General features: G+C 36.1%; 2 protein-coding genes and 1 long non-coding RNA gene across 7 annotated transcripts in view; 2 read left to right on the top strand and 1 right to left on the bottom strand.

Moving 5' to 3' along the window:
- The first annotated feature begins 3,986 nt into the window (after positions 1 to 3,986).
- Positions 3,987 to 85,026, top strand: LOC128861102 (cationic amino acid transporter 3). Of its 5 annotated transcripts, XM_054099000.1 has the most exons (7): positions 3,987 to 4,251; positions 41,835 to 42,206; positions 77,330 to 77,800; positions 77,872 to 78,132; positions 78,217 to 78,491; positions 80,823 to 81,060; positions 82,421 to 85,026. In XM_054099000.1, the coding sequence occupies exons 3-7, from the start codon at positions 77,446 to 77,448 to the stop codon at positions 83,092 to 83,094; spliced, it is 1,803 nt and encodes a 600-aa protein (XP_053954975.1). In that variant the 5' UTR covers positions 3,987 to 4,251; positions 41,835 to 42,206; positions 77,330 to 77,445; the 3' UTR covers positions 83,095 to 85,026. The 5 variants fall into 5 exon arrangements, with proteins under 5 accessions (XP_053954975.1, XP_053954973.1, XP_053954972.1 ...); XM_054098998.1 differs by lacking the exon at positions 41,835 to 42,206; XM_054098997.1 differs by lacking the exon at positions 41,835 to 42,206 and having other exon boundaries at positions 3,987 to 4,293.
- Positions 47,286 to 47,757, bottom strand: LOC128861103 (uncharacterized). Its single transcript, XR_008454336.1, has 3 exons — positions 47,515 to 47,757; positions 47,388 to 47,460; positions 47,286 to 47,349 (listed from the first exon to the last, which is right to left on the bottom strand). It is a non-coding gene; the product is annotated as an uncharacterized LOC128861103 (long non-coding RNA).
- A 25,785-nt stretch (positions 85,027 to 110,811) lies between the features above and the next one.
- Positions 110,812 to 121,896, top strand: part of LOC128861999 (uncharacterized) — a 12,452-nt gene continuing 1,367 nt past the window's right edge. Inside the window, exons 1-3 of the mRNA XM_054100372.1 lie at positions 110,812 to 110,829; positions 118,574 to 119,345; positions 119,594 to 119,649. Coding sequence (XP_053956347.1) covers positions 110,812 to 110,829; positions 118,574 to 119,345; positions 119,594 to 119,649 — 846 coding nt within the window. The remainder of the gene's footprint in view (positions 110,830 to 118,573; positions 119,346 to 119,593; positions 119,650 to 121,896) is intronic.

The raw sequence follows: 121,896 nt of genomic DNA, 5'->3' as shown, positions 1-121,896 counted from the left end.
TAAAAATTCTTTTGCATCAAAAAGGTCTCATACAGTTTGATTCAAAATCTAACCGAAATTTAAAATTTTTTCAAATGAAAAAAAGTCTGGAAGTGTCTTATTCAAAATGTGACCGATATTCAAAATTGTTTCCAAACAAGAAAGTCCGCTTCAAACTCTAAGCGAAATTAAAAATTTTTTTTTAAATAAAAAAAGTCTGCCAAAGTCTGATTCAAGTTCTAGGAGAGATTTCAATTTTTTTGTTCAATTGAAAAGTCTTCTCCAAGTCTTTTTCAAATTTCAAGCGAAGCTAAATATTTTTTTTAAATCAAAAAAGTCTCCAAAAGTCTTATTCAAATTCTAAGCGAAATTAAAATGTTTTCAAATGAAAAAAGTACCCAAAAGTCTGATTCAAATTCCAAGAGAAACTAAAGAATTTTTTTTTGACATCAAAAGAATCTCCAAAAGTTTTATTCAAATTCTAAGCGAAATTAAAATGTTTTCAAATGAAAAAAATCTCCAAAAGTCTGATTCAAATTCCAAGCGAAACTAAAAAACTTTTTTTCAAATCAAAAAAGTCCAAAATTTATAATTTTTTTGAGTGAAAAAAGTCTTGAAGTGTCTTATTCAAAATCTAACCGAAATTTAAAACTGTTACCGATCGACAAAAGTCTGATTCTAAAAGTCAAATTCTAAGGGGAATTAAAATTTTTTTCAAAATAAAAAACGCTCCAAAAGTCTGATTCAGATTCCAAGTGAGACTAAATATATATATTTTTCAAAAGAAAAAGTTTCCAAAAATGTGATTAAAATTCTAAGTGAAAATAAACTTTTTTGTTCAAGTGCAAAAAAGTTTCCAAATGTCTGATTTAAATTCTAATTCTAAATTCAAATAAAAAAAAGTTTCCTAAATCTGATTCAAAACTTAAGCGAAATTTAAAATTTTTTCAAGCGAATGAAGTTTTCAAAAATTTGATTTAAACTTGAAGTGAAATAATTATTTTTTTTTTCGGATGAAAAGAGGCTACAAGTCAGATTCAAGCTCTAAGCGAAATTATATTTATATGATATATTTTTATTATACTTTTTTCAAATGAAAAAGTCTCCAAAGTCCTGATCCTAATTCTAAGCGAAATTCAAATTTTTTCAAATGAAAAACCTCTCTAAAAGTGTAATTCAAACTCTAAAAGAAATTAAAAATATTTTTCAAATGAAAAAGTCTTCAAAATCTGTTTGTTCTATGAGAAGTTATTTTTTTCAATACTATTAATGGCAGCAATAGTTGCTCTCTTCGGGAGCGGTAATAACCTAACAATATCATACGGCCTAATATTGGAGAGCGCATTTTACTAGGGGGCTTTACATAAATACATATATGCGCAAGATGTATCAAAAATGTTTTTTCCAAGCCTGCTGAGAGTTCCAGATGATAATGCTGGGCGACTGAAATAAAGATGTGATACAAATGATTATTACTTTAAGATTTAGCAAATCTCTACATTTGCCATTTAAAAAAGTTGTAATATAAAGAAAATCACTCCATTACATCAATAAATTAGCTATAAAAAAACTAAAATTGATCTATATAAGTCTTAATAATATTAATAGTGTGACGCATTCATCCTTGAAAGGTTCTTAGGCCGAACTTTTCCAAACGAGGAACTCTATAGTTTTATAACGCCATGGTTTGTTTATGAGATAACTTTTCCTGGCAGAAATACTTGTAGTACATACATACATATGTATACATAGGCAAATTCCCTGTTGGGATTTGAACTTACCACCTACTTGCTTGTCAAATACACTTGTGCGATTATATGTATGTATTTTTCACACAAATCGATCCAATTTAATGTTTGCATATATATGTATGTACATATATATGAAACCTCAAGTATGTATCACTAATTGCGACTAATAGATCGATTTGCTGTTCGTAAACGATGCGGAACTACGGTAAATATGTACATAGTGCCACATTAGCAAAAATAAAGCGCAGCAAAAGTCAGCTAATTTAGAATTAGTTTTTCCGGGAATTACTAAAGTAATTAGTACGCTAGTACTCAAAAACCTACCCTCTATTCAACAAAAGAAGAAAAAATATAAAAAAATCTTATAGCGCCATCTTTTGTCACCTTCAAAATCGGCTCCGTTCGAAGCAATAATCGATTAGTCCAATAATCAAAGATCCTTTTAAATGTGTTTGAAGAGATCTTCTTCAGCTCCTTCAGCGAATTCTCCTTAATGGCCTCTATCGACTCAGAGCGGCGTCCGCGGAGTGGCAATTTAAGTTTTGGGAAAAGGAAAAGGTCACAGGGGGCTAAGTCCGGTGAATCGATGATATTTGTGGAGTTTTGGTCAAAAAGGTGCTTACAATATGAGCCCTGTGAGACGGTGCGTTTTCATGGTGCAAAGTCCATGAGTTTTCTTTTCACAAATTGAGCCGTTTCCTATGCTCATTCTTTCTCAAACGTCGCATAACTTCCAAATAATATTCTTTATTTACGTAGAACCATTTGGAACGAACTCCGACTGTACAACGCCATGATAAGTAAAGAAAACGAGTAATATGACTTTCAACTTTAACCGACTTTGTAGTGGTTTAATTGGGTTTCGGCTCATGTGGATAGCGCCATCCAGCCGCCTGTTGGCTGGTTTGCATGTCAAACTCATATACCCACATCTCATCACTTGTTATGATGCGCTGGATAAGCGTTGGGTGCGAATTTACTTGCTCAAGCATGTCTTCAGCCACCTTCTTCCGATGAATTTTTTGAAAGAAATTCAACTCTCTTGGAACGAGTCGAGCAGCCACGCGTCTCATGCCCAATTAATGGTGTAAAATGTTGCGAATTGATTCGTGAGACATGTTAAGGTCACGAGCTACCTCCCTCAAACTTAAATGATGGTTTTCTAGCACCATTTCCTTGACTTTGTCGACGTTTTCATCCGTTGAAGACGTGGATGGGCGACCAGATCGACAGATCACGCCCAAACTCTGCGACACTATAGAGGACAGTTGTACCAACATCCCAGCAAAAAAATGTAGACGTATGTATGTGTAACGTGCGCTTTTCAAATAAACAATTCTCGATATTTTTTTGACAGAATATACCTATGTACATACGAATAAAAAATCTATATAATCGGGAGTGCGTACGTTTGAATCTCCGTGCAGGAAACATCAAAATGATAGAAAAGATTTTTTTTGTTTTAAGCGGTCGCCCTTTGGCAGGCAATGGCAAAGCTCCGAGTGTATTTCTGCCATGAAAAAGCTTCTCATAAAAAATAGCTGCCGTTCGGAGTTGGCTTGAAACTCTAGGTTACTCTATTTGTGGAACAATATCAGGACACACCCACAATAGAAGCTTGGTCAAACACTTAACAGAAGTGCACGCGGCAAAAAGCAAATTATATCTTTGCCCCATTCATCTGATTTTGTACCCAGAGACTGTTGACTTGAAATTGCATTTGGTGTTCAACAGAAAACGTCATGAAATGATAAACGCCATTCAAGCCGTTATGATGACTATACTAAGGGATATTTCCAATAAGGACATTTATTGATAGCTAGTTTGATAATTCGGAAGAGCATTCAAAATTGTGTGCCAAAGCAGAAGTCGAATATATTCATTAATAAAAAAGTATTTCTCACAAAATATACTCGGTTTGTTTCTATTTGTAAATGGCTCGTTTTTTTGAGTAGAGGGTATACAATATTATGCAGAACCAGAATTGAAATTAAAGTATAAAGATATTAAATATCAACCATGATGCAAAAACTACACAAAAGAAAATAATAAGATTCACTTAACGCATTTGATGCACCATATTTTGCACTTATTTTTATTTTCAAGATCCGATACAGGAGCTAACGAACCATATTAGTCTGCCTTCTCTTATTTTTGCTTTCATTATTACATTTTATATAGAGACTGGCACTCTCTCTCTCTCTGCGGTCAATTGTCGCGTTTGCTTACCTTACAAACTTTTTTCGTGTGTTCTACAGTTAATTCCGTATTCTTTGTCTACTTGCCCACACGCCAGTTTTTAAACGTTTAGATGACTTTCGTGTGTTTGTTAGTATTTTAAGTATTTTGCAAATGTTTGCTTTGTGCGATTTATTTTCTTACCAAAAGTGCCGTTGAACAAACAATTATAGAAATATTTACGTGGTTAGCTTAAGTTTTGTTAAAAAATAGTTTTTAAGAACAAATTTAAGTTGCAAGGACCAATTTATTTAAACGCATTAAACAAAAAATAATTACCAAGGTACAGTCTGTGAATATTAATATTTAAAATCATCTGTAACAGGTAAGTGGTGCAATATTTGCGATTAGGAATGTTAATGTTAATAAAGCGAGCTCAAAATGACACATGGAAAATGTGAAATACGAAATGCGTAGTAATGTGAGTAAAATTATAAAAAAAAGTTTTCATTTTTTAACAACGGTCGCCTCCCGGTAGGCCATGATAAACTTCCGAGTGTATTTGTGCCGTGAAAAGCTTCTCATAAAAAGCTATCTGCTGTTCGGAGGCGGCGTGAAACTGTAGGTCCATCACATGTGGAACAACATCAAGGCTCACAGCACAAATTAGAGGAGGAGCTCGGCCAAACACCCAAAAAAAGGATGTGTGCGTCAATTATGTATATATTTCTTTTGATTTTTGGTGGGCGACGTAGGGTTCAAAATGCCTTCGCACTTACAACGATCGTCTCCTACTGCGTCGAGTGGTGTGACCACTAAAACAATCCCAAGTTCACAAGTGTCAAATATGATTGACGGATGTCATTTGCAATATTTATGAATATTCATATAGCGAGATTAATTTGTGTAGTTTTTGGGTCCTAAAATCTGAAAATGATCAAAAGATCAATGCTTCTACTGCTTTTGTTTTGGGCTGGAGGAGTTTTGCAAGCGTATCATCAATGAAATCAATTCACCAATGTGCCAATTGCAGGTGACGTGTTGTGATAATATTTTTAGTGAAATCTGGCGAAAATCCCTTGGTAATTCTCCAAAAACATGAGGCCTTGATATTTGAGTGTGATATTGGGACCTCTAAATAAAGTCAGCAAAAACGTTGAGCGTAAAAATATTTATATTTTGCAAATAAACAATTCGGTTTATTCTAAAATAAATTCAAATTCTAAATTATGCTGAGATATCTTTTGATTATAAAAAAATTGTGATAAAGTGTGATATTGGGACCCCTAAATAAAGTTAGCAGTGAGTGAAAACGTGTGGGGAGCGGTAAACTTTTCGACTTCATTGTGCGAAAGCTTTTGGCAAAAAAAGTGTTCCAAATTGCCGCATCCTTTCTAAAAAAAATATCGTACTCTGCGATATTTTCTTATTTCTCAAGATGAAGTCATGCCTCAAGGGAACATCGTGGTGTACATGGCGTACAGGATGCCAATGAAGCTATAATTGCGATGCTGTAAGGGTTAACGGGATCATCGTTATGTTTTGTCAGAGGGAGACTATTTTGGAGATCTATAATAAAATTTGCTCGTAACTTAGTTTGCTTGGGTTTTATTGATAAATTTGCCGAACTTAATTGCCACACCTCATACACACACATATACATAGGTATGTCATATAATGACATTTACATTTTTTTCAATAGTTACATTAACTGGAATAACCACTAATATTCGCATATGATTACATTTTAGCTTAATGCATTTTTTTTTTCGACAAAGTCTCATTATCTTTAGGTAAGTGCATATATTTTATTTTTTACAATAATCCATTACGTAAAGTAATTTGCATATTAGAAAATATGATTATATATTTTTAATAAAATTTACAACCTTTTTCTATGAAATACAGCCTTTACTAAAATTAACGTAATTTTTCATTATTAACACCCTCATTTCATTTCATTTCATTTATTGCCCAAAATCATTTTAACATAGGAGTTTACAAAGTTATGATAAAATTAGATTATTTCGCATTATCCTAACATACATTTGTATTTATCTAGGAGTTTAAAACTTATTTTTCTTTTGATTATACTATAGGTTATCATTATTATTTGAAATGTCTTTGGCATAATTTTAAAACTTATTTATATTCTCCCAAAAAGGGCTTAAAAAGGAGATAACGTATATTAAAGTTCTATAATTTATTTGGCTATAAATTGATCAATGTTATAAACTAAATTTTCATCGTTGAAGTTGTAAGTATTGTATCGCCTATGATAATATATTGCTTTACTATTTTTATGTAACATATTATTATTTTTTAGTATTTTTAAATATATTGGTGATAAATTTTTTTCTGTTAGAGGTAATGCATATTAGAAAATACGATTATATATTTTTAATAAAATTTCCAACCTTTTTCTATGAAATACAGCCTTTATTAAAATTAACGTAATTTTTTTATTATTAACACCCTGAAACTGAATGGAACCAATAAAAAACCGCAAAATAATTTTTTTAGTGTGAAATGTCTCCTTGACAACGAGCATAAACTTTAAATTGTTTGATTGATACTTTACGAGATATTGATCTCTTCAGCCATCTACCGGGAAAGAAATGCATTTCTTTTTCCCCAAACTAATAATTGACCGGTACACAAACGAAATTATTTACAATGCAAGCGAGTTTGCGGAAGGGTCTTAAAGAATTTGTTATTTATATTCTCACTTAAAAAAACCCTTAACCTGCAGCCTTGTCCTGCCCTGCCCTCTAAAATATAAGCGCAGGCATTTCTTTTCTTCCTTGCGTGAAGAAACTCTTTCTTTCGTGCCAAATACCACCTGAGCAAATCTTTAGTTTCGACTACTGTCAAAGCCATGCATTTAATTTTAAAATTATTGATTAATTTCTGATGATAAATTATTTCAAAATAATAATGAAATATTTACGCATTAGCTTCTGTTGACATTTTGTTACCTAGTAGTAGAAGTGGGAATGAAACTTACCCGATATCGGTACCATGTGATATATCAGCTTTATAAGGTTTAACCAACCACTCGCTAGAGGCGAAACTTGCTCGATAACTTTGTTGTTGCTTTCGTATGCAAATGTCAAGTTAGTCGAGCTGAGAGATAGAGGCAAATAGAGGCCTTTTGCAGTTGCTTTCACAAGGCAATTTTTTCGCCAAACGAGCAAAACCCAAACAGAGCGAGCAGCGAAGTAGACTGCTAGACTCAGATATTACACTGCTTTAAGGGGTCCGGGGAGCTAGAGCTCGAAAAGTTAGGGTATTATCAGGATTTTTTTTACAATAAAAAAATTAAAAACGATATTTAAATTTTTAAGGCTTTTTATTTAACTTCTTTTATATACAAAAATGAAATTTTTGACGTGATAACGTCTTATAATTCGATTTAACAGGCTGCACGCACGAAAAAATGTGTCGTTACCTTGCTCATTAGTGTTACCTTGCTCATATTAGTGTTACCTTGCTCATATGTAGTTACCTTGCTCATTAGTGTTACCTTGCTCTTTAGTGTTACCTTGCTCATTAGTGTTACCTTGCTCATATTAGTGTTACCTTGCTCATATGTAGTTACCTTGCTCATTGCATTGAATGAACTGCAAGCGAAAGCGCGGAAGGAACGACAAAGAAAACAAAGCAAACGAACGGCAACGTTCGACATCTTGCTCTCCCCTACTTAAGTGAGCGTATATATGTATGTATATGCGCATATGTACATATATAAATTCACGTATTTGTATTGGCATATGCCTTCTTATTGATTATTATTAATTTGATTTACTTGAAGAATTTAAAATAAAACCAAGTTTGTTAATAATACCTGTTGTTTTAATGTTATTATTATTATTTTTTTATTATATATGAAGGAAAAAATGTATGGTAATATTTACCATATCTATACTAATATTATAAAGAGGAAAACTTTGTTTGTTTGTTTGTAATGAATAGGCTCAAAACTACTGGACCGATTTTAAAAATTCTTTCACCATTCGAAAGCTACATCCTCCACGAGTAACATGGATTATATTTTATTTTGGAAATAGGGCTCGAGATATAGGTCAAAACGTGGACCCGGGTAACCTTCGGATTTGTATGTACAATATGGGTATCAAATTGAAGCTGTTGGTGAATGCTTTAGTACAGAGTATTTTTCATGCCGCCCCGTGACTGGGGTCTCGAGATATAGGTCAAAACGTGGACCCGGGTAACCTTTGGTTGTTTATGTACAATATGGGTATCAAATGAAAGCTGATAAAGATAGAAAGATAAGTGCTTTAATACGGGGTAATTTGTTATGTTATGTTATGTTATGTTATGTAATGTTATGTTATGTTATGTTGTGTTATGTTATGTTATGTTGTGTTATGTTATGTTATGTTATGTTATGTTATGTTATGTTATGTTATGTTATGTTATGTTATGTTATGTTATGTTATGTTATGTTATGTTATGTTATGTTATGTTATGTTATGTTATGTTATGTTATGTTATGTTATGTTATGTTATGTTATGTTATGTTATGTTATGTTATGTTATGTTATGTTATGTTATGTTATGTTATGTTATGTTATGTTATGTTATCTTATGTTATGTTATGTTATCTTATGTTATGTTATGTTATGTTATGTTATGTTATGTTATGTTATCTTATGTTATGTTATGTTATGTTATGTTATGTTATGTTATGTTATGTTATGTTATGTTATGTTATGTTATGTTATGTTATGTTATGTTATGTTATGTTATGTTATGTTATGTTATGTTATGTTATGTTATGTTATGTTATGTTATGTTATGTTATGTTATGTTATGTTATGTTATGTTATGTTATGTTATGTTATGTTATGTTATGTTATGTTATGTTATGTTATGTTATGTTATGTTATGTTATGTTATGTTATGTTATGTTATGTTATGTTATGTTATGTTATGTTATGTTATGTTATGTTATGTTATGTTATGTTATGTTCTGTTATGTTATGTTAATGTTAACTCATTCTCTATATCCATACAAAATATCTATCAAACAAATAAAATTAAAATTTTCTTTTGAAAAATGCAACCATTCAATCAGTATTTTCTTATGACGTTATCACGTTAAACTATCGTCAGTAAACCGACTTTACAGACAACCTCTTTTTTTAAATTTAATTTAAGAATTTTTTTCTTTTTTTGGTTATGTTGAATTTTGAAAAAATATTTATACAAAAAGTTCTACAAATTAATTACATTTTTAGGAATTTTTGGTTATGTTGAATATGAAAAAAGCCGAAAAAATTTATCCAAATAAAATAACTGTACTAAAATTGTTTTTTTTTTTAATTTTAATAGTTTTAAAAATGGCGCTGAAGTTGACTTTCCCGAAAAGTTGGACCTGGGCGGTATTGTCAATTTGGCTTTTCTATTGATCTGAAACACAAAAACCAAAAAAATTGATTAATCAGTGTGATTGTAGTTATTAATATCTCGATATTCGAATTTGACACTCTTTGACACTCAGTTTTCTAATCAAAAAACTATACGAAATATATAATTGAAATAATAATATGATTCTAGTACGGGCGATTGAAATTGATGTTGTGAACAACATATTAAAATTTCAGACGATTCTATGAACACTTTTTTTGTTTTTTTTGTTTTGTTTTGACAACAACAGGCCGAATAAAGTCGTTTCGAGATAAATGAGTTCAAAGCTTGAGGAACAGGAGCGCGCGGACCACTCTCTACCTAGTTAATGGTACAGCCCATTAATAATATTGGGAATTTCCGCAAGCAAATTGCACAGTATATTCTGAAGATACTATAATTTCGAAATATTGATGAAACAAAAAATCAGTTTTTTGAAATTTCTAGACCGGGTCGCTTTAATTGTATATTTTTATTTAATTTTTTTTTAACTTTTCTTTCTTTTTTCAAGTATCAAGTATCTGTGGTGTTTACATCAACTTAACCCAACTTTTCGTTAGGTTTACAAATCTGCTATTTCGGCACTCTCAACTCAGTTCGTTTTGTTGCGAATTTCTACTAAATGCAGTTATTTCTTGTCTTCAAATGTGTACGTATTATGTGTATTTACTATTACAGTCTGTGTCAGAAGAACCGGCATTTTTCTTGTAACTTCAAGATATATTTCGGTCTGCTTTTGACTGCGTATAAGTCCCACTCAAGGGCTACGACGCCAGTGCTAACTCAGGCTAGTGTCGTTCGAAACCTTCCCGTAAACGCAATCAAACAAAAATGAGTGAGAAGTACGCGAATTGTTTTGAGTCGGTATTTTTATGCGCGCATTCGAAAGGGCCGAAATTATTTTACGCCGCGGCTGCAAAAGTAATTATAAAACCAAAAAAGGTTTGTTGTGATAAGGAATCAGCGGTATAAGGTGTAAAAAAATGTTTATGACTTTTCCAAGCGCGGCTTGAAGCGAGTGACGACAAAAAAGCAGGATAAAGTGATCGACCAACTTTTTAAGAGGGACCCTTCTTTGTGACTACGCCAAGCACAATAAGTTCTTGCTAAAAAGGGAATAGATGTGAGTATCAACACCATCCAACGACGACTGAAGGAGGAGCACATATCCTACCGTCCCACATCATCAAAACCACTGCTCTCAGAAAAACACATTCAAACACAACAAATCAAGTATTGGACTGGCCTTCCCAGACCCCAGACGCCAACCCCATTGTAAATGTGTGGGGAACTATGAAAGCGCATCTTGCTGGAAGGCCGGTCCATGATTTAAAGCAACTCTTGCAGCAAGTTCGCAAAATCTAGTCCTTGAGCTGGTTCAAAGCATGAAGAAGACGCCAGGCTATACTCGACAACGATGAAGACTACACGGCTTATTGAGTAATTGCGACTCGTAGTTTTGTACATACTTTCATGTAAAAAAATTTTAAATATATATCTTTTATACTTCATGAATAATCGCGGTTCCTTTTTTCTGACACAGACTGTAAATCTCTCAATACGTCTTAAATTCTTAGGCATGTTCGGGAAAAGGGAAGACTCTAATACACACAAAGAAATCGGGCCAACAAGGTGATCGGCTTGACAAACAGATATTATTGCCATTGAATTGAATCGCACGGCCTCAGCAACTGATGATTTGGCTAAACTTGAGGATAAGTGAATAATCAGAACTTTTGAGCTCTTGATAGCAATCGAGACATGAATAATTTTATATGCGCAAAAATTGGTTTATTTTCTGCGCTTAGTCGTTCATTTATTGCCACGAAAGTGTCAGCATTGTTGCTGATGAAGAGACCTAAGTATTTAAATTTGTCACCTCTCTCATATTTCTAGAGGATGTCCCGCACAAGATCAACAACTTTAGAACATCATGAATGTATGGCTGTTAAGTGTAAGATAGTTCATAATATCTGATCTATTGCAAAATTGTTGTCAATTTGTGCTATCCAGTTTGAATGACTTGAAGAGCTGAAATCAACTGAATTGCAAAATACTCAGCCTTACGCAGATAAGTTCAAAAATAAGCACCTGCATATTGCGTAACAGCTTAACGCACTTGAGACTCACTATGTTTTAGTTAAATATAGTTTTTTTATGATTTTACCGTACCAGTGGGAATTCGTGAGCTACTATATTACTCTATACACAATACATATTTAGGTATGAACTATACTCGTATGTATATACAATGCTCATGCAATTGTAGCTACTGCACTTGAGAAGTTTAAGTGATTAGTTTTGTTGTGGTGTGAAGTTGAACCGATTTGTTCGAGTTGCAAAGTTACTAATTCCAGATGCATTCGAAACGAATATTAACACATTAAAGGCGGGAGTCGTAGTACTACGATTTATCCCGATGGTAAGTTAAAAGCGGGAGTCGTAGTTATACGATTTAATTCTAATTTAATTTTAAGAGTTTAAATCTTTTAAAACCGAAAACGAAAAACGAGACGGGACGGGGCGGTCGCCGGCGGTCTCATCAAGATTCGGCAAAATTGAGAATAATTTACATTATTAGATGATACTCGACCGATTAGATCATGAAGTGAAGAGAATATTGCGGTTGTAAATGAGAGTTTTACGGATGACCCAGAAGAATCGATTCGACGCCGTTTCTCAACAACTTGACCTACCTTATACCACTACTTGGACGATTTTATGCAAAGATCTTGATTTCAAAGCGTATAAAATACAGCTAGTCCAAGATTTGAAGCCAACCGATTTTTCAAAGCATAATAATTTCAGTGGCTGGGCTCTTAAAAAACTCGCCGAAGATCCGCTTTTTGGGGTCCGAATTTTTTCAGCATTGAGGCCCATTTTCGGTTTAATGGCTACGTCAATAAGCAAAATTGCCATATTTGGGCTGAAGAGTAGTCCGAAGCCATTCGAAGCACCGTTTGGTGCGGCCTATGGGCTGGACGAATCATCGTCCCATATTTCTTCAAATGTAACAGTGAATGGCGAATGATATCGTGCCATGATAAAAGTTCTTTTGATTCCGCAAATTTAAGCTCGTGATCTCCACAACATTTGATTCCAACAAGACGGCGCTACTTGCCATACCGGCCGTGAAACAATGGATTACTGCGTCGTCGTTTTGGTGAGCAATTTATACCTCGTCTCGGATCGGCCATCAAGATCGTGTGATAACACAACTTTGGACTTTCCTTTGTGGTGGTATGTAAAGTCTAAATGCTTTGTGGATAAACCAGCTTCGATTGAGGCATTGGAAGTCAACATTACTAAAGTTATTCACGAGATACCGACTGAAGTCCTCCAGCGCGTAATTCAAAATTTGTATTTACGGATGGCCTAATTATGGCGCAGTTGCGGCCAACATTTGAAAAGGATTATACTTAAAGAATAAATGTCATGAATGGTTCTATACAAAAATAATAAAGATTGTCCATTCAATTTGAATTTTCGTTGTTTTATTTCCATTTTCACAGAACCGTGTACGATGGAAGAGTCTTGTCGAGACCCTATCGAGGAGTGAACAAGGAAAAAAATGTCCATTTAAAATTCGTTACCTTTAAATTGATCACGTTTTATATGTTTCCCGTGGTTCCTAGGAGGAACAATAATGGGCTTTTTTGCAACTTTTATTTCATTTTACATATCTCATCCAAAATGTATGGCCTTTGCCACGAATTGGACCAAATTTTATTGCTTATTTACTAAGAACTAGTGTGGGCAAAGGCAAAAGTAGTTGATAAATTGTAGGAAACTAAAAATAGATAAAAAGCGAATTAGTTAAGCTGCAAAACGTGTTAGTTAATTGCCAGTTTAGAACTACTACATTTGACTGCAGGGTTCTCGTTGCGAATTGATATGAATTTACTGGTCATAAAATTAATATACGTCAAATATTTTTATAATTTTGAATTTTTTATAACGGTGTTTTCGGTATCATGTCAAGTGTAGGTGCATTTGCGGGAAAAAGTATGCATGTATGTGTGCTATCTATGTACTTATACATACATCCATACACATTAATTTAACTCGTACAAATGTCTAGCAAAACTCTGAATTAGCCGCAAGCGTCATAAGTATGCTGAAATTAGACACTTGTATTTTTGCAATTGCTTTTATTAATTTTTGTTTCTTTTTTTTGTATTTTTACTGTCTGTTTTTAATTGCAGTGATTTACGGGTACTTCACCTGTATCAGTAAGCAAATATTACCCCTTTACCGTGCATGGAATGAATTTACGTACAAGTGGTTGTGTATTGCTACACGTTGTTGTTTTTACCGCAAATAATATGTTAAATTCGTGTTATGTGTACGACATACACTTCTACGTACATATAACATGGAGGAGGAATTATGTTTCTAGGCATAATGTAAGTATGTCACGGTAAGCCAATGATCTTCACAATTAATAATAGCTGCTTTTGATTCGCCACTTCTCCGCTCATTTGAGGTCGGCATTGCTCACTTAAAGGAAAGAGGTTGTTTATAGCTACTTAGTACGTAAGCAACTTGCTTAATTTAGTGTTTCCAAATATACTATCAGTTGATATTATATTACATGAATTTTGCATTTTGTGGATAGGCTTTGTGAAAAATTGGGAATAAAACTGGCTAAGCTAACTTAACTGAATTTTGATTAATTTAAGGAATTTGCGACACGCCAATGCGTTTTACTTATCTCTTCTATTGGGTTGGCCACTAAGTAATTGCGGATTTCTTTTAGAAAACCAAAGACAATTTTTTCATAGAACTAAATAACTTTATTCTGTAATGTATTGCCCATTTTGATCAATGAGCTTTTGTCATCTTTCAGGCAGCATCATAATCCCACGTTCATAAAACTTCAGGGTTTTATTAGCAAAAAACTGAATCAGGTACGATTTGACATCGTCATAATTATTGAAATTTCTACCATTCAAGGAGTTTTGTAAAGATCGAAACAAAAAATAACAGATGGTGCAAGGCCAGGACTATATGATGGATGTGTCAAAACATCCCAACCAAGCTCCAATAATTTTTGCCGAGTGGCCAAACATGTGTGTGGCCTTGCATTGTCATGATGGAATACAATACTTTTTCGATTTGTCAATTCGGGCCGCTTTTCTTCAACTGCATTGATTAATTTCGTTAGTTGTTCAATTCTGATGTCTACAAATTGATCGTTCGGTTGGGTGGTAAGAGTTGAAAGTAGACAATTCCTTTGCAATCCCACCAAACTGATAACAAAACCTTCTTTTGATGAATATCAGCTTGTGATCAGATTTAAGTATTTCTTATATTATAGATCGTCAACCGGGACGACTCTATTCTTTGCGTTCGAGCGCTGGGAGAGGTATAGTTACGGTGTTCAAACTTTAGACGCGTTTTTCTCAAAACTATATTTTTCGAATTGGCGTACACGATAACTCGTGAAGTTATTGACCGATCTCCATATTACTTTCTGTGTGAATACAAGTTTTCGATAATTTTTCGAAAAAAAAAATAATAATATAAAATATTTTCGAAGCAAAAATAGTAGGAAAATTCGCCCCAAAATTCATATTTTTTTTAAGCATTTTATTCCACGAATTTTTTTTTCATTTTTGTTTAATTCATATAGAAATTATGACATTAATAAACAAAAAATGTTGGGTTTTTGGTATGCAGGTCACTGACGCCGATGCTACAATGCCCGCCGATTGAGAAGTCCCGCTGCGACCTTCCTAAAAGAATTGAATGTACATGTATAAATAAACTGTATGCCAATTTTGAAAAAAAATATATGGACTTCTTCATTTAAAATAATTTTAATGAAAATCAGGGAAAATATGGCCGTTTACAGGTATCTATCCCCTTAAGACTTCGTCATCATAAACAGGGCATAACTTTTTATGAGCTTGCGGTGCGGTTTTCCCTTTGCGGAAATAAAAAAGCAAAATATGACGAAAATGTTCCTTTTGATTTTCCATTTTTCAACGAACGCCAAACGAAAACTACGCAACCGATCAAAGAACTTTTTTTATTGATTGACAGCTGAATTGTCAACTTTCAAATAACAAAATGTGTTTTACATTACTTTAGTTACCAACCTAATATTACCTAGGTTAGGTTGGACTTGGCTTGCATAGTGATACCAAGAGTTTTTTTTTTGTTTTTTTTTTTTTTTTATTTTTTTTTTGTTTTTAAATATGAAGGTCTTCACCATAATGGAAACAGTGGAAATCGTATCCAAAAGAGGGTTCGAGAAAGTAAAAATTTAAATATTTTCGGACAGCCAATCGGTTCTCAGAGTTTTGAATAGCTTCACATTCAAGTCAGAAGTCCTACTATGTAGAGTGTAACAATGCACTCAACAAACTGGTCACTCATAATCAAGTCTCACTGATTTCTGTACCGAGGACATGAGGGACACAAAAGAGGCAGACTTTTAAGCCAAAAAAAGGGGCAGAAGGGCTATCTATTGCACCAACCCTAATTTTCGGCTTAATAACAATAATATAAAACAGGATACCAAAAAAGTGATCCAAACTAAAATCAGGGAACACTGGAATGGTACAAGCGGCCTTAATCACTACAAAAAGTTTTTTAACTTCAATGTCAACAGAGCAAAATCTGCTCTAACCCCAGATGAAAAGGGCTTCAGATTACTCTGTGGAGCACTTACAGGTCACTTTGCCTGTAATAAACACTTTAACACTTTTACTAGATAACCCACTAGAAGATCATGAAGAGGAGTCTATGGAACACTTAATCACCAACTGTGAGGCATTAGGCCACAGGAGACACAGAATCCTGGGCTAGTACCTACTAGAGGAGGAAGATCTACAATTGCTCCCTCCTAAGAAGCTGGTTCGATTCCTCGGCATACTAAATAATTATAACTAAGTAATTAGGGGCGCATAATAGATCAATCTGGTCACAGTGCACGATATTTTGTCTTTCGCTAGTATAACCACTTTCTCGTTTCCTTCAATTCCCTTGTGTCCTGGAACCCTATTTCGGCATTGTCGTACGCAGTGTGAGTTTACAGCTGTTATGGCTTTGATTGCTGCTTGGCTGTCAATGTAAAAGTTTTTCTAATACATAAAATGAATTATTTTCAAAAATTATTTCCATTCATTTATTTTTATGAATTGGAATAGGTCGAGCCAAGGTGCACCAAGAGTTTTGGTAGCTCTTAAAATACGCAAGCTAAAAAGCCCATTGTATTTAGAGCTCTGGAGAGATAGATAGTCAAGGAAAAGGGACAGAAGTATCAGAGAAAGAGATAGGAAAGAATAGAGAGAGAGGAAAAGATAGTTAGTCCTATGAGAATTTTCCAGATTCTTTGGCAAATCTGTAAATATCCTCCAGTTTTAGAGAACGAATATTACTCATTCTCACGACATCGGAACCTAAAATTCGTACTTACTCTAGCAAAGGCAGGACACTCTCAGAGAAAATTCTCAGCGTGTTCACAGGCAAATGGAGTGCTCAATGATTTCAATGGTGGTCATATGCTGATCCCATGGTTTGTGTCCTGTAATAATACCGACCAACAACCGAACGTCTTTCCTTTACTTCTGTGCAGCCTGTATAGTTCCCGGAGTGTAGACTTAACCATGATCCGTCACCACCAGACCACAGAGGCGTAAGTGATGACTACAGCAGGTTTCAGACCGCAGGTTTTACCAAAGGCTCTGCGGTACTGCTGGAAAATCCTTAATGCGCAATTAACCTTCAGTGAAACGTGTGTCTCTCAAGACAGCTTCCTAATCAAGATTACTCCTAGATAGTTAACTTTATCTGAAAGCCCTATAATATTAAGTTAATAAAAGTTAAGTTAAGTCTACATTGACTTAATCAAGGTGAATGAATCTGCACAAAGTGAAGTCACTAGAGCAACATTAAGAACAACATCTACATCTATTTTATCTTTGCAATTTGGTGGTTTGAATATTAAAAATTCAATCCGATTTTAAGAAAATGCACAAAGCACCAATAAAAAGACAGATCACTTTGACATTCAAATCACCAAATCGCAAGCAAAAACAGAATCAACTGCTTTAGTAACAGCACCTTGTATGAATTTGCCTTGGACTTAACCGTTCGTTGTGCATTTTTATATCTTCTCTATTTTTTTCCCTTGGTCACTCCCGAGAAGAGCATACAGCCTCGACAAGACTCTTCCATCGTCCACGGTTCTATGCTGCTCCATGAAATGTCTAAGTGTTTTTTGGTCGACCGCGACCTCTGCTCCCTTGCGGGTTCCAGTTTAGTACCATTCTCGTGATGCTATCTGGTGGTTTTCTCAATGCATGACCTATCCATCGCCACGTTCTGCGTTTGATTTGCCTAAGAATGGAGACCTTCTTCGTTAATCTCCACAGTGCGTCGTTACTGATGGTGTTTGGCCAGAATATTCTGCAGATGATGCGGAGGCATTTGTTGATGAAGGATTGTAGCCTCTGTGAGATGGTGTTAGAGACCAGCCATGCAGATGTAATCGGCGAAGTCCAGGTCCTCAAGATGTCTGGCTTATGACGTCATCAAGGACGATGGCGAAGAGAAGGCGTGACAGGGGTGTATATTCTCGATACACTTTTTTATTTTGTTCAATTTCTCTTACTCATACGGCATCTTTAAATTCATTGAATTCGTCGAGTCAAAAAATTGAGTTTTATACAGATTTGCGAGACAAGTATTTGCTGGCGGTTAAATAATGATAAAGAAACACAAACTCCAAATAAGACATAAAGGGGGCAACAATGGAAGTCAGAGTAGAGACGTTCCCCCAAACAAAGTACAAAAAACCGTTTAAATTGTAGGGAAATGTAAAATTGACTGTTGGTATATCCAAATCCTTGCGAATGTCGAGTTGGTAGTTGTCCTCAAAACATAATTTTACTACTGAAACCACTCGGTGAATTGAGTTCATCAACTATAACCTAGCAAAGTTCTGTTTTCGTTTCTCCAGGATCCCATAAGAAGACCGACTTTGTTTGGCGGAAATCGTTTAGTAGCCCCTACAGTACCTGCTACCGACATACACGTAAAGAATTTTTAAGACATTTCTCCTATTGTGAAAGATTTGGAAGGTTTTCCATTCAAAACTATCGGTTAATACATTACATCAAGAGAAGAGTGTGTCGTGGTTTCAAATTCATTAGAAGCGCATCAGCTTGCAACTCGTGAAATACCCTGCCGGGATAACGTGATCAGCACGTCGACCAGCAAGGTTAGCACCTGTAACTAAATGCTCTGAATCTCAAAAGTGATAAATATCCGCATGTGAAGCTTAATGTAAACATTTAATATCGCATGACAATGAAGCGTGAAAAACTGCGATAAGAACGCATATTAATAGTGATTGGGGTAACAGCTGGTAATGCAATGCAAATTTGTATTAGCAAAATGTGTTTAAGAAATTATTATGCACGTACACTCCGCGACAAATCGATAGCTGAAAATCAGTTTGATCAGTTTTGACTAATCTTCTTTTCTTAGGAACTTTTATTATTTGTGTGTAAAAACCCATTTCCAAATTTTATGCAAAAATTAGCAAAACTTTAATTTTGTTTTAAACTAGAATTTCTAATATAATAAGATTTTTGGTATGCAGTTTTATGACGTATACAATTTTAGTACGTCAAGGTGCTATTTTGAATTTGCTGAAAATTTCCATTGATTTTTTATAATTTTTTTCCTTGGCGGTGTTGCGCATTTTCTCCATATTAATTAAATGAGTCGTGTGGGAGAAAGCTTAGAAGAGAGTGGCGAAGTAACGAAGAATTGTAAGCTAAAATAAAAGGAGAGGTTAGATTCAAGTAAGGAAGGAAGATAATAGAAAAGGGAATGGAGAGAAAAAAGGGAATAGTTTTAAAAAAAATATGTAAACGAAGCTCTAGAATTATGTATATCAGTTCAATATATCGTCCTAACAAAGTGCTGAGAGCTGAGTAGTGCTAACGGATTTGAGCAACCTTTTGTTTTAACTCAACCGCGTGGTGAGCTCTTTAACAATCCTTATTCGGCTCTGAGCGGATTTGGCAGAATCGGCTGATAGGTTGACGTCACTGGTCATCACGAAGCGGTTTGTTTGCGAATAAGCTGAGATTGTGTTGTGATATACGAAAAAAGTAACCAATGACACTTCGTTGCCGACTGAACAACGACTGCTTTCACGAGGGTGTGAATGTGTGTGCAATTACCGTGCATATTTCGGCTGGCAATAAGATTGTGTTAGTGATATACGAAAAACAATCAACACAGCCTTCGCTCATGTTGCTTCGTTGCTATCTGAACAATGACTAATTGGACGAGTGTGCGAATACATGTGAAATGATCGTGCAGAATTTGGCTGCTGAATCCAAAAGTGACGTGGCAGCCAGTTCCCCTCACAATTCTCTGTTTCACCATAGCTAAATAGCAAATCTGGTAATCTATCATCCTTGATTAACGTGCATAGGCTGAATCTCCTTTCATAGTGAAAAGAACTCAGACGGTGTGGCCAACAGCAGATCATTAACTGGCTCACAGTTAATTTGATGGAATCAGCTGCTTTGCTGACATGACTGGGGATGTAACGGCAGTTTATTTACGACGAAACTGAGAGTATATTGGTGATATAAGAAAAAAACAACACTGCCAGTACTTATTTCACCTCGTTGCAGTCTGAACGACGATTTATTAGACGAGTGCAAGAATACGTGTAAAATGAGTGTGCAGAATTCTGCTGCCTAGATAGATAGATAGACTGCTTCGAGGGTCGCACTTCGACTTCATGGCCTTTTGTGCGCTCTGCCTATCAAAGTACCTCATACAGATTAAGTTCCCTTATTAAATTCAGGAGATAGCTTCGTTTCCTATCACTGACAGCTAGGCGGCTATTAAACTTCTAAACAGAAACAATGCTGGCTGCAAAAGTAGTTGTGAAATTAGAAAAAGTTTTTAAGAAAAGTGCTGAGATACTAAATATTTTCTATAATATGTTTTTATTTAGTTTTGTTTAAAAAGTTGTGCTTCAATCACATTAAAACTAATATTTCCATTAAAATAAAATATTAAGTATAACTTTCCATAAGGCAGCCATTTAAAGACATCAGGCATGTAATTTTTAACTTTTCAATCGAAAAATATGATATTTGGAATCCTTTCTACAAAGATTTACGGTTAAAAGTATTTGTTTAGGGGTTTAGAAAGTAGTCACAAGGTGAGGTAGAGTCTAGGTGTCTAAGAGATCTTTAATCTAGATTATTTTATTAGTTGCCATTGACAATTCTAGAAAATTAAAAGCGGTGCTCTGAGCGCACAGAAGGCTGTGGACTCTAACTAAGAGACCCTTGAAGAAACAGAAAAATATCAAAAGAATAAAGATTAAGTGGTGTGACTGCAAATGTGAAATTCGAATTAGATAATACAAATAAAAAGAGGTTGTCTGTAAAGTCGGTTTACTGACGATAGTTTAACGTGACAACGTCATAAGAAAATATTGATGGAATGGTTGCAATTTTCAAAACAAAATTTTAATATTATTTGTTTGATAGATATTTTGTATGGATATAGAGGAGGAGGTAAATGGAATTGCAATGGAATAGGTCAAGTTACATTTACACAAACGTGAAAAATGGCGAAACATTTATCAAATTCATGAAAGATATCTTCAATTTCGATTGTGCATCAGACGTTAATAAGTCAACAACATTAAGAGGCACCATCATCGATTTGCCCTTTTCAAGACACTTTATACTCGAAACACTCCCTTTCATTTCCTACTTTTTCTACCATCGTCCTATTCTCAACAGAGAAATGGTTCATTACCATGCACACAGCAAGAAGGCATATGCAAATACAAGGATGTGAATTTATATACAAATGCGCATATACATACATATATATGCTCACTCAAGTAGGACAGAGCCAGATGTCGAACGTTGCCGAACGCGGGGGCCGATTGTGCTCTTTGTCGTTCGTTCCGCGCTCTCGCTTGCAGTTCAAGCACATTAGCTTACATTTGCTTGCGTACGGAATAGATTCGTATATTTGATATGTCCATATGACTTGTATGCATCTTTACATATAGATTTGTTCTTTTTGAAAATTGCGCGAAATTGTATATGTATGTATATGCATGTTTATATACATATATTAGTATACAACATATCTTATAAGGTATATGGTAAATATTACCATAAATTTTTTCCTTCATATATAATAAAAAAATTAATAATAATAACATTAAAACAACAGGTATTATTAACAAACATGGTTTTATTTTAAATTCTTCAAGTAAATCAAATTAATAATAATCAATAAGAAGGCATATGCAAATATAAATACGTGAATTTATATATGCACATATGCGCATATATATACATATATACGCTCACTTAAGTAGGAGAGAGCAAGATGTCGAACGTTGCCGTTCGTTTGCTTTGTCGTTCGTTCCGCGCTTTCGCTTGCAGTTCATTCAAGGTAACGACAATGAGCAAGGTAACTACATATGAGCAAGGTAACGACAAATGATCAAGGAACGACAAATGAGCAAGGTAACGATAAATGAGCAAGGTAACGACAAATGAGCAAGGTAACGGCAAATGAGCAAGGTAACGACAAATGATCAAGGAACGACAAATGAGCAAGGTAACGATAAATGAGCAAGGTAACGATAAATGAGCAAGGTAACGACACATTTTTTCGTGCGTGCAGCCGGCTAAATCGAATTATAAGACGTTATCACGTCAAAATGTTCATACAACAATATGATACAAATTGAAGGCTTTCGGTTGGCACTTCGACCAAGTACGGAATCTTCGAGGAAAAAATATATCCAAGATATATATCTACGTAAATTACGAAAATGTAATCTCCAATTTCCAACTTAAAGCTGTGGTGCCACGAGGCAGTATATTAGGTCCAATCCTGTACCTAATTTTTACACACGATCTGCCCACCAAAAATGGTGTACCCACCGGCACTTTTGCCGATGACGCTGCAATTATGACGACAGCAGCGGATGCCGCAGAAGCCTCTTCTATGGTCGAAATAAGCATATATAAACTTTCCAAATGGCTCCGGAGCTGGCGGTTGAAAGTGAACGGAAATAAATCTCAACACGTAACTTTTGCCACAAATAAACTTAAACCGTATCTCAATCCCGCAATCTGAAACCGCTAAATATTTAGACATTCATTTGGATAGACGACTTACGTGGAAAACGCATATCTTTGCCAAAAGGAAAGCTCTAGGTCTAATAACTCGAAATATTTTATTTTGCGTTTCCAATCCAAGACCCTTCGCACCCTATGCACCCTAGTCAACGCTCCGTGGTACGTGACAAACGCCCAAATTCATCGGGACTTTTCGGAATTTAACTAGAAAATACCGAAATCAACTTCAATCGCACCCAAATGAACTGGCCTCTACCCTCATGTCCCCATCATGTGTCTTTTTAAGGTTGAAAAGGAAAACATCGATCCAGCTCGACTAAGAGTTCTATGAAATATTGAACTTATTTTTTAGAAAGGATATTTCACAGGAAGGTATATTTCCAATACAATTAAAGTCACTTTTAAAAGTAATCAAATATAAGTATATTACAGGGAGTTAGCAATCGAAGTCAACAAGGAGAAAATTCGTTAAATTTTACAGTTTTTTGTAGAGTACAGTAAAGGCGAAAATGGAAACCAGGCTGCTGAAATTGTGAACGGGATTTATGATGCCGATACTGTAACAGCTAATTACGAAAGCAAGTTTGGTTTCGTTGAGTCCGCGCAGGGATTTTTGATGTTGAAGAATATCGATAAAGATCGAACATAAACCAATTTTAAACCATTTGCGCAAAAATTTTAAACAAAAATAATGGATTTCTTTTTCCCTCAAACTTTAGAGCAGAAGTCTTCGCGATCCTGCAGGATTAGATTTTTTCCGAAAGTCAAACCGCGATCAATGCTCTGACGACGCCATGGTGCAAAACGAAGCTAGTAAACTCCTGTAAGGAAGAGATCAAATCTCTTGGGTGTGCAGGTAACATTTCTCTGATATGGGACATAAGGGCATAGTGGGAAATGAAATTGCTGCTGAGCTTGCCAGGAAGGGGACCGAATTGACCTCAGAGGCCTCATACCCGGTCATTGGCGTCCCCCCTGATAGTTGTTAAAGGGGAACTGCACACATCATTTCTCAGGAAAGCGCAGAAAAGTTGGAGCTCCATTTCTTCGTGTGCTATTTCGGAACCTCTTTGGCCCCATCACAATATACGGAGGGCTCAGAAAGTTCTTTGGATTCCTCGCCATTCAATTTCCAAACTCGTAGCTGTGTTTACCGGTCACTGGACGATCGGCACACACGCGGAAAAGTTAGGATTACCATTTAACCCCCATTACAGAAGCTGTGGGGACCTTTCAGGCAAGGAGACTGTTGAGTTTTTTCTCTGTAAATGTTCAGGTTTGTCAACTAAACGATTAAGTTCACTGTGTGCTATTTTCTTCGACAGCCTGGGGCAGTACGCCAACCTAAATCCCACCAATCTTCTCCATTGTATCAACAGCTCTGACTGGCTGTAGATATCTGCTTGTTGGAGGTCTCATAATGGTATCAAAACGGCGCTTTAGTGCTACTTGAGTAGTGCCAGACTGGCACATCAACCATTTCACCTACCTACCTTCCCCCAAACTGATATAACACAGATATATTATGGTAGGTTATAAATACTAGGACATTTTCGATCGCTACAGGCGTTTATTGTGCCAAGTGACTAGCGAATTGTTATTGAATTGTGCTTATCGAGGTATAAAACAATTTGTGAAAAAATTTCAAAATTATATCTAGTGCCAATACCTAGGCGTGAATAAGCAATGGAATTCTTCAGATAAAGCAAGTGCTTAATTGCATATTTGTGTAATCGCTGCGGTAGCGATTAGTAACGATTCATTCATATCGTGCATTCTATTGACACACGCGCACATACTTTCACACAAATTTGTATACGTATATATGTGTAAGTATATAAATCGACTGAATCTACTTATACATTATTTAATCGGTCAATGCTTATAAATATACAACAATGTTAGTACTCGTATATCTGTGGGGCGTTTTAATGCAACAATAATTACTAAAGTAAATGAATACGAATACTTCCCTATCCATGGAAGTCAATTCTGGATAGACACTTTATTGTTTACTGAGATGCCTTTGTTTAAGTACCTGTAACATAGAAAGCGTTTAATACTTAATGAACCTGTTTAATAGCTGCAACAGCTCACCCGTTTGAGATTAGTTAGATAAAAGATACTGAAATTGAAAAAGTTTTTCTAATGATTACAGCAGCAATAGGGTTTCAAATTTATTTATTTGAGTTATGAACGCATTTTTCGCGTTTATTTACTATTACATACGTAGATTGTTGACTATGCTAGACTTTTTCTTTAACATAAAAAAAACGATCATATATTTTGTATGGCAGAAAAAGCGTGACACCTCAGCAAAAAAAAAAAATTTCAAAAATCCACGGCATTTTGCAGTCACTTGAAACTTGTACTTTGTGAGCTAAGAAATCGCATATACAGGAAAATTCTAAAAATTCTGTATAAAAAGTTCTGATGAAGTTCTGAAAAATTTGGTACAAAATTTGAAATTATGCGGTTTTAGGTTGTTCAATAAGTTTTGCTGTTCGTAAGAACAACAACAATTTAATGGGTTGAAAACTTTATTATTCAGTGTAGTCTCTCTGAATATCAATACACTTATTACAACGAGTTTCCAATTTATAGATTTCATTCCTGAAGTGGAAATTGGGAGGGTTGCAAACTACGTTTCCACAGCTGTTATAACCTCATCATTTTATGAAAAACGCTATCCACGCATGAATTTTTTTTTAGGTCTGCGAACAAATCTGGTGCATACGGTGGATGCTCCAACAATTCGATGGATTTAAGCCATTCATGGATTAAGCCAATAGTTCATGGATTTAAGCCATTTTCAGAATGCTCTTGCGACACGGTGCATTGTCCTGATAAAAAATAATTTTTTTCTTTTGCAAACTGCGTCTTTTTTACGTTTTTTCCCTTCAGCTGGTCAGAATTTATTTGTTCACCAGTTTGAAAGTAATTCACAAACAAAATTCCTTTAACATCCCAAAGAATTGGTCCTGGCATCTTCTTGGCCGATTTCTGGACACGAACTCGTTTCGGAGCCGAAGAACCAGGTTCACGCCACACTTTAGCCTCTTGTCTTGATTTAAGATCTTGGTGATAGGCCCAAGTCGCATCCATACTGATGAATCGGCGCACAAAATCCATTTTATATTTTCCGAAATTGTCTAAATGTTGCTAAGAAAGTCGCATTCGAATGTGTTTTTGTTTGCATACAGCTTTCTGAAACCCAATACTTATTTTTACTTAGTATTTTGTATGGCAGAAAAGGCGTGAGACCTCTGCGAAAAAAATTGTCAAAAATCAACGGCATTTTGTAGTCCCTTTAAACTTGTACTTTGTTATACTAAAATTCAATGAGATATAAAATCGCATACACAGGAAAATTCTAAAAATTCTGGTTAAAAGGTTGAAAGTTTTGATGAAATTCTGAAAAATTTGGTACAAAGTTTGAAACCTTGGTTTTTGTTGTAGTATGAACCATATTTTTATAAACAATAAATTTTTTTAAACAATAACTTTTCTTCTACCGATTTTTGCAATTGATGGCAAATTTTGCGTTTGCTCACTTTTGTGCTTTTTCTGCTCTTTGAGAGAGAATTTTCATTTGTGTTGCATTGCTGATGATCGCTTATTTTGTTATCGAACACACCTACTGACTATTCATACTTGTATGTGTGCCTATTATTTAGTTACGTTGGTAACAAAACGAACTGAACGAATTTATGACGTAGTTATCTAAGAAATTTTGCTCCGTGCAACTTATAATTTTATTAAGCATTTCGCTTGCAAGTATTTTTTCAGCAGATCATTAACAAATATGCCCTTTCGAAGTTTTATTATTTATTTCATGTAGACAATAGACGATAAGATATGTATGTATGTAGGTATAAGTATTTTAGAAGTGGAAGATGTTTTGAAATTACAATATAAAGATTAGTTCGTGATATTAAGTGATTTAAATTTCTATAGCACTTGCGCGTATCTGCATTTATAGAGAGTTTTGCTCACTTGCTTAAAAAAACAACATTTTTTTTTCCAGAAACAACATTTTTTTTAAGATGAAAGAGGTTTTCTAAAAAATATGCACTCACCTTTTGTATCACTGAAACTTTGGTTGGGTTAGGTTGAACTGGTTGACTTGCAGTCACGCATGGACTGGTTCATTAGTTATGCGTTTTGAAATACTCCACCCGCATGGTTCCTATTCCTATTGCGAGACATTGCCAACCCACTGATGAGATGTCCTCCCATGTGTCAAACTGTGGTGCACCCCGAATATTTATTTTAAGCGCGTTTTGGCGAAGGATATCCGCAAAGGAGATGCTCTACAGTTTTCCTTAATGCCTGCTCACTCTATTTCCTGCATTCCTCGCTGTCCGAGGTTCATATCTTATAAGCATACGCTGCTACTGGGCAGCACACCTATCATAGTTCTACAATCTCTTCGTGTTAGTGAAACATTCATTAAAGGTGGGTCAACGATAACGTTTTGGACGTTTCATGGCTCGGCAAAGCAGAAACAATGGATGGATTCGCCTTGCAATCAACTGATTTATCGATACAGCCGTCAATAGATTCGCCTTAATAAAGCCTCTAAGGCTTTGGTGGTTGAGATTTTTGAAATATAGGGAAAGAGAAAAGATAAAAAATTCCCTAGAAATTTTTATTCAAGATAGGAAACAGAATAGCGAGAAAACCCTTCCGGGAGTCTCCATTATGGGTTATATACAGTTAGAAGGCCGAAAAAAGCGAGTTTTCCAGAATTTTTTTTAATTTATTGATCTAAAAATTTGTACACATATTATGTTATCCGTTACCTGTATTTTAAGACTTAGTATTAGTAAAAATATTTATTTGGAAAGGAGCTACAGCTGATCTCCGGGAGCTCTTCTCAAAAAAGACGTTTTACGGTGACCACTATATCTCTTAACTGGGTCCTCTGAAATTAAAAAATGTTAAATCTCGCAATTAATCGAAGGAATAAGCAAAATAAATGGCGGCTTCTCAAAAAAAAAAATTGATTTTTGACCAAAATTTCGGCCTTAAATTGTAAAAAATATATTTAAGAATCTCGTGTTGAAATTTGCGAACTCATCGGTTTAGCCGTTTTCGAGTAATGTTGCTCAACGACTATGAAAACACCATTTTGAGAAAAACGCGCTGCCGCTCCAGCCTTGTACTTTCAAGCACTCTGAAACGCCTTTTCAAATTTGCGTGTAACGCCGAAAATATTCAATGAGACGATATTAAAATTTCTTTTTTTCTTAAATTTATGTACATTAAGAAAGTAAAATAAAAACATCGATTTTTTGAAAATTCTAACTGTATATAACCTCTTTAGAGAAGGGTTATGTGTGCTCGATCCCTAATTAAATACAAAACATTAAAACTGGCTTAAAAACATTATTTTATATTAATAACCATTTACCCCCGCTAGGTTAGGTTAGGTTAGGTTATGGTGTAGTCGGTCCGTATGACAAACTCACTTAGACCTTACAGGTCCGTTGTGATACCACTGTGCAACACGGGAACCTTGTGTATTTATTTTCATGAAACCATTTTAAAGCTCTTATGAAGAGCAGGATTGGTCTAGTCCCCGCGCCAGATAGTTCTGTAAGAGAATTGAAAAAGTGTTTACGGGCAAAAGCAAAGGAAGTGCTCAACTGTTTCTTCCTCTTACTCATCTCTACAACTTCTAATATATTCATGGGATAATACTCCTAGTCTCTATGAATGCCTGCCAAATAACCAATGGCCGGTGACACAAGCCACGACTTTCGAGATATCTTCCTCTGTCCTTTTCTTGATTATTTGCGGCCATGGTAGCCAAGCTGTTACGCATGTATCTTCATCTTCCCATGACCTATTGGCCTGTTGGGTAATGTTGTTTTTTATTATTAGTTTACTCGTGGCCGAAGGCATTTCAGTGGTACTTTTATCACGGAACAGTTGAAGAGCAGTACCTTTTCTGGCTATCTCATCAGCTTTACAGTTTCCCTCAATATCTCTGTGTCCCGGAATCCAAATAAGGCTGACCTAGAATACGACGGTAATATCATTTATTGCTTCTCGGCATTCCTGTGCAACTTTTGATATTAGTATAGCCGCATTCATTGATTTAATGGCCGCTTGGCTATCCGAAAATATATTTATAGTCATTTTTGTTACGGCATGCGTTTTTAGATATGTAGTCACTTCTTTTGTGGCTAGAACCTCTGCCTGATAAACGCTGCAGTAGTCTGGTAGTCGAACGGATAGTTTCAATTAAAAATACTCCATAGCCAAATTTATCGTCTAGCTTGGAACGATCTGTATAAAAATTTAGTTCCCCCCTTCTCCATGGCCTTGCTGTCTGCCACTCCCTTCTTGGCGGCATACTTGACCTGAAGAGCTTGTCGAAGGTAAGTCTAGGAATAGAATAGTCTATTTCTTGTTTGTGACTGTTCAGAGTGTGCAAAATACATGACCAAGCCATCGTTCTTTCCATAGCGCCATAATTTTGAGTCTAGACGCCTAGGCCACGTTTTTTCCTACGAGATTTAGTGCAGCCAAATTGATTAGCAATTCTAGCGCTTTGTTTGGGGTAGTCCTTAAAGCACCAGAGATGCATAAAAGAGCTGTTCTTTGGATCGTACTCATGATTTTAGCGTAACTCGTCTTTAGAGCAGATGGCCACCATACAAGTATTCCATATATTAAGATTGGTCTAACTACCGAAGTACATATATAGCCAATAAGTAATTTACCTCCGGGAGGCAATGGTAATTTTTTACCTACGTAGAGAATTCGTATTTTTCGTGGTGGCACTTCTGGACACGATTCACCTACAAACTTTTTTAATCGATTGTTTGTTTTAGAGAATACACCGAAAAACTCTTTCTTCATTCTTCATTTCTTTCATTACATCCAAAGGAATATTCGGTTCAACCGAATAGTAGTCGCGCACAAATCCACTCGTCACTGTTGGCCGCCTGTAATGAGTGAATAAAAAAATAAATATTATAAATTGACAAAAACCAAAATTGAGGTCGTAATGATAACTCGCTTTCGAGGTGGGTTAAAACAATGAATTCTACTAAAATACTTCAACTGTTATTTCCCCGTCTTTATTGTAAAACTCTTCAATTCCTCGGCCCGTCACATTGATTTTACAACAACTTATAACATTTAGAACTAAATTTTATTGTTCAAGCTAACTATTGTTGATAATCTAATCTTGATAAATATATAACTAGTCGACATTAAGTATTTTTTCACTATTGAATTGCAATTTATTTTCTTTCGATACAAAATTTATTGACTTCTTAGAAATTTATTGACTTCTACTTGTGATTGCACATCCATATTTTATATAATATGTAAGTACAGTTATTCCTCAATCTGAATCCCTAACTCAATTCCTATTGTTTCAATTTGTATTCGCATATACTTATGTATGTACATACTACTATACTCAGACGTCATCCGTTGTGACAATTTATATGGTCTATAATAAATATTAAGATTTCTTTGGCTGATATAGGAAAATGTGGTACCCAGATAACAGAATTCAAAGAATAATAAATAAATTGTGAAACTATGTAAAAAAAATAAATAAAAGAAAGAGATAGGATAATGGATAGAGCTGCAGGTGAGCCTTCACAGAAATGAATAAAAGCGAGAAGAAGAGGTTGATGGGAAGAGGGAGGATGGAAAAGATAACTTGGACGACTGGTTGATGTTCTCGTAAGCGCAAAAGCTGACTGCACTGCCATTCAAGAGATGTGATGAACGGGGCAAGGCAAGAAGTGCATTGAACATTGCGACGTCTACTACAGCTGCCATGTAAAGGAGCGCAAATTCGGTGGTGGATTTATAGTAGGAGAGAAACTTTGTCGCCCAGTACTGTCGTTCACTCCGATGGACGAGTGTCTCGCAATAATTCGCGTAAAGCGAGATTTTTCAGCATCTTGCTCGTTTGCGCCCACGCTCCGACGGAAGAGAAGGACGATGCGACAAAAGATTGCTTCTAGGAGCGCCTGGAACGTTCCCATGAGCGCTGCCTCCGCCACGACATAAAAATCGTGCTTGGTAACTTCACTGCCAGGGTGAGCACAGTCGGAAAATTCAGCCTGCACAACGAAACGTTTCGTAACGGACAGAGGCTGATCGACTTCGCCGGGGCTCGAAACATGATAGTCTGCAGCAGCCGATTCCAGCATAAAAAAATACAGCAAGCTACGTGCCTGTCTCCTGATCGAAAAACGCCAAACCAGATCGATCATGTTGTGATAGATGGAAGACACGCTTCTAGTGTTTTAGATGTTCGTACGATCCGATGACCCAACATCGACTTGTTACAGCCAAAATACGCGCACGCCTCTGTGTAGCAAAAAACATCTAACTGCGCAAACAATGCTCGACATCGGGGGCTGCAATCACAACAGACTGCCGGGAGATTCGTCACTCGACTCTCATTTTTGCATTCAGAGATGGATCAATGGAGCAACATTTTTCGTTCTTTACGTACCGCCGCCGAAGAAGATATCGGATTTCGGTGAGCCCGACAAACCAATTGGTACGACAAGGAATATCATGTTGCCGCGCAAAGAAAGGATGCTGCCTATAGAGTCTCGCTGCGATCGGGCGCAACGCCAGCCATGTGGGATCCCTACCGGGAGTTAAAAAAGGAAGAGAGATGTATTATCAGAAGAAGGAACGAAGGAAGAAACGGGAGTCCAAAATACGTGAGTGCGAGGAGCTTAAGAGGTTGGTCCTTAGGAAAAACGCCGGAAAATTCTACCGGAAAGTTCGGTGCCCTACAGAAGGTTTCAAGACAGGACGTTTTCCTGTAAGAACAAGTGCAGCGAATAAAGATCCAGCGTCTTTGTTGACCGGGCCATGTCGTTCGAATCGCTCCGGCTCTGAAAGCATTCAATGTGGTACCAGCTGGTGGTAGTAGAGGAAGAGCAAGGCCTCCTCTGCGTTGGAAAGATCAGGTGGAAAAGGACTTGGCTTGGCTTGGTTTGCCCAACTGGCGCCGGTTAGCACGAAAAAGGAACGACTGGCGCGCTTTGTTAAACTCGACCAAAATCGCGTAAGCGGTTATCGCGCCAATCAAGAAGAAGAAGAAATGCAGATTATGCTGGCACTAAGGCAAATGTGACCGAAACACTGTTCAGAAATCAGTCACTAATCCAAAGCCATAATCGTATAACTCAGTACACGCGCCGTTGGAATGATTCATTGCAGAATTGATGTGTAATGGCTTACGTATGCAGTTTAAATTTTTAAAGAAATTGTATGGCTTAATAAGATGCTAAAGGTGATTTATGACCAAAAGATAATAGGTCTATTTATAAGTTCGTGCGGTTTTACAACAGATGGCGTAACTTGATTATTATTCCATCGATCCACATTTCCAAACATTCATTGGAGAGCTACTGTCGTAAGGCACAAACGTCAGTATAAGTTTTTTATTTGAAGCGTAAACAACAATATTTTTACCACACTTGAAAATGTCGAATTTCGTGCCAAATAATGTGTTTTTGCGGGGAATTCTTCTTCATTATTTTAATATGAAGAAAAAAGCAGCCGAAAGTCATCGTATCTTGGTGGAAGTTTATGGTGAGCATGCTCTATCTGAGCGAACGTGCCAGAAGTGGTTTGCACGCTTTAAAAGTGGTGATTTTGGCTTGGAAGACGAAGAACGCGAGGGTGCGCCGCCAAAGTTCATGGATACCGAATTGGAGGAATTGCTCGATCAAGATCCGGCTCAAACGCAAGAAGAGGTTGCAAAAACTTTGGGAGTTGATCAATCAACCATTTCCAAACGTTTAAAAGCCATGGGAATGATCCGAAAGGTAGGCCATTGGGTGCCGTATGAATTGAAGCCAAGAGACGTTGAACGCCGTTTTATGGCATGCGAACAACTGCTTCAACGGCACAAAAGAAAGGGTTTTTTGCATCGAATTGTGACTGGCGATGAAAAGTGGGTCCATTACGACAATCCAAAACGTCGGGCAACGTATGGATACCCTGGCCATGCTTCAACATCGACGTCGGCGCAGAATATTCATGGCCTGAAGGTTATGCTGTGTATCTGGTGGGACCAGCTGGGTGTTGTGTATTATGAGCTACTGAAACCGAATGAAACGATTACGGGGGATGTCTACCGACGACAATTGATGCGTTTGAGCCGAGCACTGCGAGAAAAACGGCCGCAATACGCCGATAGACACGACAAAGTTATTTTGCAACATGACAATGCTCGGCCACATGTTGCACAAGTGGTCAAAACATACTTAGAAACGCTCAAATGGGATGTCCTACCCCACCCGCTGTATAGTCCAGACCTTGCGCCATCCGATTACTATCTCTTCCGATCGATGCAACATGGCCTGGCTGACCAGCACTTCCGTAATTACGATGAAGTCAAAAAATGGATCGATTCGTGGATTGCGGCAAAACCGACCGAATTTTTCACAAAGGGAATCCGTGAATTGCCAGAAAGATGGGAAAAAGTAGTAGTAAGCGATGGACAATATTTTGAATATTAAATTTGTAACCATTTTACGTCAATAAAGTTTCAAATTTCGAATTTTTTTTATTTACTTACATATAGGGTTACCATGCTTGGTTCCGAATAACATTATTATTTAGATCTCTATATTAATTCTCTTCTATAATGAAAGTTTTTGAAAAACATAAAAAAAATGCGAACGAATGCGGAAAAAGCCATCAATTAATACATTTTACCTACTTTCCGTGGAAAAAATATGCGTTGAGGTGTTGAAAATAAATTCTCAAGAAAAATCACTCTCAAACAACTTGCCTATTTTACTAGAACGCATTGGATTATAATTATTTTTTTCTTTAACTCTTTAATTGGCGCATGGTCGTTAGTTAACGACCTCTCTCTCCTCTTTGCCAAAGGAGACGGTTTTGAGCCAAGAATGATAGAAACAAAATTGCGCTCATCAGAGAGTGCGTGAAGTCACACTAGTCTAGTTGGGCAGTGTTGCCAATCCTTTGCCCCTCGTGATAAATTTTGTGTTGTGTAAAAAAAAATTATATGCAAATACTCATCTCGCCTTTTTGATCTCATCTCGCAGCCAAATTGAATGACTTTTTCCTCTTCCTCCCCTCTCTTTTATTTTTTACACTTTATTTTTTTACTCTTTTTTTAAATTTTTTATTTCACATTTTATATTTGCCATTTATAATTATTTATTTTAATTTTTTATTTTTGACTTTTATTTTTTGGCTTTTTATTATTAACATTTAATATTTTGCTTATATTTTCCATTTTTTATTTTTATATTCATATTATAATAATTTTATATTTTGTAGTTTGTATTTTTTATTTTGTATTTTTATTTTAATTTTAATTTTTGATTTATATTTTTGTTTTTATTTTTTATTTTTCATATTTTATTTTTGGTTGGTTGGTTGGTTTAAGGGTGACCCCGCATCGGAGTGCCACATAGACCGCAAGTTGGGTCCGTTGTGTTGCCCTAGAGCTCATTATTTTAAATGATTTCCCCACCTAACCAAGATTTTTATTGTAGATTTTGGTCAAAGATATTAATTCGTTTCGAAAATTTGATGAGAGATTCGATTTTCAGGTCCGAGAGTACTGAAAGATTGTCAATTGTTGGAGAGCCTAGAAGAGCGAGTCGACTTCTGGCTAGACCCGGACAACTGCACAGCAAATGTCTGCTCGATACTTCCTCATCTTCGTCCTCGCAGTATCTGCACAGGTCGTTTTGAGGAACCCCGAGCCGACGTGCGTGAGTGCCCAAAAGGCAGTGGCCGGTGATAACAGATGTTATATGCCTTAGTTCGTGTTTCGAAAGACTTATAAGGGTTTTTGTCTATTTCAGATTGTAGGATGGCCAGGTTTGTCTGGTCGTAACGCAAGTAGTTTCCACTCGCCATCTCCGATCAGCAATGCTGTGAAACTCTCGATCGATGAGCATTTTACATGTTGAGAGCGGAATGTGGATTGTGGGTAAGTTACTAACATTTGATTGCGCAGCTCCAGCTCTTGCGAGCTCATCAGCTTTGCAGTTACCTTCGAATCCACTGTGACCCGGTATCCAGATAACTTGGACAGAATTCTGAACACTTATCTCGATAAGAGATAAGAGACAGGATCGAACCACGTCTGAGTGGGTACAAGAGGAGCTGAGTGCTCGAACGGCCGCTTGACTGTCGGTGAAAAAGCGGATATCCTCTAGTGATATTCTATTTTCTAAGACAGTTTTCGCAGCATACCAGATAGCGCATACTTCCGCTTGGAATATGCTACAGTAGTCGGGTAATCTAAATGATAGATTGATGTGAGGGGAATTGGAAAATATTCCAAATCCCACTTTGCCGTCTTGTTTTGAACCATCTGTATATATAATCAGAGGACCATCGATTTCGGTAAGATTTGTCTTCCATTCTTCCCTAGTTGGGAGTGAACAGGAGAATAGCAAGGGTGGTGATGGAAGACTTACATGATAGTCTATGTCGGAAGAGATAACAGTGTTCCTGTTCAGTATGGCCGAATGGCGAAGATACTTATTCCATTTCGATATAGCATTCATGCGTGTCGCTGCTTTCGCTGCAAACGCTTTGCCAGCCAGATCGATAGGGAACAAGTGAAGCAACGTGTTTAGAGCCTTAGTCGGTGTTGTACTTAAGCATCCTGTTATCAGGAGGCAGGCTGTTCTTCGAACTCGATCAATTGTGGCTACTCTACACCGTTTTTCCAGTGCTGTCCACCATACAACCACACCGTAGAAGAGTATCGGTTTGATGATCGAGGTATATATCCAATAAATGATCCGAGGTGAAAAAGCCCAGGTTTTGCCTATAGCTTTCTTACACGTAGAAAGAGCTATGAAAGCCTTTTTACATCTGTTTTCGATGTTCAATTTCCAACTCAACTTCCTATCTAGAATAACTCCTAGATATTTAGCTGAATCAGATAGAAGTAATGATTCCCCTTTTAAAGTTATTGTTTGCAGTGGAGGAGATTGTTGTTTCCTATTGAAAAGAACAAGATCTGTCTTTGCTGGATTCGCATTTAGTCCGCATTCGGTGCACCATTTTGACAGAATATTGATTGAGCGTTGCATGAGCTCAGTGAGGGTATTCAGGTGTTTGCCTGACACGCAGAGAGCAATATCATCTGCATAGGCTACAACCTTGCAGCCTGCTTTTTCGAGATTTCGAAGCAAACTGTTTACAGCGAGATTCCAGAGAAGGGGTGAAAGTACTCCGCCTTGAGGAGTGCCTTTGACGGCGTACATTCTCATGCGGCTTAACCCAAGGTCTGAAGTGATTATTCTATTTTGGAGCATTTGTTCGATCATCTTTCGGATGGAGTAATTAATACCCAATTTGGCAATTTCAGACAAAATAGCGTTGGGTTCAATATTATTAAATGCACCTTCTATGTCCATAAATGCGACAAGAGAGTACTCCTTATTGTGAAGGGAAGTTTCCACTGTTTGCACCAATGAAGTGCCGTTTCAGTCGATTTCCCTTTAGTGTAGGCATGTTGTGCCTCAGAGATCAACTTAGTATCAAGTTGGGTTTTGATTTGCTCATCTAAGACTTTTTCAAAAGCCTTTAAGCAAAAAGAGGTTAGGCTAATGGGCCTGAAGTCGTTTGCTTTGCAGTGTGAAGGTTTCCCCGTTTTCGGAATGAATACTACCTTCGATTTCTTCCAAATTGTCGGAAGGTAAGAGAGATTTAAACACTTGTTAAAGATCCTTGTTAACCAAGGCAGTAGAATTTCCAGTCCTTCTTGAAGTTCTGCTGGAATGATGTTGTCAGGACCTGGTGATTTAAATTTTTTAAAGCTTAGTATTGCTGTAGAGATGCTATTAGAGCTGATTAGATCTGATCTATTCCCATAATTGCTCTGAAGAGTGCTGGGAAGTGCAGGTAAGTTGGCAACACAGCCTGGAAAGTGAGATTCTAGAAGTATTCTAAGAGTGTGGTCAGTTGAAGTAGTCCAAGTTCCATCTTGAGTCATGATAAAACTGGGAGAGACTGGGTTTGATGCAAGAATCTTGCGTAGTCTGCTTACTTCTGAGGTGTTCTCTAATTCTTGAGTGTATGATCGCCAGGATGTACGTTTTGCACTTCTGACAGCTTTCTTAAAGTCTTTGAGACATTGTCGATATTCTTCCCATTCGTCTGTTATTTTAGATTGGTTAAAGAGTTTCCGAGTTCGATTGCGAAGTTCTGAGATTTCTGGAGTCCACCAAAAAGGTTTATGCTTACCTCCTGTTTTTGTCAGGGGACAAGATTGTCGTGCTGCGCTTTGACACGTCTTCGTTATCATGTTGACAGCGTTTTCGATATCGTTTTTATTTGCCATTTCAAACTGCCTGATATCAGGAAGTCCATTGGCAAGATGTTCTTTATATTTGATCCAATTCACACGTTTTTTGTTAAGGTACTTCATGGGTTTTGCCGTTTCGGCTTTTAAAGTGAATGTTATATATTGGTGGTCGGAAAAAGAGTGCTGTTTATCAACGCTCCAGTCCTGCACCAGTTGTGTACATGATTCGCTAGCAAGAGTAATATCGAGTACCTCTCTTCTAGACGAGTTAAGAAACGTAGGGACATCACCTCTATTACATATATCAAGCTTATTCCCTAGATCATAATCAAAGAGATGCTCACCTCGTGTGTTGTTGTTTGTACTGCCCCAAATAATATTATGTGCATTATCGTCTTTTATTTTTACTTTATATTTTTTGTATTTCATTTTTCAATTCTAATTTACATTTTATATTTTCTTTGACATTTACTTTTTCGTTTTTTATTATTAACTCTTAATATTTCTTTTTTTTATTCTTTATTTTTTATTTTTTATTTTCTGTTTTAATTTTCATATTACAATAGCTTCATATTTTGAATTTTTTATTTTGTGTTTTTATTTTTTATTTTTATATTTTTCATATTCCAGTTTTAATTTTTAATTTTAATTTTTTATTTTTCATTTTATATTTTGAATTTTTTATTTTAAATTTTTTTTTATTTTGTATTTTTTATTTTTATTTTTGTATTTTGTTTTTCATTTTTATTTGTATTCTTCATTTTCTACTTTTTATTTGTAACTTTTTTATTTATTGCATTTTCTATTCCTCATTTTTTGTTTTTCATTTTAATTTAAAATTTTTATTTTTTTTTTTTATTATTAGCTTTATATTTCTTTTTTATTCTCTATTTTTTATTTTATGTTTTTATTTTCATATTACAATAATTTTACATTTTGTTTGTTTTTATATATATTTTTTTATTTTTATTTTATATTTTGTATTTTTTCATATTTTATTTTTATATTTTTTATGTTCCATTTTTAATTTTTAATTTTCATTTTATATTTTTTATTTTTCATTATTCATTTTTTATTTTTATTTGGTATTTTTTATTTTTATTTTTTGGTTGTTTTTTGTTTGTATTTTTCATTTTCTATTTTTCATTTGTAACTTTTTCTATTATATTTATTGCGTTTTTTATTCCTCATTTTTAATTTTTTATTTAAATTTTTAATTTTTATTTTTTGTTTTTTATTATTAGCTTTTAATATCTCTTTTTTATTTTCTAGTTTTTAATTTCTGTTTTTACTTTCATACTACAACAAGTTTATATTTTGTATTTTTAATTTCGTATTTTTATTTTTTATATTCCATTTTTATGTTTTATTCTTTATTTATAATTTTCATTCCTCATTTTTTATTTTTCATTTTATATTTTTTATTTCGTATTTATTATTTATTATTTTTATTTTTTATATTTTAATTTTTAATGTTTTATATTTTGTTTTTCATTTTTATTTGTATTTTCCATTTACTATTTTTAATGTTTTATTCTTTATTTATAATTTTCATTTCTCAATTTTTATTTTTCATTTTATATTTTTTATTTGGTATTTATATTATTATTTTTATTTTTTATATTTTAATTTTAATTTTTAATTTTTTATATTTTGTTTTTCATTTTTATTTGTATTTTCCATTTACTATTTCTTATTTAAATTTTTTTTATTTATTGTATTTATTATTCTTCATTTTTAATTTTTCCTTTGATTTTTTACCGTATTGTGTATTTCGCTTTACTATTTATGCATTATTTGGCTCGATTTATGTAAAGCCTACCCGAGAGGTCACTGTTGTCGTATTTCGCATGCCCGTCGGCTTTTTGGTATATTTTTATTATTGCCAAATTCTCTCGTATCTACATATGTATGTATGTATGTGTAAGCCCCAAGACACAATTTGCTCCACATAATTTTAATTCTTTAGCTGCCAGTTTGTTTTAAGGCAACCACAGATGTCGCAAGCACTGATACACACCCCAACAACCTTACAAACGGTAGCTATGATTGCATGCCTATCAAATACTCAAAAGAGGTAATTCATACAAGCTCAAACGTATGTATGTATGCATGATATACATACATATAATATATATAAGTGTAAATATAAGCATTTCTGCAGTTGTCGCTACTGTTTTCAAAGTCTAAAGTCAAGTCAACGTTCTTGCTGGAGGTTATTAACCAACTTTGCTGAATAGATTGCGATTTTGAATAGTTGTAAGTTGTATTTTTTACAGCCAATTAATTTATAAATATTGTGAGTTTTATGCGGTCAAGCTAGAATTATAATTTGTTCACAGACACGCCACGCGAATACTTCTTACGGAGGCTCTGCAAAAAAAACCTATAAATATATGAACAGTGAGGCTTAAAAGTGTGCACCAAGAGAAAAAGAGAGGTGGATACAAAAATTCCGGAATTGAAAATACAAGGTGGCACAAAATAACCATCCAATTTGGTTTTTGAAAAAAAAAAGTTTGTTTGACTGATGGAAATCTTTCTTCTGACCTTTATGCGTCCCATTGTTTGTCTGTTTGTATACTGCAGCTGTCTATGTAGTTCAGAAGTGTCAAATATGATTGAGGTGCGACGTCATTTGTAGAGTTTCTTATAAGTCTTTCCATAGGGTGATTCATTTTGCGTCATTTTGTTTTCAAAAAATCTCATTGTTTTGATTCTGTTGATAACATTTTTACGCACACTTTTTAAGCTTAAACTCTTAATTGATTCTAGTTGGTTTATTCAAAAAAATACTTTCAAAAACTAGTTTTAATTTTTATTTAATTTTTGTTTTTATAAGAAATTCGATTTTTTAGGTATTTTCAATATTTTGGCGGAAGTCTTAAAATATAATAAATTTTGCAATTCCGGCGAAAAAGCAGCACCGTTCTTCGGCACACAGTTATACTATTGCGGGTTTCGTAACTGTCTGCTGTTTTAGTTTTATAAGTAGTATATAGCTGTCTCACTTCAACGCTCATGAAATTTCTTACCCAGTGAGGAGGCATCAGTGAAAACTGCCATATAAATACTGATAAATGTTTCATATAAATGGTCTGACTTCAGCAGTGATTTTATAGAGGAGTGCTGCATGACCGTTCATCGTGGACTTGGACTCCATTTCTAGAACAACATCAAGGCGCACGTCACAAATAAGAGGAGCAGCTGTCTGAATCAAAAATATTAGTTCACATTTCGAGACTCACTGTATGTACACACACACACACACATATTCTTCGTATAGTCAAAATGTTGCGGTTTGAATTAATTACATAATTTTAATTAATGCAAAGTAGCTAAAAAGCGCGACTCACTGTCATTTTTGTAGTTAAAATAGGAACTACTTTAAAAGCAGTAAAAATATTTGACCTACTTTGCATGTTTTGTGTTAAAAGAATCAAGGAAATGAAAACTTGAATAGGCATAGACTAGACTAAAATGAACGGCTTTTTGTCGCTTTTGTTTTGGTTTCTCTACGAAATGGCAACTGCCTAAAAATGATTTGGTAAAAGTGAATTTGAAGCTTAAAATAGTAATGTCGTTAAGTTCCGCTCAAAGCAAAATATTTAGTAAAAACAAAACTGTTAAATATCCGTTTGTGGCTTTTAAATTCTTATTTATAGCGAAAAAAATATATTAAAAAATTAATGGAGCAGTAAAAGATTGAGCGCTTTCGGCCAAATTTATTAGGTGCGCAACTAAGTTCCCGCTGTTTGCCAATAAATGCCGCCAACAGTGTGTGCTAGTCGATTCTAACATAACCTAAACGTCATAAACCAAGCTTAGACATATGGTAAACAAACTGCTTCGACACATTAGGGATTTTGTTTTGATATCATATGCTGAATAATCGTCATTTGCGGGAATTGTTGATTTTCCTCTTTCATTCGAAAAAACGGCGGCTGAAGCGCATCGAGAGCTACAAAAAGTTTATGGAGATGCTGCTTTAAGTGAAACAACGTGCCGAGATTGGTTCCGTCGCTTCAAAGACGGTGATTTCAATGTTGACGACCGTCCGCGTGAAGAAAGGCCAAAAACCTTCGAAGACGCTGAATTGGGGGAATTGTTCAATGAGCATCCGTGTCAAATGCAATAAGAGTTTGCCTCAGTAGTAGGAGTTACCCGCCAATCCATTCCCATGCTTTGGGAATGGTTCAGAAACAGGGGACTTGGGTTCCTTATGAGTTAAAACCAAGGGATGTTGAACGTCGTTTTTTCGCCTGTGAACAACTGCTCCAGCAGCAAAAAGGAAGGATTTTCTTCATCGCATCGTGACGGGTGAGCTAAAATGAATTCATTACAGCAATCCAAAGAAAAGAGAGTCATGGGGATGTTTCTACGTCGTCGCCTCGGCCGAATATTCACGCTGCGAAGGTTATATTATACTATGTATTTGGTGGGACCAAGCTGGTGTTATTTATTATGAACTGTTAAAACCAAGCGAAACCATCACTGGGGATCGGTATCGACTTCAATTGATGCGATTGAGCCGAGCACTGCGCGAGAAGCGGCCGCAATACGCGGAGGGGCATGAAAAAGTGCCACGTTGCCAAACCCGTTAAAACCTACGTGGAAACCCTGAAATGGGAAATCTTACCCCACCCGCCATATTCTCCAGATATTGTGCCGTCCGATTATCACCTATTCCGATCGATGGCACATGTTATACCTGACCAGCAGTTATATTTATACGAAGACATCAAAAAATGGCTTGATCCGTGGATAGCCTCAAAATATGAATAGTTTTACCGCGACGGTATATGAGATCTACAAGAAAAATGAGAAAAAGTAGTAGCTAGCGGTGGGCAATACTTTCAATGATTCACTTGTAACCAGTTGCGTACAAAAAAGTAGTTTCTGCTTTTTCTTGATAGCTGACACCCATTAGGAACGCCGAGTGAAGGCTAATGCTTCTCCACTGGCTTTTTCAACGTTGTGCACTACATTTTCTTTCTTCTCTTCTTGCACCACCAGGAGTTAGCGCTTCGTATAACCGCAAAGCTGGAGCTTACGTAGCCATCCGCAGGATACGACCTAACCAGCGGAGCCGTTGGATCGTTATTCAATACATTAAGGCTTATAAAGCTGCTAGTTCCTTCGTCTGCTCCACTCATGACGAGATTTATCCACTGAGGACACAATCGTGTTTGCAGTGACGCCAATACGCCTTTTGGCACATATGTAGCTAAATGTCGACTGTCCCTTTGGCACGTTGAAATCTTTGCCACCAACTCCGTGATGATAGCCTCCCTCCGCAAGAAACCGTAAAACAGAGGATAGTTGGAGAACTGGAGTTATGGACGACGACCTGGCTGAGCTTGTGCTGTCTTCAATGAAACTAAAAACGTATGTAAATGCAGTTTTATTTTAGCGGTAATTTTTGATAAGTCTATTTTAAACCGAATTTGAGTAAACTTTTTCTTTATCAAAAAGGCAAAGGTTCGTCCATATCTAGAGAGTTTTTTTTTCGAAATTTTACAGGTATCTGTCCCCTTAACAAAAAACTTTAAGATTATTTGCCAAATTGTCTTCTTTACATTGAAGTGAGCTGTTGTCGAAATATTAAAATTTGACATTTGAGTTTGGCAGCACTTTTTCCGTGTTCATATGGATCCCACGATTACATTTTTTTGTATTCGAAGGTTTTCTACGACGGATTCTATGATAGGGCTGAATAACCACTTTAGTGAAGGTGAGTTTCAGCCTTTCACAAAATTTCCTTGCTAGAATTTATTCTTTAATGCTTTGCGTAGTTTGGGCAGTGCGTAATTAAATTTAAGACGTGCATATTCTTTACAGCAGTTGATGCATGCAGCTTATCTTTTCTTCTTAAGTAGCTCAAGCGAATTCCTTATATTCCACTCTGACTGCATTCGTCTGGCTGTGTTACAGGTACTGAAATGTTTCCACTTCCGCTTCATTTAGGAAGCATTATCGGGAAGCGGAAGAGATTATACCCATGAAAAATGAAAAGCGAATTGCTCTCCCATCACCACGAGTGATCTGTCGCCATTGTTGCCAATATAATCCTGATCGAGTTAATTGCAAAAATACTTCCCAAAATGTGGGCATGAAAACTCAGCCTCACTCGTCCTTAAATACTTCTATATTTCTTTAATTATCTAAGCAAGTAAGTTTTGCTTGAAAGATATTTTTCTTTTATGCCATTTGACTCTAAAATATTTTTGGATTAATATGTATATCCATTAGCTCCTTACTGCTTCTTCTGTACTACGTGCCATTTCTAGGTGCCTGTTCATTATGATTTGAAGGCTGATACAATTTTTGTAGTTTCAATTCGGTTACCAACCGTCCATAAAGCACTCTAAGTTATAATTTAGTTATGTTTGTATGTACAGGGCCCGCCATCTATCGTTACGGATTTGAACTAGGTATTATTTGAAGAAGTGTAACACTTAGCTGCCATCTGATTTGACAGAAAATTAGTTTTATTCTTCCGCTGAACGAAAATGGTTGTGTATACGCTCAAAGAACGCTGGGTAATATTGCGACATTACTTTGAAAATCATGGTAATGTTGCAGAATGTGTACGAAAATTACGGGGTATGTTAACAAGCAAAATTGCCGCATTTGGGGCTCAGAAAACCCGCACGCACTCGAAGAAAATCCGATGCATTCACCAGCAACAATTGATGCACATTGAAGACCAACATACGCGATGTCATAGCTGAAATACAGCCGCATACAATCGAAAATGTGTTGAAAAATTGGACCGATCGTATGGGATGGTGCATGGCTAGCCGAGGCAGCCATATGAATGAAGTTGTGTTCCATCATTAACCGGAAGGATTGTACTTCAAAATAAAAAAAAAACAGTTTGGAAAAATATTGGGTAGTTTCTTTTTTATAGCATTAATTAATTAATTCCGTAAAGTTATATGGCGGACCCTATACATAATGTAATGTACGTGTGGATACTTGTGCAACCACTCATGTGATAACTTCTATAAGTAGGCCTTTAATTTAATCGCATTAAACTCAATATCTGATTTTGGTACCAATTTTGAATCTTATTACGTAAGTTTGCTTGAATAGTCGAAGTGATGTGAGGGAGGTATGTACTATATACAGGGTGGTAAAAACAGTAATATGATTGACATCTAAGGAGGAAAAAGTAGGGAACAAAAGAAGCAAAAAAGTTTTAGTGAATAAGGGCCCGCATACTAACAGTTTTGGAGATATGGCAAGTTAGTCTTTTTTTTAGCTCCTTGCATGGTTTTATTAGTGGCCCTCTTGTTTGGATATGCACAATGAGTAGAGACCTTAAATAAATTTAATCATCAACGTAATGATGGTGAAAGGCGGGGGCTTTCTTGACAATATCCTTTTTACTGAAGAAACTAGGTTTACACGAAATGGAGTTATCAATTTTAACAAAACGCCGAACACCTCATGCCACACTAGATACGATTTTCTTTAAACATTTGGATGGATATGGTAGGTCTCTGATTTCTAACTTTTGTTGTTTTACCAAACCGATTAACGGGCGTTGCTTTCGTATGGTTAGGTTAGAATAAAGGGAGGCCACCTTGCCAGGGGCCCACTTGGACAAATATTCAAAATTTCACCAGAGGTGTGATATTCAAACCCGCAGTATCCGCAGGTGTAGCAAAAATGTAAGAACCGAGATGTCTAAATCTTTGCCCGCCCAGAGCAGGGCAGCTGAGAAGAAGGTACTGTTATTATTCCACAGCTTCTGCTGAAAGTACTTTCCTCCCAACCCTCACCGCATGGACACCTAACGTGCAATGCCCGAAAGGATACCTGCCAAATTCGAGAGCTGCGACTTTGTTAGCCTTAGAAGTCCCTTCGAGCGCCACGGATATATCCGTGGCCAGATGGATCTCGCGACTTTGCACTTTTGCGCACTAGCCCAGTACTCGCTAAGTTGACATGAGGCCCATCATTCCAGGAGCAGAACGCAGGTTCTCAAGGAGACTCCAATTCTCTCATTTTGTGATTAAACCATCTCAGAGGTCCCCCGTATAGCCAGCTCATCAGCCCAGCACTTTCCTTCTATGCTGCTATGACCGTGAACCTAAATGAGCTTAATAATTGAAGTAGTCGAATGCAATCGAGAGAGATGTCAGCTATTTCCCGTCTAATTTCGAAAGCACAAACAACGAGCCCAAGGCCTTAATTGCTGCTTGGCTGTAGATAGAGTAGATATTTACATCCTTTACGGTAATTACTGCTGCTTGCCTAAACTTTTCCAGCATACAGAAGTCATGTGTTTGTACCTCTATTCTCTGGGCGTGTCTACCTATTAGGTAGTGTCCCGTTATGACTGAGATCAGTGTGCTAAGACTGTGCTTATTTTGGCTTAGTAGAGATTCTATGCGTTTAGCATTGAGAGCCGGCCACAATGTCGGGCGATTCTGCAGGTGGTTTCATTCCATCATCTTTCGTTCGCTGCTCTTACGTTTTCTTCAGGGATTAGTAGCTTACATGTTTGTAAGGGTATCTCTATGTCATTGCCTATGTACTCATCGGTCAGTTTGGAGCCGAGTCTCGCTAGTCCATCGACTCTGCAGTTACCCTCAATGTCACAATGGCCAGGAACCAATGTCACCTTTAGATGAAATTACTCAGTCACCTCGTTAAGAGATGTGCGACATTTCATGGCTACCTTGGAGGTTGTCTACTGCTTTGTGTGGGATTTTATCCTCGTCTGAATATCAGTGAAAATGTAAATATCATTTCCAGATATCGCATCACACTGTACCAGTGTCGCGGCTTTCATTATTGCCATCTGTTCAGTCTGAGAGCCACTACAGTAGTCGGGGAGCCGAAAAATGAGGAAGATCCGCAGATGTTCAGAATATACACCTCCGCCCACCCTCCCATCCTCGAGCTTGGAGTCATCTGTGTATACATGGATGGACACGCCCTGTCTTACATTGTCGCGTTCCCACTCTTCCCTTGAGGGTAAGAGGGTCGTGAATGTTGTAATGGCAAACTCAAAAATTATGTTGTGCAATTATTTTTGGAACTCATCACTTCAATGATCTGCAGTAAAATGCAATATTGCAGAAAGCAACCGAATATAAAAATTCTTCGGCTTTCTATAGTCCTAATAGAAATTGTAACGTAAATTTGTCTATACATTATTGTAATTCAAATTTGAAAAATTTGAAAATGTTGTAAAATCGTTAAGGTGTCAAAAAGACACCCCATGTTAGAAACAGGCATCAGCTGAATGAAAATTATATTGTCAGGCAGCCGCTGTAGCAGAATGGGTTGGTGCGTGACTACCATTCGGAAGCGAGTAGGTTCGGTCGCCCTTCAGCAGGCAATGGCAAAGCTTCTGAGTGTATTTCTGCCATGAAAAATCGCCTCATAAAAACTATTTGCCGTTCGGAGTCGCCTTAAAACTGTAGATCCCTCATGAATCGAGAAAGTTGGATTACAGTCAGAGAATAATATTAAGTTGATTTGTTAATTTGAAAGGTGATTTTTGACACATTTGGTAGGAATAGTGTTAAACCAAAAGCAATTGAAGCTTTAAAAGATAACATTCAACGTCGAAATTGCTGTTACGCGAGGGGCATTTCGAGAGTATTATTTACAATTCATACAGTGTAGACCCCTTACACACGAGGGGTATTTGGAGAGTATTATTTACAATTCATACAGTGTAGACCCCCTACTCCATACCACACGAGTATGTCAGTAAACAGATAATGAGTTCCCATTCAAAATATGTGTTTAATTTGAACTTAAAAAAAAAAAACTCGAACTTGAAGGACTTTGCCTGCCATATGCTTTTAAATTACTTCATTGATAAATTGATAATATAAAAAAGCTAATTGATAAAACAATCAAATTTTATAAGTAAAATTATAAAAATCACATGCATTCGCTTAAACGGAAGTGAGAAGTAGATTTCGAAGTACTAAAAGGTTATATTGAAGCATAAATCAAAATGAAGAATAATAACCCTGTTGTCTAATATTATTACTCGAACTCGCCCTTGTGTGATTATCAACCATCTAAAGTGGTAAATTGTTAATATCAAAGTGTCTACAAATGTAATATATTTCTGCATATTATAGGCCAATTAATTTTAACACCTGCAATAATACAATTAATGAGTAAGTCTAATTATAGAAAAGTAAAACCCTGAGTCGAGCAATACAATCTGCTGCACAAGTGAAATGTTATTGTATTACATATACACATGCATACTTAGCATAAGTTTTGAGTAACATAGTTGCTCTCTCTTAATAGCAACCTAACGCCAAGGCCGTTAACCTCACAGTTCACTTCAGCGTAGTTGTTGCTGTTGTGTTATCACATAGAACAAGAAGAGAAGAACGGAACCTGACTTGCTTGTAAGGAATTGTAAGAGTACTATTAATTATCAAGTACCAATACATGCTTTATATTACAATTTTGATATTTTTGACGTGATAACGTCTTATAATTCGATTTAACAGGCTGCACGCACGAAAAAATGTGTCGTTACCTTGCTCATTAGTGTTACCTTGCTCATATTAGTGTTACCTTGCTCATATGTAGTTACCTTGCTCATTAGTGTTACCTTGCTCTTTAGTGTTACCTTGCTCATTAGTGTTACCTTGCTCATTAGTGTTACCTTGCTCTTTAGTGTTACCTTGCTCATTAGTGTTACCTTGCTCATATTAGTGTTACCTTGCTCATATGTAGTTACCTTGCTCATTGCATTGAATGAACTGCAAGCGAAAGCGCGGAAGGAACGACAAAGCAAACAAAGCAAACGAACGGCAACGTTCGACATCTTGCTCTCCCCTACTTAAGTGAGCGTATATATGTATGTATATGCGCATATGTACATATATAAATTCACGTATTTGTATTGGCATATGCCTTCTTATTGATTATTATTAATTTGATTTACTTGAAGAATTTAAAATAAAACCAAGTTTGTTAATAATACTTGTTGTTTAAATGTTATTATTATTATTTTTTTATTATACATGAAGGAAAAAATGTATGGTAATATTTACCATATCTATACTAATATTATAAAGAGGAAAACTTTGTTTGTTTGGTTGTAATGAATAGGCTCAAAAACTACTGGACCGATTTTAAAAATTCTTTCACCATTCGAAAGCTACATCACGAGTAACAAGGATTATATTTTATTTTGGAAATAGGGCTCGAGATATAGGTCAAAACGTGGACCCGGGTAACCTTCGGATGTGTATGTACAATATGGGTATCAAATGAAAGCTGTTGATAAGTGCTTTAATTCGGGGTAATTTTCATACCTATTGATGACTAGGGTCTGGAAATATATGCCAAAACGTGGACCCGCCGTGTCTTTGCACCGAATTAAACCAAACTTTCACACATTGTTAAGGAGGTATTGAAGATGGTTTCCGTATAGTTTGGGTACCTATTGGTAGATATGGTCTCGAGATATAGGTCAAAACGTGGACCCGGGTAACCTTCGGAAGTGTATGTACAATATGGGTATCAAATGGAAGCTGTTGGTGAATGCTTTAGTTCAGAGTATTTCCATCCGTTCCGTGACTAGGGTCTCGAGATAGAGACCAAAACGTGGACCCTAGAATGTGTTTGTACAATATGGATATCAAATGAAAGCTGTTGATAAGTGTTTTAATACGGGGTAATTTTCATACCTATTGATGACTAGGGTCTCGAAATATATGCCAAAACGTGGACCCGCCGTGTCTTTGAACCGAATTAAACCAAACTTACACACATTGTTAAGTAGGTATTGAAGATGATTTCCGTATAGTTTGAATACCTATTGGCAGATAGGGTCTCGAGATATAGGTCAAAACGTTGACCCGGGTAACCTTCGGATGTGTATGTACAATATGGGTATCAAATGGAAGCTGTTGGTGAATGCTTTAGTTCAGAGTATTTCCATCCGCTCCGTGACTAGGGTCTCGAGATAGAGACCAAAACGTGGACCCTAGAATGTGTTTGTACAATATGGATATCAAATGAAAGCTGTTGATAAGTGCTTTAATACGGGGTAATTTTCATACCTATTGATGACTAGGGTCTGGAAATATATGCCAAAACGTGGACCCGCCGTGTCTTTGAACCGAATTAAACCAAACTTCCACACATTGTTAAGGAGGTATTGAAGATGGTTTCCGTATAGTTTGGATACCTATTGGTAGACAGGGTCTCGAGATATAGGTCAAAACGTGGACCCGGGTAACCTTCGGATGTGTATGTACAATATGGGTATCAAATGGAAGCTGTTGGTGAATTCTTTAGTTCAGAGTATTTCCATCCGCTCCGTGACTAGGGTCTCGAGATAGAGACCAAACCGTGGACCCTAGAATGTGTTTATACAATATGGATATCAAATGAAAGCTGTTGATAAGTGCTTTAATACGGGGTAATTTTCATACCTATTGATGACTAGGGTCTCGAAATATATGACAAAACGTGGACCCGCCGTGTCTTTGAACCGAATTAAACCAAACTTACACACATTGTTAAGTAGGTATTGAAGATGATTTCCGTATAGTTTGAATACCTATTGGTAGATAGGGTCTCGAGATATAGGTCAAAACGTTGACCCGGGTAACCTTCGGATGTGTATGTACAATTTGGGTATCAAATGAAAGCTGTTGGTGAATGCTTTAGTACAGAGTATTTTTCATGCCGCTCCGTGACTGGGGTCTCGAGATATAAATCAAAACGGGACCCGGATAACCTTTGGTTGTGTATGTACAATATGGGTATCAAATGAAAGCTGTTGATAAGTGCTTTAATACGGGGTAATTTGTTATGTTATGTTATGTTATGTTATGTTATGTTATGTTATGTTATGTTATGTTATGTTATGTTATGTTATGTTATGTTATGTTATGTTATGTTATGTTATGTTATGTTATGTTATGTTATGTTATGTTATGTTTTGTTATGTTATGTTATGTTATGTTATGTTATGTTATGTTATGTTATGTTATGTTATGTTATGTTATGTTATGTTATGTTATGTTATGTTATGTTGTGTTATGTTGTGTTATGTTGTGTTATGTTATGTTATGTTATGTTATGTTGAAGTATATTATGTTATGTTAATGTTAACTCATTCTCTATATCCATACAAAATATCTATCAAACAAATAAAATTAAAATTTTCTTTTGAAAAATGCAACCATTCAATCAGTATTTTCTTATGACGTTATCACGTTAAACTATCGTCAGTAAACCGACTTAACAGACCACCTCTTTTTTTAAATGTTTGTCATATTTCAAAATTACGGCTAGACTCGGCCAAATGATATTCCAGCCAACTTTGGTCGAAATGAAATGAAAAAGGGAAGGTTTATATCTCGACCTTAAAGTCTACCTTCTACTAATCACAGTACCCCACCACACTCAGCTCTCTCAATAAGTCTTAAATGGAGCTGAGTTTGGAGTTGCGCGTATGTGCGTACTTTCAGTTATACTTTGGTTACATTTCATACCATTTTTGAGAAATTTTCTCAAAACTTAACATTTAAAAAAATTTAACAAATTGAAGCACTTTCTGTAATATTACTAATTGATCACCATATCTGCAAGATGGGGCAAAATTAATAACCCTATGGAGAGATTTACATTTTTTCAAATGACACGGTACGTTAATCATATTTGATACTTATGAACTAAACAGCTGCAGTATACAAACAGACAATCAATGAAGCGCCTAAAACTCAAAATAAAGATTTCCATCTCTCATAATAATTGTTTTTTTGATTTAGTAAAAGAGTTGTTCAAAAGCAAAACTAAATGATTAATTTTGCGCCACCTCGTACCTTGATCAATGTTAGTGCATGTTTGAAAATAACATCCGTACCAAAAGCATAAATTTTTGCTTGGGCTCACATTTAGAGGCAGGGCAAACATGTTTACGGATGGCTCGACGTTGGATGGAAGAGTTGGTGGGGGAGTAATCTGCGAGGAGCTCCACATCAAGCTCAAATTTAGGCTTCCAGAGGACTAGTATTTTTCAAGCGGGCTAGCCGCTGTAAAGGAAATAGAGAATTGGTTTCTTACTTCTGTAGTTACTGTATATGATGTAAATATCTACTCCGACAGCTACGCGGCAAGCTTGAGCTCGTTGTTTATGTGTTCGAAACTAGTCGATGAATGCCTGACTTCTCTGTCGATTGCATCCGAATACTTCGATATTAGACTCATTTGGGTTCCCGATCACAGCGGCATAGAGGGAAACTGATGGGCCGATGAGTTGGCTAGACAGTGGATTCTGGAGATGGTTTCATCGCAAAATGAGAAGATTGGGATCCCCTTGAAAATCTGTGGTCTGCTCTTAGAAAGATGGGCCTCGTGCAAAGTCGCGAGATTCTTCTGATCATGAGTAGAACGAGCGCGCCAGAGGGTCCTTCTAAAGCCAACAAAATTGCTGCTCTTGAATTTGGTAGGTATCCTTACCGGACATTGTCCGTTAAGTGTCCATGCGGCAAGGTTTGGGATTGCTTCAAGCACCACAATTTTTATCGTAACCAACATTAACTTTCTCTAAAGTCAAATCATATGACATAGATGGGCAAATGCAAGACTTGACAATAAATTTTTCCCAAAAATGCAATTTTTCCCACTTGCAAGCCACAACAGACAGTGCAGTTTACGATGTGTATCAGCAGTTTATGAGTCATTTGTATAAGCGTCGCTGCAATCACCCTATTTCAATGCACTTGGCCACAGCTAACCCAGATCTCTTTATATTAAACCGCATCGTGATATCAATAGATCTTTGTGATACACGGTTTATTTTGATTTGTGCTTCATCCATTAATGACATCACAAACTTTGACGCACACATCACTTGTGGATTGGATAAATCATGAAGCCGTATTTACTAATATTATAATTTTAATTTTACTTTTTTATGGTTAGCCAATTTCCGGTACACTCTGCAATGTATAAAGTACCGATTAGATTAAGCACAAATATACATATGTAAGTACATCCATGCTGCGTGCAGTGACGTTGTTGTTAAAGCGTAGCGGTGTTGTCGTGAAAGCAAGACGCGAAAGGTGCAGAAACTATACAATCGATGTACATAAGTATGTACTCGTATAGCAGTTATTACTCTACTCACTTTTGTTTTCGCTAAGAAACGAAGGCGGTTCGCGTGACCATTTTTATTGTTCTCGTATTCGCATTACTGCTAATCGATGGGCACTAATAATTATTTGACGAGCGTCATAATCACTAAGTGTATAAGAAATAACAAAAACATGAACACGAAGTTGTACATCATGCCAATCGAAGCGCATTCGGTGCATTCTGGATTAATGGTTGGGAAATAGAAAGCGCTAACCAATAACAACCGATAACAACCGCAATACTAATAAATGTTTTAGAACAACAAAAATAACAATAAAATTGACATTACGGCGTCTACAACTTTGACAGAGATAAAAAATAAATACAGCAACAACAACAATACATAAAAGAGTTAAGAGCGCATTGAAGTAGCAGTGGCGCATGTTGTTGAGTTGATTTAGTACTGCAAGAGAATGCTGTTGTTGTTGCCATTGTTAACGTTGTTGACAGCAGAGCTGCGGCCGTTAAAGGTTTATGATGGCTTACTCCAGACACGATCCGTTCAGAACGAGTTTGGAGCGTAACGCGTGTGGAGGTGTAGTGATATTGCAGTGATCGTGTACGAGTACGTGTTTGAGGTAAAATTGCTAACGACTGCCTACCTGTGCCAACGGTGCGGATACGTTACGGCTAAATTAGCCTGTGATTTTCATAAGACTGCGTGTACGATCGCTTAGGCGGACGTGTGTGAATTTACAATAAAATAATAAGTTTTATCGTTTTTAAACACAGTCAAAAAAGAAATTCATATTGAAAGGACTGTTCAGCGCACAAGTGGAGGAAAAGAAATTGTAATAAATTTTTTAAATTGTATGTAATCGAAAAAATATAAAAAAAAATTAAATCGAAATTGCAAAAAATACTGCCGTTGCCTTTTTAAGATCCTGTTGCAGGCATAAATTACAATTGAGCTGAGGAAAGTTTTTGTGGAACGAACGTTTTGAGAAAACAAAAAAAAAAAAATTATTAAATAAAATAGTGATTTTATTCCACAAAACAAAGCAAATATTTGAACTCTTAAGCCCAACGCGCTAAAGTAATTTATGAACAATAAAAAGTCGAAAGCAGGAACGAAATTTGCTAATTGTAAGTTGTAAAAAATACATCGCTGTAAAATTTCTCAAAATGGGTTTTTAATGTAAACGCTTCACCTCAAGCCGGTAGGGTTTCAATTGCTTCTTTAAAGTAAATTTGACTATTAAAGTTGACCAATTTGTATTCATAAAAACGTGGAAAAAAGCATATGGAAGGATAACAAAAATACTAAAAAAAATTTCCTATGAAATAAAATAAAAGGGATAAATTTTATGTAGCGCGGCTTCACACAATTTTTTCGATAGATATTTAAAATTGTCTTGAGATCTGAAATACATAGATGAACTTAAATAATAAAGTGCACAAAAAATATGTTATTTGGCCACACAACTTTTTTTGTTGAATTCCTTGTAGATGGTACAGCAATCTTTACGAGCATTAAGGGTCTCAGAATGATCTGTAGCATTGCAACTGCCAACAAGAAAATTTGCATGTGAATTTTTGATTAAAAATCCGTTATAAGATCAACACTTATTGACAAATTTTGAATGGTAAACATTTTTTGTATTTTTAATAAAATTAATAAACTCTAATATAACAAAGAGCATTAAAATACAAGTTTCGAAGTTATTAAAAAAAAAGGATGATTAAATAATATAAGATTTATAAAAATTCAACAAACTTGGATTTATAATACATACAATTTTGACGATTGACAAATTTTGATTATTAATATTTCTTAATGTTTTAATTTTAACTATTTTTTCATAAAATTTTATTATATTGTATAACAAAGAGCATTTAAATCTAAGTTTGAAAGTTATACAAAAACAAAATTGGATGATTAAGCTTTTGAGAAATTGGAACAAGCCTTTTAAAAATTCGACAAATTTTCAACAAAATGTTTAATCAGAATTTACGTAAAGAAAATTGTATATACAGTCTCATAAGCTTGAAACTAGTATTGTACTACATAAAATGTTGACTATTGACAAATTTTTATCAATAATATTTTTTAAAAAATCGTTTTTTATTTTATATTATAATAATTTTTTTTTTAATTTTTTATTTTTCATAAACATAGAAATTATTATAAAACAAAGAGCATTTAAAAACAATTTTGAAAGTTATTAAAAAAAATTGGGTGATTAATTTTGCGCCACCTTGCACAAGCTTTGTAAAAATTCGACAAATTTTCAACAAAATTTTAAAATTTTTAATCAGAATTTACTTAAAGAAAATTTTATACAGGGTTTGATTGAAAAGTAATGAGCCTTATTTTTTTAGGCAGATTTATTAAACATTTTGGCTTATACAACTAATTTTCTTCAAAATAGGACCCTTGAGCGTCAATACACCGCTGGAAACATTTCCATTCCACTGCGGGAAACATTTTTTAAACTTATCCGCCGGAATCGCGTTCAATTCGGCTGTCACAGTTTTTTGGATCGCCTCGATGGAGTCGAAACGCCTCCCCTTCAGCCTTCTTTTCAGGCGCGGGAACAAGAAGAAGGGGACAGGCCTGGGCTGTAGGGAGGAACCCCCATCTTGGCCAATGCAAAGGTGAAGAGGAAAGCGGTGTGCGCCGGCGGATTGTCGTGATGAAGGTTCCAATTGTTGACGAAGTCGGGCCTTGAACCACTTGTGCCACCGTTTTACCTGGGCACTGGACAGAGATTAGTCCCCGTAAGCCTCCTTGAGTAGCCCAATGGTTTCGGTAGTCGTTTTGTTTAGTTTTACGCAAAATTTGATCGAGTAACGCTGCTCCAACGATTGCTGCATTTTCGCCACTGCAAAATCCTAACACACTTTTAAAACAGCTTTCACGTGCGGAGCGATCTTGACTGCACCGCTGTTGCCAGCGAACTGGGACCGGTTTCTAGTGGGAGGGGAAGGTCCAACGATCATTTTCCCCCACCAGCCGATTCGGTTGATCGCTTGGCAGACGCTCCGCGCGGGAAAGCTCATTACTTTTAAATCAAACCCTGTATACAGCTTTATAAGTCTGAAACTGGCATTTATGTAGTTTTTGTTAAAGAAATCATTTTTATAAAAATGATTAAAAATAATTAACATTTTTTTTATCAAAACATATCGATATGTAGTGATTCTATAATTATGGCACGCACTTTATAGACCAGCTATTTGAATTGAAATAAACCATAAGTGAAAATCTTTAATCTTTAAAAAAATCTCGAATCTAAAAATCAAATTTTTTTTTTTATTTATTTATTTAAGTCTATGAATTACAATCCTTACAGACTATGATACAAAAGTTGCTTAGATTAAGCTACAAATATATTATATGTATTTAAAAACTATACTAGCTACTAACTAACTATAATATAGAATTCAAAAGATTTAAAAGTGCTGTTCTTGAAAGCGAGAAATCAAGAAGAACATCATTATGAACGGCATTTAATTCCCGTAAAGCACGAGTAATGGGAGCATTGCTGGCATACGTAGTTTTAAAGTTTCCCCCATAATAAGGGTAGAAGTTCCTAAGAGATCGCTGGGGAACATTAAATCGAATCCTTTCCAATAAGTAGGGACAATCAATTACTCCAGTAATAATATTATGAGTAAAAGACAGACACAGTATAGTCCTACGAATCTCTAAGGACTTGAGACTTATAAGCATGAGACGAGCAGAATATGATAGCATGGGATCAATAAAATTCAGGGATCGAAGGGCATATTTGAGAAATATTTTTTGCACACGTTCGATTCTATTAATAGCTTGCTGACTACAAGGTCTCCAAATAAAAGCAGCATATTCTAAGTGAGATCTAACAAAAGATGTATACAGTAACTTAATGGTATAGGGATCAGAGAACTTAGTGGCGTTCCGTCTGACGAAGCCCAACATCGAAAAAGATTTAGAAGTAATATAATTTATATGGTTATTAAAAGAGAATTTGTTATCGAAGATGACGCCAAGGTCCTTAAACTCACTAACACACTGCAGGACACATGCCGAGATCCTGTACTTAGTGCACAAAATATTAGATGTTTTAGAGTACGATATTTGGAAGCACTTAGATAAGTTCAGCGAAAGTCGTGAATTCTGGCACCAGAAATAAAGCCTATTCATATCGGCTTGAAGTTTAATGGCATCCTCTTGCATCTTGATCGCTGAGAAGATCTTAAGGTCATCAGCATAAAGCAAAAATTTAGCAAATGTGAAACAACTTTTGATGTCATTAATAAATAACACAAATAAAAGCGGTCCCAAGATACTTCCTTGCGGAACAGCTGAGATGGCAGCAAAGGAAGTAGATGAAATACCATCGATTGTTACAACACAGCGTCTATTGCTCAAATAAGAGTTTATCCATTGCAGAAATGTAATATAGAATGAAAGCCAATACTAGCTAATTTTTTAACTAAGATTCTATGAGAAACTTTGTCGAAGGCTTTTGAAAAGTCGGTGTAAATACAGTCGACCTGGAAGCCAGCGGAGAAAGAATCAATGCAGTATTCACTAAAAACGGCCAGATTAGATACTGTAGATCTGTTAGCAATAAACCCATGCTGATTAGGGCAAATTAAAGATTTAACGGCAAAACTCAGCTTTGCATAGACCGCATGCTCAAAAATTTTGGAGATAGTCGACAGCTTAGAGATAGGTCTATAATTTCTAACGTCATTTTTATTGCCACTCTTAAAGAAATGCGTAATGAAAGAGAGTTTCCATGCGTCAATGAAACACCCCGACGATAAAGATTTGTTGAAAATAATTTTCAGGGGATAGACGAAGGCCGGACAGTTTTTTATCAAAACTGCTGAAAGTCCATCAGCATCAGTTTGAGAGGATGATTTCAATTTAGTTAAAGCATTACTAATATCCTCAGAAGAGAGGCAAAGACCTCCAAAGTTCAGGGCATAATCTAAGTCAGAAGAAAAGTCGGATGGGCGATCAAGTTCGTCGTCAGCAAAATTAGATTTAAAAAATTCAGCAAACAAGTTTGCCGTTTCAGTTGGGGTTCGCGCTTGGCTATTATCGAAAAACATACCAGTGGGAACACTGGCACTACTCCTTCTAGATTTTATGTATTTCCAGAAGATTTTGGGATTCGCTTTAATGTTTAACTCTATATTGGCAATATAGCTGTTATAGAGAGATTTATTTAAATCGTTGAAATCCTTTAACGCTTGCTTATATTTAACGAAGTACAAATGATTCTTCGTAGATTTAAACTTCTTGAAATAATTATTTTTAAGATTTTTAAGCTTTTTCAGAGACTTAGAATACCAGGGCAATTTATAGGGCTTTTTCTTTCTGAGCGGAATGTTATCTAAGCAGAGTTTAGACAAAATGGACTTAAACGCAGAAAAACTACTAGATGTGTCAAGTTCTTATTTTCATACAACGAAAAAAAAATTTTAAAAAGCTATTCTGTGAGATGGTTTGGGGAATGCAATAAAGGCTAATCGTAACTCTTCGATTATTTTCTTATCAGTATTTTCTTTCAAAATTGTTACTTAATTTTTTCTCAGCGATACAATTTTGATTAGATTTGTACTTTTTAACAACCCTACCCTGCTCACTCACAGTTTTTAAAGTTTTTATCAACCAGCAAACTACAAAAAATACTACAATAAATAACAGCACCAATTCCATGTAACAGTTTTAGAGTTACACCAATTACGAGGCATGCATAGAAAACCTTCCGCGCAGTTGTTGCTCTGCATGGTATGCCAATGGAAACCAATATTTTCAATTAATCTTCAAAATACCTGAGTTAGGTGAAAAAGTGCTAAAGGTTTCCGGTCTGAAAAATCAAGCGCATAAGGTATAGTAAGCAATTGAAAATCTGTAGCAAAGCTCAAGGTCGTGCTTGCCTAAGCCAGCACAGTTCTATGAATCGAATCTATCAAAAAATTACCCTTTCACTAAATATGCATATTTATGAATGTTTGTAAGTTTGTAGCTTTGCTCATTCAAATGTGGTCGAAGGTGGACTTAAAGGTAATAAATTACATACCAGTTGTCATTTGTGAACGTTTCCTACTTCATCATTTTGATCATTTAGAAACTGCATATAGATATTTTTGTTTACTTATTGAATATGTTAGCCATATTTGCACTTGAAACTTTAACTTAACTTACGCTTACACATACACATACATATGCATGTAGTGTTTATGTTGGTGCTATGGCTAATTAATATGTTTTAAGCGTTTTGACTTGTGTGTGTGTGTGTGGGGATTTACGTTTGTGGCAAATTAGCATAACATGAAATCGATGAGCAGCTGTAAAGGCACAACAAAGAAAAATAAATATAAAGTTCTTTGTTTTTTTCGTTGAATTACTCCTTATTTGAACTCGGTCAGCAAGAAATGAAGAAAATAAAAATTGAAAGAAAAAAGTAACAAAAAAAAAAAAAAAAATATTAAAATTGGCAAATAAAACTAAAGTAACAAAAAATTTTGTAAATGAGGCAAAACACGTCAAGTGTACCGGCCTAAAACCTGAGCGCTTCGATTTTAATGAAATTTGGTAAAGTTGGTACACTTTACAGTAGCATAATTTGTGCAAAAAAGGGTGAGGAATTAGTGAGTGGTTGTTCAGATAGAGGGGTTCAGAGTTAGTTTCTCTTTTTTCTAGTCTTTTTTGTTCTCTGGTTTTATAGGATTTTTTCAGTACTTTCTGAAAAAGTAAAAAAAAAAAAACTAAAATCCATTTTTTTGATTTTTACTACATTGCTTTTGATTAAATTTTTTTTTTTAATTTTTTTTTAATTTTTGCTATATTTTTTTAATCACATTACTTTTTTGTATTTGTTTTCCAATATTTTTTTAAATTTTTGCAAAATTTTTGTTTTAATTAAAAATTATTTTTTTTTAAATTTTGTTTCTATTTTTTGATAAATGTATTTTTTATAATTTATAATAAAACATTTATTTAAATTTATTTTACTTTTTTGTTTTATTAAATTAATTTCGCTTCGATTTTAATGAACATTGGTAAAGACGATACACTTTACAGTGGCATAATTTGTGCAAAAAAGAGTGAGGAATTAGTAAGTGTTTGTTGAGATTTTTTTGATTTTTGGTACATTGTTTTTGATAACATTTGTTTTTTTTAATTGGAGCTTAGAATTACTTATGTTTGTGGAAGTCTCTTTCGTTTTTGCTTCTCGATCTAAGAGATAGCAAAATAAATGTCTTTTATAGGATGTTTTGCGTTCTTTCTGATAAAAAAGTACACTTTTTTTTTAATTTTTGCTAAATTTGTTTTATTTTTATTTTTTTAAATCCTTAATTTTTTTTAACTTTGATAATTTAAAAAAAAAATTTTTTTTTTAATTTTTAACTTTTGATCCATTTTTTTAAATTAATGTTTTTTTTTAATTTTAGATAGAAGAGTTCAGAACTAGTTTTATTTTGTGCAAGCCTGTTTTCCTTTTTTGCTTGTCGGTCTAAGAGAAAACAAAATTAAATATATATATAAAAAATTAACAAAAACAAGAAATATAAAAAAATATTTTTATTAAATTAAAAAGAAAATATAAAAATATTTTTAAAAAATTAAATATTAAATTAAAAAAATATTAGCAATAATAAATATTAGAATAAATATTTTTTAAGGTCTTTCTTATATTTTGATATACATATTTTTTTAATTTTTGTTTAATTTTTTTACTTGTTAGAAAGTACGGGAAAACTCTTCTAAAACCCATTTATTTTGTTTTCTCTTATATTTGTTTTATATATATTTTTTTCATTTTGCTAATTATTTGTTTTCTAAAATTTAATTTTTAATTAGAAGAAAAAAAAAAACAATGTTGCTAAATTAGCTTAAAGCTAAAAGAAGCAAGAACATAAAAGAAATATTAAAAAATTAAAAGAAAATTTAAAATTAAAATTTTTTTTAACTTTTGCTATTTTTTAAATTTAAAATTTAGTTTTAAAATAACTTATAGGTAAAAGAAGAAAAAACTTAAAAAAACATCAGAAAATGTAAAAATTTTTTAAAATTTTTTTTTAATTTTAAATATAATTAAAAATTTAAATTTTAATTGAAAGAAAAATTTTGCTAAATTTTTATTTATTTATTTAATTAGTATTTTAAAAATCGCTTAAATCTAAAAGCAAACAGAGCAACATGAAGCCTTAACATAGGGCGAGTTTTTTAATTTTATTTTTAATTTTTTTCAAATTTCGATTTGAATTTTACTCTGCTCAAATGAAAGTTTGGATTTTTTTCCTTAAAACGATATATACATACATAATTGGCGCTTAACACTCTTTTTGGGCGTTTGGCCGGGATCGTCCTCTCATTTGTGGTCGTTTTGATGTTGTTCCACAAATAGAAGGACGCAGAGTTTTAAGCCGACTCCGAACGGCAAATATGTTTTTATGAGGAGATAGAAAAAGACATAGTATATGGTTTTATGACATGACAGAAATACAATCGGAGCTTTGACATTGCCTGCCGAGAGGCGACCGCTATTAGAAAAAACTTTTTGAATCATTTGATGTTCCATACACGGATATTCGAATCTGTATACTTCCGAATAGTAGTCACGCTCTAATGGAGAATAGTAGTCACGCTTTATGGAGAGACGAAATTTCATTATTGATTTTCATGCTTCAACGAACTCCTCCGCCACGGCGCGATGCCATCGATCAACCTACAGTTGTTCAAGTGTGTGTTGTAAATTTACGTTGATCTGTAGGTTTATCGATTGCACCGCGCCGCATATATGCAGCGAACCCTTTTTATTCAAATTTTTATGGTATTAAAGGTATTTGACTTAAAGAAGGTCTTTCATATAGATAATCAATGAGGCTTTTTTTTTGATAATCCTGATATTTTATGTCCATTGAAGTTATTATAAAAATTATTTTCACTGCGGAGTATATTGTATACAGCCCGAGTATATTGGGAACAATTTATTATCCCTTCAATTAGAACCATTTTTCAAACTCAGAAACACAACTTTATCTGTCTGGCACACAAAGTATTTTTGCTAATAGCAGCGAAGTGTGCCAAAAATTATAAAAAAAATTTATATATGAGTAGCAGCTCAATGAAAGTCCGAATGTCAAGTGGTTTGCCCGTTTAATAAAAATACGATTATCTTATCGGTACTGTCACATATTTATGTATGTATTATATATCAAAAAATGAATAAAAAAATACCTTAGGAATTTGTAGTGGATCAAATGACGGCAAAGTAAAAGTAAAAAACACTTAAGTTTTACGTCACAGTGAGATAAAGGCCAATAATTTCAAATTCTTGGCTTTCAGGTGTCAAAATTTCGTAACATTTATTCTTTTAATTCGTATTAATTGTTCTGTAGGTCTGTAAGGCGGATGTCCCATTAATTTAATCATTCTTGCTCTTAATTGGCGCGATAACCGCTTATACAATTTTGGCTGAGTTTAACAGAGCGTGCCGGTCGTTTCTTTATGTGCTAATCAACGCCAGTTGGTCAAGTGAGGCCGAGTTCTTCTCCACCTAATCTTTCCAACCTAGAGGAGGCCTTCCTCTTGCTTTGCTACCACCAGCTGCTACCGAATATAAATCGAAAATACTTTCAGAGCCGCAGCGCTTGTATCCATTCGGACGACATGACCCAGTCAACGAAGCCGTTGGATCTTTATTCGCTGCGCTATGTCTATGTCGTCGTAAAGCTCATACAGCTTATTGTTCCATCCCCTGCGATACTCGCTATCGCTAAAGTGCAAAGGTCCAAAAATCTTCCGCAGAATCTTTCTCTCAAACAGTCCAAGGGATGTCTCATTGGATATTGTCATTGTCCAAGCGTATGCGCCATACATTTTTAAAACTTTAGAGAGCTCAAAAACCCTCTTGTGTGAGTTGATACGTGGGAGTTCGTATTATCTTGGTGCAGCATGATTCTCCTAAAACTTCTGGCAAACGAATGGTTGTGTCCCAATCAGAATTGACTGTATTAAGTTTTTCTATTGGTACAGTTGCGATATGACCAGATTGAGGTGCTTTTTCTGCGAACAAATTTTGTTGGATTAAGCTTGGAACAGCCATACACCTGTCGATTGCTATTTTGTTTCCGTCTCACATGCATAGATCCAAGATTCATCACCTGTACCGTATTGATTGTATCAAGAGATTACTTGGCGAAGGTCGATATACGTTATATGCAAGTTTATGCTAAAAAAGTACCAAACTTTTGAATAAAAATACCGAATTATAGTGCATCAAACGTAGCAATGTTTTATAATTTTATAATAGTGGGCGTCCTAATTGAATCTCTTATCCTTGCAAAATGTCCATAAGGTAGGTAGGTAGGTGGGGTGGCAGTCGCATTGACCCATTTAGGTCTATTTTCATAGGTCTATTGTGATACCACTGGAACTTATCCTTACCCTATGGGTTCCTTTTCAAACCATCCGAAAGCTTTAATAAACGAGCAAAGCTTCGTTAGTTTTACCATAGATGCGCTGTGTCGGCTACATCAGTTAAAAATGCCGTATAAAGAGTGCGGAGCCTCTTTATAGCTAAGATTTCACACTCACATAAAAGGGGTCTGCCTGTGTCCTCTTCTTCTGTTTTAAGACAGCTTCTGCAGAAATCGAAGTACGGGAGTCCTAACCTTCTAGCGTGGCTGTCTATTAGACAATGTCCAGTTATTACCCCTATCATTTTTCTTATAGCTTCTTTGTTAAATCTTAACAAGCAATCAAAAAGCGACCACTGTTCCATTTCGGCCATGTCTGACTGCTTAGTTCGCATGTTGAGAGGTTTTGCCAAACTTAGTGATGGTTTCCCTATCTATAAGTAGTTTACAAGTGGCTATAGGCATGGGTCTTATCCACTTGGAGGTCGACCGTTGCACTGGTTCGAGTAAGTTCATCTGCCTTGTAGTTCTCTGCTATATTCCTTTGGCCTAGAACCCAAATAAAATGTACTTGGTAGTATAGTAGGTTCTGCTTTTATGCGGCTTTTTTTTATGCGGTTTTGAAATAGTGCGGTTTTTTTTAAATTACAAAATGCATGTCGACCTATCGGGAATTATACATATAAACAAGATTCTAAACCAGCTAAGCAAAAACTCATCACAGGTTACATCAGAAATGCTAACCCTACAAGTATGGAACCGCCTGCATAACTATCTAGATCAGACGTGTACATTTCCTCAAGTGACGAAAGTGATTTTACGCCAAATCTTAAACGAATGCGCAACATGTGGGTATTGTCTGATTCTATTTCTGAATTAAATTTATTTTTCGATTTTGACGTTTCTTAAATAAAGATATAATTTTCAAAAATACAATATTTTGCTTATGCGATTTTATTTAATTATTTCAGATTCATGCGGTTTTAGCACTTTTGAAACGTATCTATAGTTTTACTATAGAACTTGTAGCTTTTTTTATGCTGTTTTTTTTATGCTGTTTCTTGCGGAACGTATCTACCGCATAAAAACAGAACCTACTGTATTTTGATACGTCATTTAGAAGTTTATAACATTCTATGACTGTTTTTGACGAGTGTGCTTTAGATTCTAGCGCTTAATTGCTGCTTGATTGTCCGAGTGTATGAAGGCTTCATTTGTGGATAATACTCTCGTTTTTATTACCGTAAGACCCTCTTTTATGGCAGTGACTTCCGCCTGAAATACATTGCAATGATCCGGTAGGTGAAAAGATTGGCTAACTCCGAGTTTATCGGAGTAAACCCCTCCACCTACTCTGTTGTCTAGTTTTGAGCCATCTGTATAGATGTTTATATCATTTTCCTTAACACTAAGCCCATTACCCCATTCCTCTTTGGAAGAAAATACTGTGACGAAGGATTCATCCATATGGGCAGATGTTTATTTTTTCTTCTGAGACCTTAGTTTCCATAGACATTTGCGACATTCGCAACATTTATACCCCAATAGTGAACTCAACTAGCTAGTATACTTTCAAAATTTTGGGGTTTTATTTTGGGAATAACTTCAGTAATTTTGTGAATAAGCGGCTGTATCTTTTGTAGCTTGCTTACATACCATCATTGGTTTACACATCTCATGGTACCAGTGCCAGGCTTGTAAAGCGCATCATCTCGTATGAATCTTCTGTTCAAAGCAGAAGCAAAAAACCGCTAGTTCAGAACTTCGATAAAACGTACGCGGATTCATTTAAGGCTATGAGATGTAATTAAATATTATATTTTATGGGTTCAGCGTTGAAAAAGAAATTCATATACAAAAAAGTACAATTTTAAAAGAAATCTTAAAATTACAAACGTTATAGCCATATGCATGCGTATATATAAATATGTACATATGTATGTGTCCAAGTGGTCGCGATGAAACGTGTTCCAAATTATGCATCTAAGTAAATTTTGGATATGTAAATTTGAATGTAAATTTTGCTTGCAGTGTCATTGACAGGAACTGAATTCTTAACAAGTTTTTATTTTGTGCTTTAAAATATTATTTTTTTATTTTTTTTTTGTTTAACACTCAGCATTTAATTATTCTTTTGAAAATTAAATATTGCTGTGCCATATAAAGTGCCAAAACATATGCTAAAACGCTTTCCTCTGGTTATTGTTATTTACAATTTATTGCGCAAAGGCGTTACTGAGTTTGTAAAAATAATTGCTTTTGACGGTGTCGGCAGAGAAAATTCAAAGTGCACTCCCTGTTACAAAAAAATAAAATAAAATAAAAAAAGTCTCCAAGCATTTTACAATCACTGCGTATTTTGACAAATATATTTTCTTAATCAATCGCACGCTTTTCTAAGTTATTTAAGGGTTTAGCCGGGTACTTTTTAGGAATGCTATACAGGACAATGGTCACAATAGGCTTTAAATGATTAATGACACTTTGCATTCATTCCAAATACAGTTTCAGGAATAGGTAATAGTCGTAGTGTGCCAAATCAGGTGGATATAGCAAATGGTCAAATAAAATAGTTTCCCATTTGACATAAATCCCCTCAAAACTCTTTATGATGAGATGTGGCATTATCGTCCAAAACTGACTACCTGACTGAACTAATAACTCGATCAAAATGCGATATATAGTCACGAGAATTGCTTGAAAAGTCCGTGCAAAGTCAGCGAAATGGAATTACTGGCGCGTTTTGAGGTTATGCTTAGTTAATAGCATCTCTTGGAAGGTCGCACACCAAGATTTTCAGCCAGATTGATTTATTTCTCTGTGTTTGTCACTCGTTTGCATATGGAAAGTCAAGTGATTTTCAAGTAATGGACGAAATAGAATTTCGTGTATGGAATTTCACAGATATTCGCAATCGCATATCAATGGGACATGCTGGATAAAGTCTAGATATCGGCGCACTTATTCAAGGCTTTTCACGTATTTGCGTAAAAAAGTCACCTTTTTGTCGAACAAACTGCGTATGTAGAATTTAACGTTCCGGATTTATATCCGGAAATTTTTTATGCTGTTACAACAACAACATCAATAACAACATGGAGTTCAGAAATGTTCTAAATTAAGCTTAATAAGTTATTTTTATTTATAAAATGTTCGATTTGTTTTGTAATAGACGGTATATAAAAAGTCTCGTTTGAACATTTATTTCAAAATTTTTTAATATTTTTAATTAATATTTAATATTTTTGAAATAATATTTTTAATTAACATTTAATATTTTTGAGATATATGTTCAAAAGATGGCGCCATAAAATCATTTTATTTAACAAAGTTCGTTTTTTTTTGTAATAGACGGTATATAAAAATTCTTGCCTGATCATTTACTCTAAAAATATGAAATATTTTTAATTATATGCGACTACTCTATGTCTTTACCGCTTTTCAACTTAAATAGCTGTAATATTATTGACTTATTTGTTGTTGTTATCTTGCTTTTACATTTGCTACACATTTTTAATGGCATTACATTTTAAGCACTTAGGTATATACAGTGTTGCCACTCAGTAACATTTTATTCCCACCAAACTTCCTAGTAAAGTAAGTAAATCAAAACCTACTAAAAATCAGACAAGTTGTATGAAGAAAAGAAGTAGAAGCTGTAGAGATGAGGAAGAAGCAGTAGAGCACTTCCTTTACAATTGTCTGGCCTTAGCTAAAGTCAGAGTAGGTTTTCTAGGTAAATATTTTTTTTCAATTCTATTACGGAACTGTCTGGCGTGCGGATGGGTCCAATTCTGCGCTTCATAAGATCCACAAAATTGTTCCACGAAGAAAAATAAATGAGGTTCCCGTGTTGCACAGTGCTATCACAACGGAGCTGCAAGGTTTAAGTGAGTTGGTCATGCAGACTGACTACTACTATAACCTAACCTAACCTACATGAAAAAGTTCATTAGCAAAATTAGTTAAAAAGATAAAAAAAAATAACAAAATTTTAACTAAAAAAATTTTTTTTTTATAGTTTCAAAAAATGGTCTTTGATTTATAGAACCAACCTGATATCCGCTGCAAGAATAACTTTGCTTACCCTTAATCAAATTCACATAGTTGTGGATCCCCACTCAAGCAAATGTCTAAAGAGAAAACCACCTCGCATTTTAATTTAGTCCAAAAACCCATTCGTGATCGATGACAAAAATCGTGAGTGATTAAAGACAAATTTTGGTGGCAAAATTGCTAAATTTTCACAAATCTAATAATCAACCAAGTGGAAAAATTCATACCAATTTTGGTAGGAGAATGACGGCAACACTACTGACGGCGTCAACAGCCTTGAGCTGCTCAAGTGTTTTTCAGCTGTGTTATAATTTTTTCATTCTTTTTTTCGTGCGTTGCATTCGGTGTACGTGTTTTTTTAGTTAAGCAAATGTAGTAATGAAAACAAAACAAACAGCTGGAATTTTTTGTTCAACTTGTCAAATATATCACATAGTTAGCTTTGTGAATTAATTTGGTTTCATTGACGTTGTTGTGGTTGATTTAATTGCACTTGTTGCTTTTTTGTTTTGATTTTTGTTTTGTTTTTTTGCAGCTGTTTCATTCTTTGGCGGTCGTTGCTATCAACTTTACTTAGTGCGCGTCATACCCACCGCTGGGCGTGTGTTCGATGCCCACTTGTGGGCTTTCATGCCTTTCATTAAATGTTTCTTTCCTCGGCGCGCAAGGGCAAACCTTCGAGTAGCAAGCAAAGTCTCCCATAAAAATGCTTCTACAGCACAGAGGTGGCATACAAGTGTAGAAATCTCCAACAAATTGGCGCAGATGCTGGCTTTGGCCACACTTTACTGGTTAATATTCTTATATTGCTTACCTGGCAAACATTTTAGTCAATACAAATGCGGCGCAGCAATTAAAAATTTATTTTATTTTATTTTATTAGCAGCAATTTTTTCCTACGCTACAAGTTTTTAGCTCTGGTGTAATTGAATGCATGAAACCAAAACAAAAAAAGAAAAAATATTGAAATATTTACATACATACGTAGATATGTAGATATAGCTATAAAAAGTGACATTGTTTGCATATTTCTCAACTTAAGTCTTGCGCTGAGCAAGCATAATAAATATTTATGGCTTAATACAAAAAATGTTATAGCTCCAAAATAATTAGTGCATAATAAAATATTTCACTTTTCCCTAACCAATTAATTAACATTTTTTTTTCATGCACTTTTAATACAATAAAGTCGTTGTGGGTGTATGTGTTTTGTGAATAAAGATAAAAAAAAAAAACTAACTTGCTGCTGTAAATCTGAAAAATTAAGATTACAAAATTTTGGATTATTAAACAAAAATTTTCAGTATCAAAAAGTACTAATAAAAACAAAGCATGACATACAAGGTGAAGTTCAAAATAAACAAGACAGGCGTCATTCAATGTTTTCGATGGCGCCATCTTTTTAAAGAGTTAGTGCCTTGGAAGTTGCATCCCTAGTTGACTTCCAGTGAAAACCTGGTGACATTCGGTTCAGTGGAAGCGAAGTTATTGCGTTTAAAGTGCCAGTATCTTTGTGTCATTTGTACATAAATGAGTTTCGAACAAAGAGCTACTATCAAATTTTGTTTTAAAATGGGTAAAACGTTTACCGACACATTTGAATTGATGAAAAAAGTTTATGGCGATGATTGTCTATCTCGTGCCAGCGTTCATGGGTGGTTTACCAAATCTCCAGCGAAATTGTTCGAAAATTTATTAAAAATGAACCGAAATTCATGGAATTGGAGTTGAATATCTCCAAAACATCGATTTATCGCATTTTAACTGATCATTTGGACTTACGAAAGGTCTGTGCACGTTTCAAGTTGAGGACTGCACAAGTTAACTGAGGACCAAAAATTGCTTAGAATTCAACATTCAAAAGACCTCATTAAAGAGGCGAGAAAAAACGAGAACTTCCTTCACAACATTGTAACTGGTGATGAAATGTGGTGTTTCCAACATGAACCTGAAACTAAGCGTCAAAATGCCGAATGGAAGACCCCAAATGAGCCACCCCCCAAAAAATCGCGATGGGAGAAGTCAAAAATCAAGTCAGTGCCCATCTGTCTTTACGAATCCAAGGGAATTGTCCACAAGGAATTCATGCCAACGGGCCAAACCGTCAATGTAATTTTCTATCTTGGCCTTTTGAAGCGTTTGTTGCATCGCATTCGTCGAATTCGCCCAGAATACCGAGGAGGAGGAAGCTGGCGCTTATTGAATAATGCACCATCTCATCAATCCATTCTTGTAACTGATTTTTTGACTAGAAATCGTATTTTAAACACCAATCACTCACCGAATTCGCCTGATGATATGGCTCTCTGTGGCCTCTACCTACTCGAAAAATTGCGTCCGTAACGAAAAGGAAAACGTTTTGCGGCCGTAGAGGCCACCTTGTATATCCACTTTTTAGCAATAGAATAACCATTGAAATTAGTGCAGTCTTTCCCAGTGTATGAATAAAAATTATATTTCCTTCAACGGCTATGTATCTACATATCTATACCCTCTTCTTATACCCTTTACAGGAGTGGTCCTCTCAGGAGCATAGGACCTCTTGCGTTGATTTCGTTAATCTATTTGATTTCTGACAGGGTTGGTGATTAGCCTGCCGCTACCGGTCCTAAAAAGTGGGAATGTCCACCTTTCGTTGCTTAGGTACAACGCCTACTACTTAGAGCGTCATCTTTGTCTCAGATTTTTCTGCAAGATTATTCGCTAAATTTGGTGTGTCTGCGCTATTATCGCGATCGCCCGCTTCCTCTGGCGCCAATGCGCTGACTATTGTGCGGGAGTAAGGATGTAAAGGAAGGAAAGGATAAGTTTTTGGGTTTGAGGAATGAGAGTTTTTTTGTTTTTTTTTAGAAACAAGGAAAGTAAGTAAATTTGGAAAAATGCGAGGACCGTGTGAGGACCTCTGGGATGCTCGCTAGTGCATTTACGCTAGACTGCCGAGGGCGCTTTGGTTATTTAATTATGCCGAATGTCTCTTTCGCGAGACATTCTTCGACATTTTTGATGTGTAGCAGTTTTTCATATTTGTGTCTGACCTTTGCTAAAAATATGAGCTATATTCCTTAAAAAAAAATAGATATTTTGTGATACTTTTAATGACGTCACTGAGTAGTATTAAAATTATCAAATTCTGCAAATTTGTTCAGTTTTCTAGAACTAAGTTGCAATATTAAATTCTACAAAAAGGCATGCAGCACAAATTGATGGAATATGCAATCGTTACATCTGTAAAAAGTGAATTTCATTAGAACCACACAGACATATCTAAACTTAAATATCTACCTTTACACTTAAATAATACCATTTATACTTAAGGGGTTACATACGCCCAGCAGCGTTAAAGGAGAAACTATTTTTGAGGGGATGGCAATAATAAATATGAAAAAATGTTATCCATTGTTTATTAGTACTTAACCTTTATAAACAAATAATTTTAATTTTTCTTACAATAATTAGTATATAAAAAATCACGCGACCCAAAGTACAATAAAAAAAAGTTGCTCCACCGTCTGCATCTTTTCTCCTTGAAATGTTGATGGATCTGTAAAAAGTAAAAAAAAGTTGTAGTTATAGTCTGTTGAGCCGGATTTTTGAATTTCGAAAAATTTTGCAATTTCCGGCACTTTAAAAAAAGTGTGCGTTTTACGTCATAAATGTCACGCTTTAATTATGTTTATAAAATTTTTTAATAAAAACATCAAAAATCAAATCTATAGAGAAAACACTTTCGAATATTTAAAAAAACCGCATAAAAAAATATTAGAAACTGTATGAGTTATCATGCAGACCGTGCCGGAAAAAGAAGTTTGGAGAAAAACGAGTTGAAATTTTAAAGTGCACTTCGCTCGAGGCAAATAACACACACAACTGTTCTCTTTAGTTTCATAAACTTTAGCATATCTACCCTACACATATTCTGATAATGTTTTATAGATGTCCCGATACATACTTTAGAATAACAAAAGAACCGACAGGCTAAAAGGCTCCTCAAGTAACGGCCAGCTGCCTCAAACAAAGGACAGCTACCTGTGCGCATCAAACTCTCGTCGGGCAGTTATATTGTCTCCCATAACTTTGTGTGTTTGGGGAATTTTTAGAATCGACTTTCACAGATATACGCCTCAAACTATAAAGAATAATAATCTGTAAAAAAAGAGGTTGTCTGTAAAGTCGGTTTACTGACGATAGTTTAACGTGATAACGTCATAAGAAAATACTGATTGAATGGTTGCATTTTTCAAAAGAAAATTTTAATTTTATTTGTTTGATAGATATTTTGTATGGATATAGAGAATGAGTTAACATTAACATAACATAATATAACATAACATAACACAACACAACACAACACAACACAACACAACACAACACAACACAACACAACACAACACAACACAACACAACACAACACAACACAACACAACACAACACAACACAACACAACACAACACAACACAACACAACACAACACAACACAACACAACACAACACAACACAACACAACACAACACAACACAACACAACACAACACAACACAACACAACACAACACAACACAACACAACACAACACAACACAACACAACACAACACAACACAACACAACACAACACAACACAACACAACACAACACAACACAACACAACACAACACAACACAACACAACACAACACAACACAACACAACACAACACAACACAACACAACACAACACAACACAACACAACACAACACAACACAACACAACACAACACAACACAACACAACACAACACAACACAACACAACACAACACAACACAACACAACACAACACAACACAACACAACACAACACAACACAGCACAACACAACACAACATAACATAACATAACATAGCATAACATAACATAACATAACATAACATAACATAACATAACATAACATAACATAACATAACATAACATAACATAACATAACATAACATAACATAACATAACATAACATAACATAACATAACATAACATAACATATCATAAAGCATTCACAAACAGCTTTCATTTGATACCCATATTGTACATACACGTCCGAAGGTTACCCGGGTCCACGTTTTGACCTATATCTGGAGACCCTATCTACCAATAGGTATTCAAACTATACGGAAATCATCTTCCATACCTACTTAACAATGTGTGTAAGTTTGGTTTAATTCGGTTCAAAGACACGGCGGGTCCACGTTTTGTCATATATTTCGAGACCCTAGTCATCAATAGGTATGAAAATTACCCCGTATTAAAGCACTTATCAACAGCTTTCATATGATATTCATATTGTACAAACACATTCTAGGGTCCACGTTTTGGTCTCTATCTCGAGACCCTAGTCACGGAGCGGATGGAAATACTCTGAACTATAGCATTCACCAACAGCTTCCATTTGATACCCATATTGTACAAACACATCCGAAGGTTACCCGGGTCCACGTTTTGACCTATATCTCGAGACCCTATCTACCAATAGGTATCCAAACTATACGGAAACCATCTTCAATACCTCCTTAACAATGTGTGTAAGTTTGGTTTAATTCGGTGCAAAGGCACGGCGGGTCCACGTTTTGGCATATATTTCCAGACCCTAGTCATCAATAGGTATGAAAATTACCCCGTATTAAAGCACTTATCAACAGCTTTCATTTGACACCCATATTGTACATACACAACCAAAGGTTACCCGGGTCCACGTTTTGTTCTATATCTCGAGACCCCAGTCACGGAGCGGCATGAAAAATACTCTGTACTAAAGCATTCACCAACAGCTTCAATTTGATATCCATATTGTACAAACACATTCTAGGGTCTACGTTTTGGTCTCTATCTCGAGACCCTAGTCACGGAGCGGCATGAAAAATACTCTGGACTAAAGCACTCACCAACAGCTTCCATTTGATACCCATACTGTACATACACATCCGAAGGTTACCCGGGTCCACGTTTTGACCTATATCTCGAGCCCTATTTCCAAAATAAAATATAATCCATGTTACTCGTGGATGATGTAGCTTTCGAATGGTGAAATAATTTTTAAAATCGGTCCAGTAGTTTTGAGCCTATTCATTACAAACAAACAAAGTTTTCCTCTTTATAATATTAGTATAGACAACATATCTTATAAGGTATATGGTAAATATTAAAATACATTTTTTCCTTCATATATAATAAAAAAATTAATAATACAATAATAACATTAAAACAACAGGTATTATTAACAAACTTGGTTTTATTTTAAATTCTTCAAGTGAATCAAATTAATAATAATCAATAAGAAGGCATATGCAAATACAAATACGTGAATTTATATATGTACATATGCGCATATACATACATATATACGCTCACTTAAGTAGGAGAGAGCAAGATGTCGAACGTTGCCGTTCGTTTGCTTTGTTTGCTTTGTCGTTCGTTCCGCGCTTTCGCTTGCAGTTCATGCAATGCAATGAGCAAGGTAACTACATATGAGCAAGGTAACACTAATGAGCAAGGTAACACTAAAGAGCAAGGTAACACTAAAGAGCAAGGTAACACTAATGAGCAAGGTAACGACACATTTTTTCGTGCGTGCAGCCTGTTAAATCGAATTATAAGACGTTATCACGTCAAAAACATAGATTTTTTGAAAATTCTGCACGTATGTAACCCCTTAAATAATTTCATCTGCGCCAAGCATCGGTAAAACGGCATTGGTATAAGTTTTAAATATGTACATACGAGTACATCCGGGTGCTTTACCCTTATTAAAGTATGTAGTTGTCTAGCAGACATTTTTGACTATGCAAATGTCTTTTGTGCTGTGCAAATAAGCGTTAGATTCGCAAGTCAAGCGTTGCTGAAGTGTTTGTTGAGCACAAAAAAATTTTCATAAAAATAATTTTTTGGATGCAAAACCTTATCGATTTTCGAATTCATAAGTGCGAGAATGATAATGTGATCATACTTATATACATACACATATGTATATGTCTGTATGTGCAATATGTGTTTTTGATTTAAAATAGATTCATACTTTTTTTATAACATAGCTTTAAGCGGAGGTTCAAAGACTTGAATAAGTATAAATGCAAGTAAATTTATCTTAATTGCCATTCTTTAATGTCTATATACAGATTTTACCCGTATAGCAACAAATGTGCTTCGTTTGCCGTAGATATACTTGTGTGTGTGTGCTCAGAAGTCTACGATTATGTGATTTCAACCGTCTGTAGCACGATTATCTTGACTAATGCGAAAAAGTTGTTTTAGAATATAAAAAAAAAGATAAATAAACAATAATCTTTTTAAACAGGCGTCGGGAGTACCTGTATTTGTATGTATGTACATTTAACTTACCTTACATTGCACAAGTATGCTTGTTTTTCATATAAAACCACCATTTAATTCGTACTCGTATATTTTGAAATGTACCTGAAGTATTGAAAAAAAAAATAACGTACAGAGTAATTGTATTTTTGACATTAACTAATCGATAAGATGTTTATATATGTATGTATGTATGTATATATATGTATGCATATATGTACATGAGTATCTGTCAATAAACTCTCGCTACTAACAGAAATCTGAAATTTCCCCATTAGCCTGAATAAAAAATACCTAAAAACCTGTACTTATATGTATGTATTATTGGCCCCCCGGAGATAATGATCAGAGTAGAAGTACACCTTCCGGCATTCACAATATGATCGATTTTATTGCGAACTGTGAGAGCTGAAGTGGTTTTTTGAAGTTGTCCCATATGATTTTATAATTGTGACTGCTACAGCGAGCGCATATTTATTTTCCATCCATTCATGTAAGCGATCTTTAGACCTGTTGACACAGTCCGTTTCACTTGATTAGAGGCAGTAATTTTTATGGAGCAAAATGTTGCTTAAAGCAATCGTATTTGACAAGGCTGACAGATTTACAAGGCTTGCTTTTAATTATGGTGAAAAAATTGTGAGGGGAACTTCGGCTGTCACGGCCCTTGGGTGGTTTACAAGGTGTGCTCTTTAACTATGGTGAAAAAGAAAATTGTGAGGGGAACTGCGGCTGCCACGGCACTTGGGTGATTTACAAGGTTTGCTCTTTAAGTATGATGAAAAAGAAAATTGTGAGGGGAACTTCGGCTGCCACGGCACTTGGGTGATTTACAAGGAGTGCTCTTTAACTATGGGGAAGAAGATGCCTCGTCACTTGGGTGAATCGGCACAACAAATTCTTCAGAGTGCCTAATGAAACTTCATACCAGCCCGTTTTACTGATTCTAATTAAACCATTTTTATTTTCAAATTATTGCCAATTCTCAAAAACCTTACGAGCAAGCCATACCCATCAATTTGCAATAATGTTAAGATCTGGGCGATATGGTCGCGAGACTAAAGTTTCAACGTTTCGGGACGCAATCGAAGTTTTTACCTCACTTGAAGTGTGTACAGGTGAATTATCCTGTTAAAAGATCGAATCCAAAGGTCCAAACGTTTCGCGAACCTCGGGAAAAGATGATTCTAACAGAGCTTTAAAGCTTCTTCCCTTCATTTTGTAGTCTCTCATTTTCAATTCGAACATGAAAATAATAATTGTACTCATCCACACCGAACTTCTTTTCGCCACTAAATACTCCTTTTTTCCATTCACCGGTATCGTTGTTTGTAACAGAACTCTAAGCCACGTGATCCCTTGCAAAATGTGGCTACGTTCTTTTGCGAAATTTATTCAAAGTTTTTTTTTTAATTTTTTATGCTTCATGTGTGGCGCTTTTAGAATAGTCCTTCGAATTGTAGATTTTCGGGTAGCAACATTTGTGCTTTCTTTAATTTTTGCTGTTGAAAGGGCGGAATTTTATTCAATCTTGAGGATTTTGCGCGCTTCCTTCGGTATCAAAGCGATCGCAGTTCTGACATTCTTATCATGGAAAGCAACTTGTTTCACGTAAAGACCTACCACTTTTGGACTTTGACCAATCTTTTGGCAATTTGGCGATTTCAAAGTCCCCCTAAAGTCAAGATATGGATTTGTCCTTTTTCGCGATCTGTTAGACTTTTCTGCTTTCCTATGGGAAGTTGAAATCTCACTCAGATGTATCCTCGTACCCACTTATTCTTTACTTTTGTTATTTTCTTGCTGAAAAATTAATATTATAATATAATTTATTAGCTTAAAAAATCAAAATTGCATTAATTTAAACATTTGTCTTGTTCATTTTCACTTTTCTGTCTTAATTGAAAATAAATTCTTGCAAAATATGTATTTCGGGGCATTTACGTAAAAGCAAACTATTTTCGTGAGTTATTTTTGGCGCTTTATTACTGTTAACCCGTTATTTCGTATATCGGCTATTCATCAGCCCAACGATTGGCAGTGTTGCCAACTACTCAAACGAGTACCTGGGCGTGCTCTCACATTAAATGAGAGAGTTTCGCATCTAGTCATCTATCTCCACACGGCAGCGAATCAACATGAGCAATAGCTGCGTTGATTTTTTTTATATAATATCACCAACTCAATCTCAGTTTTGTGTATGTGAGAAAAGAGCCGCCTTAGCACCTGTTACGTCAATAAATCAGCTGATTCCTTCAAAATCGCTGAGAGTCGGTGAACGGTCTGATGTTGGCCACAACTTCTGAATTTTCTCCGCCATACTCTCTCCTACCTCAAATTCGAAATTCGATATCACATTTACTCGACTTACCATGACGAGTGTAAATCACAGTAGAGAGAAAAAAGAAGATGGCAACATCCGCGAACAGTTATCCTGCTCCTAGTCTATTAGATAGCATAAGCTGATTCGCGGACGTAATAATCGAATATTTGTATTCACTTTATTTTTGTATAGTGTCTCATTTTTATTGTTATTCATGAGGCAATTTCCCCTGCAACGCCGCTCTTCATTTAATTGTTGGGTCCCATCCAAAAATACTCTGAGAGATGCCGTAATATTGTAATCGATGACTCTTGGCTGTAAATAGTAAACAACACAATGCTTTAAGAATTTCAATGGATGAGAGAATACAGAAGTTGGCACATTTTGCGCACCACTACTCGATCAACAGAGCCAGGAATCAGTGATGTAATGTTAGCGCTTTGCTTACATTTTCTTTTTTGTTTACAAGCACCTGCTTTGCTTTCTGTTCTCCTTTCTATTATCTTACTTGTTTATAGTATTAACCAATACGCATTCATTAAAGCTGGTTCACTTGACCAACAACAAGTTTTGTACGTTTGATTGTCAAAGCAAAGTAATGACAAAGTAGAAAACAAAGAATGAATTCGCCTCGTTTCATTCTGGCATGGACACGAAGAAAGAAAAAAAACCAAATCAGCTGATTTACCGATGCTACCTTTAATATATTCGCTTAGGTATGAACCTAACTCTACTTTAAATTTTTGTTTCCAAAACATCGCTGTTTTGACATTCTCTACTTAGTAGGAGATCTGCTCTACACTCACGTTACTAATTTTTTCAATACAATCTGCGCTAGTTTGTATTCCCTCAGTATTGAGCTGTCGTATTTCTGAAGTGACGGTGATGCAAGCTTTTAGGTGGATAGATATATAGACCAATATTGGGACTTCGATCTTAAGATCTGTTGTGCCCTCTCCTCCTCACAATATCTCATCCCGCGCCAGTTTTTTCTATAAACCCAGAATGGTGCTGGACTGGGCTGAGTGTACGTCTCTCTGATGCGTGCCTTGGACATTTTCCTCAACAAGGGATGGGGGAAAAGAGGGATTAACCCTATGCTTTTGTTAAAGTTTTTTCTTCATAAATTTTATATGTGGTTTTTGTTAAGCTGAAAAATATAGCACTTAAAGTAAACAGAAAAATTTCGAAAAGTAAAATTAAGTCCTTTTTAAATATGGCTCTTCGATTTTCAAAATTTCAAAATTTCGCAATTTATATTGATTGCCTATTTTCTTCGTTTCAGAAAGCATTCCAGCCTGGTAATATCGAAAATAAATAACTTGCCCACTATAAAAAAAAACAACAAAAATACTAACAAACAGCACACCGCTCATACATACATACAAATAGAGTGCAAAAATGTCGAAATTGTGGGCCGCTCTTACTCGACGAAAAACGGATGATGTCGTGGAAAACGATTCGAAATTGGCACGCGTACTCAATATCTTCGATCTCACAGCGCTCGGTGTAGGCAGCACGCTTGGTTTGGGCGTATACGTGTTGGCCGGGTCAGTTGCATATAGTCTCGCTGGCCCCGCCGTGACGATATCCTTCCTCATAGCTGCCGTTGCCTCTGCTTTTGCTGGCATTTGTTACGCGGAATTTGCAGCGCGTGTGCCTAAAGCAGGCTCTGCCTATGTGTACAGTTACGTAACAATTGGCGAATTTGTAGCCTTCACAATAGGCTGGAATTTAATATTGGAGTATGTCATTGGTGAGTGCAGAAATCGCGTCGTGTATGCCATTACAATCCACTCATCTATGCAAAAATTTTCATGATTTTAGGCGCAGCCGGTGTCGCACGTGGCTTGAGCGGATACTTTGACGCACTGATCGACAATTCTATGTCAACTGCGCTGGAAGAAGCAATGCCCATCAAAGTGAGCTTCTTGGCAAATTATCCAGATTTTTTAGCTTGCGGTGTAATACTGCTGCTGGCGGCGCTGCTTTCCTTCGGTGTCAAGGAGTCCAGCTTTTTGAATAATATTTTCACAGCAGTAAATTTGATCACTATTGGCATAGTTCTAGTTGCTGGTGCTTTAAATGGTAAGTAAATATTTGCAAATCATATTGAGTACATTGTTTATAAAAATTAAGTAAAATATTTTTATTAAAAACAATTTTTTTCAGCTAATCCCGCTAATTGGACCATATCAAAAGATCAGGTGCCCGATGGTTTTGGTAATGGCGGGTTTATGCCATTTGGTATTAGTGGCGTATTGGCTGGAGCAGCAAAATGTTTCTTTGGATTTGTAGGCTTCGATTGCATTGCTACTACTGGAGAGGAGGCAATTAATCCGAAACGTAATATTCCGCTCGCGATCGTTATTTCGCTAATTATCATATTTTTGTCTTACTTCGGCATTTCAACGGTACTTACGATGATGGTGCCTTATTTTGAGCTGGTAAGTTGTAAACGCATTTGTACTATATTTAATATTAAAAAATGTATATAAAAATTGTAGTTGCGCAGGTAGGGCTTAAAATCAAAATCTAGTAAAAGTCATATGACATGGAGGGCTACAACTTAACTCAAGAAATGAAGAGACATGCAGTTATCGATGTAGAAATCTCTAATTTTCTTAAGTAAGCCCATGCATTCGTTCATAAGGTTCGCCTTGAATTAAAAGCATCAGGCGGCGGTGCAAAATCTGTTGCAAAACGCAAAAAACACGAGGGGCGTTCTGACACTGGCCGACCTTCCGAATTTTTTCAACAAATGCAAGCGATCATTGACGAGAACCCTTCAAAATCAATGAGGGCCCTTGCGAGAAAGCTTAATGTTTCTGAGGGTCTTAATCGTCGATTTCTTCATAAAGTTTTTTGGTATGAATCTTACGTTATGCGTTGAAGACAGTTTAAGTCGGAGCAAACACGAGACAAGCGAGTTATGCGCTCAAAACACTTTCTAAGCAAAATTAAACACCCTGAAGCGCAGGAGATGTTATAGTCTGCAAAAAAAAAATTGTTTGACCAAGACCAAACGCAGAAATGACAGATGGCTATGCTCCTCCTGTAGAGGTTCTTTTTCTCATGCACACAAAACTTCCAGCTACACATTTCCTTACTTAAAGATTTCGCGTGAATTCTGCTGCATATATCGAGGTTCTAGAGATAGTAATATAGTGAAACACTGAATTGATAGTGTTTGCGCTTACAGCCAATACATTTTTCAGCAAGACTCTGCCCTTTCACTCAAAGCGATAGCGGTACAAGATTGGATGGCTGAAAATTTCAATGACCACATAACATCGAACATATAGCTGTCTAACTCCCCAAGTTTTAATCACGTGGATTACTGCGTATGGGAAGTAGTTGAGCGTGAAACCAGTAAACAGACTCATAATACCACTTCTTCGCTGAAGCCTGCAGTCAATACCGTTATGGTCAAAATGAATAAGGAGCATTTGATTCGGGCACGCAATTCTTTGCTGACCCATGGCTTCGTCAGAGCCTTGATCGCAGCTTGACTATCGGAAAAATTCTAATATCTTCCATGCCTGTAGAACGCAAAGTTGACAGAAAATAGATAAATTGGCAGAGATATTAGCATCGGTGCATCCTCCCTACTTGGAAAGATTGCCCTGACACGACACTCAAACACCAGTTTGCGGATAGAGAGGTCTGTACGAAGTTCAGAGAAATGACAGATTGACAGATTGCCTCCTACCTTTAACTTGATTGCCCTTTGAGCAGCGATGGAAATAACGTGAAAGTCGATGAGAAGTCATGGCTGAGATTGTGGAAAGGTCTTTGACTGTACTCAATCGCTGGGCTGTCAATTGTGGCCTCAGAGTGAACTGTAATAAAACGAAGCTGATGCGATTTACCAAAAAATGTAAACCTCTACACTTTAGACTTCTCGGATTAAATAACCACGTTCTCCCTCCTTCATCGGAAGTTAAGTGTCTTTGAGTGATTCTTGACTCCAAACTCCATTGGAAGCTACACATTGGAAATCGGATAAAGAAGACCAGCATTGCTTTCTACTCCTGAAAATCTATGTTCGGCAAAAAATGGGGACTCAAGCCACAGGTTGTTATCTGGATATATACCGTAGTGGTTCGGCCAGTTTTAACGTACGAATGCCTGGTTTGATGGGAAGCTCTTCGGAAGGCAGTGTCCTTAATGTCGTCTTGCGCTTTCTTCCCAATACATGAATAAGTTTAAGTGCTTCTGTGACCAGGGTTCAGATACGGTAACCTCCAGATTATTTCCAGATTTACATACTTCACATAATTGAATTGCATCATTCGGCGATTGAACTACTGGGCGAAAAAATATTGACAGTTCGGCATAAAAATTCATGTCATCCAGTGCTGCCTAAAATAAATGCAAGGAAAATCTATTAAAGGTGGTATCGGTAAATAAGCTGATTTTTTTTCTTTCCTCGTGTCCATGTGGCTGTCAGCCCATTCATTCTTTGTTTTCTACTTTGCCAATATTTTCTTATATATATATATTATATATTCTTTGTCAATCAAACGTTCAAAATATTGTTGTTGGTCTAGTGCCACCACCTTTAATGAATTTACCTTGAATAAATGTAAATGTAAAAATTAATTAAATATATTTTTGACGTATTAGTAGAGTTAAACGTGCGAACACTGTTAGGAATTACAAAAACGAAAGCGAAAATTACAAGACTACTCAAAAAATGTTTATTGTATATTATAAAACCATTAACCACTTCAGACCCCTATTTTGAATTAATAATTTGTATCTGATTTTTGCAGGATAGAAATGCTCCATTCCCCAAAGCCTTCGATGATATTGGCTGGTACTCTATCAAATGGATTGTCACCATTGGTGCAGTCTTTGCATTAACCACCAGTTTACTGGGTGCTATGTTCCCTATGCCACGTATCCTATATGCGATGGGAAATGACGGCATCCTTTTCAAGAAATTGTCAAAAGTACACAAATACACTCAAACACCACTAATGGCAACCATAGTTTCTGGATGTTTTGCTGGTAAGTTTTTGAGCCTAAAGAATAAAATCAAAATACTCGTTAATTACATATATTTTTAATGCGGACTTGGACTATGACAGAAAACTGAGTTGGGAATTTATTTTATTTTTTGTAATTATAAAAAATTACTTTTGCAAATAACACCGTTTCTAAAACTCCCTTTAGTTTCACCAGATTGAAAGAGTGACTTCTAGATCTAAGTGTAAGCTTTATTTTTTATTTTATTTTTTTAATGTTTTTTCAGTTTTTTATAGTTTTTTTAGTTTTTTATATATTTTTTTATTTTTTTTTATATATATTTATTTATTTATTTCATTACAGGAATTTAATTTACTTTCAATCATAGACCTTCTCTAACTTTACAAGGCTCTAAGCAAATTTGCTTCTGTCGCTTGGTGCCTTCTGTTTTATAGCTGCAATGAACTCAAATCTTCACACGGCACTAACGAATAGTTTGTTTAGTTTTAAGGGGTTATACGCAGTTATGACTTTCAAAAAAATCGATTTTTTTATTGCATTTTTGTAATGTACATATATTTAAAAGTATACGCACGAAATTTGAAGTAGATCTAAGCAATACTTTCGGAGTTATACCTAAATATGTAGAGATGCCTCGGCACGTTTTAAGGTAGGTATTGAAACTTTAAACGTGTTTTTTTCAAAACGGCATTTTTCAAGTCGGTGTACACGATATCTCGAAAACGGCTTGTTTGATCGGTCAACCGTTTTAACTCAATCTTTAAAGATACATTTTCTAGTAATTAATCGTTCCTTTTGTAAATCTGATACTTATTTTTCATTTTATAATCAATTTACGGCCAAATTTTAACGTAAAAATCGAAATCATTTCTTTTAAAAGCTGCCATTTTGTGAAAATTCACTATTTTGATTAGCCGAACGATTAATTACTAGATAATCTAATATATTAACAAAATTTGTTTGGTTTTTTGATTTCAGATAATCCAATCCTGAGTTACGATGTACACCGTAAATCGTCTTTTTTTAAAGGAGGTTCCAGAAATCGCCTGCAGCGCGCTCTATAATCAACATTTTCATAAATAAAAAATTTTGTTACGTTCTTGAAGGATGCTTTTATAACCGCCAAAAATTTTTAAATTAAAATATTCTGAAGTTTCTTCAGGATAAATCCTTGACAACCCGTCTTTTATTTGCTTCATAACTGCGTATAACCCCTTAATCTCACAAATCACAATATTACCAAGTCAAACACCTAACAGAAGTGTACGCGCCATTTATATATTTTACAGTAACTCCTCTTATATCGTTTATGTTACCTAACAGCACTAACTTTTTAAATATTTCATAACAATTCTATAATTTTTCTTTTGGTTTTCTCCAGCTCTAATGGCGCTTCTCTTCGATTTGGACCAATTGATTGATATGATGTCCATTGGTACACTTCTGGCCTATACAATTGTGGCGATTTGTGTGCTGGTGCTGCGTTATCAGGATGGCGATATGGATATGAAGACCGTTTCCATAAGCTGCCCAACAGTTATACGCCAATTCTACAATGGCAATTCCTATCGGGAACCAAATTTGCTTACCTCACGCATTACAAAAATTGCCGTTGTACTGTTTGCTTTGATTTGCATCGTTTGGGACACGGTGGAGTCTGTGTATAGCATAAAGTCTACTGCTGGCACAGTGACGTTGAGCATACTTGCAGTGGTACTCATATTGATTGCGATCATCATTGGCATGCAGCCGATCTCTCGTATTGATTTAACATTCAAAGTGCCGTTTGTGCCGTTCATACCCTGCCTTAGTGTGTTCGTGAATATTTACCTAATGTTCCAGCTGGACTACCAAACCTGGATACGTTTCCTAATATGGGTGTGCATTGGCTATGTGATTTACTTCACCTACGGTCTACGCCACTCCACACAGGTCACCCGTAATCGGAATCACGCTGATGCAGCGTTGAGCATGCAACACACAAACCAGGCATTTGAGCCGGATTGGAAGGTGGAAAACGGTGTTGAAAGGGTTGCGGAAAAGCAAAAAAATTGAGTAGAAATATTAGTTTGGCGAAAAAGAAGAAATTCATTATTTTACTGTAATAAACAGAAACTTTAAATTCTTTCATCGATACTTTACGAGGTATCGACCACTACAGCCATCTATGAGAAAATAAGGGATTTCTTTTGCCCGAACTAATAGTATTGTAGATAGTGTGAATTGTATAAGTAAACAATATGCAGCTACATTTTTTATGAAAATGTCTTCCGTACATACATATATACGAGTACATAAGTATAAAGCAAGTTAATTGTATGCAGTTGCTTGTTTGCTACTGCAAGATCGGTTGCCATCAGCTCCATGCATGGCATAGTAAGCTCCAAATTTGGGCATTTAAGTTGAAGAATGCCAACTAAAGTATAGTGGACTAAACTCTGTGGTTTGTACATACTTGCAAATCAGTTTATGCCTTGAATTCTATTTAAGAAGCCGTACTCAATAATTTAATGGAACGTTCCTTAGAGTGAAAAATGACAATAATTACTTTGAAACCGGATTCATTTCAATACAAAAACAGAAAGCAATATTTCCAAGCCTAATTGTGATATATGAAAAATGTCTGTAATTCTGGCTGCCAAATCTTCAACTTAAACTAAATGTGAAGTATTTATTAATAACAATTTCATTCGTCCGCAATTTTAACACTGTGTGCAAAAAAAAAATATTATTTTACTTTCTTACATATTTGCTTTTTTCTGTATTTTTAAATTTTTGTCCAAACTGTGCTTGTAATATTTTTTAACTTTTATGTTTTAATACTTTTTCTACAATTTTACTTGCTATTTACGTTTAAGAAATATTTTGTTTTTTAAATTCAATTGAAGCTACAAACGTGCGAGAGAGATGAATAGATTGCGCATAAAAGCTTAACCTTATTTGCTGCACACTAATAGCTTAGACAGACGGTGGCGTGTTGTTGTTGTTGTGGTTGTAGCAGCAAAAATATTTCCCATACATGAACGGGAAATGCTGCTGGAGCGACACTCCTTGACTGGATATAAATACAGATCGTTCCAGCTACGTAGGGTTCGTCGGGGGGAACGTCGGTGGCATTAATCGCGAATAACGACTTAATACGGAATTATCTCAGTAATTAAGTGCAAATAATGCGGATCGACAGGTAGACTTAATTCTCATAATTTAAGCGGATTAGCGAAATTTTCGATGGCAACTTTGCCGAAACGAACGACAACTAATATCTGCTGTGAATGAAAATAAGCAAAATTTTGAAACGAAGAGCAAGGGAGACTTTATCTAATGCAAGTTTGCATTAACACTTTTGAAATTTCATCAAAATAATTTTTTGATATTTCGGCGCAGTTTGCGAAATTGGAATTTGAAATTTTTTTAAATAAATAATTGTTTCTTGTAACCCGTATTTGTTGCCACCGGTCCATTTTTTACGGACAAGACTTATCTTATCCAATAAGCAAATCAGCTCCTCACTAATCCGCGTAACAACCGTCTTTCACACTACAATTTTAATCAGCATCAACTGCGCCGGCTGCCGTCGTAGCCGAATGGTTTGGTGCGTGACTACCGTTCGGCATGCGGAGTACGTTGGTTCGAAACTCAAGGAAAACAATTTTAATCAGCATCAACTGCGCGGATAAACCCGATTAACGCCGCTGTCGTCTGTCTAGGCTATTACATTGAGTACTCGAACTCAGTTCTCCATACAAAGTTTTTTTAAGTATTTGCTAGTATTTTTAGCTGCATTTCGAACTGAAGTACATTGTTTTAAATTTGAAATGTAAAAAAAAAAACCAACAACAAAAAACAAATGCAATACCGTTGCTTTTATGCGCCCAGTCCTTTGTGCAACATTGTTTTTCATTTTACAACTTGTTTTTAATTTATATTTTAAACTGTAACATTCTCTTCTAAATAAAACAAACAGAACTAATCGTTCAGCCGACCTTTTGTGATATTGTATACATACATACATACATACATACTGTAGGTAATTATAGTTGTTTAACTACTTGTCACAAATAAGTTAAATCGTTCTAATAAAAAGAAAATGTAAATAAGCTAAATAAAAATATGTAAATTTTAAATTAAAAAAAAATTAAAAATATGAATAAATATAAATTAAAATTATAAAAAATAGGAAGCAGTTCTTAAATTTAAAATGTAACTTATTTTCAAATAGTTTAGTGCGTAATAAAATATCAATTTTTAAAATAATTACCAATCTTTTAATATTTGCTTATCAAAATATTACATTTTTTTGCGTTTTATTGCTACTTTTATTTGCAATTTATCTTTACGACAATAAGCGAATCTTGTGAATATTTGGTATGACTTAAGCTATGCACGTAACGGGAGTGCTTGGGCTGCGTGAGATTAACCAGCATACACCATTTTGTTTTAGGTACTTTACAATTCTTTATCTGGCAAATTTAATTTATGGCATTGTTCTAATCTTCCAGTAGTTTGACTATTAGGCTTTGTTGACGCTTTCATTGGGGAAGGATTTTTACGTGGCGAGTAAGTGGTTATCGCGCCACTCAAGTGGAAGAGAAGTTTGACTTTTATTTATGTATTAGATTTATAGCTAAAGCATTCGAGTGGCTATTAAGCGTGTTGGCATACATTTTGTTAGTTTTTTATATCTCTGTTTTAATATACAGTGAAGGTCTTAAGTCTACATTTTTTTTGTTTTTTTTACTTGTTCACTCATAGGTTCTGTGCTGTTGTTTTCGTACCGTCCCGTGATGTGTCGGCATCTGCTAGTTCGCGCAGCATCGACCTTCTCCCAAGTATTTTTTGGTCGACAACAACCTCTGCTTCCTTGCGAGTTTCAGTCCAGTGCCATTTTCGTGATGCTATCTGGTGGTTTTCTCAATGTGTGACCTATCCATCGCCACTTTCTGCTTTTGATTTGCCTAAGGATGGGTTCCTCGTTCGTTAATCTCCACAGTGCGTCGTTACTAATGGTGTTTGGCCAGAATATTCTGCAGATGATGCGGAGGCATTTCTTGACGAAAGATTGTGACCTCTATGTGATGGTGTTAGAGACCATCTATGTTTCGCATCCGTACAACAATGCGGACTTTACGCTTGAGCCGAATATTCGTAGTTTAGTGCGCCTGGAGATTCACGAACTCGCCCAAACTGTATGCATTCGTCCGAATGCCGCCCTTGCTTTGTTTAGCCTGCAGTTGACATCTTCATCTGTTCCATCATCTGTCGTCATAGTGCAGCCGAGGTAGCAGAAGCTTTCGCCAAATTCCACCGGGCACCCGTCAACCAATATCTGCCTTGCGTTATTGTGGTTGACTCTGATAGCCTTGATCATGGCGATGTTGGCCTCCAGTCCGACAGTGCGTGCCAGCGCGACTAGTCTGTCCGCCTTCGCTTGCATGTCAGAGAGTTTGTGAGAGAGGAGGCAGATGTCATCGGCGAACGGTGGTCCTCAAGATGTCTGGTGAAACTCCATACGATGCCTTTTTTGTGCAGGGTCAGTTGGCTCATGACGCCACTAAGGACGATGGCAAAGAGAAGGGGTGACAGGGGACAACCTTGCCTTATCCCTGCGCTGGTAGTGAATGGATCGCTGATGTCGCCTTTGTAAAGCACTGCCAGTTCGGAGTTCTCGTAGAGCGCGTTGATGAGGCGGATTATCTTGGCGGGAACTCCCTATCTACTCTGTGCCAGCCATATTCCGTCTTGTTAAGTCTACGTACAGCATGTAGAGCGGGGAGAGTAACTCAACTAATTGCTCTACTATAACTACTACTTCTTCTACTACGCTTCCAAAGTGTCAATTTCGACGTTGGTGATAAAGATCGTGAAGGGCCAACGAAAAAATTTCAAGATACTCAACTACAAAAATTATTGGATGAAGACGCATGTCGTACCTTTGATGATATGTCTCGAGAGTTGGATGTTGGCAGATCAACCGTCGGTACGCGTTTGCACGCGATGGGAATGGAAAGCAGGTAACTGGGGGCTACATCAATTGATTATAGAGGGATATCGAGAGACGTTTGGTGACGTGTGAGATGCTTCTTGAACGGCAGAAAAGAAAATGCAGAAAGCATCGCATCGTCACTGACGATGAAAAATGGATCTATTATGATAACCCTAAGCGTCGAAAATGTTGGAGCCTGCCAGGTGAACCAGGTCTAGGCCCAAAAATATTCATGCTTCAAAGGTTGTGCATCTGGTGGGATCAGAGGGGATGCCATCTATTATGAACTCTTTAAACCATCTGAAACCATCACTGGCGATCGTTACCGACTGCAGCTAATGCGTTTGAATTGAGCTCTCAAAGAAAAGCGGCCGGTATGGGACGGTAAACATGACAAAATGATTTAATGATTTAATTAATCTTAGATTTATTCAAGATTGAAAATTTTGGGATAGAGTTTTTGAAGTTATTGTAAAAATCTTCGGGTTTTTAGCATTTTTATAAATATTTATTTTTCAGTATAAAATATTCTTTCCATTTTTTTGATAAAAATTTAATCTTTTTTGCACAAAATTTTTGGGAAAAATTTATATTGTCTATGTTGAACATTTTAGTATAGAGTTTTCAAAGCAAGTATATTCGGTTCTTTTTAACTTTTTAATTTTTAAGGATTAAATATACCATCAAAACAATTTCAAAATTTAATTTAATTTTAAAAAATTTTTTTGTTAAATTTAATTGAAAAAAAATATACTATCAAAAAATTCTAAAATTTAATTTAATTAAATAAATTTCTTTTGTTAAATTTAATGGAAAAAGAAAAATTATTTGTAAAATTTAAATTTAATTGAAAAAAAAATTTTTTTGGGAAAATTTTATGAAATATATATATTTTTCTCTTATTTTCCCTTAGCTATGCTCAATAATCCCTGAAAGTTTCTTAAGGAGATTTGATTAACTCTTCGAGTTATACCTTCTGCTCAAATATAAACGAGACGTTATCAATAAAACGGTCCGCGGATGACATATGGCAAAAATAAATTTTTTGTTTTTTGGTAGGGCTGTTATAAGCTTACATGGCAAATTTCAGCGTGATATGTCACATAGTTTGTTTTCTGTGCTACTGTAAACAAGTCAAGCTCGAGTGTGTTCTTCGAATTCTCTTTTATGACTTCAATTGTGTCAAAATGTTTTCCACGGAGCGGCAACTTGAGCTTGGGAAACAGGAAAAAGTCACATGGAGCCATATCAGGCGAATACGGTGCTTGCGGAACGATATTAACATTATTTTTGTTCAAATAATCGCGAACAAGACGTGATGTGTGAGCTGGTGCATTATCGTGATGCAAGAACCATGACTTGTTGTCCCACAATTCCTTCCTTTTAAGACGAATGTTCTCGCGCAAACGCTTTAAAACGTCTAAATAATATTCAGCGTTAACCGATTTTGCGATTTGTGCGATTTTCAAGCACAATTTCCTTTACTTTTCCGATGTTTTCGTCGTTTACTGATGTTGCTGGACGACGTTCATGAGGCAAGTTTTCAACCGATGTACGGCCCTCTTTGAACGATTTGTACCACTGGAAAACACGTGCACGCGATAGAGCAGAGTCCCCATAGGTTGTCTGCAACATTTTTAAGGCCTCTGAAGCCGAAATTTTGTTGGAATAACAAAATTTCAAACAAATTCTTTGTTCAACTTGAATTTCCATCTTTAAATTCGAAGAACACACTCGAGCTTGACTTGTTTACAGTAGCACAGAAAACAAACTATGTGATATATCACGCTGAAATTTGCCATGTAAGCTTATAACAGTCCTACCAAAAAACATAAAATTTATTTTTGCCATATGTCATCCGCGAACTGTTTTATTGACAACGTCTCGTTCATATTTGAGCAGAAGGTATTGTATTCAAATACGTACACCGAATCAGCCTTAATTTTAAATGAAAAAAAAGATAAGTCAGAAAAAAATCTGAAGGGAAGTGTTCTTCACGAATGACAAAATAATTCATTAATTTTTAAAGTAGATATATTTTATTATTAAAAAAAACATCATAAAATGTTAGGAACAACCAGCAGTTTGTTACCTAGAATGAAAGATTGTGTAACTGTTTATGACAATGGAAAGAAATTGAAACCGCAGAAGAGATTGTTACTTTACAATTTGGTGGATTTACATGAACACTTTAAAATAGAGTACTCTGACATTCAGGTTGGTTTATCAAAATTTCGATACCTCAGACCCTGTCAATGTATTCTTGCAGACCAAAACACAATGTATTTGCAAAATGCATCAAAAGGTGGCTCTAGAAATATATGGAATCAAGCAAGAACTTTGCAAAAGTAAGATCGCCTTTGAAGAATCTATGGGCGATTACATAAAGTGTTCTGTATGCAATAATTCAACGTCAGTTAGTTATTTTGAGGAATGTAAAAAATGTCCTGGAGTGGCTCCAATCATTGATGAACTGCAAAAAATATTGACTGAAAATAACGTTGAAGAAGTCACGTTTACTCAATGGATCAACACTGATCGGTAACTAAATTGGCAGTGCAATTTCGTGTACACTTTGTTTTGCAGCTGTGATATAGTACAAACGACGGATCAGATAGCAGAGTTTTTGAAAAAGTTAAGCGAAGATTTAGCATCCGTGTTAAAGCACGACTTTTTATCAAAAGCCCAAGCAGCTTACTTTGTTGGAAAAAAATACTGCAAGTGATGGGGAATTCGTTGTCACGTTAGATTTTGCAGAAAACTACACAATTCAAGTGCATGATGCGATCCAATCTCATCACTGGTCAAATACCCAAGTGGCCATTCACCCGCAAGTAATTTACTATTGTATCGGTGGTAAACAGCATCATTTAAGCTTTGTCATCATTTCTGAAAAACTAACCCACGATACAAGTTCGGTTCAATTATTCAACACAAGACTTGTTAAGTATCTAAAAAGCAAATTTGGATCCAGAAACACAAACAACTTTTCTTATTTTTCTGATGGAGCTGCATCGCAGAACACAGAATAAATCTAACTTTTTGAACTTATATTCCCACAGAAAAGATTTCGGAATCGAAGCCGAATGGAATTTCTTCGCGACTTCCCATGGCAAGGGAGCGTGCGATGGGGTCGGCGGAACAGTTAAAAGGCTAGCCCGAAAAGCAAGTATGCAGCGTGTTGGTGGAAATCATATTCGCGATGCTAAAGTTCTTTTCGAGTGGGCCAAAGATGCGTTTAAATCGGGCCCAGTTGACGTGGTTTGACTCAAATCTTTTCACCATGGATTTTTACGAGTGCGCGATTACGTATAAAATAATATCTCTCGTATTAATTGAGTCTGAACTGAGGTTCGAGAACTACAAATTCAATGAAAATCAACTAATTTCTATTCCATTTTTACGAATAATTCTAGGCAAGGTATCAAGAGGGAGTTAGCCGTTAATTTGATTGCTTCAGTCGAGCCAGACGTGTCTGTGTTTATACAACAACATTTGGATATTTCTCTTTAATCACTAACTTCAAATATGCTAAGCGGATGACTAATGTGTTTATTTTACGAAGACTTCGCCACTGAAGTGCTTTTTTTTACTCTTTACCCATTTGAAAAGGGTGATGTTTGGTTTAGAACAGATACGGCGGCTTCGTTACAATATCAAAATAGTAACTGTGAGGCACAGAAATGTGTTGATATGAGGAATACAAGCAACAAAAAAGCGACGCTAAGTATGGAAGAGAAGGAAAAAATGAGTGCATGCGATTTTAGTTTAAAAAGTAACGGGAATGCATTCATTTTAAAAGGTAGTGTGCTACCATGCAAAGCTCTCAGCGAATTTTCAGCAAATTGCGATTATTTTTCCAACGGGATATGTGTGCAAGCGAATAGCCAAAGAGTCAGGCGATGTGATGATGTAGAGATTAGAGCTGGTATGTGCGCACACATGTGGAAATTCTCAAGAGATTTCGCATGCAAGGACTCTACAAGTGCGGAATTTAAAATATCTAAAACAAATAACGGACCGTTGGAATGAATAGTGTCAGACGAAAACAATAATACATAGTACTCTGTGACAAAAACGTACTAATAAAAATAGAATGAATTTTTTTCTGTGTACAGTTAAAATTAGTTTAGCCTAAAAGTATACTTACTGTTTATTTCAGTTATTCACTATTCCAGCGCTATGTATGCGCTTGGCCAGTTAAATTACTCTATCCGCCTGAAAGTGCGGGTGCGTTGAACGAAATATGTACAGTATCAGTCATAAAAGTGATAATCATGTGATTTGACTTGATTTTGTGGTTTGATGTTTGGCTCTTCTAATTAAATGCGTTCAAATGCAGTTTGGGTATTGACAATGTGGATTTTGTTGTTGTTATTTTTTGTTGTAATTGTCATTTTGTCGGTGGCTATAGTGCTTGGGTGATAATTACAGATGCATATACATGTGTATATATGTACATTTTTGGAATTCGTAGCAGGGTGGCGCTATTTCATGTTTAATATTCAATAAGCAAATAAGCGAGTATTGGTGTAAAGTGATTCTTATTTTATTTTTGCAAATTTCATAGTTAATGTTTAGACTGGCGTCTAATTGTCCGCCAGGTTATAAGCTCGTCTGACAATGCTATTTGGTTTATTATTGGTTTACTATTTGCTGTTGTTAACCTTTTGCCGGTTTTCATTATAAAATTGTGGCGGTTCTTCTGTCACTATTTATTGTTGTTGCTTTTTTTGTGGTTTTTGTTTAGTTTTGGCAAATAGGCAAAATTAAGCGTTGGATGACGTTCGCGACTTTGTTGGCTTCGCTGGTTTGATTTCGGTTTGTGGCATTTTTAACCGCAGTTTGCCGAATTTTCATTTGTTGGCAAATTCCTTTTTATATATGTTTGTATGTATACGTATACATATAGTACATACTATTTACTAGGAAGTGGATGAACCAGACTTAAATATATATACATATATATATTACTTCAGCCTATATGTGTATATAAGTATGTACCAATGCTTAATTTTATATTATTGCAGGTTTTAATCAATCAAAATCTACATATGTGCATATTTATGTATGTACATATGTAAAGTGAGAAGGAGTGATATTCAACATTTTTTTCGGTGCTTCTTTTAATTGAATATTTGTGGATTCCTCATCGAATTCGAGAAATGATGCATTGCGACTTATGGAAGCCTGCAATTATTTGCTTCTCCTACCGGCTGTCTTTTAAAGGGTTATATACAGTTAGAATTTTTTATTTCATTTTCTTAAAGATAGATATAGTGGCCACCGCAAAACATCTTTTTTGAGTGTAGCTCCCGGAGATCAGCTGTAGCTCCTTTCCAAATAAATATTTCTACTAATACTAAGTCTTAAAATACAGTTCAGAGATAAAATAATACGAATTTTGTTCAGCGATGAGATTAATTTTTGGATTAATGGCTGCATCAATGAGCAAAATCGGTCCATATTTCTTAAAAGGCGAGGCTGGCGCCAATGTAGCAGTGATAGTGAATGGCAAACGCTATCGCGCCATGATAGACGACTTTTTGATGTCGGATGCCGGAAATTAAAGCCCGTGATCTCCACAACACTTGGTTCCAAGGAGGCGCTACTTGCCATACAGCTCGTTAAACAATGGATTACTGCGTCGTCGTTTCGGTGAGCAATTTAGCTATCAAAATTGGTGTTTACGGATGGCTGAATTACGGCGTAGTTACGGCCAACATTTGAAAGGGAATATCTTTAAAAAATCAGTTTCATGAATTGTTCTATACAGAAATAATAGATATTGCCTAATGAATTTGAATTCTCGTTGTTTTATTTCATTTTAAAATCTGATGCCTCTAAATTGATCACCCTTTATAATAAGCTCGAATTTTCATCTTACTTCAACTAGTTCGCCTTTGTCAATAATAATAAGTCGTATTTTTAGCGATAGTATTTTGCCAACACCCTACGAAATTTCAAAGCCAGACCATGAATTAGCACCATACCGGATATATTATATATATATATAATTGGCGCGTACACCCGATTTGGGTATTTGGCCGAGTTCCTCCTCCTATTTGTGGTGTGCGTCTTGATGTTGTTCCACAAATGGAGGGACCTACAGTTTCAGGCCGACTCCGAACGGCAGATATTTTTATAAGGAGCTTTTCATGGCAGAAATACACTCGGAGGTTTGCCATTGCCTGCCGAGGGGCGTACGCTATTAGAAAAACGTTTTTCTTAATTTTGGTGTTTTCTCCGAGATTCGAACCGACGTTCTCTCTGTGAATTCCGTATGGTAATCACGCACCAACCCATTCGGCTACGGCGGCGGATAAAGAACCAGTAATCGACCTCTTCATAAGCATTATGCTAGATAAAGAACTACCAACGTCTGCATCAGTTAATGAACAAAGTTGTAAGCTTTATAAGCTTTGTAAGTCTTATACAGTTGCTGAACTAGTCCATTGTAGACAAAAAGATTCTACATACATATGTATTTAGTATTGTTAAGCGTTCTAATGTTTAAGTCGCTTACTGTTTATTGTATCAGCTTATTCTCCTATTCTCTTTCGATCTGCGTTTTCACAGTTATTTTCACACTTTCCAAAAATGTTTCTCTTTAATATGTAAGAAGTATTTAAGTACCTAAATACATATGTACATATGTATGTATATAATTTTCCGTTACTTATGAATAAGCAAACTGCTCAATAAACTCTCTCTTTCATTTACTTCATCGATACCGGTTGATCTTTTATTCTGCGTATTTCTACAAGTATACTTCAACCAGATCTCAATCCGATCCTTTGATCTCACTGTAAGAGATACATACATAAATAAATTTGATATAAATACTGTTATTTCTTGTAGAATGTTGATTGCTTGTAATGGGGAATGCTGAATGAAGGGCCTATTACTTGGCCGAATATGAATTAAATTCTTGTCGATCCGGTGAAGTAAACCCGACAGTTCGCACGATGATAAAATTTATCGAATTTGAGTTGCTGTAAATACCCCATTATTTTACTATAATTTGTCTTTCCATTGATCGCACGAACAATGTTTGAAGTTATTCTAAGTTGGAACTGTAAAATTAACTTCCTTTTCGCAAATGAATTGGCTCTCTCAACATGTAAGATCAAATTCTCCTACTCCTGATTCCGCGTATTCTTAGCATTTGAATCACTCTTATTTAATATAAAAAATTTGCTCTGTATATCATTTGAAGTGACCATTTTGCAACTGACATAATTCTAGTCACTCATGAATTAGTATGAATGTACCCCATAGAAAACCAGTTCATGAATTATATGTTTCTTTACTAGTTTGGCTCTTCACTGCAGGCTGCATATACTTTTTAGTACCGATTTACACACAGAACCATCAAGAAGGGAGACACTGGATATTTTCTTTTGTTGCTTCATTCGCGTTTACACGGCCAAAATTGGTTTTTGGTCAACATTCCTTGCTTTTGACGTTTACTTCGTCAAATTTGACAATATGAAAAAAAGCACAAAGCGTGTCGCCAGTACGAGAGAGAAAATCCCCTCTCTTTTCCCCCTCCGTCCTTCTCCCACAAATATAATGTGTCCCCTCCAAATGTTTCCCTGTGCTAATCGGGTACAAGAGTATTTACAAATGCAAATACATACATAAATGTATAAATAGAACGCCAAAAGAGCCAACAATAAAATGTGTAACTAATACTCTCCTAAAATCGGTACCTAATAAATGTTGCAATCATTGAAAATTGTAATTCCAAATGGTTTAACTATTTATTTGTATAAGTAAAATGTGCTGGTTTAACCACAAATATTTGCCTTGCGCCTACTGATGGATAACAATAGCGAATCACATAAGTATGCATGGGTGTGTAGGTATGTTTGTATGCATGAATCATTCAAGTCCGCAAAACCAATTCAATAGTTTAGAATTCTAAATTTGCTAAAATGCTCATAAGGTATGCGCATATGTATGTATATGAGTAAATATGTATGTGTTTACAGTAATAGAAAGTGAGTAATGACAGTGCGCTTACAATTGCGTCCGAATTTTTTGACGAGACCATGCATTCATCAACTTTCGTACTAAGCTCAATATAATCTGGTGGACATCCGATGGTCTAATAGAAATAATAACTGGAACTTTAAATCGATCTTTAAATAGACCTTGCAAAAAAAGTGGTACGATAATTGAGGTTATGCCGCAGCAGAGAGAACTGGCGTCGCCAATGAGAGTGAGTGAAGATAGTGGCAGATGTGAGTGCAACGAGTGCTAGTCGACAGAAAACCCGCCTGAAAATTCTATCAACAAATTCGGTTCCTTACTGAAGCCTTAAAACCGGGGACTATCTCCTGTAAGAGTATGAATACGGACCTGCTGGCCAACACAGCTGAGAAAAAAGAAGCAACACGCGAATTCAAAAGCTCATTCGTTAGCAAGAAAATAAGTTTGGCAAAAGTTGGTATCTTTACGGTTTCGAAAGGATGAACTTTCATACTCAAATTTCTCTAATCTACTGTAAATGTTAGTTTTAATTGAGGTATTTAATCGTTCAGGTGTCTTCTAAATTTATTGTTACAGATTCGGCTGTCTTTTCTCAGTTTCTGAGTTTAAGAGTAGGTCTCGAGTTAACACCGATTTTTCGAAAGCATTTGTCTAGGAAAACTCCCTCTGGAAACTTGATAATTTATGTAGGTTTCCACTCGACTTTCCTTTTATGGTTGAAATCATAATTGTCATTTGGTGGAATTGTGGGTGTTAAAACTTATACGTTTGTGTTAATTTCAGGAGTACAACAAAGTAGCATTCTTCATACTATCTTGTTTTTACTCTCGGTGGCTACCACTCTTCGTGAGGGGTGCACTTAGGATTGGATTTTCTCTCTCTAATTCTCAATGTGAAGAAATGAAGTCTCTCGTGAAAGATGAAATAATAAGCCTCTTATATTCGCCATTTCCCCGCTCGCTATCTCTATGCTCGATTAACTGCCGAAAAGTTTGCATGCGAAGTTGCAAAGTTATCGAGTAAGATTAGCCGTTAGTGAGTATGGCAGCTCTCTTCCCGTGTTGCCAATATATGCATCTTTATTTGTACAGTTTAGAACTTTCTAGTCATCTTTAAAGTCGGTTCCGTGACCTATCTATAGAAAGACGTAATCCGGAGTTTACTTGAGTATAAAGGTTTACCAGAGCAGATTTGACTGGTTTAAGATCAGCTCCTCTCCTAGGCAACCTAGCCCACTTAACCAACATTTACTATCCAATTTCCTGGAATGTCTCTGTGTGCAGGATCCAAACTACTTTCGCGGTGTACATCTTAAGCAGCCCACTCAAAATAGTTCTACATTCAATTGCTACGTAGTATTATTTAATGGCACCTTGGGTGCCAGAGTAGTCGTAGACTTTGTTCAACTGCAGTATTTCTGAGTGAATGTCACTGACGATCTCATTTTTTAGCCTTGAGGTGACTGTAAAATTGGCCACTGATACTGGGTTAAGGTCTTTAACATTATTCGATTCAAATATTTCTGAGATTCTTGTGCAAGTCTGTAGCTCGTGTGGTCCTTGACCACAAAAGTAGTGAGTTCTTTCATAACTGAAAAGATTTATGAGGCTTAAAATTATCTTTTGCGTAATGGACAACTCGGAAAAATGGCTATCAAAATGCGAGTTATAAAATTTTTAAATTTAGCAAGGTGGCCAGAATTCCACATATCAAAATGCTTTTTTCAACCCTTTAGATTTTAACAAATCGATTGCACGATATTTAATGATTTTGAAACATTGTTTTAATTTCTTTCATTTCGATCTGTTGAATCTAAAAAGGCAAAATGTCGTCTTTTAATATTCAGTTTTGGCCAGAGCGCTTTGGAGACCCTGGAGTTAGTAGTCAGGTACCATCTTCTATTGGTTTCCGCGATTGCGTTCAGGTCAATCGCAGTGTACAGTTCGTTTAGAGGAATACTAATGCCCTCTACCACTCCTTGAAGGTCAAGCTCAAAGCCTTTCCTTGCACACTCATCCACTCTTTCATTTTCCTCCACTCCAGAGTGGCCGGGAACCTAACAAAGTGTGGCGCTGTGTTTTTGGATAAGCGAAAGCGACTTCTCCCGTATTTTTTAAACCATCTCGAATTGATGCGCGCTGAGGCTAGCACCTTTGAGCGCTGCTTGACTATCAACAAAAATGGTAAGGTTTGTCGCAGGTATAATAAGTCCATGAGTCATGTCGTCTTTGCTGATTTGTCTATAGCGTTGACCTCAGCTCGGCAGCCGTTACTCCGGTCTGGGAGTCTAAGAAGCAAGTTTGAGCCGTCAGTATAAATATGGTGAGCTTAGCACCGGACTTCGTTCCCTAAACCGTTCCCTAAACTACTTTAATGTCATTTGTCCATAGCCCATAAAGAAAGCTCAGCTGCAAACTTTGCTTCAAACTTTGAACTTCTGAAACTCCAGTTCTCCTATCAAGTTGGAGTATTTTAATATTCTCGTACGCTTTGAGTTAATGTTGACATATGTATGACGACAGCCTATTTGAAAAAAATTGAATTCGGTTATGGTTAAACGGACTCCTTTTTGCGTTTAGCAGCGTCTATTGCAATTCGGTAACGTTTTTTGTTGCTTTACTCTGTAAGCAGATTCTAATGACAGTGAATGCGCGCTGAAGAGCGGCAAAGCTTTTCACCTGCTTTTTGTTGCTCTGTTCAATTGCTTGTTTCATATCCTCTGCGCGCTTAACATTTAATCATCTCTTCTATTCCAATTACCTCACATTTTCGTAACTATGGGCGAGTATCCTTGTATGTGTGTATGTATATACAGTGGTGTGAGTTGGTAAATAGCTCCCGTTGGATTTACCGTTAATTCATTATGGCGCGGCGAGTGCTTGCGTATCGTTTATTTAACACTCAATGGCCTTAATGCTCCTTAAAATATGCTACCCCAACCGTCAACGCTTTTAAAATTATAAGGGTTTACGTATGCATGAATGCATGTGTGTATGTATGCACGCGTGGATTCTCAGTTTTATTTAGGGATTTTGTATTCAATTTTCATTATATTTAACAATCTGATGATTGTTTTGTGGTCACACTCGCGAGCAGGCCATATGCGTTTTTATCCACACACACATACTATACATGCATAAATTGATATACCTGTATGTGTAGATGTGCTTGTAGGCATCGATGTATGCGTTTTAAAGTTGCACGCTGATTTGATTTACACTACACTTTTCGCGTTTTATGTTTTATGCATGTATTGTATATGCATACATACACACACATGCAACTCGGCACCTATTCTATTTGAAGGCACTCGTAGTAGATCCGCGCTGATTGGAGTTGATGTTAAATTTTTAATGCAACACAATTACCACTCATTTCAAGCAGTATTTTTGCTAAATGATTAAGCATGTTTTCCACATTCCATTGAAATTGTACGCCATAGGCAGGAAATAAATATGCACAAAAGGATTTGCCGTCACAGTGTTGGTGCTTGCATTGAAAATGTTGCATGTTTAATTTGCGGTTGGCTAACAGGATGTGCACGAAAAAAATGATGCGAGAATATTTAAGGATACTCAATACATGCGAGCAATTCATTTCAAATAATGAAATACAAAATTTTAACAAAACAACACAACAACATAGCGCATACTCTTAATTCTTAAAAAGTGTCTGTCAATACAGGGAATGCAGATATGCCATTATGACGTGTGCACATATTTGATTTTAAGGTTTATTAAGTGTTATCGGAATGAAAAATTAGATAATCGATAAATCGACATGAATCGCCAGACCTTATAGCGGCGAAAGCCAAAAACGAAATATTAATGAATATAACAGGTAATCTCCTGTAGGACATGCTAGCATTTTTAAGCAGATTTCCCCTTCCTTCTCTGTATTTCGTACAAATCTCTCCTTCCGCAAACAGGGTTCCGACAGTTGTGCTTGGGCTATCTGTCCAAGATGGCTGGATTGGAACGAGGGGAGAGTTTGCACATTCATAGGTATATCTGTTTTCACCGACGAATTCAAGACGGAATTGTGAGTTGGAGCGATGGTTTTCTCTGAGCGATAATATCAGCCTCCCACATTAGAATTATTTTTGTTGGAGTCTTGAATTAAAAAGCAGTTAATGATTTGATATCTGTAATGTGTTGTCAATGGCCGACACTTCGGCCTAAAAGATCTTTTGCCCACTACTACATGATTTAGTATCAGTTAATACTAGACCCATTGACTAGAAGTATAGGGTTTTCCAAACAGGAAAAAACATTCAGAGAAAAATACTATTTTTTAATAAAAATGATCGGATGTTTATTTCATTATAAAGAGGAAGGTATGCCGTTAATAGTCTAAAATAATATCAGGCAAATGACCACCACGACCACGCTTACAGGACAATATCCTTTTCATGAAAATTTCCATAACCGAATTGCAAAGTGGCTGCCCTATGTCCTCGATGGCCTCGCGAACTCCATCTTTGAGGTCTTGAATCGACCCTGGGATGTTGGCGTAGACCTTCTCTTTCACGTGGCCCCAAAGAAAAAGTCACAAGGTGTTCAATCACAACATCTCGGTGGCCAATGATTATCACCTCTTCAAGAAATAACACGATCCGGAAACTTTTCCCGGAAAAGATCAATGGTTTCGTTGCTTGTGTGGCATATAGGGCCGTCTTGTTGAAAATAAACGTTGTCTAGATCAATACCATCCAATTCCGGCCATCATCATGATCTCGCTGAAAGATGTGCATTATTATCTTTGCCGAGACAAAACAGTCACACAAGATATGCTCTGTGGTTTCATCATCCTCCAGAGAGAGTCTACACTCTGTCTCATTCCCAATGTGAATTTTTGAGAGATGGTAATTGAAGCAATAGTGACATCTCAAAAAACCTACTATTTTCCTTATTTCTACTTTACACATGTTATGCATTTCCCTATTCCTATTGTTTGATAAGCTTTTTGCCTTGACGGAGCTCTTGTGTGACTTTTTTGTTGCTACATCCTCGTTACCAACTTGTTTACCAGTTATTTACGGCATGACTATATCCAGTCTGTGCGGTTTAAGAACCTTATTAGGTTGTTGACGTCTAAGCTAGACAGTTGTTCGAGATTTTCAAATAGCGGTCGGCCCAGGGTTAACATTCTGTCCTTCCATAGTGCAGGGCATTCACAGAGGAAATGGAAGATTGTTTCCTTTTTCTCTGGTTGTTTACAACTGTGACAGTATGTATTATGAGGGATACCCATTTTGGCTGTTTGTTCTCCGATAGACCAAAAGCCAGTTATTGGAATAAGGAGTGTCAGTGCATTGAGAGCCTCTGTAGGACATAACCTGATTGCACCGACCGTTATTGCACACACTGATCTTTGTATTCTGGAGTAATTTGGTATTGTACTCTCTCCCCTGAGTACGAAAGGAAAAAGAAATTTTTTCAGGCCACAAAAGGACTAAATTGTCAAATTTTTTAATTTTTATATGCTCTCGGATCTTTGAAGAAACATTTTTTTTCTAAAAAAATATGTGTAAAGCTTCGAATCTTACAATAAAGCTGTATAATCAATTAAACAGTAAAGGGGAAATATTAAAGACACTTAGAAAATAATAATAAAAATATATGAATTAATTAATAAAGAACAGAAATATTTTTGATTTGTCTAAAACGACATTATTTGTATGAATTTTGAAATAATAACACAGGCCAACAACCAAAAAACTTTTTCGATAATTTTAACTAATTACTTTGTAATTTAGTGTCCTGATTACGAAAAAAATTATTAAAAAGTTGTATCACCCATCAATTTTTCACATTTTACAATTAAGCAAAAATAAAGTTTATGTACCAAAATGTATCGGATATACTTTTAACTTCTTAAATACTTTTTAGTTGGCAACATTATTAAAATGTAATCAGATTGGCAATGAAGGAAAATGTTTTTAAGTTGGTAGTTCTTATAAATTTAACAGCTGTTAGCTTTCTTTCAGTGAGTTATAACCTCAAATCGCTGTGCGTTTTTTATTCAAAATTAAAATGGTTAAACGTGATTGTAAAAATGCTCCTAACGCTTTTTGCTACATATGTCATTAAAAAACATCAAAGGGAAATTACTGACTTTATAAAAAAAGTTTACTCTGCATATTTTGGTTTAGAAATCAGTAATCAAGATAAGTGTTGGGTTCCGCATAAAGTATGTTATGTTTGTGTCGAGGATCTAAGGAAATGGTTAAAAAAAACGAAGAAAGCTTTTCAATTTGCAGTACCCATGGTATGGAGAGAGCAAAAAAACCATTTAGACGATTGTTATTTTTGCTGTATAGATGTTAGTGGATATAACTCCAAAAATAAAAAAACTATTATCTATTCTAATGTTACATCAGTTTATCAGCCGGTAGAGCATGGAGAGCAAAAAAACCATTTAGACGATTGTTATTTTTGCTGTATAGATGTTAGTGGATATAACTCCAAAAATAAAAAAAACTATTATCTATTCTAATGTTACATCAGTTGATCAGCCGGTAGAACATGGCCCGAGCTTTCCTGTCCCTGTGTCACCTGAGGATATTGATGATGTTTTACAGTCTAGTTTCGAATTTAGTCAAAGTCAATCGACTGATTCTCTATTTGAATTGGAGATTTTAGATATGCAAATTCAACCTTTCTAACTCTCTAACTCCCCTGTAAAGGGCGAATTCAAAATATTATAGTATAACTTTTTTTATATGAATCGCAAAAATATTTTTAAAAATTGATTTTAAAGCTGAAGAGTAGTACTTTGCGATGCCGTTGTGGAAAAAAACTTTATCTTGCTCAAAAAAAAAATTTAAAAAAGGCCAAAATCTGCATTTTTTGACTATTTAACCTCAAATTGCCAAAAATCCTGACGTGCTGGAGCATTTTCAAGGTCATATTCGTTTTTAGGATAAAACAACCTTCAGGAAACACCCATAGCGGTTGTAGAAGCTGTAAAAAAGCCAGATTTTGCAGGCCTGTGTAATAATACAAGTTTTTTTATATTTTTTTTTCATACCATAAGCAATTGTATTTGAGTTTAGTGGGTTTGAAGTAAACTTTTTTGAATTTTTGAAGTATCCGCAAGAATAATTTTGAGTTCTTTTCCTGCTTTTTAGTTTCTTTTCAGCATAAAGGTTCATTCATGGTGGCGCAAAATTAAAAAAATAGTTTAGATTTTTTTTTCTTAGTGTTGTGCGACACTCATCGGTCTGACAGGGGCTTTGAAAAAAAATCAAAATTAGAGAAATTATGAGAATCTAATTTTTAAGGTACTAGGGCACCTTTTAAGCGAGAACAAGTTTGTTTGTTTGAAACTTCTCTATGAAAAATTAAATTAAATGTTTTACTCACTTTCTAAAACCTTCAATTCTCTTCCTTGTATGACTTTTTACTTTTGCTTTAACAATTGAGTAAACTTCGTGGTATGAAAAAAAACTGGCGAGGAAGAAAGGGACATGAAATTATAACTCCATTACGAGTATTATTATTTTTATTATTACCATTATTTTATTTAAAATTAATTATGAGAGTAAAGGTAAAAATGAACACTGGCAGGTTTGGCCATCAGGGGGTCTTTAAAAATGTATTTTGACCACTTAACGATTTTGACCAAACTCAACAAAGCCAGTGTCACTCGTTTCTTTCCCGTGCTAACCGGCGCCCGTTGAAAATTTCAACCACAAGCAAGTACCGTATCAAATGCTTTCAGAGCCGGAGCTTGATGTCGGTGTATCGATTCGAACGACATGACCCAGCCAACGAAGCCGCTGGATCTTTATTCGCTGCGCTATGTCTATGTCGTCGTAAAGCTTATACAGCTCATTGTTCCAACGCCTGCGATATTCGCCACCGCCAAAGTGCAAAGGTCCAAAAATCTTCCGCAGAACTTTTCTTTCAAACACTCCTTACTATAGATCGGCATGATGAGAGCCTTGTAGAGTGTTAGTTTTGTTCGTCGGGAGGGGAGTTTACTACTCATTTGCCTACTTAGTCCATAGTAGCATTTGTTGGTAAGAGAGATGTCAGCGGTCTTAATGCTGGTTCCTAAATAAAAGAAGTCTCTTACAACCTCGAAATCATAACTGGTAACAGTGACGTGGGTGGCGATTCGTGTTGTACGATTAATTATACGATGTACTTCGTTCTGTCCTCGCTCACCAACAGACCCATTCGCTTTGCTTCTGTATCCAGTTTGGAAAAGGCTGAACTAACAGTGCGGCTGCCAAAGCCAATGATGTCGACATCATTTTTAAATTCCATAAGAATATTCAATAAGCTACCAACGAAAATATGTAGGCACCCCTGGAGTATAATAGTGAACTAAATGAATTCATATGCAGTAATAAATTTAATCGCTTCTTTCTTCGTAGCTAGTGATTTTATTCATACCTATGTACGTACATATGTATGTGTGTAAAAAATCAGTTGAATTGATTGCAAGAAATTACTCCGCATAAAGCAGAACCTCAAACATGGCGACTTCCACTAAATATTTTAAATACTCAGTACTCATGTTGATTGATACCTCAGTTAAATGTGAGCCTATACTTTTCCCCGTAGGAGTATAAAAGCTCAATGTACACTTGATTACTAGCGTGAGCCCTTTTGCAGAATGGTAAGTGAAAGTCTCCATTACCGGGGTAATAACATTAATTTAAGGGCTCTCATGCACCAATTTTTTGCGCCTCATCAAAATGTCATTTTACATTCTCTTATCCGCGTGCATCTACATACACACATACATGCGTATTTATGAACATAAATAGAGCATGATTTTCAGAGCGATGCGCGACTGTGTTTAAGTGAATTGAGCTTTACAATGCTATGATCAAATAAAAAAAAAGTAAGAAGCGATGATAACCAAAACGTGCCACCCTGCAGGAATATCGGCTGGATTTAAATCAGCCAGGTACTGAACGTGAAATGAAACGATTTGGCGTTCAGTAGTCCGCTGATTAGAGGTGTCAAACTATCGATAGTTTATATAGACTATCGAATAATAACACAATTAATTATTTTTACTATTTAAATAAAATCAAATATAAATTTTATTAAAGGTGAATTAAATCTGATTAAAAAAAAAAAAATAGTAATGAGTACATCAGCGATTTTAAGCTTCAAGCTTGACCGCCGGCCATTTATGATAAAACCAGCCTTGTTGAACATTCGTTACGATTCAACTGAAGGCGAGGGTATACAAAAAAAATTCTTGCTAAAATCGGTGGCGGCTGCAATTGTTTTCCTTTTAATAAGAAATACAAACAAATAAGAAATAAAATATTTTCATTAGAGTTTAGAAGTAGCATACAACTTCCAATAGAGAGGCATGTTATTAGGAGTATTAGCTGAACAAATTTTCCGCGATAGTTTCGATAGTCACAAAAATATCGATATATCATAAAATAACACCCACTATCGATATTATCAACGATAGTTTGACAACTCTATTCCTCATGGAGACTTTTTTTAAAAGTTCTGGGCTTCACAATTTATTCTGAATGTTTTAAAAATAATTGAATACCTCACATTATCCACCTAACTATTTTCAATTGGAATACTAATGTGCTAGATCGTATTGCTGAGAAAATTATTGGAACTGATTCATTTATTATGTCATTTTTATGATTAAGAGAGAAAAAAAATTTACTCTATAAGACTCATAAAAATCGTGTAGTTGAACCGGCCAGCATTCGTTCTATTGCCGGAGAATTGAAGGTTAGACAGATAACCTTAGAATTACTAGTATAAAGTTGGAGAAGAAGCTCAATTTCATGGGTGTCACTTGAATTGGCACAAAGGAATTTTTTAATTGCATTGGCGCGTTTGTTTTTAGCTTATCCCACTTTTGAAAAAGCATTTGGGCTTACGAAATGTCTGTGCACGTTTCATTCCGCACAAATTAACTGAGAAATAAAAAAAGCTCAGAATGCAATATTCGAAAGAGCTCATTAAAGAGGCGAGAAAAGACGAAAATTTCCTTTACAATGTTGTAACTGGTGATGAAACCTGAAGCTAAGCGCCAAAGTGCCGAATGGAAGGCCTCAGACGAGCCAACTCCCAAAAAATCGCATTCGGAGAAGGGAAAAATCAACTGGATGCTTATTGTAAGGGAATTGTCCATAAGGACTTCGTGCCAATGGACCAAACCATCAATGCAATTTTCTATCTTGGCGTTTTGAAGTGTTTGTTGCATAGCATTCGTCCAATTCGCCCTGAATACCGCGAAGGAGGAAGCTGGCGCTTATTGTACGATAATGCACGATCTCATCGATCTACTTTTCTGACTGATTTTTTGACTAGAAATCGCATTTTAACCATCAATCACATCACCGTATGCGCCTGATATGGCTCCTTGTGACTTCTACTGTGCTCCTATGTGACTATTTTGATTAAATAAACTCGAAGTTATCAGAACAAAGCTCCTATCGTTTCTATTTTAGCTCAGTCTAGTTTATTTTGGACTTCAGCTTGTATGTAAAGGGTTTTTCAATTGGCGCGGGTCGATTTTGGCGCCCTGTGGCAACCATTTTGTTTTGGTGACATCTGTCAAATCCTTTGTTGTTTATGCCAAATCATCATGGCAAGTTACACGATTGAACAGCATGTTCAAATGACAAAACTTTATTATCAAAATGAGTGTTCATTAACGCAAGCGTTGCGCGCATTGCGCCCATTTTTCGGTAGACGTGGTGGCCCTTCCAATTTCTTATAGCCCATATTGAACCATATGGACCTAGACGACATGTGGTTCCAGCAGGACGGTGCTACGTGCCACACAGCAAACGCCATTTTATTCCATTTCAACATCTACCCGCCCTTATTGACAAACCCTTTATAATAAAAAATTATCTCCACTCAAACTTGGAAGCAATGGCATGAAGATTTCGCTTGTGGGCTAAGTGGCTATAAACAAAGTTGCTTGATCATCACTAAATTGTTGTTGTTTCCACATACACAATAAAAATCAATCATACCAACTTCGATCTAAAATTTCCCTGAAAATGAATTTTTTTCCTACCATTAGTTGAGTAGCATGGAATGACGTGAATTTCCTTTCATATTTCCCACAGGGCATTGTTTTCAAATACATACTTATATGGAAATGAATGCATGGATGTGTGCATGCTTGCAATGGTGTATGCTCGTAGGCATTTTTGTTTGCCGAATGCGCTTACATACGTACATGCATTTACATACATATGTATGTGTGTAGCGCATACGAGAGTAGTCGCATGTCTGTTGTATTCATTTACCAAAGTCTGAAATTGGCCACTGACGTTAATCAGAGGATGTACTGTTTGTTGTTTTTGCAACTGTTATTGCCATTGTTGCTGACACTTTGGCATTGTTTGCAATTTTTATTTTGATGCTTTGTAGCCGAAGGATGTTTTTAAATAAAATAAATGACAATTGCAAAATGAATGAATTTCTGACAGCTGGGCATGAAATGAAGAATGGGGAAGGGTTAAGTCAGAGACAAATAGGGCTTAAGGCATAGAACACAATGCCAATCACTACTATTTACATAAACACATACATACATAAGTATGTATGTAGGCATGGAATTTTAAAGCTTTTGGCCATATTGGCAGCCAAATAACAACACATTTATTTAACTTTAAAATATCAGCCATTGACGTAATCAGCCATTGTCTATAGGCTGAAATTTGTAATTGCAAAAAAGATGCCTCCTATTGGGGGTTGGCTGTTGATTGGGTATTTCAGCGCTGCTGTTTTCAGTTTGTCACTTCAAAGCCATGTAAACACGGATGTACATGGGGATACGCACAAATACTTATGTACATACAACCATGTAAATGTAAATAAAAACTCACATACATACACACACAAACACTTTGATATTCACGCACACAATACACGGACAAGGGCACTTTAATTTGTTATTTTATTGTTTTTGCTTAAAATTTCATGTTGTACTTGTGGCATTTAATTGTTTACACGTTGACTGCTTTAGTCCATCTGGCCAGCTGTTTGTTCGGTTCGTGAATCGCTCACTCGATTGCCATTTGATCTAAGGGCCGCTTACTTGCGTCTCTGGCACTTATAACATTAGCATTTAGTATACACTTAAATAAATCTAGTTGGAAAATGCGTGATTACGGCAGGTTTAACATCCCTTCTCTTTTCAATGTCTCATGAATCAACGGTTGCCCATCCACTGAAACAATTCTTGTATTGTTAACTAGAGTTATGAACTCCCAGACAATGACAGATATTCTTTAATAAGAATTGAGTTAGGCTAGTCAAGAACACTTGAATATGTTCAGGTTGAAACGGGTCTTCCATGTGATACCACTAGACGGAGGATAGGAGAGAGAAAGGTGAAAATGACATTGCCCAATATCAGCAGCGCCGTCAAAATTGGGAAGGAGCTCTCCAAGCCGTTCGATACCAAACGAGGTTTTAGACTGGGTGACTCGCCGTCGTGTAACTTCTTTAATCTGATGCGGGAAAAGATTGTGCGAGCCACAGAACTTAAACACTCAGGCACAATTTTTTCTAAGGGTGCGCACCTTAACAACCCCGCTGTTAGTTCTGCCTTTTCAAACTGAATACCTTCTACGTTCTGCCTTTTCAAACGAGGACAAAACGAAGTACCTCCTATCATCAAACAAATAGTCGGCGCACTCGGGCATCGGCACCCACGTCACTGTTAACAGTTATGACTTCGAGTTTGTAAAAGACTTCGTTTATCTAGGAATCAGCATTACCACGGATAACAATGTCAGCCTTGAAATCCAACGGAGAATCTATCTTGCCAACAAGTAGTCTTTGGACTAAGTAGGCATTTGAGTAGTAAAGGCTTCTCTAGACGAATGAAACGAATACTCTACAAATTTCTCATGTGATAGTCATCCATCGGCTAAGCGCTTTGTGGACTATCAGCGGCTTCCGTGCAATCTCGGACGATGTTTCCTTCGTTATTGCAGGTCTAGTCCCCGTAGAAATTTTGGCGAAAGCAATGCAGAGTGTATATGAGGCTATCCGAACACGACGGCAGAGCAAGGCGTAAAAATATTGCAGAAGAAGAAAGTCGTTGTTCGATCGCCCACTGGCGAGACCGGTGGAGCAGATCAGCGAAAGATAGATGGACGCATGGGCTAATACCCATTCTGCGACGTGCTTAGAAAGGAAGCATGGGGAAACAAACTTCCATCTAACTCAAATCCTTTCATGGCATGGAGTATTTCGAAAATACCTCCATAGATTCGGCCGTGAGAGTTCCCCAAACTGTCCAATCTGCATAGAGAGGGAAGAAGAGGCTTATCACGCCTTGTTCCAATGCCCACGCTATGCTCCGGAAACCTGTAGCGTAATAAATGGATAAAATATTATAGATTTTATGCTGATATCTGATATAACTGGGAGCGAATCTGCGCCAAACAGATTCACAATGATTTAAGACGCGTGGAGGTTCGTTGAGGTAATACTTAGCAGTGAAGTCGTATATATTGCTATGCCGGCATAGCAGTACTCATGAGAGTTTCATCTTCACGGGTGTCTTCCCGCAAAAGCAAGGTTCTCATCATGCCAGTCCTGTCGTATGGCGCAGAAGCTTGGACGATGACAATATCCGATGAGGCGTTACTTGGAGTGTTTGAGAGAAAGATTCTGTGGAAGATTTTTGGACTTCTGCACGTTGGCGACGATAAGTATCGTAGGTGATGGAACAATGAGCTGTATGAGCTTTACGAGCGGAGCGGATAAAAATCCAGCGGCTTCGTTGCCTGGCTCATATCGTCCGAATGGATACAAACGTTCCGGCTCTGAAAGTATTCAATGCGGTACTAATTGGTGGTAGCAGAGGAAGAGAAAGCCCTCCTCTGCATTGGAAAGACCAGGTGGAGAAGGACTTGGCCTCACTTGGTGTGCCCAATTGGCGCCGGTTAGCACGAGAAAGAAACGATTGGCGCGCTTTGTTAAACTCGACCAAACTCGCTTAAGCGGTTATCGCGCCAATAAAGTAGAAGAAGAATATGGACATCGCAGATGCGCCACACACAATGAGGAATGTTAGGATAAAATCAAGAAAATCGTCGAATAGGACCGGCATGTGAGCTATTACTCTTTTCCTCTTACTTATTCTGGAACTAAAGATCAAACACCGGATAATTTAATATAGGTATGTTAATTGGAAGCGAAAAAAGCTTTCAAAATTGTTTGCTTCTCTTAATTACTCTCTTCGATTTGGGTTTTTAAGCTAATCTTCACTGTTTCACATAGTTTAGAGTGTTTCGCATGGGAATAATAGCTTTTTTGAATCACTTTACCACTTCTGCACTTCTTAAACATTCGAAATTGCACATACATATGTGTGTATGTATGTATGTATTTGCATAGGCCTTGCGAGTCGCTACCCTGCAGGAAGAAATACAAATTGTGAACTAGAAGACCACCAGTGCATTTTTCAGTTCAACCAGTTCGTGTTCTATCTTTTCTATAAGTTAGCGAGTGGTATTTTTAACACAGCGATGCCCAACTATATGTCAATTGTCCGGCTAAGAACCAGCAAAATACCAGTTCATGCCAGCCAAAAAAATATTTAGTCCAATATGTTTCTAAAATAACCAGTTTTTGAAGAGTTAAAATAGGAAAAAATCACCCATACATTCCATTGCGACGTTTTATATGTATATAATTAATAATAATTATAATATATAAATAATAATTGAAATAAAGCACTCGGTATTAAGGTATTCACTTAAAAAATAAATAAATAATTGGCGCGTACACTTTTGTTAGGAGTTTGGCCGAGCTTCTGCTTCTATGTATTTAGTAAAGCGTGCGTCTTTTTGTTGTTCCACAAATGGAGGGGCTTACAGCTTTAAATCGACTCCCAACGACAGTTATTTTTTATGAGGAGCTTTTCATGTCAGAAATATACTCGGAGATTGCCTATTGCCTATCAAGGGACGACCGCTATTAGAAAAGACTGTTTCTATCGAACCTACGTACTCCGAATAGTGGTCACGCACCAACCCATTCGGCCACGGCGGCCGCCTTATTCACTTTAGAAGCATAAAAAAATCAATGCTAAATTTGAAATTAATATTTTATGTGCCCGTGCTTGCTATGTGGGGTTTTCTGTAGCTAAGTAGAGAAAAAAATTGCTTCGACTAATTACAAAAAAAAAAAAAATTAATTGTGGCAAAAATAGTGATTATTACATTGTTATGTTAGAACATGGAAATGATTTGTACGTAAATGGTGTGAAATATTTATACCCTTTAACGTTTTAAAGCTTAAACTGAGTTGGTGGCTACTCGGCTACTCCAAACTCTCTAATTTCAGGTGCGTATAAAGTGAATAAATTTCACGGGAATGTTAAATATTTGACGTTTTTATTTGATAGACTTGGGTACAAATAAAATATTTTCCAATAAATGTATTTGTTGCCGATTTAAGCAACCCTTAAAAATTTACGAAATGGAGCAACTCTGCGCCGAGTTTTCACTTATCGTTGTAACTTAGCTTTACTCTTACTAATTCTTTAATTCTTTAAGACGAAACTATGGTTTTTTAAAGCATCAATCAAATAATGAAGCTTTTAAAAATTAGATTTATCCCTCTTATTCTTCGCAACAGTATTCGTAGCGTCTCCTTATGTATCATACTATATATAGGCATAACCCACTATTTATCCCGATCCATTGGTTCCTCCACAAACGAGTCTTAATGTTTCATCTAAAAAAAAGAAATAAATAAGCTAATTTCCAACCAAACTCTGACGAAACTTATTCCATTGAATGACCAATGGCTTCTCCCTGCAAGGTATGCACATACATACATACATACATTCATACATACTTCGGTGGGTGTCGTGCTTTCGAATTGTGATGAGTAATGGCATTTATGGTCGAAAATAGCTGATAACAGCTGAATTGTAACAAAGTATGAGTAACGGTGCGGACTTGAGGTGAGCTGTGAATAGCTGTTCTCTATACCTAGAACACAAACCACCTTGAACAAAAAGTTCCCGGAATATATTCAAAAAATTCAAAATACAAAAGTGACATTATCGCCTTCAAAGTACTGCCCATCAACTGCAACGAATTTATGCCAGTGTTTCATTCAGCTCTCGAAACATTTCTGGAATTCCATTTTCGGTATAGTCATTAGCCATCCTTTACCTCCATTTTTCTTCCTTTCGGATGTTAAAACGCCTTCCCTAGCTTTCGCTAGTAGTTTTTTTGACTCGATCAAACAGAAAAAAAAGTCTGAGAGCAATATGAGGGGAATTTGATGGCTGTTTAATGGTATTCGTCTCGTTCTTGGCCAAAAATTCACTCGTAATGATGGCGCTGTGCGGCGGTGCGTTATCGTGGCGCAAAATCTATCCTTTTCTTTTTTGTCGAAACGTAAACGTCTCATAACGCCCAAATAATAATCCTTATTAACTGTTTGATCTTCTGGCGAAAATTCGTGGTGTATCGTACAAACACGGTTGTAATTCATAAAAACCGTAAGATTCGCTTTCTTTTTCGACCGACGTAGTTTTTTGGCCTTGGTTCATTCGTATTTCTCTGAACTTCCTACAGATCTTTCTATCCGCAAACTGGAGTGCTAGGGCAATCTTTCCAAGCAGGCAGGATTGGAACGAGCGAAAAATCTGCACCGAAGCTGTACCTCACTAACGTTCTTCACTGACGGCTCAAAGATGGAATCAGAAGTCGGAGCAAGGGTTTTCTGTAAATCAGTTAATTTATTTATTTCCTTTCAATTTCTGAATACTGCTAGTGTTTTTCAGGCAAAAGTCCTTGCGATCCTGTACGCATGCAAAATGCTGAGGGAACAAGGAAGTGAGGGAGATATTAAGATTTTTTTCCGATAGTCAAGCCGCGATCAAGGCTCTGACGATGCCATGGTGCAGATCCAAACTAAAGACATAGGAACATAGAGGGAAAAGAAATTGCTCGTTAGCGAGCCAGGAATTGGGCTATATTGGTCTCAGAGACCTTATACCCGGTCATTGGCATCCCCCTGACTGTTGTTCTCAGAAAAGGGCAAATGAGATGGAGCTCCACTTCTTCTTCAACAGACAGAGGATTCAGAAAGTCTTGAAAACTCCACGCTATTCAATTTACCAGTCGTTGGACGATCAGCACATACGCGGAAAAGCTAGTTTTACCATTTAACCCCCATTGCAGAAGCTGTGGGGATCTTTTAGAGAAGGAGAATGTTGAGCACTTTATCTGTAAATGTTCGGGATTGGCAGCTGGACGACAGCTCTAGCTGGTTGTAGATATATGCCAGTTAGAGGTCTCGTAATGGTATCAAAACGGCGTTTTAGTGCTACTTGGGGACCGCCAGACTGTTACTTCAACCATTTCACCTACCTACCTCATTCGAAGCGCTCGACTCACCCGCCTGATCTCTGAATTGCGTGTCGTACTCATAAACCCACCCTCGTCTCCTCGTGTTTGATGAATGTTGAGTTACTTGATGAATGTTCGGTCTTGGGAATCATGTCTTTGACGATATCAATGCGGTCCCTTTTTTGCATGAAATTCAGGTCCTTTGAGGCTAATTTTGCAAAAGGTTTCAGAAAGCAATGTTCAAATCCTTTGCCAGTTCTCTGATTGTTAATTTGCGGTTGTTGATCAAATTTTCTTTTAATTTATTGATGTTTACATCAGTTTTCGATGTCGACGACATGCCACAGTGTTCTTCATCCGCGAAAGGTTCACGGTCTTCTCCGAAGCATTCATGCTACTCGTGAACATATGTAGGCTGTTTTCTTTAGAGTATTATTACCGAAACAATTTCCCAACATTACTAGATTTATATTTAAGATTAGGTTTCTAGAGTTAGATTGACTTAAGACGGCGTAATTTTTGTAAATGTCAAACAGAACTCAAATCAGTTGCCTTTAAGCGTCACCTGGTGGTTGTTCTGGGCACTTTTTGACCAAGGTGGCATACATACTTATACAGCTGTAAATGTTACTTTTGTGTGCTATGGCAGCCACCAGTCGTTAGTCATGGTCCTGCAGATGACCTCAGGCCATATTTGTATGGTTGGTGGCGAGGTGAAATTAATCTGTGAAAATATTCGCAGTTTATTAATTATGAATCATGTGCACATTTCCAATCAATTGAACGTTTAAGCATTTGCTGCACTTGCATTTACGCTTGTTGACCACACACACATGGCCGCACATACATCCCTTACCCGCGCATTTATCATCCCACATTTCTCTCCACAAGTATCAGCAAATAATGCTTATGTGGATTTTTGTTGGCTTCACTGTTTTTGGCAGTTTTATAACTTTTGCTTTGATTATTGGCATAACCGCAGAACATAAAAAACGCATTTACGCTTTGTCGTTGCAGATTTGGTTGAGTTTGTAGGGATCTGCTTTGGTGACCATTAAAGTTTGTGATCCCGGATTTATGGGCTTTGCGCACATTGTCATTTCTAACTATTTTGGTATGCAATTTAATATGCGGAAACAAAAGATGGATATAAGGGTTTTTACAAAATGAATGCTCTTACAGACGGATTTACATGTAAATGAATGGATTGTTTTAATCGCACGAAAACTTTGATGCTAAAAATAAAAGAAAGTACCGGCGCATACGAGTATATGATAATAGCAAGAGTTCTGGCGAACAACTGAGTAGGCACTACCTAACCTGGGTGATCTGTAAAAAAATCTCACTTATACATTTAGGGCCAATTGTGTTGCCAGTGCTATGGATCTGGAGTCGAATCTATTTCTTTTATGTAATTCTTAATGTACGTCTCCGCGGGTTTTAAAAAGCCGTTCAGCTGTTCAGTGCTGATCCTAGGCACGTTTGTCGAGTCCTAGAAAGAACAGGGCAGTGGCAAAGTAGGTGTTCTAAAGTACCCCTATGTTAGGTTAGGCTGAAACGGTTGTCCTGTGAGACACACTCAGGCTCATAGCCCAATGTGATACCGAAACAAGCTCCCCAGTACCTATCTCATCCCCAGATGTTCGAAGTGTATACCTCCGCCCACCCTGCCCTCGAGCTTTAAGCCATCTGTATATACATGGATGGACTCGCCCTGTCCTACATCGTCCCGTTCGCACTCTTCCCTTAAAGGAGGGTTGTAAACGTTGTAATGGCAAGTGTAGTCTGGGAAGCCCCATAGTGCCAGCCAGGATTTTACGGTGACCATAATCCGTGTTTGACTACTTACTTATTGCCGCACTGCGTGCGTTATATGTATATTGCCTGCAGATCTACCGGAGGGAAGTTTAATGTATGCGACATAATGTTTTCGATGGTGTGGTTGACATCGCACCGGTTATCAGAACAGATGCTAGCCTTTAAACATTGTTAAGTTTTTTGATGTTCTCACCCTTCTCAAGGGCATTCCACCTTATAACAATACCATAGTAGATAATTGGCCTAATCAGTGCTGTGTAGAGCCGATGTATCATTCTGGGTTCCAATCCGCATTTCTTCCCAATTAGCCTTCCGCACGGCCATTACTTTGCGTGCTCTGTCTGTCGTAGATATTTTGCCCTTTCTGTTACTCTAAGTGATTTCCCTTCTAGGAATATTCGTTTGAGAGCCCTAGCTTCATTGCATGTGTCATACGCATTGCTCTGGACTAATACCATTTTGGCTGCGTGATGTGGGATGAGACTGTGTTCTGTCAGTATTCCAACTAATATTTTGCACTTTTTCCTGGACAGTAATAAAATAAAGTATACAGTTTTCGTATGTCAAGTCCCTAGCATAATTTTGGCAGTTTTGTACGAGCTTAAGTGTTCCCGTATCGACTGCGTTTCCAGCGTTAGATCCTCATTTAGTTCCGTTTTCAGAAAGGAGAGTGATGGGTATATCCCAGACGTGCTCAGTCTCGGTAAGCGAATACCCGCCTTAGCGTGTTCATCGGCTCTCTCATTTCCTTCTATTCATTTGTGTCCTGGTATCCAGTAAATGGTTGGAAAACTTCCTTAAACGATATGAACTGTCTCTAAGGTGATCAACCAAATTGTTTAAGCTAGAAGAGATTGAAGTTGTTAACCGTGCACTTGCGTTTAAGCTTTTTGTTGATGGCATCGATTTTTCGAAATACCAACTCCCCAACATGATTGCTATGGATGACATTCCGCGGCATTCCTAGGCCAAGGAGCTCAAACGACAGTTCACCACAAGGCCTCTTCGTCAATTTACGTTCTTTCTACCGGTTACGATAGTGCACGTGCTACCTGTATTCTGGCGATTCGTCTAGATGGCAAGAAAGTATCGTCATTGTAATCACTTAAAGTAAAAAAAACCCAGTCTCAACGTGTTTTAGAAATTTCTGTGAATGAAAGTGAAAAAGTCTGGTGCATCCAAACAGTTATAAGAAAGTGGGTTGATTTTATGCTGTCACCACTGTGAGGGGGTTTACTAATTTGGGTTTCAGTCAGTACTCACCGCGCTAAATACATGAAAAATTTTCTCCCTGAGATGAAGATTGATCAAATAAAGGTTCCAGCAGGAATGACTGGTTACCTCCAGACACTTGATGCCGCCAGCAGTGTGTGCTAGTCGATTCTAACATAACCTAAACGTCATAAACCAAGCTTAGACATATGGTAAACTAACTGCTTCGACACATTATTGATTTTTTTTTTGGTACCATATACTTTTGGTTTTGTGAAAATGTCTGATTTTGTGCCAAATAATCGTCATTTGCGGAAAGTGTTGATTTTCCTCTTTCATTCGAAAAAACGGCGGCTGAAGCGCATCGAGAGCTGCTTTAAGTGAAAGAACGTGCTGAGATTGGTTCCGTCGCTTCAAAGACGGTGACTTTAATGTTGACGACCGTCCGCGTGAAGGAAGGCCAAATACCTTCGAAGACGCTGAATTAGAGGCATTGCTCAATGAGAATCCGTGTCAAACGCAAGAAGAGCTTGCTTCAGTCTTTGGAGTTACTCGCCAATCCGTTTCCAAGCGATTGCATGCTTTGGGAATGATTCAAAAGTAGGTGGACCTGTGTTCCTTATGAGTTAAAACCAAGGAATGTTGAACGTAGTTTTTTCGCCTGTGAACAACTGCTCCAGCGGCAAAAAAGCTGCGCTGGTGGTTAAGGTAGTAGCTGGTCAAATACTCATTTTTCATAGATATTTTTTCGGAGCGTTTTTTTATGTATGTGTGTTATTATTGACATCAAATAGTATACAAAAACAATGTTTTTTTTACATAATTTTTTGTAGTAGTTGGCACCAAAGTAAGCGTCTTAAAAAAAGATAGGCTTGTCAACAGGATTTTGGCTCTTCAGGACATCTGAAACAAAAAAGTTAAACTGATTGTTATTCTGTAGGCTTGCCATTTTGGCAGATGCTTGAACGGGAAAATTGAAAAATAATAAAATGACAAACTTTTGGAAAAAGGTTTGTGTTTCGGGTGGAAATCAGACTGTAGTATGGAAAGTTAGGACTGAAAAGAAACGAAAGTAGCACCTGTCAGAACTACTGATGTGTGAAATAATTGATGAAAATTTCAGATCAATCGGTTAAATAGAATTTGCTGTATGTCGCTGATAGACCAGAAAAACGTTGTTTTGAGAAAAACACGTTTAAAATTTTTGAATAGATTTTCTTGACAAAATTCGTACTTATATTACTATGCCTGGTGCGTATAATAATCCTTTGTGTTTTTTCGTAGGCATCATTTTCAGCAAGTTTTGCTGCTCTAAGACTTGACCTGGCCGCTTTGGAAGCCTTAGCTGCGACTTTATCCGCCTTTGATACCCGAGCGCCATTGTATTTTGTAGCGTAGCTGGCAGCGTGCGAACCGCTTGTGACTCCCATAGTGCCCATGACTTTCAAAATAGGATGAAATCCTTCATTGAAAGTGAATGAAGGGTCCTTCTTTTGTTCTGACATCTGCAGTTGCCGTGCGGCTAATAAAACGCAGCTACGTCGTGCTTTTCAATATGCGCTATAACTTTACTGATATTTTGAATTTTAGTGCAAAATTTTCACATTATATTTTCAACATATTTTACTTCTAAAATATCTATGTAAAAAAAAAAAATTTTTTTTTCAATTTTTAACCAGACTACATTGACAGAGGCTGTGAAACGTTCGAAGATTTTGATGTCGTTTACCGATGGCATAAACAAATTTTTTGTATTATTTAGAAATATACATATCTGAGTTGATTTTTATGCTATTATATGTATGTGTGTATGTTTTTTTGTTTTTGTTTTTTATGTATGCATGTAAGTATATGGCATTTCCTTATCCAACATATCTATATATTTTTGTTTTCTTCTGTGCACGCACTTAATTACAAACCATTCTCTACTTCAGCCAAGGTCAGGCTAGCAAAATTTACTTTAATTGTTCTATATTACGTCTTTTCTTTGTTATTACATTTGCTAACCTTTTTGTTTTATTAAAATAAAAATTACGTCATGTAAAGACACTTAGAAAGCTGAAGATGCTAATCTGTTAACTTATTTTCTTGTTAATAACGAGAGCTCCATGTAAACGAATTTTCAGTCCGAATTTGTTCCAAAAACTACATAAAAATGTTCTTGCATCTTGAATACTCGTGTGTGGATGAGCTCAGAGCTGATGGTTGCCGATGGCATGATTCGGCGATTTTTTTACTTGCCTATTCGTTGAATTTGGGGTTGTTGGCCACCTCTCTGCTAACATCATTTACGTCAGCAACTAAATATTCATATGTTTTTACATCATTTAATTATTTTATTGTAGTAAAATACGTATCGATCAGTTGAATAGCGTAAAGGGGCATGAAGTGAATAGTGGCCAATTACAGCGCTTTGCGGTCGAAATCAATTGCGGCATCGCACTTACCTGTTTACATGTGTATGTATGTGTGTGTGTGTTCCACTTGGAAACGTGCTTAGAAGAATTGTGGTTACATATTAATGATTCTATTAAATTTTGACAAGTACCCTAAACAACAACAATCTGCAAATATTCGTGAAGGTGGAAAAGATGGATTGAACTTGTGAATGAAGAGAAAAAAAGTACAAAAAAAAAACGTGATGCGCTATTTATAATATGTTGGCTACAAAGTACGAACATTTAACAATTTCGGCCACTTGATGTACACTTGAAGCTGTTACCATTTTTAGCGCTCCCATTTGCTTGTGTGCAATTAAGTTAAATTGTGTTTTAACCAACATTTTTTTTGTTTTTTTTTGTAGCATAGCTCCATAAAAATTCGCATTCCCTTCACCAATACGCACGCGCTTTTTTGTTGTTTATGAATTTGCTTTTTACTTAGCGCGTTCTTTCTTCTTCCTACTGCTGAAGTCAACTATAAATATTCTTGGCCATTGGGGTAATGCCATCATTGAATTTAGCATCTGCAAGTAGTTAAGTTCGAATCCACAACTTCTTTAAAAGCCGTCTTAAATTGAAAGTCTACTCATAAATAAAAGCATAAAATGGTAAGTAAAATGGCTTAGCATTGAGTTTACACCCGATTTCCATCCGAATATTTCTAAAAGATGAATCGTCACTTCCATTTCCCAAGCTTCTAAGCAGTTATTAAAATATATTCCTTTACAGAAACTCTTTAGAGTCGCGCTCGTTGCGTGCTTTGTTGCATTTGCCATCGCGCAATCTGTACCTGAGCAAGGCGCCGAACCCTCGGCCGAGTACTTACCACCAGTCGGCGATGAATCTGCTCCTCTTACCGAAAATGGCTATCGTTATAAAGCTGTGCGTCGCCTGAAGTACCGCCATCGTCGTGAGGTACCATCCGAGGAATATCTGCCCCCAGTAGTGGAGCCTTCCGCTGATTATATACCACCAGAGGGCGCTGAAACTCGTGTTGCCGACGATGGTTACCGCTACAAGACTGTGCGTCGTCTGAAAGTTCACCGAAAACGTCGTGAGGCTCCTTCTGTTGAATATTTGCCTCCAGTGACGGAGCCTTCTCCTGAATACATACCACCAGAGAGTGCTGAAACTCGTGTTGCCGATGATGGTTATCGTTACAAGACTGTACGCCGTCTTCGTTTCCGTGCTCGTCATCGTCGTGATGTCTCTGAATTGCCTTCATTGCCATCTGGCGAATATTTGCCTCCAGTTGATGTTGAATTGGCTCCAGAACTGAAAACCGTTTTGGGCGATGAAGGTTACCGTTACAAGACTGTGAGACGCCTAAAGTTCCGTCGTCATCGTCGTGAGACGGAGGCTGCTGATGAAGTTGACGCCCCTAACGGTGAATACCTGCCACCAAGTAACGATGTTGCTGAAGAGCCTGAGCCGAAAAGCGCTGAATTGGCTCAAGACGGCTACCGTTATAAGACCGTACGTCGCTTGAAATACCGTTATCGTCAATAGATTGGACCAATGTTAATATGATCGATACTGAACTTGGATGCTTGTTGCTACGGATTGAAATGAAGTCGTGACCGTGACCGTGCGAATCGATATTTTCTTTTTAAATATGAAATATGAATGAGTTCGCACTAAATGTGATCTTTATGGGTTTTAATTTAGTTTGTTATATTTAGTTTAAAAAATGCAAGAATAATAAAATTTATTCAATCAAAATTTACTGACTTACTATTAATATTTGAGAGTTAGGTGCCCGCAGTCGAGCTCAGGAGAGCAGCAATTGCAAGGAGCAACAGCTAGTATTTTTATACCGTCGTAAAAACGCTAACATTATTATCCATCACTCAAAATCACTTATTCTTGACTTAGTAAAGAAGTTATTTAAAAATAAAATTTGAAGATTAATTTTGCGCCACCTGATAGATGTTGAGTTTAGATAATAGCAGGCTGAAGTTGAATCGAAAAATGCGTCTTAAATTCTTCTTTGACCATTTCGTGACGTATTTATGCAGAACTTATAAAGATTTAAGCTGAATGATTATTTTTATGACTTTGCGGACCACACATTTTTGGGTTTTTTGGTTTAGCCAACTGTATGGCATTTGATTGTTCGGTGTTGCAATCAAAAATGTTACGGGAACTGATGCTATCCGTAGGACGATCATTTCACAAGGTGAAAGGAAGTTCATGAAATTTTGTAACCGGGTATGAGCTTCTAAAGCCTGCAGTAAGAAAATGCGTTGAACGGTGGTTTAAATATGTAATCCATTATTGTTGTTTGCAAACCATTTACTTTTGTTTTTTTTGTGGTGAAATTTCCAATCCTTGTTCATCTAGTGAATCGGATCAGGATTAAGGTTTCTTGCTTTTATATGCTCGAGCAAAGCATGCCAAGAAAATGGATGAGCTAGTAAGCTCTGTCCCATGCGCCTTATTCTTCAGACTTAACTTCGTCTGATTACCATTTGTTTTTACCAATACTTACAAAACAACATTTAATTTCTTATAAAAATATACAATAAAAAAATAAATGGTTCGATTACTAGTTTGGCGCGAGAGATGAAACTGATTTTATGTGAGCCTGCATCCGGTTTGTTAAATAACGCTAGGAAATTTACGTTAAAAGCAACAACACAAAATATCCCTCTTGAGTTGATACAAATGCTTTGAGTTTAAGGCGCCCTGATTAGTAGTGTTGTAAAGTAAAAAAAGATGATTTGAGAAGGGGGCACTGGAAAGCACTTGAGAAAAACATGTGAAACACACTTGCAACTTTGGATTTCGTAGTACTGCTATTACCTTGTAGAGATTCGACTTGAATAAAACGAATCACCCAATTGTTAACCGACTAAATATAACCGATTTTGAGAGTTATTTTTGCAGATTTTTCGGATATAAATATATAACGGGTGATTTTTTAGCTATTATCTTTTCAAACAGTTGGTTTAAACAGCTGAAGCACGTTTCGTGTTTTGTTTCACTGTCAAACATCTTCAGTTTGGGGCGACCGCTATTAGAAAAAACTTTTTCTTTATTTTGATCATCCACTAAGATTTGAACCTACGTTCTCTCTGAATTCCGAATGGTAGTCACGCACCAACCCATTCGGCTACGGTGGCCGCCAAGGCAGGGTCGGATACAAATGCTAAAATTTCGAGAATTTTAAATTTTTTTCAACATAGCGGCTTTTCTATTCTTTCCCGATGGTTCTCCATCCGATAAGGGCCATAGCAATAGGCGTATATTAGGAAAACGGAATTAAACTTCCTTATATGTAATATGATTTTTTTGCTAGTGAAAGTCCATTCACGATTGGTTTATGCGTTTCGAAGAAAAAAATGAATAACCGCTTTTAGGTTTTGGTTACTGTCGGATAACCACATCCCACCATGAAATGAGAAATGTTTCAAATTTCGAGACCTACATAGTTTTATGATAATCACATTTCAAACATTATGATTCCGCAATGCTTCAGGTGACGGGAATCTGTCTTTGGCTAAATAGCTTTTAAAACGTAAGCACAAAAGTGGGTCCAACAAACAAAAACGAAAAGGCCTAAATATCATAGCAGCTTTGGAAGTAGTAGCAGCCTTTTGTTTTTTCCTCTGTAAGGCATCACAATGGACGAATTTTGATTTTTTGTCCCAGTAGGGCTCTCGCGTGCGCAGCCATTTATCCTAACCTAAGATCTAATAGTTGTATCTCAACCGCCTTAGTGCTGCCTGGAACTCCTCTCAACCCAATTTCAACGAAAATAGGTTACATTTTAATGAGTTCTGTTCTCCATACTGGATCCATGATTTTGAATTTTCTAATTCCAATATCTGATTTGAGTTAAGCAACTTCATAAACTTCAGCAATGGAGGTATCAAAGGTATCTGCCAACCATAAGATGATTTCCCAAGGAAAGCAAGCAAGCCAAGCCGGAAAAAAGTAAATGAACAACAAATTTAACATATAAAATCCGCTTAATGGTTTAAAAAAATTGTTGTATAAATATTAACAAATTACCACGCGCAGTAAGAATTCAGAATTAACAGTGGCTT

The sequence above is a fragment of the Anastrepha ludens genome, chromosome 4, assembly GCF_028408465.1.
Source record: "Anastrepha ludens isolate Willacy chromosome 4, idAnaLude1.1, whole genome shotgun sequence".
In the NCBI taxonomy this organism is placed as follows: Eukaryota; Metazoa; Arthropoda; class Insecta; order Diptera; family Tephritidae; genus Anastrepha; species Anastrepha ludens.
Note: the sequence above shows the minus strand (reverse complement) of the source record. Positions and strands in the feature narration are given on the sequence as shown.

Excerpts from the sequence above, each read along its gene's own strand:
- LOC128861102 (XM_054098998.1), top strand. The coding sequence starts at position 77,446 with ATGTCGAAATTGTGGGCCGCTCTTACTCGACGAAAAACGGATGATGTC. Across the intron at positions 78,133-78,216 it reads AGTTGCTGGTGCTTTAAATG|CTAATCCCGCTAATTGGACC; the intron begins GTAAGTAAATAT and ends AATTTTTTTCAG. Across the intron at positions 78,492-80,822 it reads TGGTGCCTTATTTTGAGCTG|GATAGAAATGCTCCATTCCC; the intron begins GTAAGTTGTAAA and ends TGATTTTTGCAG.